The 144179-nt window shown below is 45.1% G+C and overlaps 1 protein-coding gene and 1 pseudogene across 1 annotated transcript; one reads left to right on the top strand and one right to left on the bottom strand.

Moving 5' to 3' along the window:
* Positions 1-34688: 34688 nt before the first annotated feature.
* Positions 34689-39942, top strand: LOC123121916 (uncharacterized). Its single transcript, XM_044542009.1, has 8 exons — positions 34689-35063; positions 36378-37462; positions 37563-37863; positions 37999-38205; positions 38288-38461; positions 38609-38809; positions 38953-39066; positions 39177-39942. The coding sequence occupies exons 2-8, from the start codon at positions 36402-36404 to the stop codon at positions 39519-39521; spliced, it is 2403 nt and encodes an 800-aa protein (XP_044397944.1). The 5' UTR covers positions 34689-35063; positions 36378-36401; the 3' UTR covers positions 39522-39942.
* Positions 39943-42129: 2187 nt separating this feature from the next.
* Positions 42130-88396, bottom strand: LOC123120665 (serine carboxypeptidase-like 7; annotated as a pseudogene).
* Between the last annotated feature and the right edge of the window lie 55783 nt (positions 88397-144179).

Genomic DNA, 144179 nt, shown 5'->3' with positions numbered 1-144179 from the left:
TCAGTTTCTTCGTTGTTGTTCCGACGCTTATTTTTGCCGCGTCGTGGCCTTCCATTGCCATCCCTGGCCTCAGAGGTGTCGGGGTCACTGGTACTATTGCTTCTATGAGCCAATCAGCTATCTTCGCCTGCACAAAAGCGGGTCATAAGTGCAGTAAGAGATGCCATAGTCTTCGGCTTTTCCCGACCGAGGTGTCGGGCGAGCCATTCGTCACGGACGCTATGTTTAAATGCCGCTAAGGCTTCAGCATCCGGACAATCGACGATTTGGTTCTTTTTAGTTAAGAATCGAGTCCAAAGTTTGCGGGCTGACTCTCCGGATTGCTGGACTATGTGACTCAGGTCATCAGCGTCCGGTGGCCCGACATAAGTGCCCTGAAAGTTGTCTCGAAAAGCATCCTCCAAGTCCTCCCAACTGCCAATGGAATTCTTTGGGAGGCTGTTCAACCAGTGTCGTGTTGGTCCTTTTAGCTTTAGGGGGAGGTATTTGACGGCGTGGAGATCATCTCCGCGAGACATGTGAATGTGGAGAAGAAATTCTTCAATCCATACGGCGGGATCTGTCGTGCCATCGTAAGGCTCGATGTTTACGGGTTTAAATCCTTCCGAAAAGTGGTGCTGCATTACCTCATCGGTAAAGCACATGGGGTGTGCGGCGCCTCTATATCGGACGACATCGCGACGGAGTTCGGATGACATCTGGGTGCGGGGCTGACCTCGGATTTGATTATGTTTGTCGTGACAGGCCTGCTGGCCATCATCTCGTGTTGGAGCGCGTCCTCTTGATCCATAGATTGATCGGGTCTGATTGGCTCTATTGTTCAGGTGCTGACGTAGGTCGTACCCCGTATGTGTAACCCAGGGCCGCTGTCTCCTTGCCTCTACGGCGAAGGGGCGCGGGCTGGTATTCGGCGTAATTAGCCGTTTTGTCCCGTCCACGTGGTGATCGGTCCGGTTGATCGGCATGGTTGTATTTTGACGGTATTGGCTCGAAGGCTTCGTCGTCGAATTGTGGTAGTAGCATGTGTTTCGGGTAGTTCTTTGTCGGGCGCTCGAGGCCGTATTCTTCGGCAGCCAGGACCTTGGTTCATCTGTCGTTGAGCGTATCCTGTTCGGCTTGAAGCTGTTGCTGTTTTTTTTTCAAGCTTCGCGCGGTGGTGATGAGCTATCACTTAAAGCGTTCTTGTTCAAGTGGCTCCTCAGGCACGATGAAATCTTCGTTACCGAGGCTAATATCCTCTTCGGAGGCCGGTAGATAGTTACTATCTTCCGAATCTTCATGATCGACAAGTTCGTCGGGGTTGACTTGTCCCTCTTCCCCTCATCCTGCTCGAATGCAGGCTCGACGGGGTGGTCGGAGTCTTTGGCATTGTCTAGAGTGTCATTGTCTCCGGTGCTGGTGTTGCTTTCCCTTGCCCGACGCGATCATGAGCGGCGCCGTTGACGTCGGCATTTTGGTGGTTCATCGACGGGATTATCCTCATCTGGGTCTTGAGTGCCATCGTCATCCTTCTTCTCGGGTGTGTCCACCATGTATACATCGTAGGTAGAAGTGGTCGTCCAACACCCGGTGATAGGTGGGTTTTGGCCTGGTTCGGCTCCGGCATCGTCGTCCATACCATCGATGTCTTCGGAGGCGTAGTCTAGCATGTCGGTTAGATCCTCGACAGTGGCTATTAAGTGGGTGGTGGGTGGGACGTAAAATTCCCTGCTCTCAGCCCCCAGTTTAGGCTGGGCGTAGTTTGGAGGTGATACTTCCGTGATGGCGAGAGACCGCATTAGGTCCAGCGTCTCTTTTAAGAGCGAAAGCCAGACGGGTGTATGAGGATCTGCGAAGCTAGGCTTCGTAATAACCACTTGACCAAGCCCGATGGACGCAGACCTCGAGAGTTCGGAGTTGACGTCCAGAGGCGAATCTGGCTTCCCGATGCCAGAGTCACGTTTGACTTCGGGTCTGCTGATGGCATGGTCGCCTCTGGGTCTCCGGCAGGAAGCTCCGTAATGGGAGAGAGTCCGGCGGGGTTTATCCTCCCGTCTTTGGACAGAGTGGCCCGCTTTGGATCTAAGGCCAGGGCAGGCACGAGAGTCGATCCTTCAGCAGAATCTGATGGTGGATCCGACGGGCTTCCTTCATGTGGATGAAGAGCGGCGGCCGAGGCCGAGAACCCTTCGAAGACCAAGTCTCCTCGGATATCAGCGATGTAGTTCAAGCTTCCAAACCTGATCTGGTGACCAGGGGCGTAGCTGTCGATCTGCTCGAGGTGACCAGTTGAATTGGCACGCAGAGCGAAGCCGCCAAACACAAAGAGTTGGCCAGGGAGAAAAGTCTCCCCGGGAACAGCATCGTCGCCGATGACAAGTTGAGCCATCGGTCCTTCTGTCGACGACACAATGGAACTCTCAATGAAAGCACCAATGTCGGTGTCAAAATCGGCAGATCTCGGGTAGGGGTCCCGAACTGTGCGTCTGAGAATCAATGGTAACAAGGGACAATGGGGACACAGTGTTTACCCAGGTTCGGGCCCTCTTAAAGGAGGTAAAACCCTACGTCCTGTTTGATTGTATGCAATGAGTATAGGGGTTACAAGAGTTGATCTACCTCAAGATCGTAATGGCTAAACCCTAGCTATCTAGCCTATGAGAGTTCTGATGATCTCTACGGACTAACCTCTCCAGTTTATATACACATCGGAGAGGCCTAGGGTTGTACAGAGTCGGTTTGTAAGGGAAGGAAATAACATGTCCGGATACCAAACTTGCCTTTCACACATATAGGAGTCCTACCCGGACACGGGGGAAAGTCTTATGCCTTTATCTTCACGGCCCATCAGTCCGGTCCATATCAAATAGTCCTGACACCCGAGGACCCCCTAATCCAGGACTCCCTCAGCCTCCCTATACCTAATCGCCGCCAAAAGTCGTCCATCACCCCCACCACGTACCATATCCGCGCGCCTGCCAAAACCAACCCGCACACCAACGACCCAGATCGCACCACCACCAAACCACTACAGTCTAACCATCCCATCACCGCCCAGAGGACCCCGAGCAATGCTGCCAGCCACCATGGACCGCAGCGCCGCCAGCTAGCCACCGCCCACGCAAGAGGCCAACCCCGCGCCGCAAGGTCCATTAGCAGAGTGTACGAAAGGCCTCCACCAACTCCCTGCGCCGCACGCCAACTCCCCGCCCTAAACCAACTTTGATGTCCATTTTGATGGACGGACGTTGAAGATGCAAACATCCTCATTTAACAACGGACCTTCCCTCTCCCATTAAGCTTAGTGACAACAGTACTCCAATGATTCCCTCTCCCCGGCCTTTTTTTCAAAATAAGAAGGTAGTACAATGTCTACCTTATATATATATATATTTCAAAACAGGCTAAAGCGTGAAGACCGTATGTCAAATACATGGAGCTTGTAAGATGCACCAAGGTGCAAGGCCACACGCAGCCTAGGACGGAAAGAAAAAGAACAGAGGAAGGGGGAACGAAGATTAGATTACAACAGACCCTTACTGTTGAGGATATAGCTACTGGTGTAACCCGCCCAAGATGGGCCGGGTTACGTTGCGACAGCTCTTCATTCAGAAGCCCAAGGACAGGTTAAGGATGGCAGTTTAGTAATAGGTCTAAGGCCCAGAGGCGACTTAAGGCCGTAGTGGTAAACCGCCGTTGTGGCATGACTTGTAATGTAAGGCAAGAATAGTTAAGAGTCCAAGCCGGACACGGTTTATGAGCTGGCCGGGACTCTGAGAGCCGCTGGGCGTTAACCTTTCTATATAAAGGGACGACCCGGCGGCGGTTCAGGACAAGTAACATCAGATCGATAGCCAGGCATAGCGGTTTAGCTCCCTGGTCATCGAAACCCCAAGTAATTCCACCTCAACTGGAGTAGGCTTTTACCTTCACCGTAAGGGGCCGAACCAGTATAACCTTCGTGTCCTTTGTCCCGTTTAACCCCTTTAAGCTTCCTAGCTGCGATGGCTCCACGACTAAGTCCTTGCATGAGGACATCTGCCGTGACAATTCCACGACAGTTGGCGCCCACCGTGGGGCCAGCGCACGGTGGATTTGAGTTCTTGAAGGGCAGCTTCGAAGGGCTCAAGGGATACGCTGTGGGCCGGATGACCAAGAGTCGTCGCGGCAAGCTCTACATCAACGACGCAGGCTGGGGCCCCGACGCCGGCTCAATCGAGTACGGGTACCGGGTCCCCTTCGGCGGAATCCACGTGTTCATTGGCAAGATCGGTGAGCCGGGCCCTGAGCCGGACATCGGCACCGACCTCATCGAGACGGCTCAGCGTGCGAGACCCGCCCGGACTCCGCCCGCCTTGAAACGTGCTTTCGTGGGATGCATCCACGGAGGACTCTCTGAAGGATCTAGATCTAGCGATGAGACGGCCATCTGCTCTGATGAATCATCCACGGGTGAGATGGACTCATTGTATCAACTTCAAGACGGCAGGCTCGGGGGGTGTTCCGAGGGCGACAGTATTCCGGACCCTTTTGAGCCGCCAAGCCGGGTTGGAATCTTCATGGCCGGCACGCAACCTGTGCAAAACTCCGCCGCTGGGGCAGGAGGCCCTGCGCACTCGCCGGCTCAGGTGCTGATGGATCTTACGGATAAGATGACTGCCCTGCTAACCGCCACGGTCGTCCCGGCGGATCAAGCTCAACATGATGCGGAGGTGGCACAGTTAAAGCTGGATATAGCACGAGCCAAGGAAGATCTAGCAGCGGAAGGGATCAGGATGGCTGCAGAACGGGCGGCTCTCGACGCCCAGACGCAGCTGATTCAGGCGCAGTCTTTCCGGCTCACGATGGATCAGAACGCATCCAATGAGATCATGAGAAGGAGGCATCAGAAGGCTCAATCCCGACTCCCTCCGGTTTACGATCCTCGAAACCTCTTCAACACGCCTGGTGCAGGGCCCAGTAACCCGCCAGAAATCACGGCACCCGGGGCTGGAACACCGGTTCAGCGGCAAGTGATGGGGCCTCCCCGTGTGAACACTACCCCGCCTCAATACGTGCCGATACCACCGGGTCATTATGCCAACCCGTTGGAAAACATGATCGCTGCAGCGGCGCGACTGGCGGCTCTCCCAGTCGAGGGCGACTCTCCGACGGCGGTCGAAACCCGCCGGGTCAGAGAACTTCTTCAGACGGCTCTGGCGCAACAGGAGGCATATTCATATAGCCGGGACAGGATTCATTCAACCCCTCGTCCAAGCCGGAGCCCAAGTTATAGCAGACACATGGTTTCAGTGACCGGCTCAAGCAACGTCCGGCGCCGTGACTTGCCAGCTGGCCACGGCCCGGCACATAATGGAGCCTTTAACGCGGTAGACCAAGACAGAGCACGACAAGAGGCGGAGCAGGCGGCTCAGCTGACAGCTTACCAGCCCCTCCCGGTTTATCCGACGGCTTCTATCGAGGCGGGCATACCTACGAGGACCGGAGGTGTCCCTTGTCTGGTGCCGGCTCTCCGTAATGAACGTCTGCCCAAGGATTTCAAAGGACCTAGGAAGGTACCTAATTACACGGCTGATTTACAACCCGGAGCATGGATCGAGAGCTACGAGATGGCTATGGAGTTGCTGGAGGTCAGCGAAGCGGCAATGGCCAAATACTTCACCATGATGTTGGATGGGACTGCCCGCACTTGGTTGAAAGGACTGCCGCCTAATTCTATCGGGTCATGGGCAGAGCTAAAAGCCCGGTTCATCCAAAACTTCAAAGATACATGTAGGCAGTCTATGTCAATTGTGGATTTGACTAACTGCAAGCAGCAAGAGGGCGAGTCTACAACCCATTGGGTACGCCGGGTCAAAGAGATAATACATTCGTCTGATAAGATGGATGCCGGCTCTGCAGTCTTAATGTTGGAGCAAAATTGTCGTTTTGCGCCCCTGAAGATGAAGCTCGGGCGGCTCAAGCGCGATTGCAATGATATGGGTACGCTGATGGCGGCTCTGGTCAAGTACGCCGACTCTGATAGTACCAAGGATCCCGCGTCCGATGATGAAAGGACAGGGAAGGGAAAGAAGAATGGCAACGGCAAGGGCCCTCAGCATAACCCGGCGAACCAGGGAGGTAACAAACGTAAGGCTGATGGCAGTATGGAGTTTGTGGCCAACACCAATGCGCAGGGTAACAACCACCGACGTAAGGGGAGACCACCTCCCCGATCCGGCGGGTCAGGCCCGACGCTTGAGCAATTGTTGAATGAGCCCTGTCCAAGGCATGGCTCTAGGGAGAAGCCGGCCACTCATCTATGGAAAGACTGCGCAATCATGAAAGCCTTCAAAAATTCCAACGCTTTTAATGGCAACAATGGGCAGGGCGGCGGCTCAGGCGGCGGCGGCTTTCATGGCCCGGGCGGCGGCTCAAATTCCAATTCTCAGAATTTTCAAGGTAATCAAGGAGGTTTTAATCAGCAATCTGGCCAGGGTAATCAGCAGCAGCAGCAGGGGGGATACCAGACCAATCCAAAGCAGCTCAATAGTGGACAGTATCATGTGTTTACTACCAGTCTGTGCAAGCGAGACCAGAAGCTTCATAAGAGGGCTGTGAATGCTGTTGAGCCGGCGGTTCCACGCTATTTAAGATGGTCTGAGCAGCCTATTGTATGGAGTAGGGAAGATCACCCTCCCCGGGTTGATAATCCGGGTCACCTGGCCTTGGTGGTGGCTCCTCAGGTCGGGGGGTATAAATTCACTAAAGTGCTCATGGACGGAGGCAGTAGCATCAACATCCTCTATTATGAGACCTTCCGTCGTATGGGGTTGACTGATAAAAACCTCAACCAGTCCAACACTGTTTTCCATGGTGTGGTGCCCGGTAAGTCGGCGTATCCAGTCGGTAAGATCGAGCTGGAAGTAGCCTTTGGAGATGAGTACAACTACAGGGCGGAAAAACTGACTTTTGAGGTGGTTAAAATAAGAAGCCCGTACCATGCTTTATTTGGGCGGCCGGCTTACGCCAAGTTCATGGCACGGCCGTGTTACGTGTATTTGCAGCTCAAGATGCCGGGTCACAATGGGACCATTACGGTTCATGGCAGCCGAAAGATAGCCTTGGAGTGTGAGGAAGGTGACGCTGCTTACGCTGAATCTGTTTGTGCGACAGAGGAGTTGAAGTTTTACAAGGATAATGTTGACCCGGCAGATATGACGTCTTTGAAAAAGCCAACCACGGAGCATGAGCCGGTAATGAAATTTAAGTCGGCCGATGAGACTAAACTTGTTGACTTTGTTCCAGGTGACTCATCTAAGCAGTTCAGCATCAGTGCCAATCTGGATCCTAAATAGGAAGGCGCGCTCATCGAGTTCATCCGTGAGAACCGGGACATCTTTGCATGGAAACCTTCTGACATGCCGGGTGTACCAAGAGAACTCGCTGAGCACACTCTCAATATTGATCCGAAATTTAAGCCAGTCAGGCAATTCCTCCGGCGGTTTAATGAGGAGAGGCGGAAAGCCATTGGTGAGGAAGTAGCCCGGCTCTTGGCGGCCGGGTTCATCGTTGAAGTCTTTCATCCAGAATGGTTAGCTAACCCGGTGCTCGTGCTCAAGAAGAACGGCACCTGGCGTATGTGTGTGGATTATACGGATTTAAACAAGGCTTGTCCGGCTGATCCTTTTGCTCTCCCCCGTATTGATCAAATTATTGATGCTACGGCGGGTTGTGAGCGTTTAAGTTTTTTGGATGCTTACTCTGGATACCATCAGATCAAAATGGCAGTTAAGGACCAAGAGAAGACGGCGTTCATCACTCCCTTTGGAGCCTTCTGTTATGTGTCCATGCCTTTTGGGCTCAAGAGTGCACAGGCGACTTACCAGCGGTGCGTGCAGAATTGTCTCCATAATCAGATTGGGCGCAACGTTCATGCTTATGTGGATGATATTGTGGTAAAATCCAGAGAGAAGGAAACCTTGATAGATGATCTGAAAGAGACCTTTGATAATCTCCGGGTCTACAAGATGATGCTTAATCCGGCCAAGTGTGTTTTTGGTGTTCCTGCAGGCAAGCTCTTGGGTTTTCTGGTTTCTCACAGAGGCATTGAAGCTAACCCGGAGAAGATCAAGGCAATCACCTCTCTGGCTAAGCCGGCGTGCATAAATGACGTCCAGCGTCTGGCGGGTCGCATCGCTGCTTTGAGTCGGTTTATAAGCCGGTTGGGCGAAAAGGCCATGCCACTATATCAGATGATGAAGAAAACAGATGACTTTGTCTGGAATGATGCTGCTAATGCTGCTTTTGAGGATTTGAAAAGACAGCTAGCTGAGCCGCCAGTCCTTGCTGCTCCTGTCGATAAGGAGCCCTTATTGTTGTATGTAGCCGCTAACACACGAGCCGTCAGTGTGGTTGTGGTGGTGGAGCGTAAGGAGGCGGGTAAGGAACATCCGGTTCAGCGGCCGGTTTACTACGTCAGCGAAGTACTCATTGAGTCCAAGCAACGGTATCCACATTGGCAGAAGCTTGTTTATGGGGTGTTCATGGCAAGCCGGAAGCTTAAGCATTATTTCCAGGGCCACCCTATCACTGTGGTTAGTTCTGCTCCCCTAGGAGATATCATTCAAAACAGAGAAGCCACAGGAAGAGTTGCTAAGTGGGCCATAGAACTTGGGCCTCATGGTCTAAAGTACGTGCCACGCACTGCTATCAAATCTCAAGCATTGGTGGATTTCATCAACGATTGGACGGAGCTGCAGGTGCCTGAAGAGAAACTGGATAATACATACTGGACTATTCACTTCGACGGGTCCAGGCAATTGGAGGGCTCGGGGGCTGGAGTTGTGTTAGCTTCCCCTCGAGGTGACAAGTTTTGTTATGTACTACGGTTGATGTTTCCCTGTACTAACAATGCAGCTGAGTACGAGGCCTTGCTCCATGGTCTTCGGATGGCTAAGGAGATGAGCTTAAGCCGGGTAAGGTGCTTTGGCGACTCAGATTTGGTGGCCCAACAAGTATCAGGCAAGTGGGATTCCAAGGACCCCCTCATGGCGGCTTATCGCCGCGAAGTTGATGCCATTGCTGGACATTTTCAGGGTTACCAAGTAGAGCACATTGATCGCAGAAAGAACGAGGCGGCTGATGCATTAAGCCGGCTAGGCTCTCAGCGAAAGCCGGTGCCGCCTAATACTTTCTTGGATACTCTGCATAACCCTTCTGTCAAGTTACCTACAGAGGAAGACTTGGCTGTTCCTGACCCAGAAGCACAGTTGGTGGCGGCTCTCCACGTTATCCCAGATTGGACAGTGCCATACTTGGCTTACATGACCCGGGGAGAATTGCCTGAGGATGAAACTTTGGCCAGACAAATAACCCGGCGGTCTAAGTCAATGATAATTGTCAATGGCGAGCTGCATCATCGCAGTGTCACTGGAGCTTTTCAGCGTTGTGTTTCCTCTGAGGAAGGTCAAGAAATTTTACGTGAGATTCACGAGGGGGATTGTGGCCATCATGCCGGCTCAAAATCCCTTGTGGCCAAGGCTTTTCGTCATGGTTTTTATTGGCTGACGGCTCATGCTGATGCAGAGGACTTGGTCAGTAAATGTGACGGTTGTCAGAAGTTCTCAAGACGGGCTCACGTGCCGGCTCAAGAGTTGAGGATGATTCCAATCACTTGGCCGTTTGCAGTCTGGGGGCTTGATATGGTTGGGCCTTTCAAAAGGTCCAAAGATAAGAAGACCCACCTCTTGGTGGCGGTTGACAAGTTCACAAAGTGGGTTGAGGCAGAGCCAGTTAGTAAGTGTGACGCAGCCACGGCGGTTCAGTTCATGAAAAAGGTGATATTTCGCTTTGGTTTTCCACACAGCATTATAACTGACAATGGTACCAATCTATCTAAAGGCGCCATGGCGGATTTTTGTCAACGAGAGCATATTCGGCTTGATGTTTCATCAGTGGCTCACCCTCAATCCAATGGTCAAGCTGAGAGAGCCAATCAGGAAATCTTGAAGGGCATCAAGCCCCGGCTTTTGGTCCCTTTGCAACGGACGCCGGGTTGTTGGGTGGAGGAGTTACCTTCTGTATTATGGAGCATCAATACTACTCCTAACAGGTCTACGGGTTACACGCCTTTCTTCATGGTTTACGGAGCTGAGGCGGTCCTCCCTAGCGACATCCGTCATGACTCGCCTCGAGTGGCGGCTTATGTCGAGGCGGATAATGAGCAGGCGCGTCAAGATGCTCTTGACTTGTTGGACGAACAACGTGACGTAGCAGCAGCTCGCTCGGCGATTTACCAACAAGACCTGCGCCGCTATCACAGCCGCCGGGTTAAGTCCAGGACCTTTCAGGAGGGTGACTTGGTGCTCCGGCTCATCCAAGATCAAACAGATGCACATAAGCTATCCCCACCTTGGGAAGGGCCCTTTGTGGTCAGCAAGAACTTGCACAACGGGTCATACTACCTCATCGATGTTCGAGAGCACAAAGATTCACGTAAGTCGGAGGAGGAGACCCGCCGGCCGTGGAATATAGCTCAGCTTCGGCCTTATTACACTTGAGCCACCAGCTCTCATAATGTACATATTTCTATAGCCATGTATATATTATGATAAATAATAAAGCAGGACCTCTGTCCTTTTTTCCCTCCAAAGGTAAATGTGTCATTGTTATTTTCATTGTAATATCACATGGTCACTTGGAGGTTGATCCGGCTTATGATCGTATTCGAATCTAGCCGTTAAAAATATGATCATTTGGGGGCTTCCTGTTCAAACATAGGTCGTATTCGAACCAAAGAGAACATAGCTGTCGATACCCACTTGATTGGCATATTGCCGAGCTCATTGGGGAGTTTCTTGATCATATTTGAATCATAGCTCAACCCCCTTCGGGAACCGACGTGGATCGTATTCGAATCAGCGTCGTTAAACAACTCTTAAGGTCATTTGGGGGCTTCCTGTTCAAACATAGGTCGTATTCGAACCAAAGAGAACATAGCTGTCGGTACCCTCTTGATCGGCAACGCCAAAGCCACTGGGGGCTATATGATCGCATTCGAATCTTAGCTTGACCCCTTTGGGACGGTTCTCTGGTCGTATTCGAATCAGAGGCCTCTAAATTTTTGAGATCTCTTTGTTGCAAACAAGTTCTTTTGATCATATCAAAGGTGTTCAAGGGTGGTTCTTATTCCACCGGCTTAACCTTGATTAATAACGTTGATAGCACATAATAAGCATTATATGTGCTGGTGAACCGGAGTTGAGTTCTTAACCTCATTATTCGGGTTACATAAACCGGAAGTATACTTGAAGGCTCGCAGGTATGCTGTTATGGTTATCTCAAAGATATAATTGAGAACCGGTTTATTATGACTTTGATTCATATTCCGGGTTATATGTACGATATATGACTCTCCATGCGGTGAGCCGCCTAGGGACTTGTGATTTGTTTTCTATGCAGGACAATTAAAGACAGCTCTTTAAAACTTAAGGAAAGCAGAGGATCAAACATAACCCGGAAGAATATAAAAGAGCGGCTTAAACAGTATTGAGCGCTACACACGTGCACGATGGCACGGCAAAATTAAGTGCTTATCCTACTCTATTACATGACTCCCCGAGTCCAAAAGGTGAGGCATTGTTTTTAAAGACATAACCATGAGCCGCCTAAGAGATCAAAGGTGCTGTTGGGCTGAAGCTTCCGGTTCATCCCTCTCCGCTCCTCCGGCTGTTTCCATGTCCTGGAAGGTTGATGATTTCCAGTCAATGCCACTCAAGGCTTCAAATTGAGCTTCATCATCAATTAACCCGGCCGGGTCAACTTCAGGGGCGAAGGTATGCTTACGAGTCGGAGGAATCAGGCTGACTGCTTCATAACGAGGTGTTGGGATCCTCTGATTCTCCGCGTCATAGCCCGGTTGATATTTGGTAAGGTCTGTGTCATTACCAATCAAAGTGGCCACAGGGCGTACGCTCTTCACGCAAGCGGCGAAGTCCTTCTGGTCAAAGGGAGTGCCATCTTCCTTCAAGCTAGGATACCCAAGGGCGATGTCGGCCGGGTCTAGCTCCGGTAGAAACGCCTTGGCCCGGCTTAGAGCGGCTATGGCTCCGGCTCTTGCAGAAGCACGTCTTAACTCTTGGAAGCGTTGAGGAAGCACGGCAAGCCGCCTGAGTACATCCGCCAGATGAGTGGGAACTTCGTTTGACAGAGCCACAACGGCTAAGGCACGTTGTGACCCGGTGTAAAGTTGCTCTACCAAGGTATAAACCGCCTTCAGTTTGGTCAGCACGTTCTGGTTGAGATTGGAACTCCTGGGACCTGCATTACAAAGTCAGGTGAGCTGATGGCAATTGAGATACTTATGGGAAATGAACGATGTAAACTAGCTAGAAACTTACAGAGTAACTTACCAAAGATTGCGGAGACCATCTGAGATACATGGCGTTTTAAGCCGGATAGCTCGGCGGTTCTTTCAGTAAGAGTGGCCTCCGCTTGTTCGGCCCGGCTGAGCAAAGCAGTTTTTTCATCCGCCCAGGCTTTTCTTTCGGCTTCAAACTTTTTCTTCAGTTTCTCTTGTGCAGATACACTGAATTCAAATTTGGAGTTGGCCTTTTGGGTTTCACTTTCCTGAGTCTTCAGGCGGTTCTTTAGATCAGAGATTTCCGATTCAAATTTCTTACAGACGGCCTGTACAAATTCCGGGTTACAGTTAGGGTGATTATAATGCAACATTAAGTCCCAAGCACTTTGCAAGCAAAGACACTTGGCACTTGGGGGCTAATGTATGCTGAAGAGCTCTATTTACAGTGCCGGTTCATGAAAATAAGTCCCAAGCACTTTGCAGGCAAAGGTACTTGGCACTTGGGGGCTAATGCGTAAAGCTGCTCAACTACTTGATTAAAACAAGGTAAGGACCGGTTCAACTATGCTGTTTAAACCGGCCCTCGAGTGTTACCAGATAAGCCGGTTTTCTTGCAGTGATTACTAAGCCGGTATTAAGTCTACAACATATTTCATCATAAGTAATAGACTTGGGGGCTGGCATGGTAAGGATAACTATGGAGTAAGCAAGAGAGTCATACCTCAGACTTTTGCTGTATTTGCTTCACCATATCAATTTCCAGGTCCCGGCTGTTGTGCACTTGATTAATATAGCCAGAGACAATATCTCCAATGCTCAGATTAGCATAATCAGTGATGTCCAGCCTGGCCCTGCGGCGTTCCAGAAGTTCTTCCTTGGCAGAGCATCTAGCCAACACGGTGGGTCTTCCCGGTTCGACAAACTCGGTCCGGGTGATTACAACGTCCGGATCATCTGGATGAGCCGGGCTGGGGATCTCCGGGTTATCAGAACCTTCCATAACTTGTTCATCAGATGGAGCAGTGGCGGTTTCAGGAGCTGGTGCAGACGGCGGCTCATGAGCAGAAGCATCAGGTTCAGTCAGGACCGGCTCTTCGGCCGGCTTATTTTTCTTCGCCCTCTTGCTGGGCTTTACTTGTACACTGAAAGTCAAAGGGTTAGTGCAAAAACATGAGTAAGATAAGCACAAAATAAGCTGATCATCATTACCCGGGTGCGGTTTTGAAAGCCGGCAAGCTAGACTGCATTGAGTCGCCGGAGGAAGGTGAAGTTCCCTGGTAGTTTGAATCAGAAGAATTGAGTGGTTGACGAGTGACGCCCGCCAAAGGATGAAAAGGATATAAGTCGGAGATAACCTCAGTCCGGCGCTTCCTTGATGCTTCGGGTAAGCCGGAGGAGAGGTCTGCATCCTTGCTGGTCCGGGTCTGCCTCCGACTCTCATAAATCTGTCGCTTCAAAAGAAATTGAGGATCTTGATAAGCTAAAGGATGTGAAAATCTTACTTTCCGGGTTACTCTTCGGACTTTCTGTCTTGGCAAAGGCTCGGAGTCGGAGGAAATTATAGTTACCTCTTCAATCGCTTCATGACTCGCTCCGGTGTCCTCCTGCTGATAATCCATGTCAATAAGATGGTTAAGAAAGGAGCTTAAAGAGTCAAGGGCTACCTCTGACTCGGAGGTGTCTTCCAGGTGAAGCAGGTCCGAGGCGCTAGGTTTACTCCCCTTCTTACGGGGAGCGGCTCTCCTGGCGGCTTTCTTAACCTTTCTGGCTTTCTTGGCAGCTTCATGGTCATACTTGACCTTCCAGAATTTATCATTAGCCTGTAAAATACAACAAAGGTTTTTGAAGTTAAGACGAAATCGTTAAAATGGAAGGTGAGGTGTTCAGGTCAATAGTTTACCGCTGGGGCCGGGTTAGCCTTGCAGAAAGGACTTAAGCCTGTTCTCCCGCAATCTGCCAGGCTCTCGTTCAGAAGAGACTTGGTCATGTCATCAATGACGTCCTCAGGTAAGTCGTTGGGACTGTGCCGAAGAGGATCATCCTTCCGGCCCGTATAATCGCACATTAAGCCGGGGCGGCGGCTTAAAGGAATCACCCGCCAGGCAATCCAGACCCGGACCAGATCAATGCCATTCAGGCCGTTCCCCAGAAGAGCTCTGATCTTGTTAATGGTGGGAGTAAGTGGCTGACGTTCAGCTTGAGATAGTTTATCTGGCAAGGGGTGATTTGATTCCAGACGCAGGGCGCGAAAGCCGGGCAGAGGATTCTCATCAGCCGGAGAAGTGTCTTGGCAGTAGAACCATGTCTGGTTCCAGTCTTTCGGGTGGCTTGGCGGCTCAGCATAAGGAAAGAGACAATCTCTCCGTCGTTGGATTGAGATTCCACCGAGCTCCAGGCTGGGCCCATTGGCACATTCATTTTGGCGGTTCAGATAGAATAACTCTCTAAAGAGTAGCAAGCTGGGCTCTTCTCCAAGGTACACCTCACAGAACACTTGGAAGTTACAAATGTTTGACACGGAATTGGGTCCAATGTCTTGAGGTCGCAGGTCGAAAAAGTGCAGAACATCTCTGAAGAATTTTGAGCCGGGAGGAGCAAAGCCCCGGCTCATGTGATCAGCAAATATGACAACCTCTCCGTCCTTGGGTTGAGGTCTCTCTTCAGACGGGTCAGGAGCACGATATGACATGACCTCTTTCTTGGGCAGGTAACCCGTTTTCACGAAGTCAGCTAAGGTGCTATCGGTGACGTTAGATCTAACCCAGTTGCATGTAATGGGCGCCTTGGGAGCCTTGGGCGGCATTGTGAAGGATGGAAGCCTATGACAAAATAAAATTTCCGGTTCAAATTTAAGCCGGAGGAAAGTTTCAGTTTAGTATTTAAGGTGGCGGCTTATGAAGGGGCCTAATGATATATGGCTAATTGTGTCAGATTATTTAAGCCGCTATGGATATCATGAGCAATTAAGTTATTTGAATCTATTATGAATGAGCCGGAATATTCATGAAGCATTGCCTTTTTTAAAGCCGGAGATATGAGCCGCCATAGCTAACAGATGCAATTTTTGCCTAAGTGTTGCACAAACAAGTTTCACAGATTGCAGTGATTATTTTGGATCAAACGGTCGTCCAGAAAAGAAAATTTCCTAGACCTAAAAACTGGTACAGAGAAGCTCATAAGCTCCAGTGAGGTCTTTTTGCAAGTAAAAGGGGTCTACTAGTGTTGAAAATGGGTGCGAAACAACTACCGCAGGAGGTCTGTACTGTTTTTCGAATCAAAAGAAATCGCGGTGGAAGAACTATGAAGGAACTGAGATGAACTACGAAGAACACGGAGAAAGCGCGGAACCCTAATGCGGATCTGACGTTCGAGAAGAAGAAGACTTACGGTTGCAGGTTCACTGCGGAGAGTCGCCGCCGTTCTCTGGACCAGCTCAGGTTGATGCAGCGGCCGAGGCTGAGGAAGACGAGAGGCGCGGCGGCGGCGGCGGAGCTCGGGTTCTGGGGCGTTGAGAGGAGGAAGACGATGGAAAGGGAAGAGTGAGAGAGGACCCGGTCGGGCCTATTTATAAGGGACGGCTGATGAGTGGGCGCGAGAAACGAGGAGGCTGAAGACATGATTATCCAGCTGCAGAGGCGCCTCGATTTTCGGGATAGTTATTAAGATAAGGATCCGTTGAGATACGTTGGACAGAACGTGCATTAATGGCGGACGACGTCATGGCGGGTTACCAAGAATCCAGAAGATGACGTCATGGCGGGTTATTACCTTTGCGCAAACAGAAGACGGAAGATTTTTTCTTAAGGTATTGAAGATTGACATGAACCGGTTCAAATCAATCTGGGGCCTAATGTTGAGGATATAGCTACTGGTGTAACCCGCCCAAGATGGGCCGGGTTACGTTGCGACAGCTCTTCATTTAGAAGCCCAAGGACGGGTTAAGGATGGCGGTTTAGTAATAGGTCTAAGGCCCAGAGGCGACTTAAGGCCCGTAGTGGTAAACCGCCGTTGTGGCATGACTTGTAATGTAAGGCAAGAATAGTTAAGAGTCCAAGCCGGACATAGTTTATGAGCCGGCCGGGACTCTGAGAGCCGCTGGGCGTTAACCTTTCTATATAAAGGGACGACCCGGCGGCGGTTCAGGACAAGTAACATCAGATCGATAGCCAGGCATAGCGGTTTAGCTCCCTGGTCATCGAAACCCCAAGTAATTCCACCTCAACTAGAGTAGGCTTTTACCTTCACCGTAAGGGGCCGAACCAGTATAACCTTCGTGTCCTTTGTCCCGTTTAACCCCTTTAAGCTTCCTAGCTGCGATGGCTCCACGACTAAGTCCTCTGCCGTGACAATTCCACGACACTTACAAAAAAATTAGCCATCAATCAGGTGGATCCAAGTCCGTAGGTCATCCTTATCCTGCTACTTTGTAGCCCTTCTGCTCCATAGCCGGATCATGTCCGCCGTATAAAAACTGATGTAAGACTCCGTCCAACATTTGCACCCCAATGGTGGAGATGTTTTTGCCTTGCCTTGCTTGTATTTTGTACGCAAGTGTTTTTTTTTTGGGGGGAGGGGGGCATTTTTCTACGCTTCCGGGCTGGGGCATACCAACGTGTGTACGTCACAGTGAGCTGAAGAAACAAGAAAGAGGTCACGCCTCCTGCGTTGCATTGCAACCTGGAGCCTAATCCGATTCTATGACGACGATAGTTTTCAAGGACAGCGCGCCGGTGGCACCGCCGCCATCGACAGCATGTGCCGGTGACCGTTGTACGGGATTCGGTGTCTGGTCACCACTTACTAGTAATAACTAAAAAAAATTCTGGTTTTTCAAATAAATAGCTCATGTGAGAGCTTGACAACATAAAGAGTAAATCGCCATAATCCACATTTACAAAACAGCAGCTATATTGCTTTCTCCATGCAGCTCGCAAAATATATTTTTTTTCTCATGAGATTGTTCATCTATAGAGTATATTATAACTTTGTTGGTATGTTCGCCCGCAGAAAAAAATTATTGGCATGTATTGAAACTTGTAGATATACTTGTATAATCTCTTTTTAAGACAACAACAACTATCGATGTGTTAATGTCTTTCATTCTTGGTGTCTCTCCACAGAATTATGTGATCCGACATACCAACAATCAAATGTTGCGGGAGGAGAAGATTTGATCATGTTCATGGACTCAATTATACGCTCAAGTCAGCCAACCTGTGTATTTTAAGACTAGTTGTGGTAGTTAAAGTGTAACATACTGAAATTATTTCATGAAAAAATGTGAAGAGACATACACAGATATAATGAAAAGTTGGTCGGCCATGGACAAAATAGGCAATGGCCAAATAGAATTTTCATAGACTCAATGTCAAGACAAAGCCTAAATTTACTACTCTCTCTGTCGTGTAATTGTCACGGCAGATGTCCTAGGGTGAGGACTTAGTCGTGAGACCAGCGCATCTATGTAGTAGCTTGAGAGGGGTTGAGCGGAATCGGGAGACGCAACACAAGACGAGGATTTAGACAGCTTCGGCCCCCGGGAAACATCATCCGGTAATAACCCTACATGCTGTTTGAGGCTAGATCTCATTACGCTCATGAGGGAGTCACCGTAAGCCGGCTCTCCTCTAATTGTGTCTAGCCCTAGAGATTATTGATTGTTGCCTGTCCCTCTTTGGGGAGCCCTGCCCCTCCTTATATATGTTGAAGGGGCGGGTTACATGTGGAGTCCTATTAGGATTAGGACTAGTCTATCTCTAATACAAACCGGATACAAGTCCAGGTCTTAACTCCTTGTAAGACAAATATTCCTCACGCCTTTCCTTGTAAACCGGCCCACCATAGTATGAATCGGCCTTCATGAACCACCCGTTGGGCCACCGGGCCTTGTCCCTCCTCTGACCCGCCTGCCGGATTACCAATGAATCATAAACCGCCAGGTACAAACGGGTCGCCAGTGGATCGTCAATTCTCAGCCGGGTCTCAAGTAAACCGCCAAGTCCGGCCGGTTTACACCGCGGGGTATATCCCCGACACCCTCCGTCCCATAATATAAGAACGTTTTTGACACTAGTGTAGTGTTAAAACGTTCTTATATTTTAGGACAGAGGGAGTAAATCCCAAACATAACAGATGGACATGCCAAGTTGGTTTGTTAGCACCCGTGATTTTGCCTATATTGGCCTTTGACACTTTGCTCAATTGTCTCGACGAATATGGTTATAATCATTTTCATCACAAACAGAAACAATTATAATTATTTCTTAGTCATCTACATCGCAAGGTCATACAATGCTTAATGACACGAGTAATAGTGTGAAGCAGAGTAATAAAACATTAGTGCAGTTACATAATGGGACATGTCCCTAAATATTCAAGAGCTAATTGCACCCGTGGTACATAAACGTGCAGCACGGTAACAAAAGCATACCTGATTTTGAACACCTCGTAAAAGTGGTATAACAACGCCGGGTTGGGTTCGCAAGGGAATACCATTTCCACTCAACCCCAAAAATCATGAACATGCAGAAGTGACTTGGTAACAACAAAAACCCTAATGGTATAAGAGCATCTCTAGTAGACCCCGCGTAAGTGGTCAAACCCGCAAAAACTTTGTGTTTTACAGTTTTGGGCGAAAAAAGTGTCCAGAACAGAAACCGTAAAAGTAGTCCAACCCGTAAAATTTTTAAGGGCCGCCGCAAATGCACACCCGAAACCCTTATCTTTGGAGGTTGGAAGGCCGAATATAGGGGGGCCAGTATACCGGTCAAACCTCGTCGGAGCAAACACGCCGCCGTGGAGTTTGCCGGAATCCGCCCTAAACTCGCCGGAATTCATCACTGCACATCGGAAAAGGCCGCTAGACGCCGCAATCGATCGCCGCCGGTTCGAATTGGACGAGCTCGACATCGTCGTGGCCTCCCATGACCTCAGCCTGGCCGCCGGAATCCTCCCGACGCGGCAGGCAAAGGGGCACGGCTCGCCTGGCAATAGAGCAAGGCGCGGATGACGGAGGCGACGGGGCATGGCCGGCAAGGCTGGGCGCGGACGACGGAGGCGACGGGAGTGGCCGGTGAGGCTGGGCGCGACCGGCGCGGTGATGGGGCGCGACCGGCAGGGACGGGGTGTTGTGGAACGTAGCAGAAATTTAAAATTTTCTACGTATCACCAAGATCAATCTATGGAGTCATCTAGCAACGAGAGAGAGGGGAGTGCATCTACATACCCTTGTAGATCGCGCGCGGAAGCGTTCAAGAGAACGGGGTTGATGGAGTCGTACTCGTCGTGATCCAAATCACCGATGATCCTAGCGCCGAACGGACAGCACCTCCGCGTTCAACACACGTACGGAGCGGGGACGTCTCCTCCTTCTTGATCCAGCAAGGGGGGAGGAGAAGTTGATGGAGATCCAGCAGCACGACGGCGTGGTGGTGGAAGTAGCGGGATCCCGACAGGGCTTCGCCAAGCGCAAGCGGGGAGGAAGAGGTGTCACGGGAGGGAGGGAGGCGCCAGGGCTTGGGGTGCTGCTCCCATGCGCCTCCCCACTATATATAGGGGTGGAGGGGGCTGGTTTCTTGCCCTCCAAGTCCATTGGGGCGTTGGCAAAGGTGGGGGAAAGAAATCCCATCATTTCCCTTCCCCACCGATTGTTATCCCCCTTTTTTAGGGATCTTGATCTTATCCCTTCGGGATATGATCTTATTCCTTCTAAGGTGGGATCTTGGTGCGCCTTGACCAGGGGTGTGGGGCCTTGCCCCCACTACCCACGTTCATGTGGGTCCCCCATGCAGGTGGGCCCCACTTCGGAACCTTCTAGAACCTTCCCGGTACAATACCGAAAAATCCCGAACATTTTCCGGTGGCCAAAATAGGACTTCCCATATATAAATCTTTACCTCTGGACCATTCCGGAACTCCTCGTGACGTCCGGGATCTCATCCGGGACTCCGAAAAACTTTCGGTTAACCGCATACTAATATCTCTACAACTCTAGCGTCACCGAACCTTAAGTGTGTAGACCCTACGGGTTCGGGAGACATGCAGACATGACCGAGACGACTCTCCGGTCAATAACCAACAGCGGGATCTGGATATCCATGTTGGCTCCCACATGTTCCACGATTATCTCATCAGATGAACCACGATGTCGAGGATTCAATCAATCCCGTATACAATTCCCTTTGTCAATCGGTACGTTACTTGCCCGAGATTCGATCATCGGTATCCCAATACCTTGTTCAATCTCGTTACCGGCAAGTCACTTTACTCGTACCGTAACGCATGATCCCGTGGCTAACTCCTTAGTCACATTGAGCTCATTATGATGATGCATTACCGAGTGGGCCCAGAGATACCTCTCCGTCATACGGAGTGACAAATCCCAGTCTCGATTCGTGCCAACCCAACAGACACTTTCGGAGATACCTGTAGTGCACCTTTATAGCCACCCAGTTACGTTGTGACGTTTGGTACACCCAAAGCATTCCTACGGTATCCGGGAGTTGTACAATCTCATGGTCTAAGGAAATGATACTTGACATTAGAAAAGCTCTAGCAAACGAACTACACGATCTTGTGCTATGCTTAGGATTGGGTCTTGTCCATCACATCATTCTCCTAATGATGTGATCCCGTTATCAATGACATCCAATGGCCATGGTCAGGAAACCATAACCATCTATTGATCAACGAGCTAGTCACCTAGAGGCTTACTAGGGACATGTTGTGGTCTATGTATTCCAACATGTATTACGTTTTCCAGTTAATACAATTATAGCATGAATAATAGACAATTATCATGAACAAGGAAATACAATAATAACCATTTTATTATTGCCTCTAGGGCATATTTCCAACAGTCTCCCACTTGCACTAGAGTCAATAATCTAGTTCACATCACCATGTGATTAACACTCGAAGTTCACATCGCCATGTGACTAATACCCAAGAGTTTACTAGAGTCAATAATCTAGTTCACATCACCATGTGATTAACACTCAATGAGTTCTAGGGTTTGATCATGTTATGCTTACGAGAGAGGTTTAGTCAACGGGTCTGCAACATTCAGATCCGTGTGTGCTTTACAAATCTCTATGTCATCTTGTAGATGCAGCTACCACGCGCTACTTGGAGCTATTCCAAATAACTGCTCTACTATACGAATCCGGTTCACTACTCAGAGTCATCCGGATTAGTGTCAAAGTTTGCATCGACGTAACCCTTTACGACGAACCCCCTTTCCACCTCCATAATCGAGAAAATTCCTTAGTCCACTAGATACTAAGGCTAAGAGACCGCTGTCATGTGATCCCTTCCTGGATCACTATTGTACCCCTTGACTAACTCATGGTAAGGCACACTTCAGGTGCGGTACACAACATAGCATATTGTAGAGCCTACGTCTAAAGCATAGGGGACGACCTTCGTCCTTTCTCTTTCTTCTGTCGTGGTCAGGTCTTGAGTCTTACTGTAACATCCCAAATTTCCAATTTGGAATGTTATACATAGATCATCATTGCATATCATGTTTTGTTGCATTTTGACAAATCCTCGATAAATCCTAAGCAACTCAAGGACCCTCGGAGAGAGTTGGGGATTTTCTCAAATTTTCAAATTTGATTTTCATCAAATAATAAGACGAGGATTTTGGTTTAAATTATTTTTCTCTCCGGAAAAATATTTCATTTTAAATAAACGAGAGGAGAAAATATGCCTTCTCCAAAACAATTGAAATACTGGAGGAAAAATGTTAAAATCATTATTTGGATGTTATTTGCAATTTTTAGTGCATTAAAAATACTGCAGGTTTTCAAAATATTTATTTTGATTTAAAAAAATGTTCACCCTATTCTAGATTTTCTAACTAGACGGGGAAAATTTATTTCATATTTTTCTGATTTTTATTTATTTTTCTACGTAATTTTTTTCGCGGAACTTTAAAAAAAAATCCGCCCGTGCGCCGACTGGGCCAAAGGCCCAGCCGACGGCCCAGCCCCGCCGCCCCGTCGTCTCTGCCCCGGAGACGGGATCGCCGCCGAGTCCCGGCCGGCTACGCCGCCCACCGCCCTTGCCCCCTCCCCAAGGCACCGGACCCCCCCTCCTTAAATACCCCCCTCTCTTTCTCTCACCACCGCCGCCGCCGGAGCCCTCACCGCCGAGCCCCGCCGCTGCCCGCAACACGCCTCGCCGCCGCCGCCGGGAGCCGCCGAGCCCGCCCCTCGCCGAGCCCCGCACCCCGCCGCCCGAGCTCGCCGCCCAGCCGGAGCCCCTCGCCGGAGCCCGACGAGGTACTGCCGCCGCCCGTTGACTTTGCCGGTTTTCGTTTTAAAAAAAAAAACCTTCGTTAAAAAAAATCCTAGATTGGTTTTTTCGGTTTTATTATTTTACGTGCGTTCACCGAACCGTTCGTTTCGACGAACGCGTTCGTCGGTTTTTCTCTGTTAAAGAACGTCCGTTCTTTAATCGTTCGTCCGTTTTTTCTTTTTCGTCGGAGTTTTCTCGTTATTTTCTCAGATTCGATTTCTGATCGAATCTTCGATTCTGTTTAACTTCTCGCTCGTTTATCGGAATCAGGCGATTCAAGCGCCTAGAGTTTCGTCTCGAAATTCTCTTTCCGTTTAACCTACTCAAACAAGTTTTTGCTACAGTAAAATTTGACCTAGATCCAGATTAGTAAACGAAGTTTCTTTTCTTCGTTGTTTGACTTTCGTTGCTTCTTTCGAGTTGATTCTTTTTGCAAACCGGAGTTCTTAAGTTGGACTTTCTGGTTGGATCTTTCATTCAAGTTTTATCTGTGCATTAGATGAGTACTGATTGTATGCTTGTTTGTTTGCGATAGAGTATCCGGAGTGTGCCGCTTGTTACTTCGAATCGCTAGGTTTTGCGGATCATCAGCAAGGCAAGTAACACTTTGATCATATCCCGTTCATACCCAGTTTTATTGCATTAGATCTGTTTTCCTCAAACACTTGCATGATTAGGATCTAATTAAATTGTGGGTATTGGGAAGTAGTTGAGGTAGAACCTATTACCTGTTTCCATTCAAACCCTTGGGAGTTACTTCTACGTTGCTTTTATCATTGCCATGCTATGCTCGTAGACGTGGATTGGGTTTGAGTGAAATTCATGACAGATGTGAGATTGTTAATTAATGGTTTACTTAAGGTGGCAACTTAAACTCACATCTGGGTGGATTGAGGTACGTGAGTATTCCAGGATTGCCTGTTTTTCTTTTGGACCGCCACCCAGGTTCAAAGGGATCATGAGATTATTCATGCTAGAAACTTCCGTGTGCAGCCGCAAGCTATTATGGGCTCTAGCATAGTTGACTAAGTTGTGTGAACTCTTACAGTGGTAGACTAGCAGATGTAGGGGAAAGTAGGTGTAACTGTCTACCCATACGTAAGGTGCAAACACTTCTGAAAGACTGTGTCTTGGTCATCCGTTACTCAAACACCATGTAGTGCGAGTAATCCAACGGAGGAGATCAAGTCTTGTGGGGAAAAGTGCACAAACCTCTGCAGAGTGTACAATCTAATCATGGTTAGCCGTGTCCCCGGTTATGGACGACTTGAGTATCTAGTACTTGGATTATCATGTGAATCTCATCACTATGTTACTTCTAATTAATTTTGTTGGGTTATTGATGACTTCTTAATTGGGATTGAGATGCTGTCAACCATCTCAATGTTTCACAACCACCATGATAGTTAAATAAAATTTATTCCTTTGAAGTAGGATAAAATTGGCTTTTTCGCAAAACTGTAACCATAGAGCTTTCCACCAGCCATATATGCATGTAGTATAGCATTGTTATCGTTCATTATTCTCTATGTGTTACATTGCCAGCATATTCTATGTGCTGACCCGTTTTCGGGCTGCAACGTTTCATGTTGCAGACTTTTCAGACGACGAGTAAGGTGCCTTAGGTCGTGGTCTTATACTCAGTGATGCCGCTGGAGTTGATGGACTCACTTATCTTCCAAGTCTTCCGTTGTTATCGTTTTAGATGGCCTTAAGCCATGTTTAACATACTTAATCTCTTCGGAGATATTCGATGTAATAAGTGTGTGATTGCTACTCTGTTATAAATCCTCCATTTGTACTGTGTGTGTCAGCATTACTGATCCAGGGATGACACTGGTGCACAGCAGCACAGACCATTTGAGGTCTGGTCGCTACAAAGTTGGTATCAGAGCACACGCTGACTGTAGGACACGACCACTAAGCTTAAGCCCTAGAAAGCTTCTCTCTTCTCATTTCTGACCCCTCTCCACTTTCTACTCTTTTAGGAATGGCGAATGCAAGGAGCAAGTTCATGCAACCAGATGAAGACACGCCGTTTGGTCGACATTTAAAGGAAGTCACCAAGTACTTGAACATAGGAGTACCAAGCATCACCGGAACCTACAACGCCACATTACCTGAAGAGGAGAGCTGGAAGATTCAAGTTATCATTCCAGGAAGGACTTTTGTGCCAATTACTGAACCCATGAGATTGGCTTTCGAAGCACCAACTTGGAGTTTAGGGAAGAGCATGGCCGCACACATCGCCATGGGACGCATTGGAGAAGTTTACCACCAGGAGCTTAAGGATACAATTTATCAGATTTGTGGACGTCGAGACGCGCAATGGGAGATGATTAAGACCAAGAAGGATGGATCAATTGCAGCTTTCATCCAGGAGCAGAACCAACATATTCGACGCCAGGAGAATCAGATGTGCACGGACAAGGAAGAACTGAAGAAGGCATTAACGAAGATCAAGGAACTCCAAGAAGAACTCAAGGCTACCCGCGAAGATTATTTGGAGGAAATCAACGCACTAGTAGGGAAGAATGACGACCTGGAGAAGAAGATTGGAGTATTCATGGGAAATCCAGTGCCAAAAGCAGAAGTCGACGAATGCACTTGTCCGGATAACTACATCATCATCGACGACACCGACTCGGAACCAAGTGAAGACGACTGGGTTGATGAAGCTGGAGCAGACATCATGGAGTCTTCAACGGATCAGAATTTTTAGTAGACCACCATATCAGTAGTAGTGTTCCCCCATTTAATAGTATAGTTCAAGCACTTTGTAACGCTAGTTAGATCGATTGTTTTGCCTTGTTTGAATTGATTGAGTGATATTGATTGAAATTGTCTCATGAGTATGGGTAGTGTTTTCTTAATTGAGTGATCAAGCATCGCTACGAGTGAGAAAGTCTCATCGCAGTCAACTCCTTGAACTTGCCGGAAAACATCTTAACGACAAGTCGAGCTTTCTTAATGGTGACACTTACCATCATTGTCTGTCTTCCCTTTAAAATCCATTTGTACCCAACAGCCTTACGACCATCAAGTAGTTCTTTCAAAGTCTATACTTTGTTTTCATATATGGATCCTCTCGGATTTTATGGCCTCGAGCCATTCGTCGGAATCCGGGCCCACCATCGCTTCTCCATAGCTCGTAGGTTCATTATTGTCTAGCAACATGACTTCCAAGACAGGATTACGTACCACTCTGAAGTAGTACGCATCCTTGTCATCCTATGAGGTTTGGTAGTGACTTGATCTAAAGTTTCATGATCACTATCATAAGCTTCCACTTCAATTGGTGTAGGTGCCACAGGAACAACTTCTTGTGCCCTGCTACACATTAGTTGAAGTGACGGTTCAATGACCTCATCAAGTCTCCACCATCCTCCCACTCAATTCTTTCGAGAGAAACTTTTCCTCGAGAAAGGACCCGTTTCTAGAAACAATCACTTTTGCTTCCAGATCTGAAATAGGAGGTATACCCAACTGTTTTGGGTATTCTATGAAGATGCATTTATCCGCTTTGGGTTCGAGCTTATCAACCTGAAACTTTTTCACATAAGCGTCGCAGCCCCAAACTTTTAAGAAACGGCAGCTTAGGTTTCTCTAAACCATAGTTCATACGGTGTCGTCTCAACGGAATTGCGTGGTGCCCTATTTAAAGTGAATGCGGTTGTCTCTAATGTCTAACCCATAAACGATAGTTGTAATTCGATAAGAGACATCATGGTATGCACCATATCCAATAGGGTGCAGTTATGATGTTCGGACACACCATCACAATGTGGTGTTCCAGGCGGTATTAGTCATGAAACAATTTCCACAATTTCTTAATTGTGTGCCAAACTCGTAACTAAAATATTCATCTCTATGATCATATCACAGACATTTTATCCTCTTGTCACGACGATCTTCAACTTCACTCTGAAATTACTTGAACCTTTCAATAATTCAGACTTGTGTTTCATCAAGTAAATATTCTCAGCATCTACTCAAATCATCTGTGAAGTAAGAACATGACGATATCCACTGCGTGTGTCAACACTCATTGGACTGCACACATCAAATGTATTACTTCCAACAAGTTGCTCTCTTGTTCCATCTTACTGAAAACGAGGCCTTTCAGTCATCTTGCCCATGTGGTATGATTTGCATGTCTCAAGTGATTCAAAATCAAGTGAGTCCAAATGATCCATCTGTATGGACTTTCTTCATGCATATATACTAATAGACATGGTTCGCATGTCTCAATCTTTTCAAAAACGAGTGAGCCCAAAGATCCATCAACATGGAGCTTCTTCATGCGTTTTATACCAATATGACTCAAGTGGCAGTGCCACAAGTATGTGGTACTATCATTACTATCTTATATCTTTTGGCATGAACATGTGTATCACTACGATCGAGATTCAATAAACCATTCATTTTAGGGGCAAGGCCATTGAAGGTATTATTCAAATAGACATAGTAACCATTATTCTCCTTTAATGAATAACCGTATTGCGATAAACATGATCCAATCATGTCTATGCTCAACGCAAACACCAAATAATAATTATTCAGGTTTAACCCCAATCTCGATGGTAGAGGGAGCATGCGATGCTTGATCACATCAACCTTGGAAACACTTCCAACACATATCGTCATCTCACCTTTAGCTAGTCTTCGTTTATTCCGCAGCTTTTATTTCGAGTTACTAACACTTAGCAACCGAACCGGTATCTAATACCCTGGTGCTACTAGGAGTACTAGTAAAGTACACATTAATATAATGTATATCCAATATACTTCTGTCGACCTTGCCAGCCTTCTCATCTACGAAGTATCTAGGGTAGTTCTGCTTTAGTGACTGTTCCCCTCATTTCAGAAGCACTTAGTCTCGGGTTTGGGTTCAACCTTGGGTTTCTTCACTAGAGCAGCAACTGATTTGCCGTTTCATGAAGTATCCCTTCTTGCCCTTGCCCTTCTAGAAACTAGTGGTTTTACTAACCATCAACAATTGATGCTCCTTCTTGATTTCTACTTTCGCGGTGTCAAACATCGCGAGTTGCTCAAGGATCATCATGTCTATCCCTGATATGTTATAGTTCATCATGTAGCTCTAATAGCTTGGTGGCAGTGACTATGGAGAACCATCACTATCTCATCTGGAAGATTAACTCCCACTCGATTCAAGTGATTGTAGTACTCAGACAATCTGAGCACATGCTCAACGATTGAGCTTTTCTCCCTTAGTTTGCAGGCTTAAGAAACTTGTCAGAGGTCTCATACCTCTTGACGTGGGCATTAGTCTAAAATCCCAATTTCAGTCTTTGGAACATCTCATATGTTCTGCGACGTTTCAAAACCGTCTTTGGTGCCACAATTTTAAACCGTTAGCATCACACACTGAACTATCACGTAGTCATCAAAACGTGTATGTCAGATGTTTCGTAACATCTACAGACGACGCTCGGGGTTCAGCACACCGAGCGGTGCATTAAGGACATAAGCCTTCTGTGCAGCAATGAGGACAATCCTCAGTTTACGGACCCAGTCCGCATAATTGCTACTATCAACTTTCAACTAAATTTTCTCTAGGAACATATCTTAGTAGAACTAAAGCGTAAGCTATGACATTATTTGCAAAGACCTTTTGACTATGTTCATGATAATTAAGTTCATCTGATTATTTAATGAACTCCCACTTAGATAGACATCCGTCTAGTCATCTAAGTGATACATGATCCGAATCGACTAGGCCGTGTCCGATCATCACGTGAGACGGACTAGTCATCATCGGTGAACATCTCCATGTTGATCGTATCTACTATACGACTCATGTTCGACCTTTCGGTCTCTTGTGTTCCGAGGCCATGTCTATACATGCTAGGCTCGTCAAGTCAACCTAAGTGTTTGCTTGTGTTCCGAGGCCATGTCTGTACATGCTAGGCTCGTCAACACCCGTTGTATGCGAACGTTAGAATCTATCACACCCGATCATCACGTGGTGCTTCGAAACAACGAACCTTCGCAACGGTGCACAGTTAGGGGGAACACATCTCTTGAAATTTTAGTGAGGGATCATCTTATTTATGCTACCGTCGTTCTAAGCAAATAAGATGTAAACATGACAAACATCACATGCAAATCATAAAGTGACATGATATGGCCAATATCATCTTGCGCCTTTTGATCTCCATCTTCGAGGCGCGACATGATCACCTTCATCACCGGCATGACACCATGATCTCCATCATCATGATCTCCATCATCGTGTCTTCATGAAGTTGTCTCGCCAACTATTACTTCTGCTACTATGGCTAACGGTTAGCAATAAAGTAAAGTAATTACATGGCGTTTTTCATTGACATGCAGGTCATACAATAAATTAAGACAACTCCTATGGCTCCTGCCGGTTGTCATACTCATCAACATGCAAGTCGTGATTCCTATTACAAGAACATGATCAATCTCATACATCACATCCTTTTGGCCATATCACATCACATAGCATACCATGCAAAAACAACTTAGACGTCCTCTAATTGTTGTTGCATGTTTTACGTGGCTGCTATGGGTTTCTAGCAAGAACGTTTCTTACCTACGCAAAAGCCACAACGGTGATATGCCAATTGCTATTTACCCTTCATAAGGACCCTTTTCATCGAATCCGATCCGATTAAAGTGGGAGAGACAGACACCCGCTAGGCACCTTATGCATCAAGTGCATGTCAGTCGGTGGAACCTGTCTCACGTAAGAGTACGTGTAAGGTCGGTCCGGGCCGCTTCATCCCGCAATGCCGCCGAATCAAGATAAGACTAGTAACGGTAAGCAAGCGGGGAGGAAGAGGTGTCACGGGAGGGAGGGAGGCGCCAGGGCTTGGGGTGCTGCTCCCATGCGCCTCCCCACTATATATAGGGGTGGAGGGGGCTGGTTTCTTGCCCTCCAAGTCCATTGGGGCGTTGGCAAAGGTGGGGGAAAGAAATCCCATCATTTCCCTTCCCCACCGATTGTTATCCCCCTTTTTTAGGGATCTTGATCTTATCCCTTCGGGATATGATCTTATTCCTTCTAAGGTGGGATCTTGGTGCGCCTTGACCAGGGGTGTGGGGCCTTGCCCCCACTACCCACGTTCATGTGGGTCCCCCCATGCAGGTGGGCCCCACTTCGGAACCTTCTAGAACCTTCCCGGTACAATACCGAAAAATCCCGAACATTTTCCGGTGGCCAAAATAGGACTTCCCATATATAAATCTTTACCTCCGGACCATTCCGGAACTCCTCGTGACGTCCGGGATCTCATCCGGGACTCCGAACAACTTTCGGTTAACCGCATACTAATATCTCGACAACTCTAGCGTCACCGAACCTTAAGTGTGTAGACCCTACGGGTTCGGGAGACATGCAGACATGACCGAGACGACTCCCCGGTCAATAACCAACAGCGGGATCTGGATATCCATGTTGGCTCCCACATGTTCCACGATTATCTCATCGGATGAACCACGATGTCGAGGATTCAATCAATCCCGTATACAATTCCCTTTGTCAATCGGTACGTTACTTGCCCGAGATTCGATCGTCGGTATCCCAATACCTTGTTCAATCTCGTTACCGGCAAGTCACTTTACTCGTACCGTAACGCATGATCTCGTGGCTAACTCCTTAGTCACATTGAGCTCATTATGATGATGCATTACCGAGTGGGCCCAGAGATACCTCTCCGTCATACGGAGTGACAAATCCCAGTCTCGATTCGTGCCAACCCAACAGACACTTTCGGAGATACCTGTAGTGCACCTTTATAGACACCCAGTTACGTTGTGATGTTTGGTACACCCAAAGCATTCCTACGGTATCTGGGAGTTGCACAATCTCATGGTCTAAGGAAATGATACTTGACATTAGAAAAGCTCTAGCAAACGAACTACACGATCTTGTGCTATGCTTAGGATTGGGTCTTGTCCATCACATCATTCTCCTAATGATGTGATCCCGTTATCAATGACATCCAATGTCCATGGTCAGGAAACCATAACCATCTATTGATCAACGAGCTAGTCAACCAGAGGCTTACTAGGGACATGTTGTGGTATTCACACATGTATTACGGTTTCCAGTTAATACAATTATAGCATGAACAACAGACAATTATCATGTACAAAGAAATACAATAATAACCATTTTATTATTGCCTCTAGGGCATATTTCCATCACGGGGCGCGACCGATGGGCGATGGTGCACGACCGATGGGCGACGGGGCATGGCCTGCGGGCGACGGGGCGCGGCTGGCTGGAGGAAGGGGCAGCAACGGCCGGACTGGAGGAAGGACCTCTTTATTCCAGTTTTACAGTTTGTTTTACAGTATTTGTTCGGCCGAGCTAGTTTTCGACCCGCAAACGCGATCTTCGTGAAACTGCAAACGCGTTTTGCGGGTCAAGTTTTTGCGGGGTCTGCTAGAGTTGCTCTAATGAGAAACCCTACTTTGTTTAGGTACAAAATCAACCTGGAGACAACACGTGGAGATATATTTCAATTAAATCACATTGTATACATTTTTTTCTCTCTCCATGAAGTCTCTGACCCTATTAGAGCAACTCTAGCAGACCCCGCATCCGGCGCGAACCCGCATAATTCCAGCGATTATACCGGCTTGGCTCATTTTTTTGGCTAGACCAGAGCCCGCGTTGGTGTCCGGCCCGTAAATATTTTTGCCGCAGCCCGCAAACGCTACCCCCGAGCCAGTATACTTGTGGGTTTGCGGGGCAGATGCGGGTCGAAACCCTATCCCCTCGCAGCCGCGTTTGCCCCCAATTTCCCACTGCGCTGCTCGATTTGTCGCCGCCGGCGAGCCTTCGACCGCCATGGACGACTCGGGGGATGAGGCGGAGCGCCGCCGCTGCGCCAGATTTGACGGCGCGAGCAAGCGGGGGGGGGGGGGGGGATGGGGGGCGTCGGTGGCTCAACCGCGGTACCCGGCCGTCGCCGGCCTTCAACCGCCGCGAGCTCGAGGACTTCGATCTCGAGCTCGCCCGTCGCCGCCACGCCTCCTCCGGCAACTGGTCCGCGGGGTGGTCATCCGCGGGCGCATCGAGCTTGCGGCTCGTTCCGGTGAAGAGGGAGCCGGAGGAGGCCGTGCCCGATGCGCCGCCGCGCCGAGGCGTCATCGGGCCCGAGGACTACCTCCCCCCTGGGCAGGAGGAGCTCCTCGAGCGCGTCGTCCTCGAGCGGTCGGCGAGGGAGCAGGAGGAGATGGAAGAGCGCATCAGGCGCGAGCTCGAGTACGAGCGGCTCTTCTTCGAGACGGGCGTCACGGCATCGCAAACGCACGCATCGAAGGATGCTGACCTGCACGTGATGAAGGCGGAGCAGGCGAAGCTCTACATCGACCTCAACTCCGACTCCTCCGACTCCGACTGATCGCCGCCGGTGGGTAGCTACCGCAGGAGCTCCGATGAGCTCAATTTTGTTGTAGTGATGCGGTAGCGTAGGCCCTGTCTAGCATCTCTGACCTTTAATATGTATGTATGTGAAGTGTACGAACTTATTATGTGAAGAAGAACCATCTATGCGAGTGAGCTCCTGCTTAAATTTCTCGCGTGTAACAACTTTTTAAAAATATTACGAGTTTGTTTGCGGTTTCTGTTTTGCCGCCGCATTTTTCAGCCTGCATAAGCGCCTCCGTGCGACCTGCAAACACAGTTTATAGTTCGGCAAAATGCAGGGTCTGTGCTCTGCCCCCCTCCCCCCACCCACCCCCAAATTCAGCACCTGGAACCACCGCTACGCTAATGATTTTTGGCCACTGCTTCTAGCAATGGACTTTGCTCATGGCTCGTTGCCGATGGATGTAGAAGAAGAAAGAGGTGCTGATTTCTTCAAGGGACGATTTTATTTAATATACTCCCTCCGTTCCGAAATATAGTGCGTCCGCATTTACCGAGATTGAACTTTGACCATAAATTTAACTAACGAGACCGACTGCGACGGGAGCAAAAAATTTATAATTGAAAACTTCTTTTGAATACGAATTCACTGGTATAACTTTTGTTTCCGCCGCAGTCGGTGTCGTTGGTTAAATTTATAGTCAAAATTAAAGCACAGGAACTGAGGACGCACTATATTTTGAAACTGAGGGAGTATGATCTTTGGCCTTTATGAGAAAAGGTCTAGCACGAAGATGCATGTAAGACCTAATTGACCAAGAAACATAGTAGCGCTACAAATATGCAAAATACTACATAATTTAGCGATCAACTTAACAACTTGTGACGTGATCATGAGCGTACAATGCGATTTTCCCCCACACTTACACTAACACACAGGGTGATATTTCTTTTGTCGTAGTCGTAGATACACATAAAGTTATCTTGTTGCTTGGCTATCATGTCAATTGTCAATTCAGCTCTTGGGAGCATATACTCCTGCCCATCAAAAATGTTTTCTCCAAATGTTTTTTTTAAAAGATGTGATCATTGTCACACCAAAACGCTACCTGCAACAAAAAGCTTAAGTATTTTGATCTGTGCAAAAAGAACAAATCGAACGACAAATGTTACCTCCAAGTGTTGCACTTATTTTTGTTTTTTTCACCAACGAAGCACCGTCATCCCATTTCGCATGAAAATTGGCAAACACACTTGTTACAATAACAAGAACATATACGAAAAAATTCAGAATTTTAAATTTTATTTACTATTTATTTTGAATTGACTGTTCATTAGGGAGCATATGCACCCAAGAGCCAAAACGGCCCTCCCATCATGTCAATTGTCAATTCGGCTCTTGGGAGTCTATGTTTTAGTGCATACGGCTTTTGAGCAGTTGCCATTCCCTATTAGGCCACCATGTGTGACATTCGAACGGAATATGTTCAATATGCATTGTAAACTTTTTTTGAGAGTATGCCGAGGTATAACATAGCTTTATAGAAGACATAATTGTAAGTAAAAAAAACCACCGCTCACTGAGAACAACGAGCTTAGCACGAACACCACCCAGGGCATGTCCAAGGACAGCCAGCAACGATACAAAACAAACACGTCTGTCCTAACATATTACAACACCGCGTGTCGACCGACGCCGGACACCTCCAAAGGCCAACCACTTCCACTGAACTTCGCTCATCGACGCACCATCCACCCTGAATGCCTAAGAGAAATTGGCAAGTGAAATGGCAGGACTTGATCAGATTCGAAGAAGACACTGTCTTGGATGCATTGGCGATGGCCGTACATAGCGCCGCCGAGGATCAAATAGGACGACGGTGAACACCAGAGGAAAGCAATGAGGAACCAAGCCGTGTCCCCAAACATGATGCTCCCAACAGAGGAGCGACATCCGAGACACCGCCATCATGCCGATCCGATCAAATCGAGGCTTTCGCCCAAAGACAACAACCTACAGGAAACTAAGATCAAAGATCCCCTACAGGAAAAACTAAAGCACAATATAGGGCCTGTTTGGAATCTCTCCACTCCATTAAATCTGCTCCAGTATTCCTGACTCCATAGAGTCCGTGGAGTTTAGTTTCAGCCAATCCGTGAAAAATGAAGCGAAGGCTGTTCCACTCCGCTATTTTGACTCCGCAGAGCCCGTGGAGTTCGGCGCTGCTCCCCGTCCGCTCCGGGAGCGCACTTGAGGAGCGGAGTGGATCCGAACAGGGTCATAGTCTTCCAAGAATGGACGACCAAACAGCCCTGTAAAAATATACTCCCTCCGTTCCACAATGTAGTGTCTATAAATTTTTTTAAAAGTCAAACATTACAAACTTTGACCATATTTATGAAAAAAAATGTACATCTAGAATACCAAATGCACATCATTAGATACATCATAAGTTATATTTTCAGAATGTACATGTTTAGTATTGTAGGTGCAGAGAGTTTTCTCTATGCACTTGGTCAAAGTTGACAAAATTTGACTTTCAGAAAAATCTATAGGCACTACATTGTGAAATGGAGGGAATATGAAAGAAAAAGACCGGCGGAGAGTGTTCGCTTAACCACACCGCGCGGTGAAGCGACCCGATCGGCAGGCCTGGAAGCGCGCGTCGATTGGTATGAGAGCAGCGTCAGGCGCCAGCCCAAACCCACCACCGCAACCCCCACGCGCTGCACGCCTGTGACACCCCCTCCCCTCGCCGCAGCATCATCAGCCCCTCAGCAGTGGCCGCTCGCTGCGTGCACCGTCCCCTCTCCTCCTCCTCCCGCGCCGGCCGCCGCCCCATTCCAACATTCCGCGCCGCGCACAGTAGAGGCTCCTGCGCCGCCCCTGCGACCCCGCGGGGAGGCGCCCGGTGCCGCTCGCTCGGCATTAAACCTCGCGCCGCCACTATTATTATTAGAAAAAGAAACAGAGGAGGGAGCAACCGCTCGGTTTGGTTTGGTCTCGCCGCTCCCGCTCCCGCTCGCGTCGCAGGGGCCGAGGCGGCCACTGCTTGAAGAAGAACCCCGGTGAGGACCGCCGATCTGTTCCCCTCCACAAAACCCATCCCCGAATCCCTTGCTGTTGCGCAGCGGGGAGTTTCCCGTGCTGAAGTGGTCGATTCTAGATTTCCTTTCGCTGCATTGCTTCTTCTTTTCTTCTCTCCTCTTCGTACTAGCTACTGTAGTTCTGTGGATGTGACTGTAGCAAGGGATCCGGCATTCCTTCAGTGCTAGATAACCATAGCAGGGGATCCGGCCGGCATTCTTCTTTCCTGTTCTTGCTCTTGTTCCTGTAATGGGTGTGTTATTTCCATGGCAGCTACCTCATCCGGTGAACTCCGTTAGACCAGGCATCTTGAATACGGATTTTGGTTCTGTTGGTGTCCGCATTTGTGAAATTCAGTTATTCAGCTATCTGATAGAGAAAAAAAAAATCTCTGGCCATTCGTAAAATTCAGTTAGTCAGCTGTCTGATATTTTTCTCTGGACATTCTTGAACTTCTTCGTGGTGGATTGCCGTGGCCGTTTGCTTGCAACCATGTGGATCGGAGTGAGTACTGCACTGCACTTGCATAGTTGCATAGTTTCTTGCTTTGCCCGGTGATGGGAAATTCCGGGCAACGACTAGGACGCGTCCATTGTTCTTAGAGTCAAGTACGTCGCTGGCGCCGAGTTTACATTTGGTACAGCTTGTCAGATCTCACAGTTTCAGCAGTACAGCTTTGTGTCCCTGGCGCTTGGGTCCAATTGGGAGTTGGGACCTCATTCTCCATCCAATGCAACCCAGTCCAACGGTCGTACACCCTCGCCGTGCCCCACCGCCATGTGCCTCCCAACCACCTCCATCCCCTCAAGTGAATTGCACTAGGAGACACATTACATGTACCCAATTCTCTTGTTGCTGTTGGGGCATTAATTTTGTTGGTTAGATGTGTCTTTTGGTGTGTGTTTTGCATAGCTGTCCAGATCTCGAGGCTTGATAGAGGAGTATTAGCTGTTTTATCCGGCGTCCTATCTCTTGTTTTACCACATAAACATTTGCTTCTTACTGTGATGGTCATTATGCTCTATAGTGGATGTCTTGCTGAAAGCTGCATTTTATATTGAGTGCTGTGGACGTTACTTGTCTGCTCTGAAATTCTAGTGCACAGTTCTACACAACTTTACTTTTTTTTTTAGTTGAAGCAAGTTACTATATGAATTGTTTTCCATGTGCCCTTTACCATGGCATAATCATCATGATGGACCTTCCTGGATATCACTTTTTCTATCATGCCTATTGGCTCACTCAAGCTGCTAGGCATTTGCTCATGTTACTAACTTTGTTAATGTTCTGTCTAGGTATCAAGTTTCTAGTACACTCAAATGGGTGCTAGGGAGAACGGGGAAGAGAGGAATGACCATTCAACTGATGTGGAAGTGGAACGAGATGCTAAACTAGGGAAGGAAGCTGAATCAGAGTATGAAGCAGCTAGAGACTCCTTTTCATCTCAAGGTGAGTCTAACAGCAATGAAGATACTAAAGCGAAAAGAGTCTCAAGGGTTCCGAAGAAGCTAGCAAAAAAGGAGACCAAGCCAAACAGCCCACGTCTGGCCAGAACTAATTCCACTCGTCTAGTCAACAAGAAGCTGCAATATATTTCACCAAACAATAGTCCGAACAAAGCACCGAAGCCAAGCAAAGCGGCTAATGGTGTTAAAACTGTTGAAGTTCAAAAGCCAGAAACTGTGGAAGTTACTTCTTGTCCTTCATCTGATGTGTCTGAGGAAACAAATGATAAAGCTATTGAGGGCAGAGCCACCGATGATAAGTCCACCGAGGGCAGGGCCAATGATAATAAGACCACCGAGGGCAGGGCCGATGATAATAAGGCCACCGAGGACACAGCTGCTGATGATAAGGCCATTGAGGGTGTAGCGACTGATGATAAGGCCATTGAGGGCGTAGCGACTGATGATAAGGCCATTGAGGTTATAGCGACTGATGATAAGGGCATTGAGGGTGTAGAGACCAGTGATACAGCCATTGAAGAAGCAAAGGAAATTGATGTCTTAGACGAAGCTCCGAAATGTGATCAGAGTACTGGCACTGATGATGAAATTGCTGATACTGAACAGAACATACTTGATGATGACAACTCAGTAGCATATGAAAAGAATGATGAGAAGATTGAGGAATTAGAATCAAAAATTGAAAAGCTGGAGCAAGAGCTTCGTGAAGTTGCTGCCCTTGAGGTTTCTCTCTACTCTATTATGCCAGAGCACGGATGTTCATCACATAAGCTGCATACGCCAGCTCGGCGTCTGTCTAGGTTATATATCCATGCATCAAAGTTTTGGTCCCCAGATAAGAAAGCTTCTGTTGCAAAAAACTCTGTTTCTGGGCTTGTGCTTGTAGCAAAGTCTTGTGGCAATGATGTTTCAAGGTAAATAAACGGGTCATAGTATGTCTTAACTCTTTATTCTGCACATGGCCATGAGTATTAACTCCTGCTAATTTGATTTAAGAATCTAATTTTTATGTAGGTTGACATTCTGGTTATCGAACACAATTGTCCTACGAGAGATCATTGCACAAACCTTTGGCATTTCAAGCCAATCACCTGCAGTTATGAATGCTTTCACTAGAAACAGAAACAGTAATGCAAAAAAGCTTTACAAGAATTCCCCGCCAATGCGATGGAAAATGAATTCCGGTGGCAAGCATGCTAGACCTACTATCATGCAGTTTCCGGATGATTGGCAGGAAACTGGCACTGTCTTGGCTGCATTAGAGAAGATTGAATCTTGGATCTTTTCTCGGATTGTTGAGTCTGTGTGGTGGCAGGTAAAGGTTCACCTCATTTTATCCTGGCAATTTTGTCAGAACCTTAAATTTGACCTGCTAGCTGTAAAACATGACTATGAAAATATTTCCAATTCAGTCATGTTGTCAATATTCTGATCGGTATTTCTTTCCTAGGCACTGACACCCCGTATGCAAACTCCTGTTGAGGATTCATCAACTCCAAGCATTGGGAAACCGTTAGGACATTCTTCAGCTGATCAGCATCAAAGCACTTTTTCGATTGATCTTTGGAAGACTGCATCTTGTGATGCGTTCAGCAGAATATGCCCTCTTCGTGCTGGTGGACATGAGTGTGGCTGCTTACCAGTATTGGCCAAACTGGTAAGCTTTAAGTTTCTTTTCATCATTTGAAAAGAATAATATTCTTTTGAGATATGTTTATGAGCTGCTCTGTTATCATCAGGTGATGGAGCAATGTGTAGCCCGTTTAGACGTGGCTTTATTTAACGCCATCCTCCGTGAATCAGAGAATGAGATACCATCTGATCCAATATCCGATCCGATTCTTGACTCCAGGGTTCTGCCAATTCTAGCTGGCAACTTAAGCTTTGGATCAGGCGCACAGCTGAAGAATGCGGTATGTACCTAAGTGCAGATTGAAACCACATTGTTTTGGTTTGATGCTTTCAATTCCATGAAGAACAAACTAGAATAGGGCATTTTGATGATCCTCCTTCCAAACAAATTCTACCATTAAATGTTGACACGGGAAATGACTCCCCAGGTTGGAAGCTGGTCCAGATTGTTGACGGATATGTTTGGCATGGACGGTGATGACTCTCACAAGGATGGCCAAGGTGCAGGGGGAGATGGCAATAGCAGAAGAGATGGAGCTGAATCCAATTCTTTTAAGCTGCTCAATGAGTTGAGTGATCTTCTGATGCTTCCGAAGGACATGCTTCTTGAGAAGTCCATCAGGAAAGAGGTGTGTGTCCGTGCATAACTCCTTGCTACACTCCTATCATAGGAGTCCTATGTCCTCAAAACACAAGATGTTAAATTGTTACGATTTCATCTTATATGGAACTGTCAGATGTGGTGTAGTTGAAATTTTGAATTTTGTGTTAGGTCTGCCCGTCGATTGGCCTTCCACTAGTAACAAGGATACTCTGCAACTTCACTCCAGACGAGTTTTGCCCTGATCCTGTTCCTGGCATAGTTCTAGAGGAGCTGAACTCTGAGGTATGTGCTCTCTTGCTGAAGTTGAATGAATCCATTGCGCTGTGCACACAGAATGTCATGAAGGTAATTATAACTACACTCTATTGACCTTTGTCATTAATATCGCACAGAGCTTGCTTGAGCGCTTCACGGAGAAAAATCTGATCAGTACATTCCCATGCACTGCTGCTCCTGTTGCGTACCGCGCCCCTTCATTGGAGGATGTAGCGGAGAAAGTGGCAGACACGAGTGGCAGCGCAGAGGTGGAGCAAAGGGCCTTGATGGTCCAGAGGAGAGGGTACACCAGCGACGACGATCTGGACGACCTAGGCTCCCCCTTGATGTCCCTCTACGACCGGAGCTCTCCGCCGTCGCCTTGTGACGGGGTCGCACATTTCAGTACTCGCCAAGAAGGCGCCGTGGCAAATGTAAGATACGAGCTCCTAAGAGAAGTATGGTCGGAGCACCGTGATTGAGCGAGCGACCTGCAGGACTTGTTTGGCTGTTGCTTTGCATAAAAGGGCGAACCAAGTGTTAGGGGCGTGAAGAATATGGTTTTGCATCCGGCACCGAACAATCAAAGAGGGATGATGGCTCCTCGCTGTTGTTGTTTCCTTTGCCCCCCTCAGATTTGTCCACTGCAGAATTTCTACCCTTCATTCGTTCGCCGGTGAGCTCGTTCCTTAGTTGCTTTTTCTTCTTCTCATGTACTAGCATACATAGTGGAAAATTGCAAGGAAAGGATGGTGAATTCGATACTGGGTGTAAAATATTAATGCGAGTATGGACTTGTGGTGTAAGTAAAGGCTGGAAGAAGGGGAGTATGATCCTGGCCTGGGTACCTCGCCTGTTCCTTGTGTGTTTGATCATGACTGTATGTATCTCTCTTCCCCGACAGTTTGCACCTCTGGTCACTGGTGTTGTGCGTGCCTGAGCTGTTTCCACTTTTCTAGTCTGGCTCCCACCATTGGCCGTGCTGTCCAGCAGAGTAGAACACAACAGCTGCTGCCCTTTTGCATTTCTGATGGGAATGAACACCAGCAGGAGTGAGTGCTGTGCAAGGGATGACGGTTTTAACGGCATACTCTGGTCGATTGAACGCTGGTACAAGCAAACTAGCAAAGCATGTACCGGGACATGACCTGTACCTGGACTGAACGGAGATGTTGTGTGCGCCAGTTCTTGTGATGGCAAAGTCAGTTGGCACGCTGGCAGCAACGGAGAAATCGGGAGCAGGACCGATGCAGCCACCAGCCGGATCTTTGCAATCGGAGCATTCCTTAGTTGCACAATTGTTAGCAAGTTCATGGTTCGGGGTTCCTTTGATGGACTCCCTCCGTAAAGAAATATAAGATCGTAGCAATCCTAGTATTTTATGTTTTGTCACCGGCCCGTACGTTTTCCTTCCCTTCCCCTCGTAACCGGCGGCTTCGGCAAACTCTTTCCCTCCAGGCTCCGCCAATTAGTCCATGGATTCGCCTCCCCTCCTTCTGTCACTCCGGTGGCTGGTGGCGGGGAGGGGAATCCCGGTACCTCGACTCCTGCTAGTCGTTTAGGTATGGGTTTTTTAGTTCTCACATGGACGATGTTCAGACGGTCGGCAGCGCTTCTTCTTCGGGTTGGTCTTCCGGACTTCGATCCTTCTAAAGTTTGTCTGTCTGAACGGAGTCGACAGAGCTCCAGTATATATTCCTGTCACTCATTAGGGTGGTGAGGACGTGATGTTAGGGTTTCTCATCGTGTCTGCGCGATGACGAGTTCTGGTGTCACTTCGGATGGACTCAAGGCTTCAACGATCATAATTGCGGCTCCATGGCCCTAGCCCTCAGAGGCATCGACAAGGTCAGACCCACTACATAGGTGAGCGACGCCGGCGGCCTAGCGATGATATTTGTCGTTTGGTGGTCCATCATACCTGGCCATAAGTTGGGCCGGAATGGGCCTAAAAAAATTCGCAACAGAAAAGCTAGGTTCGGGCCTGGCCGGGGCCAGCCTTCAGGCCTAGATTCCAAGCCCAAGCCCGACCCATCAATGGAAAAGCCCTTCAGGCCTCTTCCCTAAAACACACAAATGCAAAGCCCAAGCCCGGCCCAACCTGGCCTTTGGGCTCAAAACTTAAGCCTAGGCCCGGCCCGTGGGCAAGAACGGGTCGGGACGGGTCGGGCTATTTCAGGTCCGGTCGGGTTGGGCCGACCTGGCTAGGTTTCCCATGGCCAGGTATATGGTCCAGGGACCTCAATGTAATTTTTATCATGTGTGAGATGCTTTATATTTTTGGTGAACTTCTATAATATATTTGCTTCATTTTCACAGAAAAAAGATTACCTGTATTTTGCCTCAATTTTATTATGTGGGCGGTATTGACTACTAAATATGCAAGAGTAATCACTATGTTATTGCCTCTATGTCTTTTTGTGGCGGCAAACTTTGGCTTCAAAACTAAAGGTTTTTTGGGTTGAGGACCATCTTTCTACTTGCGTTTGAATGATTAGGGTGGAAGATTTTTTTTGAGGGTAGATTAGGGTGGACGATGTTGCCGCATGACACTATTAAGTAGAAATGGTCCATCTAAGCCCAAGCCCAAGCCGTGAAATCATGGTTTGTTGCCGCTCTCCCTGTCACGCACGGGACGGGAGACGCTAGCACACAGTGTCGCTAACATGAGGTAATCAGCCCACTGGTGTAAGTTCCCTCCATTTATATTTACTCCACATATTAGATTTGACTGAAGTCAAACTTTGTAAAGTTTGACCAAGTTTATAGAAAGCAATATAAACATTTATCATAACAAATCTATATGATATGAAAGTACATTCAATAATGAATCTAATGGTATTGATTTGTTATTGTATAAGTTAATATTTTTGTTTATAAACTTTGTCAAAGTTTACAAAGCTTGACTTTGACCATAACTAATATGAGTAAAAAAGGAGGGAGTAAAAGGAACACTTTCATGAAATATATTTTTTGGCCATGAGAGTGCCGTATAAAACTATTCCCTCATTTGAAAAATAGTTACTTGAGGTCAAGACTTTTGTTGTACATGGAAAACCCCAATGAACCCAACATGACAAATATGACACATCACAGAAGCTTATTATCCAGCCAGCGTTGATCCATGGCAAGACTTTCCTTAGGTCGATATTCTATGGCTGAGTGCCCACCACCCTATAAGCAATTAAACAATAATTACTGCAGCATCACATTGTTTCTTCTAACCAATCCTAGAAATAACTTTATATCATGGAATGGAAAATACAAGATAATGTACCTTTAATGTCGCAAATGCCATATGGTTGGCGTATGTGATTGTAAATCTACATCAAAGACAACATAAACAAAAAGAAAATTGAAACATCAAGCATGTACATCTTTTCACAAATTCATTTGCTCTATTGATGTGAACCTTTTCTTGTCTATGTTAAAACTACTCTACACTACATCCTAGTGTGTGGGGTACTAAAATAAATAGAAATATTAGATTGCTTTTCTTATGAATGATAATACTTATATACATAGACAATTTTACCCTCCCGCCTGACCACCGAGATGCCATGCTCTCCAAACATCAACTATCGAGAAGTTGAAGGATCTAATCCATGCATCTGTGCACAAAAATGGAATCCACATATCATGGTCCCGGCTGCATTTAGAGGTCATTATTTCAAGATGCTGATCAAGTTTCAATCAACACATGTAAATACCAAGCAGAGAAAAATCACCCGAACACAAGTGCGCGGTAGCCCTTGCTTGTGAGGTTGAAATGGTAGTCTATGCTGCTTGGGGCATCAAATGAATAGGACATACTTTTTATGCATCTCCTAAACTCTCCAATTGTTCCCTAGATGGATGCAAAGAGTCAACGAGTCAACAATGATTTGATGTTTGGAAATCCTACAATAGTTATCTATGCAAAGGTTAAGGTGGTGCTCAGATGTCTACTCTTAATAGCTAGAAGTTCCCAGATTGGCAAAGCATCATTTATTTTTATGGGTCCGAACTAGAATGATGTGAAATAAATATGTTACTTAATTCTAGGACAATTTAGTCAATGTTGCTACCTGAATTGCCCCAAAAGTGTTGAATTACTGCTCAAGCCAATTCATCCACAAGTACGAATTGATGGAGAGAGGAGGACAATATATTTCAATACACCCCTCACATCTAGACATTTTAGTCCTTGGACATAAGATCGATGTAGGCCACATAATATATATCTTAATACCACGCTGGTAGGGTCTTGAACTCGAGACCTGTTGGCTTTGATACATTATTTAATTCATGCTATATCCAATTTATCCAAAAGTCCAAACTAATATTGAGAGACGGACAATATATTCCAACAGGAAGGCCCGCTAAACCAGCATTCGACATGACCGTTGGACTACCATACACATGGCAAAAGCTAACATGAACTAAGATTGGCAAATACAATAAGAGATGTGCCAGAATACTAGTAGTTGCAATTAATTAATTCCTTCAAATGACATGATATGGATGCAAAGCAAATTAAATATGCCATATGCTAACTACTTAATCATGTATATATTGTTTTCCGTGCTAGTACAAAGGGAAAATATGTCATATTGTTGGTTACCTGCTTCACCCCAAGAGCATATCTGGTGTAGTCGATGTTCGCTCAAATATCAGATAGGTAGTAACGATATGCCTACATATGAGAATGCAATTGTAGACAAAGTTTACATCACATAAATATAGAAATATAATTCTAACTGAACTAAAGAACATTTCTATAAAGTTACTAGTTTAGGGTGAGTACTAGAGTAACCTACATTACAATTGATGGCAGGTTGTTGGGTAGATAGCTCACTTTGTTGGGTGTATTCTTCTGGCAGAAATGTACGTCTTAACAGATTGTGTTCACATTTGACCTCCAGGATGTGTTCTTTTTCAATTTCAGAAATGAGCTGCAATTAATACATGGACCAATATAAGATACACAAATCAAATGGTAGCTTGTATAAGTATTTTTCTAGCCTAGTAAGAATCTTACATCTTCAATAGTATTTAGGACCATGGCACACATTTTATTTCTTGGTCTTATATAGCGTCCTTTACAGTTCTTCATTAGTGCCTTTGAAAAAGGAGAAGGAAAAAATTTGTTACCACTGCAATAGGTGAATGTGAATTTGGAATTTCCTCGTATATTTGACTAGATATAATTCCGACACCTTGAGCATACGGTATTTGGAAATTGTTATCATAAAACATGGAGTCTGTAATTGGGTTGCCGACTAGATAGCCCTACAATTAGTTAACATAGTAAATAATAAGGATAATGGTAACACGCCTTGTATTCCTTACTATTATTTGGTGTACTTTATTGAATGAAACTATTAGTTACTTGAATCTTAGTGAATTTACTTGCCTTGATATTAATCCTGGGTTGCTTCCCTTGTTTGTTTTCTGAAGCCAAAATGAAGATCATGTTAGGACTAACTACTAGGATAAGAGGCCATGATTAATCACAAGTAACACTAGACATGAATTGGCATAGCTGTCTATTTACTACACATACAGACCGATGAACTGCAATACCTTTTATATATAATTTTCTACTTACATTACCAGATTATTGTATCAATATTTATTTTATAATATGTGTACAACAATTTCACAATCTTTGGGTGGGATTTCTTGACTCCCAGCTTATCCCTGGCAAGCCAGATAAGATTCGGTGGAAGCTCGCCACCTCAAGCGAGCACTCTTCCTCCTTTGCCAACAATGTGCAATTCCTTGGCATCACATCCACAAGAATGACTCGTGTCGTTTGGAAGCCATGCATGGACCATCCAAGAGCAAGTTATATTCTTGGCTCGTCATTCAGGTACGGATACTGTTGACTAATTGGTTGCAAAAGAGAGGTTAGCACAAATGTAGGGTTTGTAAGCTTTGCAACTCCAATCCTAAAACGATGATAAATCTTCTTTCCGAGAGCAAATTCTCTAGACATATTTTGGTGGGGGTCGCATCATGGTTAGGCCTCCACGACTTCCGTCCCAATTTGTGGTGCAGTGATACATCCGTCAGCTCGTTGTGGAGGAATGCCACCACGAGAATCACCAAGCCAAGAACCGACGATCGTGGATAGAATGACCAAACCCAACCTAGACTAGACAAAACGTACAACCCAAGGCATGGAATGAAGGACCATCTACTACAAGAACCTGAAACCCAATCTGCAACAACGTGACCAAACTCGGCAACCATCATGATGAAGATGGCATCGACTAAAGCTAAAGCATCATAGGGACAAATCCATCACTAGCCTTGAGCCAAACAACTTGCATGAGCATAGGCGCAAACATCTTTGAGAAATTAGGCCACTAGCCAAATGTTGTTGGACCTATGCCACCCATTCCGTAGAAGGGGGGCCATGGGATGGACACACAGACTAGAGGGAGCAGGAGGGCGCACACGAGTACTAGGGACGAATACAATCACGACCTAGAACCTACGAGGGCAGGGCAAAGACACACCCAACGAGTAGCACGAAACAAACAACCTTTAGTGTCCGAGTTGTTGTAAGGTAAAACCCCGAGAACCCACAAACAACCAATGACCAGCCATCACACAACCATGACCAAAACCGCCCACTCATTGGATAGGAGTCGAACGTAGGCGGATGTGCCAGATCTGGCTGAACCACCGCTAGATTAGGCTAATAACAACCAAGATCAACCTATTCCACGACCAAATAATGAACAAGATAGCTGCAGACATAGACATGTAGACTAGGCGTCATGCAAGCGACGATGATGATCCAGGGCGAGCCCGCCGCAGCTGACAACCACATCAACTGGTGGTAGCGAACATGGAGGGATTGGGGGGGGGGGGCTTGGGTTTGTGAGCAGCGTCAGGCCAATGGTTTTAAGTAGGTTGGAGTTGGGGTTCACAGCGATGAGTCTGGGGACGACAACGAGCTAGGGTGACCCCGTTGCCCTCATTGACCCTGTGTGCTTGCTGACGACGTCAGATGGTGGTGGCAAGGGAGTGGACGACATGTGGAACTAGAGTTTGGAGCGGTGTGGGGCAGACTGTTTTTGGTGAACTTTTGCGTTAGCCCCCGCTATTGAAGTTTTTGTAATCTTGATACTCTATTTCACTATCCTTAGTTAGGGAAACAGCCAATTTTTTGCCTCCTCTTGAGAAAAACATATGTACAAGCTTATTACCTTGTGAAATGTGTTGGGCGATAATTGGGGACACCTTTCCAGCATATGAACTTCCTCCAACAAAGAAAGGATTTGACTGGTAGCGTGAGTGATCGATAAAGCACTGTATCAACGTGCATAAGATGGTAAGAAAGCCATTCAACTACAACAATAGTGAATAGAAAGATAAGTTTCACCTTGTTCAGAAATGTTACGATGTGCAAAGTAGACGAGAAATCCCTAACATCACGATGACTTTCTAGATCACGAGCATATGAGAAACCAGTACCCACTGGAGAATCCAACAAGATGATGCTTGCCACCTGAATATAGTACATGCTTATTGGACAGGAGATGTGGATAGGAACCTCTGGAATGTTAAGATTAAATAATATCTCACCTTGGACCATGAATCGGGATTATAGGCCAACTCTGGAAAACTACCATTATAAGGTGCAAGAACGAATTTCATTGGACCTGTGAAGCAAATATTATGTATATCTCATGTAAAATATCAACAAAGATCGATCTGGTGGTGAAAATAATATGATGTGGTCAGTGAGAGAAACTATATTTTTTATAAGCCAGCCATTCAGTCGTTTTCAACAAATTTTGGTTGTGTGTTCAGTCATCTAGAGCGGAGGGTAAAAATGCCTTCCACTATTGCATGTGCACCTGCATCAGGAAATACATGCTTACTAGATAACTTCATTTATTGTCAGGCATGAGATAGCACATCTGTTGTTATGCTACACTCTCATGATATAATACCATATCCTCTCTTTATTCATTTAATTGTATGCCACAACAAAATGGCTAGTTGGCGTGTATGATACTTGCTATGATATCCCCATTACGAAAGGTCTTATCTTACCCAATAGTTTGCTAGGGATTCACACCCATGTTATATTACAAAGAGGTATTTTAAGAGGAGTCCTAGCGCTCCACGTGTATTATATCTAAAGCTTGTCATGTAGGCAAAACTTGAGGGGCACCCTATTAATGAGTAAAGAAATCTTTACCATATCCTAGTCTAGATATGGCTCTTAACATCAAAATCATGAAAACCAATGCCTCTTGTCTAACAGAACACCTTAAATGACAGCAATTTTAGATACACTCTAAGATAAAAGGCATATTTAACAAACTGTCATCTAACTCCTACACCATTTAGTTTTACATGAAGGTTCATGTTTTCATCCTTTCCCTTTTCTCGAGTATTTAACAGAAAACTACCACAATTCGTGGAACTGTGCCTATAAACTACCACTTTACAAATTTGTGCGGAAAACTACCATTTTTTCACTAATCTTTGACTAAAAACCTCCATGTAGGAAAATTGTCCGATTCGACTCGTTTAAACTCGATTATGATAGAGTTGGCCCACACGTCAGAGTAGAAAAAGCAATCAGCCCCCCCAGCTCGCCCATCTCGCCGGGGAGGCACACGAACGCCGGCTGCCCCCGCACGCTCCAGGGCGAGCAAGATGGCCGGCGGCGGAGACACTACCGCACTAGCTGCTTGTGTATGGTGTACCCAACAACGTCGGAGTTGCCAGGCTAGCTAGCCATGGCCATGCACTACTGCTGCTCGTTGCGGTCGGAGTTGCCACTTGCCAGGCCAAGCTGCGTAGCGGCCATGCTGGCCTCGCTACACGCTGCCGTGAACCGCATCGCACCTGCTCGCCTCGTCCGTTCCGCGCTGACGCGCCGCCGCTGGCTGCCATGCTCTGTCGTGAGCCGGTGGTCGCCGTATGTACCCCACAGGCTTCGCCGACTGCGTCGGGCGGACCTCTCCGCCTGCGACGACCTTGCCGACCTCGCCGGCGCCGCCAGCGTTTCCCATCTCAGGTGCAGGTTCGGACCACCTCCCCCTCTTTCTCGCACGCGCTCCCTGGTGGCTGCCGCCGATACGTCTCCAACGTATCTATAATTTTTTATTGTTCCATGCTATTATATTATCTGTTTTGGATGTTTAATGGGCTTTAATATGCTCTTTTATATAATTATTTTTGGGACTAACCTATTAACAAAAGGCCCAGTGTTAGTTTATGTTTTTGCATACAGTGTTTTGCAGAAAAGGAATACCAAACGGAATCCAAACAGAATGAAACCTTCGCGATGATCTTTCTTGGAACGAAAGCAATCCAGAAGACTTGGAGTTGAAGTCTGGAACTCCGCGAGGCAGCCACGAGGCAGGAGGGCGCGCCCAGGGGGGTAGGCGCGCCCCCCACCCTCATGGGCCCCACGGAGCTCCACCTACGTACTTCTTTCGCCTATATATACCCTTATACCCTAAAAACATCAGGGGGACCACAAAACCACCTTTCCACCGCCGCAACCTTCTGTACCCATGAGATCCCATCTTGGAGCATTTTCCGGCGCTCTGTCGGAGGGGGAATCGATCACGGAGGGCTTCTACATCAACACCATAGCCTCTCCGATGATGTGTGAGTAGTTTACCACAGACATTCGGGTCCATAGTTATTAGCTAGATGGCTTCTTCTCTCTCTTTGATTCTCAATACAAAGTTCTCATCGATGTTCTTGGAGATCTATTCGATGTAATACTCTTTTGCGGTGTGTTTGCCGAGATCCGATGAATTGTGGATTTATGAACAAGTTTATCTATGAATATTATTTGGTTCTTCTCTGAATTGTTATATGCATGATTTGATATCTTTGCATGTCGCTTCGAATTATCGGTTTAGTTTGGACTACTAGATTGATCTTTCTTGCAATGGGAGAAGTGCTTAGCTTTGGGTTCAATCGTGCGGTGTCCTTTCCCAGTGACAGTAGGGGCCGCAAGGCACGTATTGTATTGTTGCCATCGAGGATAAAATGATGGGGTTTATATCATATTGCTTGAGTTTATCCCTCTACATCATGTCATCTTGCCTACTGCGTTACTCTGTTCTTATGAACTTAATACTCTAGATGCATGCTGGATAGCGGTCGATGTGTGGAGTAATAGTAGTAGATGCAGAATCGTTTCGGTCTACTTGACACGGACGTGATGCCTATATTCATGATCATTGCCTAGATATTCTCGTAACTATGCACTTTTCTATCAATTGCTCGGCAGTTATTTGTTCACCCACCGTAATACATGCTATCTTGAGAGAAGCCACTAGTGAAACCTATGGCTCCCGGGTCTATTTTACATCATATAAGTTTCTGATCTACAATTATAGTTTCCTATTTATTTTATTTTGCAATCTTTACTTTCCTATCTATACAACAAAAATATCAAAAATATTTATCTTACTATCTTTATTAGTTCTCACTGTTGCGAGTGAGCGTGAAGGGATTGACAACCCCCTTTATCGCGTTGGTTGCAAGGTTCTTGATTGTTTGTGCAGGTACTAGGTGACTTGTGCGTTGTCTCCTACTGGATTGATACCTTGGTTCTCAAAAACCGATGGAAATACTTAGGCTACTTTGCTGCATCACCCTTTCCCCTTCAAGGGAAAACCAACGCATGCTCAAGAGGTAGCAAAAGGATTTCTGGCGCCATTGCCGGGGAGATCTACGCTCAAGTCAAGACATACCAAGTACCCATCCTAAACTCTTCTCCCTCGCATTACATTATTTTCCATTCGCCTCTCGTTTTCCTCTCCCCCACTTCTAAAACGATTTTCGAAAACCTTTGCCTTTTCTTCGCCCTCCTTCCGTTCGATCTTGTGTTACCATGTGCCTTCTTTTTGCTTGCATCTTCGCTTGCTAAAAGTTTATGTATCCTCATCCCCTTGCTAATCTATTTAGAGATCCAATTATGATGAACCAATTTCTAGTGATTTGAGTGCACTAGATTATCTTTATGAGGTTTTGCTTGAAATTGTGAATCTGAAAATTGTGATGAAGAAATTTATGAAGAGATTCACGATAGCTTCTTGAATAAAAAGCATGATTGCAATGATTTCACTATAAATTCTCTTGATGTCAATTGTTCTAATAATATACAAAAACCCTAAGCTTGGGGATGCTAGTTTTGCTATGTCTACTACTTATTGCAATGATCATGATTGGGGTGATTCTTCTTATGATGTTGAAAATTTATTTAAGCCCCATGATGAATATGAGATTGATAATAGTGTTTGCAATAATATTGAAAGTGGGTTTGGAAGAGTGTCAACTTTAGATCCCACATATTTGGAGAATGTTCAATCTTATGGTATTTTTGATAAAAGTGGGTTTGGAGAGGTCATGACTTTAGTTAATGATAATCCCACTATTTTGGAAGAGTGTTGTGACGCCCCCGATTCAATCGTACACTAATCATGCACGCAAATGTGTACGATCAAGATCAGGGACTCACGGGAAGATATCACAACACAACTCTACAACATAAATAAGTCATACAAGCATCATAATACAAGCCAGGGGCCTCGAGGGCTCGAATACAAGTGCTCGATCAGACGAGTCAACGGAAGCAACAATATCTGAGTACAGACATTAGTTAAACAAGTTTGCCTTAAGAAGACTAGCACAAACTGGGATACAGATCGAAAGAGGCGCAGGCCACCTGCCTGGGATCCTCCTAACTACTCCTGGTCGTCGTCAGCGGGCTGCACATAGTAGTAGGCACCTCCGGGGTAGTAGGGGTCATCGTCGACGGTGGCGTCTGGCTCCTGGGCTTCAGCATCTGGTTGCGACAACCAGGTAGAAGGAAAGGGGAGAAGAGGGAGAAAAGCAACCATGAGTACTCATCCAAAGTACTCGCAAGCAAGGAGCTATGCTACATATGCATGGGTATATGTGTAAAGGGCCATATCGGTGGACTGGACTGCAGAATGCCAGAATAAGAGGGGGATAGCTAATCCTGTCGAAGACTATGCTTCAGGCAGCCTCCATCTTGCAGCATGTAGAAGAGAGTAGATTGAAGTCCTCCAAGTAGCATCGCATAGCATAATCCTACCCGGCGATCCCCTCCTCGTCGCCCTGTTAGAGAGCGATCACCGGGTTGTATCTGGCACTTGGAAGGGTGTGTTTTATTAAGTATCCGGTTCTAGTTGTCATAAGGTCAAGGTACAACTCCGGGTCGTCCTTTTACCGAGGGACACGGCTATTCGAATAGATAAACTTCCCTACAGGGGTGCACCACATAACCCAACACGCTCGATCCCATTTGGTCGGACACACTTTTCTGGGTCATGCCCGGCCGCGGAAGATCAACACGTCGCAGCCCCACCTAGGCTCAACAGAGAGGTCAACACGCCGGTCTAAATCCTATGCGCGCAGGGGTCTGGGCCCATCGCCCATTGCACACCTGCATGTTGCGTACGCGGCCGGAAGCAGACCTAGCCTAGCAAGCATTCCAATCCAATCCGGCGTGCGCCGCTCCATCGCTGACGTCAAGAAGAGCTTCGGCTGAAACCACGACGTCGAGTGCCCATAACTGTTCTTGCGTAGTTGGTTAGTGCGTATAGACCAAATGGCCAGACTCAGATCAAATACCAAGATCTCGTTAAGCGTGTTAAGTATCCGCGAACGCCGACCAGGGCCAGGCCCACCTCTCTCCTAGGTGGTCTCAACCTGCCCTGTCGCTCCGCCATAAAGTAACAGTCGGGGGCCGTCAGGAACCCAAGCCCACCTCTACCGGGATGGAGCCACCTGTCCTTTCAGCCCCCTCATCAGAATCACTTGCGGGTACTCAACGAGCCGACCCGACTTTAGTCACCACATGTGTCATGTATATAAAGTATATAGTATAAACCCGTGATCACCTCCCGAAGTGATCACGGCCCAGTAGTATAGCATGGCAGACGGACAAGAGTGTAGGGCCACTGATGGAACACTAGCATCCTATACTAAGCAGTAGGATAGCAGGTAAGGGTAACAACTGTATCAACAATGACAGGCTATGCATCAGGATAGGATTAACGGAAAGCAGTAACATGCTACACTACTCTAATGCAAGCAGTATAGAGAAGAATAGGCGATATCTGGTGATCAAGGGGGGGGGCTTGCCTGGTTGCTCTGGCAAGAAGGACGTGTCGTCAACACCGTAGTCGAACTGGGGGTCGCCGGCAGTCTCGGGGTCTACCGGAAAGAAGTAACGGAGGGGGAACACAATAAATAATAGAGCAATCAAAGTATAACATGGCAATGTGTGGTGCTAGAGGTGACCTAACGCGGCAGTAAGTGATACTGGTGAAGGGGGAAAACATCCGGGAATGTATCTCCGGTGTTTCGCGTTTTCGGACAGATGAACCGGAGGGGGAAAGTTGCGTGTTTGCTATGCTAGGGATGTATGGCGGATGAACGGGCTGCATATCCGGATTCATCTCGTCGTTCTGAGCAACTTTCATGTACAAAGTTTTTTCATCTGAGTTACGGTTTATTTTCTAAGAATTATTAAAGTTTTAATTGATTTTCTAGAATTCCAATAATTCAAATTAAAAGCAGAATATACTTTTGCCACCTACTGCTATTCTAGCCCGTGTGTATGACAGTGGGACCAGTACGGTGCCGAGTCAGCAGGGTCAACAGTCAACATTGACTGGGTTGACTGGTCAAAACTGGGCTGTGGGGCCCAGGTGTCATTGGGTCATTTTCCTAACAGATTGCTTAAATCAGCCCAATTAGTGGTGGGGCCCTGCTATCATTGACACATTAAGTTAATTACAATTTAATTAGCTAATTAAGCAATATTTCTTAGGTTAATTAATCCGTTAATTAATTAATTAATTTATTTTTAAATAACCAGGGGGCCGGGCCCCACTAGTCAGTGGGCCAAAGGCCAGACTGGGCGGGGTGCTTAGCGGGCGAGGGCATGAGGTTGCCCGGTCAGAGGCCGAGCCCGGGCGCGGCCGTGGAGAGGCCGACTGGCCGGAGCTGCGCCCTGCAGCGGTGAGCCGAGGCAGAGGCCGGTCGCGGGAGGGCGGCGCGTGTGCGGAAGGGCGCAGCGAGCAGCGCGCGATGGGGGGGTTTGAGCGGGAGGCGCGACACGGGCCGGCGGGGCGGGCGCGACGAGCGCCGTGCGGGGCTGGCGCAGCAGTAGCGGGCAGCACATGCGCGTGCGTGCGGCAGGGGGTAAGGGAAGGACGAGGCCGACGGCCTCACCATCGTTGTAAATGAACGGGGGCGGCGTGGCTCGATGAAGCTGCGCGAGGAGGGGACGAGGACGCGGTCCGGCAGCGTCGTGGCTCCGGCGAGGGGGACTCCGAGGGGCGGTGGCCTCGGGGCCGAGTCCCAGTTCCAGATCGACGGCGGCGCGTGGACGGGCGTCGGGAGAGGCGACGCTCGACGCCGGTTGGCTGCAGCCCCAGTGGAGCGATGGCGGTCTTCGGGCGCGGGGGTGCCGGATGGAGGGGATCGAACAGGGGGCGCCCCTCCTCTGTGTGTCGTGGGTGACGGCGCAGGGAGGGAACGAGGAAGAGTGGGGATCGTGGGGGGATGGGGTGCGGTTAGGTTAGGGTTTGGGCTAGCGGGGAGGTTATGGGGGGAGTGGGTGGCCGGTTGGGCCTGGCCTGGTGGCCAGCTGGGCCACAGCCCAGCAGGGGGGCCCTTTTAGCCTCTGTTTATTTTCTATTTTTTGTTTTGTTTTTCTTTACAGTTTTGTATCTTTGTTGATCTAATAAATGAGTATAGTTAAATGTGCCACTTAGCACCTAAATACTAGGCAAGGTTTTGAAGCAGCACAGAAAGTTCCAAATTATTTTGAATAGTTTAACTATTTGTTTAAGTTGAAATGGTTCAAATAATTACTGGTGATTTAGTTTAAAATAGGTTAGGGCCACCTTTAAATATTCAAAAGAGGTTGGCTCCTACATGACAAACAGCTAGGGAATATTTTCAACCCATCAAACATTTTTCCTTATCAGTTTGAAGAAATAAAATTTGACTTGTTTTTAAAATTTGAATTTGAATCGGTTTCGAACTAACGCGAAACTAGCAACAGTAATCGAAGTGATGTGGCATCATTAGCAGAGGGTTACTGTAGCTTAACTACCCGGGCGTCACAAGTGTCAACTTCGCATGCATGTGGATCATGTTGAGAATATGTTATGTGATAGCTATTTTGTTGAATTTCCCTATTATCCTACATGTAATTATTATGAGAGAGGAAAATATGGTTGTAGAAATTTTTATCTTACTAAATTACCTCTCGTCATGTTGAGATTGCTATCGTCTCTTTCTTCTTCCTTGCATATGCTAATTTTTGCTTGCTATGATAATTTGTTTGCTTATAAAATGCCTATGCATAGGAAGTATATTAGACTTAGATGTGTTTATCACGTGTTCTATGATGCTTTCTTTGTGCTTTAATTCTTGTCTTTGGTGTGAGCATCATTAAAATCATCAATGCCTAGCTAGGGGCGTTAAACGATAGCGCTTGTTGGGAGGCAACCCAACTTTATTTTTGTTCTTTGCTTTTTGTTCCTGTTTAGTAATAAATAATTAATCTAGCCTCTGGTTAGATGTGGTTTTATGTTTTAATTAGTGTTTGTTCCAAGTAAAACCTATAGGATCTTCTTGGGTGATAATTATTTGATCTTGCTGAAAAAAGACAGAAACTTTGTGCTCACGAAAACAATTTTTAAAAATCACCACAGAGTGATAAAATACCAATTACAACTGAAGTAGATCAATAAAAAAATTACCTAGGTCTTCCTAATTTTTTCAGAATTTTTGGAGTTACATAAGTATTCGTATGAATCAGATTGCTACAGACTGTTCTGTTTTGACAGATTCTGTTTTCGTGTGTTGTTTGCTTATTTTAATGAATCTATGAGTAGTATCGGGGGGTATGAACCATAGAGAAGTTGTAATACAGTAGGTTTAACACCCATATAAATAAAGAATGAGTTCATTACAGTACCTTAAAGTGGTGGTTTGTTTTCTTATACTAACGGAGCTTATGAGATTTCTGTTAAGTTTTGTGTTGTGAAGTTTTCAAGTTTTTGGGTAAAGATTTGATGGATTTTGGAATAAGGAGTGGCAAGAGCCTAAGCTTGGGGATTCCCAAGGCACCCCAAGGTAAAATTCAAGGACAACCAAAATCCTAAGCTTGGGGATGCCCCGGAAGGCATCCCCTCTTTCATCTTCGTCTATCGGTAACTTTACTTGAGGCTATATTTTTATTCACCACATGATATGTGTTTTGCTTGGAGCGTCTTGTATGATTTGAGTCTTTGGTTTTTAGTTTACCACAATCATCCTTGCTGTACACACCTTTTGGATAGACACGCATGAATCAGAATTTATTAGAATACTCTATGTGCTTCACTTATATCTTTTGAGCTAGATAATTTTGCTCTAAGTGCTTCACTTATATCTTTTTAGAGCACGGTGGTGGTTTTATTTTATAGAAATTATTGATCTCTCATGCTTCACTTATATTATTTTGAGAGTCTTTTAGAATATCATGGTAATTTGCTTTGGCTATAAAATTAGTCCTATTATGATAGGCATCCAAGATGGGTATAATAAAAACTTTCATATAAAGTGCATTGAATACTATGAGAAGATGCTTGATGATTGTTTTGAGATATGAAGATGGTGATATTAGAGTCATGCTAGTTGAGTAATTGTGAATTTTAGAAATACTTGTGTTGAGGTTTGCAAGTCCCGTAGCATGCACGTATGGTAACCGTTGTGTAACAAATTTGAAGCATGAGGTGTTTCTTTGATTGTCTTCCTTATGAGTGGCGGTCGGGGACGAGCGATTGTATTTTCCTACCAATCTATCCCCTAGGAGCATGCGCGTAGTGCTTGGTTTTGATGACTTGTAGATTTTTGCAATAAGTATGTGATTTCTTTATGACTAATGTTGAGTCCATGGATTATACGCACTCTCACCCTTCCACCATTGCTAGCCTCTCTAGTACCGCGCAACTTTCGACGGTACCATAAACCCACCATATACCTTCCTCAAAACAGCCACCCTACCTACCTATCATGGCATTTCCATAGCCATTCCGAGATATATTGCAATGCAACTTTCGACCGTTCCGTTTATTATGACAAACTTCATCATTGTCATATTGCTTTGCATGATCATGTAGTTGACATCGTATTTGTGGCAAAGCCAACCGTTCATAATTCTTTCATACATGTCACTCTTGATTCATTGCACATCCCGGTACACCGCCGGAGGCATTCATAGAGAGTCATATTTTGTTCTGAGTATCGAGTTGTAATTCTTGAGTTGTACATAAATAAAAGTGTGATGACCATCATTATTAGAGCATTGTCCCGTGTGAGGAAAAAAAGAGGCCAAAGAAGCCCAACAAAAAAATTGAGAGAAAAATAGAGAAGGGACAATGTTACTATCCTTTTTCCACACTTGTGCTTCAAAGTAGCACCATGATCTTCATGATAGAGAGTCTCCTATTTTTTCACTTTCATACCAGTGGGAATTTTTCATTATAGAACTTGGCTTGTATATTCCAATGATGGGCTTCCTCAAATGCCCTAGGTCTTCATGAGCAAGCAAGTTGGATGCACACCCACTTAGTTTATTTTGTTGAGCTTTCATACATTTATAGCTCTAATGCATCCGTTGCATGGCAATCCCTACTCACTCACATTGATATCTATTAATGGGCATCTCCATAGCCCATTATAATGCCTAGTTGATGTGAGACCATCTTCCTCTTTTTGTCTTCTCCACAACCACCATTTTATTCCACCTATAGTGCTATGTCCATGGCTCACGCTCATGTATTGCGTGAAAGTTGAAAAAGTTCAAGAATACTAAAGTATGAAACAATTGCTTGGCTTGTCATCGGGGTTGTGCATTGTTTGAGAATTTTGTGTGACGAAGATGGAGCATAGCCAAACTATATGATTTTGTAGGGGTGAACTTTCTTTGGCCATGTTATTTTGAGAAGACATGATTACTTTGTTAGTATGCTTGAAGTATTATTATTATTTTTATGTCAATATTAAACTTTTATCTTGAATCTTTCGAATCTGAACATTCATGCCACAATAAAGAAAATTACATTGAAAATTATGTTAGGTAGCATTCCACATCAAAAATTCTGTTTTTATCATTTACCTACTCGAGGACGAGCACAAGTTAAGCTTGGGGATGCTTGATACGTCTCCAACGTATCTATAATTTTTTATCGTTCCATGCTATTATATTATCTGTTTTGGATGTTTATTGGGCTTTAATATGCCCTTTTATATTATTTTTGGGACTAACCTATTAACCAAAGGCCCAGTGCCAGTTTCTATTTTTAGCCTATTTCAGTGTTTTGCAGAAAAGGAATACCAAACGGAATCCAAACAGAATTAAACCATCACGATGATCTTTCTTGGAATGAAAGCAATCCAGAAGACTTGGAGTTGAAGTCTGGAACTCCGCGAGGCGGCCACGAGGCAGGAGGGCGCGCCCGGGGGGGGGGGGTAGGCGCGCCCCCACCCTCATGGGCCCCATGGAGCTCCACCGACGTACTTCTTTCGCCTATATATACCCTTATACCCTAAAAACATCAGGGGGAGCCACGAAACCACTTTTCCACCGCCGCAACCTTCTGTACCCGTGAGATCCCATCTTGGGGCCTTTTCCGGCGCTCTGCCGGAGGGGGAATCGATCACGGAGGGCTTCTACATCAACACCATAGCCTCTCCGATGATGCGTGAGTAGTTTACCACAAACATTCGGGTCCATAGTTATTAGCTAGATGGCTTCTTCTCTCTCTTTTATTCTCAATACAAAGTTCTCCTCGATGTTCTTGGAGATCTATTCGATGTAATACTCTTTTGCGGTGTGTTTGCTGAGATCCGATGAATTGTGGATTTATGCACAAGTTTATCTATGAATATTATTTGGTTCTTCTCTGAATTCTTATATGCATGATTTGATATCTTTGCAAGTCTCTTCGAATTATCGGTTTTGTTTGGCCTACTAGATTGATCTTTATTGCAATGGGAGAAGTGCTTAGCTTTGGGTTCAATCTTGCGGTGTCCTTTCCCAGTGACAGTAGGGGCAGCAAGGCACGTATTGTATTGTTGCCATCGAGGATAAAAAGATGGGGTTTATATCATATTGCTTGAGTTTATCCCTCTACATCATGTCATCTTGCCTAATGCGTTACTCTGTTCTTATGAACTTAATACTCTAGATGCATGCTAGATAGCGGTCGATGTGTGGAGTAATAGTAGTAGATGCAGAATCGTTTTGGTCTACTTGACACGGACGTGATGCCTATATTAATGATCATTGCCTAGATATTCTCATAACTATGCTCTTTTCTATCAATTGCTCGGCAGTAATTTGTTCACCCACCGTAATACCAACTATCTTGAGAGAAGCCACTAGTGAAACCTATGCTCCCGGGTCTATTTCACATCATATAAGTTTCCGATCTACAGTTCTAGTTTCCTATTTATTTTATTTTGCAATCTTTACTTTCCAATCTATACAACAAAAATAACAAAAATATTTATCTTACTATCTTTATTAGATCTCACTTTTGCGAGTGACCCTGAAGGGATTGACAACCCCTTTATCACGTTGGTTGCAAGGTTGTTGATTGTTTGTGCAGGTACTAGGTGACTTGTGCGTTGTCTCCTACTGGATTGATACCTTGGTTCTCAAAAACTGAGGGAAATACTTACGCTACTTTGCTGCATCACCCTTTCCTCTTCAAGGGAAAACCAACGCATGCTTAAGAGGTAGCAGCCACGCCCCGCAAGTCTCGCCGCTTGCGCGTGCCGAGCTCACCGCGTGTGCCCGCTGTTCGCCAGGTGGGGAAATCAGTCGATGAGAGAGAGGGAAGGGGAAAAAGCAGGAGGTATGCATGCCGCTGGCGACGACGTCAGATGGCACGAGGATGGAAGGTTTGGCGCCAGGCGCTCCGGCCATACCAGCTCCACCATGAACTGAAGAGGAGGCACGCGGGTCACCGGAGAAAGAGATCGAGGCAGCGGCGGCCTTCACCGGAGGCAGAGAAGATGAAGTACTCCGGCGGCGCTGTCATAATCGAGTTTAATTTCGTCCAAATCAGTTGCTAGTGTTTTTTGTAAAGAATTAGTGAAAAAGTGGTAGTTTTCAGCACAAATTTGTAAACTGGTAGTTTGTAGGCACGGTTCCATGAATTGTGGTAGTTTTTTGTTAAATACTCCCTTTTCTCTTTTATATTGATTGATTTATGTTTTCTATTTGTCTTTTTTCATGTGTCACACAACTACACTTGCAGCAGATGCACCTGCACACAACTCCAGTTGCACGTCCGCATACCTGCGCTATTGTAATTGCACGCAACCTAGTTGTACGCAATTGCATGTCCACTGGCCACATGCAACTATAGTGCAGGTATGTATACCAACGTGCAAGTGTAGTTGCACTTATCTGATTTTGCACAACTACATATTCATGGATCTCACGCAACCGCAGTTACACACACTTCGGTTGTGCACAACTGCATTTTCCATCAGAAGCGTGCAAATGCGCTTGCATACCTGTTTGTTGTGCGCAACATGCAACTGTAGTTGCATATTTGTGTACCTATGCGCAGCTGCACATCCACTCACCATCTGCAACCGCAGTTACAGACCCATGCACGTATGCACTGTTGCACACACATAGGCCGTTTGCAACTACATGTCCAAGTGACGCACACAACTATATTTACGTATTCTCTAAGAAAATACAATAAAGAAGTCATAAAATACAAAAATAAAATTAGAGAAATATAAAGAAGCAGCAAAAAAAATGATGATGTCAGCAAGACTTGATTAATTCTCTTCTAGATGAGAGCTGGCCACACCCATACGATAAATCTTATGATATGATGAATTGCATAAAATTTCAAAATACCATAGCGATCTAAATTTATCAAATTAGTGTCACACCTAGCCAAAATTTTGATTATCCAAATTCTGCGATTGATCAATAATCCCACTCAATGCTAATTCTCCAACCTTTATTAGAGGGTGCGAACCAACCTGTGGTTGGATGGTTAGAGGGACAGTGGTATCCCCAGCCCACCAGGGTTCAAGTCCTGGTGCTCACATTATTCCTGAATTTATTTCAGGATTTCCGGCGATGCGCTTTCAGTGGGAGGAGACGTTCCCGTCGACGACGAGGTGCCTACGGTGACTTTGTAAATTTCAAGATGACATGCCGGCTCTGTCTCTCGGAGGTGCTCATAGGGGTAGGGTGTGCGTGTGTGCGTTCATAGGGGTGACTGTATGCGCGTTGTATGAACGCTTGCGTCTGTACTGATGTTAAAAAACCTTTATTAGAGCTGACATGTGCTACTTTCAGTCGTGGAGCATAATTGCGGAGATATCCTTTTCAGTTTATCTGCACGGGTTGGTTGGGGGTTGGAGCAGCTCTAGTTCGGTGGGTAAGGGGAAGCCAACTAGTGGGTCGTGAAGAGTTTGATCAGGTTAGCATCTAAAGCCAACTCCATACATGATACTGGTACCAGCGTGCCATTTTAGATGTTTGCAAAATTTCCAAAATTAGGCACTCCCTCCAATCCATATTAATTGTCACTGATTAATATAGATCAGTTGTCGTAGTAGATTATTTTGTACATCCAGGTTGTGAAGAGATTGATCGGTCAACTGCTCAATTGATCCTGCATGCACGCCAGTAAAGAAATATGCCTCTGTATCCTGTATCTTGTGAATTGCACACCGGTCAACACAACCTGATAAACATTTCCAAGCTCGGAGGAGTGAACTTCACTCTTATATCAAATCTTATGTAGTAGTAGTACGTACTTGACAGCAACGGCAGCTCACGTTAGTCAATGTTGCTACCTGAATTGCCCCGAAAGTATTGAATTCCTGCTCAAGCCAATTCATCCACAAGTACGAATTGATGGAGAGAGGGGGATAATATATTTCAATACACCCCTGACATCTAGACATTTTAGTCCTTGGACATAAGATCGATGTAGGCCACATAATATATATTTTAATACCACGCTGGTAGGGTCTGGAACTCGAGACCTGTTGGCTCTGATACATTATTTAATTCATGCTATATCCAATTTATCCAAAAGTCCAAACTAATATTGAGAGACGGACAATATATTTCAACAGGAAGGCCCGCTAAACCAGCATTCGACATGACCGTTGGACTACCATACACATGGCAAAAGCTAACATGGACTAAGATTGGCAAATACAATAAGAGATGTGCCAGAATACTAGTAGTTGCAATTAATTAATTCATTCAAATGACATGATATGGACGCAAAGCAAATTAAATATGCCATATGCTAACTACTTAATCATGTATATATTGTTTTCCGTGCTAGTACAAAGGGAAAATATGTCATATTGTTGGTAACCTGCTTCACCCCAAGAGCATATCTGGTGGAGTTGATGCTCGCCCAAATATCAGATAGGTAGTAACGATATGCCTACATATGAGAATGCAATTGTAGACAAAGTTTACATCACATAAATATAGAAACATAATTCTAACTGAACTAAAGAACATTTCTATAAAGTTACTAGTTTAGGGTGAGTACTAGAGTAACCTACATTACAATTGATGGCAGGTTGTTGGGTAGATAGCTCACTTTGTTGGGTGTATTCTTCTGGTAGAAATCTACGTATTAACAGATCATGTTCACATTGACCTCCAGGATGTGTTCTTCTTCAATTTCAGAAATGAGCTGCAATTAATACATGGACCAATATAAGATACACAAATCAAATGGTAGCTTGTATAAGTATTTTTCTAGCCTAGTAAGAATCTTACATCTTCAATAGTATTTAGTACCATGGCACACATTTTATTTCTTGGTCTTATATAGCGTCCTTTACAGTTCTTCATTAGTGCCTTTGAAAAAGGAGAAGGAAAAAATTGTTACCACTGCAATAGGTGAATGTGTGTGAATTTGGAATTACCTCGTATATTTGACTAGATATAATTCCGACACCATGAGCATACGGTATTTGGAAATTGTTATCATAAAACATGGAGTCTGTAATTGGGTTGCCGACTAGATAGCCCTACAATTAGTTAACATAGTGAAGAATAAGGATAATGGTAACACGCCTTGTATTCCTTACTATTATTTGGTGTACTTTATTGAATGAAACTATTAGTTACTTGAATCTTAGTGAATTTACTTGCCTTGATATTAATCCTGGGTTGCTTCCCTTGTTTGTTTTCTGAAGCCAACATGAAGATCATGTTAGGACTAACTACTAGGATAGGAGGCCATGATTAATCACAAGTAACACTAGACATGAATTGGCATAGCTGTCTATTTACTACATATACAGACCGATGAACTGCAATACCTTTTATATATAATTTTCTACTTACATTACTAGATTATTGTATCAATATTTATTTTAGAATATGTGTACAACAATTTCACAATCTTTGGGTGGGATTTCTTGACTCCCAGCTTATCCCTGGCAAGCAGATAAGATTCGGTGGAAGCTCGCCACCTCAAGTGAGCACTCTTCCTCCTTTTCCAACAATGTGCAATTCCTCGGCATCACATCCACAAGAATGACTCGTGTCATTTGGAAGCCATGCATGGACCATCCAAGAGCAAGTTATATTCTTGGCTCGTCATTCAGGTACGGATTCTGTTGACCAATTGGTTGCAAAAGAGAAGTTAGCACAAATGTAGGGTTTGTAAGCTTTGCAACTCCAATCCTAAAACAATGATAAATCTTCTTTTCGAGAGCAAATTCTCTAGACATATTTTGGTGGGGTTCACATCATGGTTAGGCCTCCACGACTTCCATCCCAATTTGTGGAGCAGTGATACATCCGTCAACTCATTCTGGAGGAATCCCACCACGAGAATCACCAAGCCAAGAACCGACGATCGTGGATAGAATGACCAAACCCAACCTAGACTAGACAAAATGTACAACCCAAGGCATGGAATTAAGGACCATCTACTACAAGAACCTGAAACCCAGTCTGCAACAACGCGACCAAACTCGGCAACCTTCATGATGAAGATGGCATCGACAAATGCTAAAGCATCATAGGGACAAATCCATCACTAGCCTTGAGCCAAACAACTTGCATGAGCATAGGCGCAAAAATCTTTGCGAAAGTAGGCCACTAGCAAAATGTTGTTGGACCTACGCCACCCATTCCATAGAAGGGGGGCCATGGGATGGACACCTAGACTAGAGGGAGCAGGAGGGCGCACACGAGTACTAGGGACGAATACAATCACGACCTACAACCTACGAGGGCAGGGCAAAGACACACCCAATGAGTAGCACGAAACGAACTGCCTTTAGTGTCCGAGTTGTTGTGAGGTAAAACCCTGAGCACCCACAAACGGCCAATGACCAGCCATCACACAACCATTACCAAAACTGCCCACTCATTGGATAGGAGTCAAACGTAGGCGGATGTGCCAGATCCGGCTGAACCACCGCTAGATTAGGCTTATAAAAACCAAGATCAACCTATTCCATGACCAAATAATGAACAAGATAGGTGCAGACATAGACATGTAGACTAGGCGCCATGCAATCGACGATGATGATCCAGGGCGAGCCCGCCGTAGCTGACAACCACATCAACTGGTGGTAGCGAACATGGAGGGATGGGGGGGCTTGGGTTTGTGAGCAGCGTCAGGCCAATGGTTTTAAGTAGGTTGGTGTTGGGGCTCGCAGCGATGAGTCTAGGGAGGCCAACGAGCTAGGGAGACCCCATTGCCCGCATTGACCCTGTGTGCTTGCTGACGACGTCAGATGGTGGTGGCAAGGGAGTGGACGACATGTGGAACTAGAGTTTGGGAGCGGCGTGGGGCAGACTGTTTTTGGTGAACTTTTGAGATGGCCCCCTCTATTGAAGTTTTTGTAATCTTGATACTCTATTTCACTATCCTTAGTTAGGGAAACAACCAATTTTTTTGCCTCCTCTTAAGAAAAACATATGAACAAGCTTATTACCTTGTGAAATGTGTTGGGCGATAATTGGGACACCTTTCCAGCATATGAACTTCCTCCAACAAAGAAAGGATTTGACTGGTAGCGTGGGTGATCGATAAACCACTGCATCAATGTGCATAAGATGGTAAGAAAGCCATTCAACTACAACAATAGTGAATAGAAAGATAAGTTTGACCTTGTTGAGAAATGTTATGATGTGCAAAGTACACGAGAAATCCCCAACATCACGATGACTTTCTAGATCACGAGCATATGAGAAACCAGTACCCACTGGAGAATCCAACAAGATGATGCTTGCCACCTGAATATAGTACATGCTTATTGGACAGGAGATGTGGATAGGAAGGTCTGGAATGTTAAGATTAAATAGTATCTCACCTTGGACCATGAATCGGGATTATAGGCCAACTCTGGAAAACTACCATTATAAGGTGCAAGAACGAATTTCATTGGACCTGTGAAGCAAATATTATGTATATCTCATGTAAAATATCAACAAAGGTCGATCTGGTGGTGAAAATAATATGATGTGGTCAGTGAGAGAAACTATATTTTTTATAAGCCAGTCATTCAGTCGTTTTCAACAAATTTTGGTTGTGTGTTCAGTCACCTAGAGCGGAGGGTAAAAATGGCTTCCACTATTGCATGTGCACCTGCATCAGGAAGTACATGCTTACTAGATAACTTCATTTATTGTGAGGCATGACATAGCACATCTGTTGTTATGCTACACTCTCATGATATAATACCATATCCTCTCTTTATTCATTTAATTGTATGCCACAGCAAAATGGCTAGTTGGCGTGTATGATACTTGCTATGATATCCCCATTATGAAAGGTCTTATCTTACCCAATAGTTTGCTAGGGATTCACACCCATGTTATATTACAAAGAGGTATTTTAAGTGCAGTCCTAGCGCTCCACGTGTATTATATCTAAAGCTTGTCATGTAGGCAAAATTTGAGGGGCACCCTATTAATGAGTAAAGAAATATTTACCATATCCTAGTCTAGATATGGCTCTTAACATCAAAATCATGAAAACCAAAGACTCTTGTCTAACAGAACACCTTAAATGACAGCAATTTTAGATACACTCTAGGATAAAAGGCATATTTAACAAACTGTCATCTAATTCCTACACCATTTAGTTTTACATGAAGGTTCATGTTTTCATCATTTCCTTTTTCTCGAGTATTTAACAAAATACTACCATCGTGGAACTGTGCCTATAAACTACCACTTTACAAATTTGTGTGGAAAACTACCATTTTTCACTAATCTTTGACTAAAAACTTCCATGTAGGAAAATTGTCCGATTCGACTCGTTTAAACTCGATTATGATATAGTTGGACCACACATCAGAGTAGAAAAAGCAATCAACCCCCCAGCTCGCCCATCTCGCCGGGGAGGCACACGAACGCCGGCAGCCCCCGCACGCTCCAGGGCGAGCAAGATGGCCGGCAGCAGAGACACTACCGCACTAGCTGCTTGTGTACGGTGAACCCAACACCGTCGGAGTTGCTAGGCTAGCTAGCCATGGCCATGCACTACTGCTGCTCGTTGCGGTCAGAGTTGCCACTTGCCAGGCCAAGCTGCGTAGCGGTCCTGCTGGCCTCGCTACACGCTGCCACGAACCGCGTGGCACCTGCTCGCCTCGTCCGTGCCGTGCTGACGCGCCGCCGCTGGCCGCCATGCTCTGCTGTAAGCTGCTGGTCGCCGTATGTACCCCGCAGGCTTCGTCGACTGCATCGAGCGGACCTCTCCGCCTGCGACGACCTTGTCGACCTCGCCGGCGCCGCCAGCGTTTCCCGCCTCTGGTGCAGGTTCGGATCACCTCCCCCTCTTTCTCGCACGCGCTCCCTGGTGGCTGCCACACCCCGCAAGTCTCACCGCCTGCGCGTGCCGAGCTCACCGCGTGTGCCCGCTGGTCGCCAGGTGGGGAAATCAGTCGATGAGAGAGAGGGAAGGGGAAAAAGCTGGAGGTACGCACGCCGCAGGCGACGATATCAGATGGCATGAGGATGGAAGGTTTGGCGCCAGCCGCTCCGGCCACACCAGCTCCGCCATGAACTGCAGAGGAGGCACGCGGGTCACCGGAGAAAGAGATCGAGGCGGCGGCGACCTTCACCGGAGACGGAGAAGATGAAGTACTCCAGCAGCGTTGTCATAATCGAGTTAATTTTGTCCAAATCAGTCACTAGTGTTTTTGTAAAGAATTAGTGAAAAAGTGGTAGTTTTCAGCACAAATTTGTAAAGTGGTAGTTTGTAAGCACGGTTCCATGAATTGTGGTAGTTTTTTTGTTAAATACTCCTTTTTCTCTTTTATATTGATTGATTTATGTTTTCTATTTGTCTTTTTTCATGTCTCAAACAACTACACTTACAGCACATGCACCTGCGCACAACTGCAGTTGCACATCCGCATACCTGCGCTATTGTAATTGCACGCAATTGCATGTCCACTGGCCACACGCAACTACAGTGTAGTTCTGTATACCAACGTGCAAGTGTAGTTGCACTTATCTGATTTTGCAGAACTACATATTCATGGATCTCACGCAACCATAGTTACACACCCTTCGGTTGTGCACAACTGCATTTCCATTAGAAGCGTGCAAACGCACTTGCACACCTGTTTGTTGTGCGCAACATGCAACTGTAGTTGCACATTTGTGTACCTATGCGCAGCTGCACATCCACTCACCGTCTGCAACCACAGGTACTGACCCGCGCACCTATGCGCAGTTTTTTTTGCATGATGATACTTGTCTCATTCATATCATAAAGAACAAAGTACAAGTCACGTAAAGACCGACTTAATAAAACTGAAAAGAGAGCAGAACATCTCTGAGCTTGACACCAATGCTCGTTACCTGCCTCCGACACCATCACAGCAACCTCCGAAAAAAAGAATGACGGATCACCTCCTCACCCGAGCTCGATGCGGCTCCATCACTGATATGCAGCTTTGCAGACCTCCAAGGTGGCTCACCAAAGGTGAAGCCATTGCCGTTGAACGAATCAGACCCGGGCAACACCCCGGACACGCCATCAAACTCCAAATCTAGCACCACACCCCGACTAAGACGCCGAAGGAGGAAACCATACCTGCCATCCACGAACCACGAAGCCAACACATGTTCCGTCTTCTAGATATCGCCGATGCAGACCACAATCTGCATCCGCTCCTGGATTACCTCCCAAGCTCCGCGTCGATGCTGGAGCAACCGCCGTTGCAATGGCGGAGCCCGAGGACACAGGTCCACCATGAGGATGCCGCCGCCATGCCGTCCTTGCTTGAATAAACTGGTTTCCAAATCCATCCCAACCATAGGACCGATGGCTTCGTCAGGGAAGAATCCGAAGAATCTTTATTCAACGCCATAATCGTCGCTGCCGAAGCCAAGACGATGAACAAACTAAAAACCTAGACTACAAGGTAGTAAAAATGATCCATGCGCGTGGATCCGGCGACCCCCCCTCACCACCGACGACTGAAGTCGCCGGCGGAGGGGAGCCGCAGGAGGACGACGCTGAAAGATGGCCTCTCCTGGCGGCGGCTAGGGTACCTGCCGCCAGGGACCAGAGAAAAACGATCTCGCACCTACGTGCAGTTGCACGCCCATCTATCGTTTGCAACTACATGTCCAAGTGACGCACACAATTACGTTTACATATTTTCTAAGAAAAATACAATAAAGAAGTCACAAAATGCAAAAATAAAATTAGGGAAATATAAAGAAGCAACAAAAAAATGGTAATGTCAGCAAGACTTGATTAATTCTCATCTAGATGAGAGCTAGCCACACCCATACGATAAATCTTATGATATTTTGAATTGCATAAAATTTCAAGATACCATAGCAATCTAAATTTATCAAATCAGTGATACACCTAGCCAAAATTTTGATTATAAAAATTCTATGATTGTAATATTTGTGATTGACCAATAATCCCACTCAATGCTAATTCTTTTTTTGACTATAAACAGTAGGGTAAAACCCCACTGCCACTTTTATTAATTTAAAAAGAATAAAAGAGTGTTGTCTTATGGGCTTGAGGTAAGCCTAGAAAAGAGAAAAAAGAAAAAAGAAAAAAGAAGAAAGAAAAAGAAAAAGAAAAAAAAGAGAGAAATTACCAAAAAAACCTAAACTACCCCTATATTTACATGATGGATTCTAACCAAGCTGAAAATTGAGGTAGTAATTTATTCTTCATCCGGAATTTCAATAACTTGAGCTCTTCCAAATAGATGTGTTTCCAACCCTGAAAAGAGGGATTAATGTGTTCGAAGATTTTGTTGTTTCTAGATATCCAAATAGCCCAAGAACCCAGTATAATAATCTCCATGAAGAAAGGAAGATGCAGTTTGTCTTTAAGGTCTTGAAATGCTTCCAAAACTGACAAGTTGTTGGCTCTGGTTGGGCAAATGTAATCCCAACATTGGGCAGCAAAAGGGCAACTCCAAAAAAGATGATGTAAAGTCTCCTCCTGTTGCAATCCCTGACAGCACAGTTATAGTCATCCAGCTCAAAGTTCTTTCTTCTTAGCAAATTCCTAGTGTTAACTCTGTCATGCAGCAGTTGCCAGAAGAAAATTTTGTGTTTAGGTTGACATGAGCTCTTCCCTATCCAACTGAAATGGGGTGGAGTTGTCTTATATCCAATCAACACATTATAAGCTTTGGTTGAAGAGTAGAGTTCATTGCCCCATATGTAGCTCCATGTGTCCCTCAACTGCAAGTGATCTGAGTTTCTCAAAGAGATGCAAATATTTTCCATTTCAAGAAATTCCTCATATGCTTGAGTATTCAATGGCAGGTGAAATAAGTCTTGGAGGTACTCAGTATGGATCACTTGATTGACAGTGATAGAAGTATCTCTGGCAAAAGTAATGAGGTGGTAAAATTTGTGTTTCATGACAAAATCATGCCAACAATCATCCCAAAACAGAGCTTTGACCATCTCCCACATTACATCTAGCAATTGATTTGTAGTGATCAACGAGAGCTAAATTTCATTTCCACCAGAAGGATCCCTCCCTGCTTTCTCCTGGCAGATTCCCAGTACTGTTGTATGTCTCCCAAACAAGATTTACCCAAGGAATATCATGTCTGTTAAAAAACTTATGAAGATTTTTCATGAGCAATGTCTTGTTGTGTGTGAATATGTCCATGACACCTAAACCTCCTTGACTCTTGGGTCTACAAACAGTTTTCCATGCCACTAGTGCTGGTCTATGATCCTCCAAATCAGGGCTCCTCCATAGACAATGTCTCAAATATTTAATGATCTGCTGCTTGATAGTAACAGGAACATCCACGCAGCACATGAAGAAAATGGTTAATGATGCAAGTACTGATTTTACCAATAGTAATCTTCCCGCTTGAGTCATGAATGTAGAAAGTCCAGCAAGTCTTTTGGCAATTCTTTGAACTAGTGGCAAACATTGTTCCACAGTTGGTTTGTAAATTCCTAGAGGCAATCTGATGACCCACAAGTATAGGGGATCTATCGTAGTAGTTTCGATAAGTAAGAGTGTCGAACCCAACGAGGAGCAGAAGGAAATGATAAGCGGTTTTCAGCAAGGTATTCTCTGCAAGCACTGAAATAATAGGTAACAGATAGTTTTGTGATAAGATAATTTGTAACAAGCAACAAGTATGAAAAGTAAATAAAGTGCAGCAAGGTGGCCCAATCCTTTTTGTAGCAAAGGACAAGCCTAGAAAAACTCTTATATAGAGAAAAGCGCTCCCGAGGACACATGGGAATTACCGTCAAGCTAGTTTTCATCACGTTCATATGATTCGCGTTCGGTACTTTGATCATTTGATATGTGGGTGGACCGGTGCTTGGGTGCTGTCCTTACTTGGACAAGCATCCCACTTATGATTAACCCCTATTGCAAGCATCCGCAACTACAAAAGAAGTATTAAGGTAAACCTAACCATAGCATGAAACATATGGATCCAAATCAGCCCCTTACGAAGCCACACATAAACTAGGGTTTAAGCTTCTGTCACTCTAGCAACCCATTATCTACTTATTACTTCCCGATGCCTTCCTCTAGGCCCAAATAATGGTGAAGTGTCATGTAGTCGATGTTCAGATAACACCACTAGAGGAGAGACAACATACATCTCATCAAAATATCGAACGAATAGCAAATTCACATGACTACTAATAGCAAGACTTCTCCCATGTCCTCAGGAACAAACGTAACTACTCACAAAGCATATTCATGTTCATAATCAGAGGAGTATTAATATGCATAAAGGATCTGAACATATGATCTTCCACCAAATAAACCAACTAGCATTAACTACAAGGAGTAATCAACACTACTAGCAACCTACAGGTACCAATCCCAGACTTCGAGACAAGAATTGGATACAAGAGATGAACTAGGGTTTGAGAGGAGATGGTGCTGGTGAAGATGTTAATGGAGATTGGCCCCCTCCCGATGAGAGGAGCGTTGGTGATGACGATGGCAATGATTTCCCCCTCTCGGAGGCAAGTGTCCCCGGCAGAACAGTTCCGCCGGAGCCCTAGATTGGTTCCGCCTCGTGGCGGTGGAGTCTCGTCCCGAAAGCTTGCTTATGATTTTTCTTCGGACGAAAGACTTCATATAGCAGAAGATGGGCACCAGAGGGCCAACAGGGGGCCCATGAGGTAGGGGGCGCGCCCAGGGGGGTAGGGCGCGCCCCCACCCTTATGGCTAGGGTGTGGGCCCCTTCTGCTATTTCTTCCATGCAGTATTTTTTATTATTTCCAAAAATAACTTTCGTGGAGTTTCAGAACTTTTGGAGTTGTGCAGAATAGGTCTCTAATATTTGCCCCTTTTCCAGCCCAGAATTCCAGCTGCCGACATTCTCCCTCCTTATGTAAACCTTGTAAAATAAGAGAGAATAGGCATAAGTATTGTGACATAATGTGTAATAACAACCCATAATGCAATAAATATCGATATAAAAGCATGATGAAAAATGGACGTATCAACTCCCCGAAGCTTAGACCTCGCTTGTCCTCAAGCGGAAGCCGATAACGATAAATATTTCCACATGTTTAGACGTAGATGTGTTGATAAAATAAAATACGGACATGAGGGCATCATGATTATTCTTAAAACAGCAACATATATGGATAATGTCATATGATTTCTTATGCTCAAGTAATAATCTATTCACAATGCAAAATATGAATCAGAAACTTTATTGAGAACCAAAAAAGTATAATCTCAGTCACTGAAGCAATTGCAATTTATCATAACATCAGAAAGAGTCTATGTCAGAGCTTTTCAGCAAGTCCACATACTCAACTATCATTTAGTCTTTCACAATTGCTAACACTCACGCAATACTTGTGGTTACGGAATTTTAATCGGACCCAGAGAAAGATAGGGGCTTATAATTTCGCCTCCCAACCTTTTACCTCAAGGGTAATGTCAACAATAATAACTCATGCTAACTTACATCCAATTAGATATATATATGTCTGGATCTTTCATACACACTTTGCTTGCCAAAGGATAAAATATGAAAAGGAAAGGTGAAGATCACCATGACTCTTGCATATGGTAGAAGATAATAGTAAAAGATAGGCCCTTCACAGAGGCAAGCAGAGGTTGCCATGCGCTTTCAAAGTTGGATGCACAAAATCTTACTGCGAAAGAACGTCACTTTATATTGCCACTTGTGATATGGACCTTTATTATGCAGCCCGTCACTTTTATTTTTTCTTCCACATCACAAGATCGTATAAAGCTTATTTCCTCCACACCAATCAATCATACATATTTAGAGAGCAATTTTTATTGCTTGCACCGATGACAACTTACTTGAAGGATCTTACTCAATCCATAGGTAGGTATGGTGGACTCTCATGGCAAAACTGGGTTTAAGGGTATTTGGAAGCACAAGTAGTATCTCTACTTGGTGCGAGGAATTGGCTAGCATGAGGGAGAGAGGCAAGCTCAACATGTTGGATGATCCATGACTATATACTTTATTTCAGATATAAGAAAACATAACCCATTACGTTGTCTTCCTTGTCCAACATCAACTCTTTAGCATGTCATATTTTAATGAGTGCTCACAATCATAAAAGATGTCCAAGATAGTATATTTATATGTTAAACCCCTCTTTCTTTATTACTTCCTATTAATTGCAACGATGACCAAAGCTATGTTTGTCAACTCTCAACAACTTTTAATCATCATACTCTTTCTATGTGAAGTCATTACTCTTCATAAGATCAATATGATCTCTTTTTATTTCTTTTTATTCTTTTCTCTTTTCTTTTATTCACTCAAGATCATAGCAAGATAATCAAGCCCTTGACTCAACACTAATCTTTATTATATATAGCTCACGGACTCGATTACATAGAGGGATCATAAAGCAAAACTCAAAACTAGACCATACCAAAACTTTTATTCTACTAAATCAAGATAATACTAAAAAGGATCGAATTAAGAAAAACGGTAAAGATAGGAGATGTGGTGGTGATACGATACCGGGGCACCTCCCCCAAGCTTGGCAGTTGCCAAGGGGAGTGCCCATACCCATGTGATTATATCTCATTTGTTGAAGAGGAAGGTGGTGGTGATGATGGGTAATCGCACATCAAGCGTAAGAGATCCTCCAACTTGCGGATAATGCTCTTGAGTGCAACGATATGCTCCTTCAACAAAATATTTTCACGTGTGAGATACTTGTTTTGTATACGAGCTAACTCAATCATCTTGAAAGCTTCGATCTTAGTTGGGGTAAGAAGATTGTGATCAAGTTGAAGGATGTCTTCTGTTGCCAGAACTTGGTCCTCCGTGGCCTTCTTGATCCCTTCATCCTTGTTGATCTCCATGGGTTCTCCCTCTTCAGCTCTATCTTCATTAGCTAAGCATCGTTGTCACCATTGTTGGAGGAGGGGGACGACATGATGCCTGGCCTTGACAACCCTGACAGAAAACAACTCGAAACAAGAACAGAGGGTAATTGCGTGATACAGGAGTCAAAACCTCCGGGAGATTATATAATGAATTTTTACCGACCAAAATACGTATCGTGCAAGAAAACGGAGTCCGGAGAGCGCACGGGGTGCCCACGAGGCAGGGGGCGCGCCCAGGGGGGTAGGGAGCGCCCTCCACCCTCGTGGAGCGCTCGTGTCCTTCCCGGACTGCTTCATATTTTTATATTTTTCTAAATATTCCAAAACGGAGAAAAATTGCCATTAGAACTGTTTTGGAGTCGGTTTACTTACTGTACCACATACCTATTCCTTTTCAGAGTCTGAAACGTTTCGGAAAGTGTCCCTTATGTATTCCTCCGGGGTTACGGTTTCAATAACATTGGTTTCAACATTTATGGGATTACCTAAGATATAATGTTTGATTCTTTGACCGTTCACCACCTTTGGATTTGTGCCTTCGAAGTTGTTGATTTTTATGGCACCGGAACGATAGACCTCCTCGATAACGTAAGGACCTTCCCATTTAGAAAGAAGTTTCCCTGCAAAAAATCTTAAACGAGAGTTGTATAGCAATACATAATCACCTACATTAAACTCACGCTTTTGTATCCTTTTGTCATGCCATCTTTTAACTTTTTTTAAAACAATTTGGCATTCTCGTAGGCTTGGGTTCTCCATTCATCAAGTGAGCTTATGTCAAATAGCCTCTTCTCACCGGCAAGTTTGAAATCATAATTGAGCTCTTTAATAGCCCAATATGCCTTATGTTCTAGTTCGAGAGGTAAGTGACATGCTTTTCCATAAACCATTTTATACGGAGACATACCCATAGGATTTTTATATGCAGTTCTATAGGCCCATAATGCATCATACAGTTTCTTGGACCAATTCTTTCTAGATCTATTAACAGTCTTTTGCAAAATTAATTTGAGCTCTCTATTGCTCAATTCTACTTGACCACTAGATTGCGGGTGATAAGGAGATGCAATTCTATGATTAACATCATACTTAGCAAGCATTTTACGGAAAGCACCATGAATAAAATGTGAACCACCATCAGTCATTAAATATCTAGGGACTCCAAACCTCGGAAAAATAACTTCTTTCAGCATCTTAATAGAGGTGTTATGATCAACACTACTAGTTGGAACAACCTCTACCCACTTAGTAACGTAATCAACAGCAACTAAAATATGTGTATATCCATTAGAGGCAGGAAAAGGTCCCATATAATCAAAGCACCAAACATCAAATGGTTCAATAACAAGTGAATAATTCATAGGCATTTCTTGACGTCTACTAATATTACCAATTCTTTGACATTCATCACAAGATAAGACAAACTTGCGGGCATCCTTGAAGAGAGTAGGCCAATAAAAACCGGATTGCAATACCTTATGTGCAGTTCTATCCCCAGCGTGGTGTCCTCCATAAGCCTCGGAGTGACACTTGCATAGGATCTGTTCCTGTTCATGCTCAGGTACACAACGTCTAATAACACCATCTACTCCTTTATAGAGATGTGGGTCATCCCAAAAGTAATGTCTCAAATCATAGAAAAACCTTTTCTTTTGTTGGTATGTGAACCTAGGTGGTATAAATTTAGCAACAATGTAATTAGCATAATCAGCATACCATGGAGCAGTACGAGAAGCATTTATGACATTTAATTGTTCATCAGGAAAGCTATCATCATTAGGTAGTGGGTCATCAAGAACATTTTCTAACCTAGACAAGTTATCTGCAACGGGGTTCTCAGCTCCCTTTCTATAAATAATATGCAAATCAAATTCTTGTAGCAGGAGAACCCATCTAATAAGTCTAGGTTTAGCATCTTTCTTTTCCATAAGATATTTAATAGTAGCATGATCAGTGTGAATAGTTACTTTAGAATCAACAATATAAGGTCTGAACTTACTGCTAAGAATTCTTTTTCAGTAGTAGCATAATTTCTCTGGGCATTGTCTAGAGTTTTACTAGCATATTGAATAACATTTAATTTCTTATCAACTCTTTGCCCTAGAACAGCACCTACAGCGTAATCACTAGCATCACACATAATTTCAAAGGGTAAATTCCAATCAGGTGGCTGAACAATAGGTGCAGAAATTAATGCTTTCTTAAGTATTTCAAATGCTTCTACAAATCATCATCAAAGACAAATGGTATATCTTTTTGTAGTAGATTAGTCAGAGGCCGAGAAATTTTTGAGAAGTCTTTAATGAACCTCCTATAAAAACCGGCATGACCAAGGAAACTTCTTATACCTTTGATGTCCTTGGGACATGGCATCTTTTCAATAGCATCAACCTTGGCTTTATAAACTTCAATACCTCTTTCAGAAATTTTATGCCCCAAGACAATACCTTCATTAACCATAAAGTGGTACTTCTCCCAATTCAAGACAAGATTAGTTTCTTCACATCTCTGCAAAACTCGATCAAGGTTGCTTAAGCAATCATCAAAAGAGGATCTATAAATGGAGAAATTGTCCATGAAAACCTCACAAATCTTTTCACAAAAGTCAGAGAATATAGCCATCATGCATCTTTGAAAGGTAGCAGGTGCATTACATAAACCAAAAGGCATACGTCTATAAGCAAAAGTACCAAAAGGGCAAGTAAATGTGGTCTTAGCTTGATCATCAGCTGACACAGGTATTTGAGAGAAACCAGAATAACCATCTAGAAAGTAAAAATGTGTATGTTTGGATAATCTTTCTAGCATTTGATCAATAAAAGGTAAGGGGTAATGATCTTTTTTGGTAGCTTTATTTAATTTGCGGAAATCAATTACCATCCTATAACCTGTAGTAATTCTTTGAGGAATCAATTCATCTTTATCATTAGGAACGACAGTAATACCTCCCTTCTTAGGGACACAATGGACAGGACTTACCCACTGACTATCAGCAACGGGATAAATAATACCTGCCTCAAGAAGCTTTAGTATTTCCTTCTTACCACTTCTTTCATCTTAGGATTCAGCCGTCGTTGGTGATCACGAACTGGTTTGGCATCTTTCTCCAAATTTATTTTGTGTTGGCATAGAGTGGGGCTAATGCCCTTAAGATCATCAAGAGTATGTCCAATAGCAGCGCGGTGCTTCTTCAGAGTTGTCAATAATCTCTCTTCTTCATGCTCTGAAAGGTTAGCACTAATAATAACAGGATATATCTTTTTCTCATCAAGATAAGCATATTTAAGAGTATCATGTAACAGTTTAAGCTCAAACACGGGATCCCCCTTGGGTGGAGAAGGATCCCCTAGGATTTCAACATGCAAATTGTGTTTCAGGATGGGTTCCTGTTTAAAGAATACTTCATCTATTTCCCTTCTTTCATTCATCAACATATTATTTTCATGGTCTAGCAAATATTGTTCTAAAGGATCACTAGGAGGTACGGCAATAGAAGCAAGACCAATAATTTCATCTTTACTAGGCAATTCCTCTTCACGGTGTTGTCTATGAAATTTAGAGAAATTAAACTCATGAGACATACCACCTAGACCAATAGTAACAACATCCTTTTCGCAGTCTATCCTAGCATTAACAGTGTTCAAGAAGGGTCTACCAAATATAATGGGACAAAAGCTATCTTGTGGGGAACCAAGAACAAGAAAATCAGCAGGATATTTAGTTTCCCACACAAGACTTCAACATCTCTAACAATTCCCATTGGTGAAATAGTATCTCTATTGGCAAGTTTAATTGTGACATCAATATCTTCTAACTCAGTAGGTGCAATATCATGCATAATTTCTTTGTATAAGTCAATAGGTATTGCACTAGCACTAGCACCCATATCACATAAGACATGATAACAATGATCTCCTATTTTAACAGAAATAACAGGCATGCCTACCACAGGTCTATGTTTATCTTTAGCACAAGGTTTGGCAATTCTAGCAGTTTTATTACAGAAATGAATAACATGCCCATCAATATTATCAGACAAGAGATCTTTAACAATGGCAATATTAGGTTCAACTTTAACTTGCTCAGGAGGTATATAAGTTCTAACATTGCTTTTACGAACCACAGTTGAAGCTTTAGCATGATCCTTTATTCTAACAGGGAAAGGTGGTTTCTCAACATAAGCAGTAGGAACAATAGGATCATTATAAGTGATAGTCTTTTCTTCAACTTTAATAGGTGCAGCTACTTTTACTTCTATGGGAGAACGATATTTAAACCACTTCTCCTTAGGGAGATCAACATGAGCAGCAAAAGATTCACAAAAAGAAGCTACTATCTTAGAGTCAAGTCCATATTTAGTGCTAAATTTACAGAAAACATCGGTATCCATAAAAGATTTAACACAATCAAACTTAGGTGTCATACCTGACTCCTTACCTTCGTCGAGATCCCAATCTTCAGAGTTGTGTTTAATTCTTTCCAATAAATCCCATTTGAATTCAATAGTCTTCATCATAAAAGAGCCAGCACAAGAAGTATCGAGCATGGTGTGATTGTTATCAGAAAGCCGAGCATAAATTTTTTGAATAATTATCTCTCTTGGGAGCTCATGATTGGGGCATGAATATAACATTGATTTAAGCCTCCCCCAATCTTGAGTGATGCTTTCTCCTTCGCGAGGCCAGAAATTATATATATAATTGCGATCACGATGAACAAGATGCATAGGATAAAACTTCTGATGAAATTCCAATTTCAATCGTTTGTAGTTCCATGATCCCATATCATCACATAACCTATACCATGTCAATGCATCTCCCTTCAAAGATAAAGGGAAGACCTTCTTCTTAATAACATCATCGGGCATACCTGCAAGCTTAAATAATCCACAAACTTCATCCACATATATTAGGTGCTCATCAGGATGTAATGTTCCATCTCCTGCAAAAGGATTAGCTAGCAGTTTTTCTAACATACCCGAAGGAATTTCAAAGTAGACATTTTCATTTTGAGTAGGTTCAGTAGGTTGAGGAACAACTGTTTGATCTACTGGTCAGGGTGAACATACCCCGAACAAGCCCCTTAGAGGATTACTTTCCATAGTGACAAGTGACAGTAAATTTCAGCACACTATATAAATTTTTCCTTACCAAATTCCACCTACCAAAGGCGCTTCACTCCCCGGCAACGACGCCAGAAAAGAGTCTTGATGACACACAAGTATAGGGCATCTATCATAGTCCTTTTGATAAGTAAGAGTGTCAAACCCAACGAGGAGCAGAAGGAAATGATAAGCGGTTTTCAGCAAGGTATTCTCTGCAAGCACTGGAATAATAGGTAACAGATAGTTTTGTGATAAGATAATTTGTAACAAGCAACAAGTAACAAAAGTAAATGAAGTGCAGCAAGGCAGCCCAATCCTTTTTGTAGCAAAGGAAAGGCCTGGACAAACTCTTATATAGAGAAAAGCACTCCCGAGGACACATGGGAATTATCGTCAAGCTAGTTTTCGTCACGTTCATATGATTTGCGTTCGGTACTTTGATAATTTGATATGTGGGTGAACCGGTGCTTGGGTGCTGTCCTTACTTGGACAAGAATCCCACTTATGATTAACCCCTATTGCAAGCATCCGCAACTACAAAAGAAGTATTAAGGTAAACCTAACCATAGCATGAAACATATGGATCCAAATCAGCCCCTTACGAAGCGACGCATAAACTAGGGTTTAAGCTTCTGTCACTCTAGCAACCCATCATCTACTTATTACTTCCCAATGCCTTCCTCTAGGCCCAAATAATGGTGAAGTGTCATGTAGTCGACGTTCACATAACACCACTAGAGGAGAGACAACATACATCTCATCAAAATATCGAACGAATACCAAATTCACATGACTACTAATAGCAAGACTTCTCCCATGTCCTCAGGAACAAACGTAACTACTCACAAAGCATATTCATGTTCATAATCAGAGGAGTATTAATATGCATAAAGGATCTGAACATATGATCTTCCACCAAATAAAGCAACTAGCATCAACTACAAGGAGTAATGAACACTACTAGCAACCTACAGGTACCAATCCCAGACTTGGAGACAAGAATTGGATACAAGAGATGAACTAGGGTTTGAGAGGAGATGGTGCTGGTGAAGATGTTGATGGAGATTGGCCCCCTCCTGATGAGAGGAGCGTTGGTGATGACGATGGCGATGATTTCCCCCTCCCGGAGGGAAGTGTCCCCGGCAGAACAGCTCCGCCGGAGCCCTAGATTGGTTCCGCCAAGGTTCCGCCTCGTGGCGGCGGAGTCTCGTCCCGAAAGCTTGCTTATGATTTTTCTTCGGATGAAAGACTTCATATAGCAGAAGATGGGCACCGGAGGGCCAACAGGGGGCCCACGAGGCAGGGGGTGCGCCCAGGGGGGTAGGGCGCGCCCCCCACCCTCGTGGCCAGGGTGTGGGCCCCTTCTGGTATTTCTTCCGCTCAGTATTTTTTATTATTTCCAAAACTAACTTTCGTGGAGTTTGAGGACTTTTGGAGTTGTGCAGAATAGGTCTCTAATATTTGCCCCTTTTCCAGCCCAGAATTCCAGCTGCCGGCATTCTCCCTCCTTATGTAAACCTTCTAAAAAGAGAATAGGCATAAGTATTGTGACATAATGTGTAATAACAACCCATAATGCAATAAATATCGATATAAAAGCATGATGCAAAATGGACGTATCACAATCCCAAGTATGTGAAAGGGAAGTGACCTCTAGAGCATTGCAATGTATTTGTGAAGATATCCACTCTGTCCTCTGCAATGTTGATGGGCACCATGACTGACTTACCATAATTTACCTTTAAACCAGTGGCAGCAGCAAAAGTATTGAGAAGGGACTTAAGACAAATGAGCTCTGTGGCTTTAGCTTTCATAAGGACCAGGGTGTCATCAGCATATTGCACAATTGGAAAATTAGGGCAAGAGTTGACTTGAAGAGGAGGAGTTATAATCTCCAATCTCATAGCCTTATTAAGGATGGACTGAAGGAGGTCAGCATCCAGAACAAAAATCAAAGGTGAGTAAGGATCACCTTGTCTGACCCCTCTTTTGCAGTAAAATTTCTTCCCAGGAACTCCATTGAGCATAACAGTAGAAGATGCAGATGTGAATATAAGATTCATCCATGAGATCCATTTCTCCCCAAAACCTTTTGCTCTGAATATATCAATGATAGCCTGATGCTCAATAGTGTCAAAAGCTTTTTCAAAGTCTAGCTTGATCACCAACATCTTCTCTCTTGATTTGTGGCACTGGTGGATATATTCATAAGCCCAACCTAAACAGTCTTGAATCATCCTGTTCTTTAGAAAACCATAATGATTGATATGTACCATCTGTAAAATCACTCCCTGAAGTCTGTTGGCTAACAGTTTAGTAATGATTTTCATAACTCCATTCAGCAAAGAAATAGGTCTGAAATCATTTGGTGTGAGAGGTACTTCCTTTTTGGAATTAAGGTAATGAATGAAGTATTAATGCTCTCAAGATTCACAGTGCCAGCATGAAAAGCCATGATGAGTGCAGTAGTATCCTCCTTGATAATGTACCATCAAGCTTTAATAAATTCATTGTTGAAGCCATCTGGACCTGGAGATTTATCAATTGGTAGGTTTTTCACTACATCATCAATTTCCTCATGTGTGAAATGCCTTTCAAGGTCTTGAAATATTTGAGGATCAACTCTGTTCTCATATAAGTCATGCAAATCGAAATGCATATTGTGCCCACTTGACTGTCCAAGTCTTTTTTTAAAAGCCTCCCAGAGTATAGCAGCCTTGCCTTCATGGTCAGTGATTTCCACTTGATCATCATTTAGCAGCATTGCAATCTTGTTATGTCTATGATTTATTGATGCCTTAGTGTGGAAGAATTTAGTGTTCTCATCTCCAAACTTAACCCCTTTAATTTTCCCCCTTTGTTTCCTGTAGATCTTCTGATTATCAAGCACCACAAGCAGATACTCTTTTAACAAAATCCTGCAATTTGCCTCAAACAGGGTTAGATCTCTGTATTCCTCAATCATGTCCCAAAGAAAAATACAAGCATTTAGCTCATCAATCTTCTTTTTCATACAAGAGAGGCTCTTGGCCCATAGTTTCAGTGCTCTCCTCAAATTTTTAAATTTGGCATTAATTTTCTTAGCAGGATCAGAGAAACCCACTGGAATATTCCAAGCAGCCTGAACATTTTCCCTGAAAGAGCTGTGTTTCAGCCAGTAATTTTTGAAGCTGAATACCTTAGACTTGGGAATACTTGTTCCAATTTTGATCATACATGGAATGTGATCAGAAATTGGTTTGGCCAGAGGAAGTGCAGTAGAATCAGGGAATGAAGTCATCCAAGCTGCAGATGTAAATATCCAGTCCAACTTTTCCAGAAGTGGACTATCCTGCATGTTACTCCAACTATATTGCCTACCTTTTAAGGGCAGATCCACCAACCCTAGATTACTAATAGCCTCATTGAACAAAAGCATTTGATTGACATCCCCTCCTGGTTTATTCCTGTCATCTGGAGATCTAATAAAATTGAAATCTCCCATGATAATCCATTCAGCCTCATTATCCATTTGTATAGAGTTTAAGCAATCAATGAATTCTAGCTTATCTTCATGGTTGCAAGGACCATAAATATTAGTTAGTATCCAGGAGTGATGAGAGGTATTGCAAGTAAAATGCAGTGTGAGAGAGAACTTGTTTTGAAATATCATTTCACCAATGAAAAGGGAGCCATTCCATGCTGTCAAAATACCACCAGAGGCCCCAACTGAGGGAAGGAATTCAAACTTGTTAAATCTTTGGGGGCAGAAATTGTGTAAGTAGGCAAGATCAAAGAATTCTCTTTTAGTTTCCTGAATGCAAACAATACAGGCTACACTCTCCTCAATTTTTTGTCTGATAGCCAACCATTTATCTGAGGAATTAATACCCCTGACATTCGAGTTCAGTATATTCCATGATCTGTTGTTATTCATTAACACAAATAATCAGGTTATAGTTAAGCACCAAGTACCATCCCCTGGTGTTCATCCCTGTATTAGTCAACTGAACAGACCCAGTAGAAACTTCCTTTCTCAACACATCAAGAGCAAAACAATCATAAGCATGGACATAAGCACTTTCCAAGATTATCAAAATACATTTGTCCCACTGAACCCACATCTCACAGTAATGGGTACACACATAAAGTAGACAAGATCTCCAACTACTAACCAAAAGGAGGCATAGAGTACCAAATCCATTTATATTACATATAGTATCAGAATTAGCCACTGCCACTCTACAATACTGTTGCAGGAAATTGTGAGGGTAAAGAAGCTGTCTTGTGGGCTTGGAGTTGTGTTGTGCAATCATGGTTACACAGCATGAGGGTGATCAGCATCTCCAGTGGCCTTGGGAACCTTGGCCATCTCCTCCTATTCCTTTTTTTGAGTTTCTTGGACAGCTTCTCATGTGCTTCCTCCTCAGAGACCTTGCAGAAACTCTTTGTCAGATTTTTGACAACTTTATTATGAATTGTTGGAGGTATAGCATTACAAGGTAGACAAGTTTGAACAACACAAGATTTCCTCCTATAACCATTGTTATCTTTTCTAATCCTGTCACTTCTTCTTACCTCAGTTTCCACAAGAGGTTCTTTCTCCCTTCTCTTCCTTGACACTGCTTCTCCAAGTGGCAGAGTGATTACTTTATTTGGGGACACCTGTTGGAGTGGGCTCCCTATGCCACTAGAAGAATGAGCAGCTGAGCTAATTCCCTCATTCTCCTTGCCAATTCCCTGCAGAATGTCCTTACAACTTGGAGCCTGAGAAGTGGAGCAGTTATGAGGTATGTGAAATGTAATAGTCTCTTCAGAAGAGCAGTTGGCAGTCAACAAAGTCCATAATTCAGATTTGAGCAATTGCATAATCCAGCCAAATTTGCCAGGAGTTAAAAGAAGATGGATTATGAAGTTGAATCAACTTGCTGGAATATCAATCTTAAAAGTGTTGACTGCCCCCTGAGTGGCTGGAGCAAAATGCTGAATCCACAGGTCCAAACCTTCTTCAGAGATCAAATGAGAGCCATCAATAATATCCATAGCATGTGATTCAGCAATTTTTTGTACATCAAAAGAATTGGGAGAACAAGGTGCAGAATGAGGGCCAAAAATACCTTTCTTATTACCATCTGAAGGATCAATGGGGACATTCTCCTTTCCTTTAAGAGCTGACTTGTCCACCTCCTTCCTAGAAACAGCAGTCTCAGTGTTTGTTACTGCAATATTATCTTTCTCACTATCAGCAGCTCCTTCCAAAGCAAATTCTTGTGCTGCAGAACTTCCAGCATCTAGAGTGATATTATCAGTGATGTTCTGACTGGGATTCTCCTCAGAAGCAGGCATGTGGTTACTTTGGTGCTCAACCACCTGGGGTTGAACCACAGGTACAGCTTGTTCGGGCAACACAGGTGGAGGAGCTTGAATCTCCAGGGGCTGAAGGTCTGGTACCTGCATGTTTAAATTCTCCTCCTCAATGGCAGCAAGGCCTCGATCCGCTTCCTCTGCGTCTGCCTGTTAAGCTAAAGCAATGTTGTGCAGCCCCATGCCCAAAAGAGGTGCCTAAGCATCCTGATTCACCTCCTCACCAGCAGAGTGTGTGAGAGACAGAAGTCCATCAGACAAAGAGACAGTAGTTGTGATGCTACTATTAGGAGCACCATCTTCAGGTAACACAGGTATATCCAAGTGTTGTTGCACAGGAGCAGGAGGATTTGGTTGTGGAAAAGCCCAGTGATCATTTTCCTCCTACTCATCCCACTCATCCCATTTAGCACTGTTAACTTGATCATTGTTTAATGGCAAAGGTTGGAACCCAGGGAAATCATTAGCATGTTGTGGAACTGGATGTGGGTCCACCCCTGGAGGAGGAATTGGATCCTCATCAGCAGGGCCACCTCCAAGCATTTCTTCCCACAACACTTCCACAGAGCAGATCCAAGATTCTTCTTCAAAACTTTCTCCCTCAAACCATCTAATACTTTTGGGCACATCAATGAGCTCAGTGACTCTGGCCTTGACCAAAATTTTCCCTCTAAGAGCATCCTCTTTTCCCAGCTAATGATTCTACCCCATTTCGAAATAGCAGCAGCAACATCCTCTATATTGCAGTAGTCAAAAGGCACACCAACAAAAAGCAGCCAGCAGGTTCTGTTAAAGTGAATTCTGCGCCAGTTTCTACCTTGATTATGCGGAGTGAAAGAGATAAATACATCACCAAACGGGTGTGGGCTTTGCCTGACCAATCTGTCCCTATCCCGCACATGCCTGAACTGAATATACGCCTCCCCAAATGGACAAGGCTGAATCTCACTAAACTGTACCTCTTCCACCCCTTGCAGAAACTCTTCTAGAACATCGCGAACATTGGGGAAGAATACCTCATTTGGGTGCGGATGAATAGTCACAATCGCCCAGTCCTCATGACGATGCGGGCGGCGCGGCAAAATGACCCTGGAAACCCCATTTCGCCCCTCCACTGCCTGTATCTGAAAACCATGATGGGCGAAAGGAGCTGGATCAATAGGAATGTTGGCCATTGCTAGCGCTTCTGACGAGCAGAGCACCACTGCCCTCCCCGGAGATGAAGAATAAGTTGGCGAGCTTGACAAGGTTGAAGCAAAGTTGGTAGGCGAGGAGGAATGCGAGGAGGCGAGCAGGGGTCTCGGCTGAAAATTTGGGAAAAGATCCTTGACCGGCTCCTTAAATGTCGAGACTTGCCTAAACGGTAATGCTGGCCCAGCGCAGCGAAACCACATCTCCACCTCGCCCTCGGCCCAAGCCTACTCCAGTGGGCTCTAGAAGGAATCAAAGTGGATGAAAGACCAAAGCCCAGGAAGATTTGGCCTTGAACAATTGCGCGCGTAATGGCCCTGCTCCCCGCATGAATAAGATGTCACATACCTGTTGGTACGTTGGTGTTGTGTAATAACTTGGAGCTCATTCCACTGCCCATCATCAAGACGTGCATTGGTAGCAATCAAGGCACCCCTCTGATCACTCCTATCTTGAATGTGGCCCGATAAACGTTCAAAAACTGATCTGGTATTCCGGCAAGCCAGAGCACCAGTCTGGCGATCGCTGGAGTCAAGATTCATTGCTTTTCCATGCCTACCCACTAACGTCCATTCTTTATCTTGCTCAACATAGTAAGCTCTCTCTTCTCTAAGCCAATTTGGACCACCAAAATTCCAGGGGTTAAACACCATCTCAAACTCTTGATCAACTACTCTACCCGCATTATAGATCTCAAAACCCACAGAGTTGGACGCAACCGAAAACTTGAAGGATCTATCTTTGAGATGACGAACTCTAAAACCTTGGGCATAACCACCAAACATAGCATGAAGGGAGACACTAACCATGTGTGGATCAAGTTTGAATGATGCTCTACAAAAGGATACCACCATTGTGAACTCTCGTTGACGAAACCCCGGCGAGAAAACCACCGGGTGCCCAAACTTCAGCCTCATGTTTGCTTGGAACTTCTTACCATGATCAAAGTTGAGGGCAAATGGTGCCATTGTGTGGCTGTTGGGGCTGGAGTGGCACACAACAGGCAAGGTGGCTGCCAGGGCCGAAGTGGCCACCGACAGGAGGGGAAGGGGTGGCCGCTGGGGCCGGAGTGGCCACCGACGTAGGTCGGCTAGGAGTCGCCTAGGGAGGAGGAGTCGCTATCCATCCCTCTTGATGTATGTTTTGTGTCCCAACTCAATGCTTGGTTCCTTTGAGAGGAGTGGTTTGCAGATACACACGGTCTTGGATAAGGAAGTTCACTTCTTGACGATCCTCAATGCTAATTCTCCAACCTTTATTAGTCTGACATGTGCTACTTTCAGCCGTGGAGCATAATTGCGGAGATATCCTTTTCAATTTATCTGCACGGGTTGGTTGGGGGTTGGAGCAGATCTAGTTCGGTGGGCAAGGGGAAGCCAACTAGTGCTTTGCTATCCTCTTGCCTAAGATTGACCTCTGAATCGTAAAGAGTCTGATCAGGTTAGCATATTTAAGACTACTCATAATGGGAGTAATGTAGGTGATAACATCACACATATTTAAACAAAATAGATAATGTGGCAAGTTATTAATAAAGAAAGAGAGTGATGTGGTCAACCGCTAAATTGGTTGCGTGAGAGTGATTATTTTGCACATCCAGGTTGTGAAGAGATTGATCAGGTCAACTGCTAAATTGATCCTGCATGCACGTAAGTAAAGAAATATGCCTTTGTACCCTGTATCTTGTAAATTGCACACCGGTCAACACAACCTGATAAACATTTCCAAGCTGAGAGGAAGTGAACTTCACTCTTTATCTCAATCGAATTTAGTAATTGACAGCAACGGCAGTATGCTTGTAGCAAAGCTATACTAGCTAGTAAGCCCATAGAGACAAGGCAGTCAAACGGAGGACGAGGGCCTCACCAACTTCGTAGAAAATCAAGCTAGAGCAGTGGGGTCCACCCGTCAGCCACAGGAGCACGGGGTCTGTCGGGGCTCCTCTCTGACTCCACGAAGTAGTAGAAGAGCTCCGTTCCCATCTCCTCGTCCACATTGATGTACCTGCAGAAGCACAAGAGCCCTTAGAGAAAGAAAGAAGAAGCATGGAAGCTTACAGTAAGAGGCAGAAGCTTTGCTTACCCGGTCGCCATTTGAAACGGAAGGCGGCCATGGAAGCTGGGAGATGGGTCACCACTGTTGAGTACATTGATTATTAGGAAAGACGGGATAGACTAGGATTTGTTCCGGCTTGTCTTATACTCCAAGTATATCATTGTACTTCTACATATATGCCCACGAGGCTCAAGCAATACAACAACTATTCCACCAAATCTCTCTTTCTCCCTTCTAACATGGTATCAGTTTCCGGATTCTAAACCCTAGCCGCCACCGCTTCCGCACCCGCGCGCCGCCCCCGGGGTGGTTGGCCTCCATGACCGCCGCCGGGGGCCGCGCCGCCCGTACCTAGGTTTGTCCGTCGGTCCTGTTGACCTGCTGGCCTAGAGAGTCTTTTCCCCGAGCCCTTGCGGGTTTTTTCGCTCCCTCGCCGGTCGTTTTGATCCGCGCATCTGCCCACTCGTCGCCCCGACCGGCAGCCTCGCGCGATAGGCGGCCCCTCACGTCCGCTGTCCACGCGTCGGCCCGCTCGTCGATCTACGCCGGCCATCACCGCCCTGTCCCCGAGTTCAGCGCGCCCCTCCGCTGATCGAGCAACAGGCGACCGCTGCGTCGCCCCGTCGGGCCGCAGCGCCGCCGCCCCGTGGTTCTCCCCGTGGCTGCACCGATCTGCTCCGCCACTGTGTTGCCCCTTCGGGCCGTAGTGTTGCGACACGTGATCCCCGCAGCAGCCCTGAGGCCGTTCCCGTGGTTGCATCACCTCACGCAATGCCGCTATGTCGCCCCTTCGAGCCATAGTGCCGCGGCCCGCAATTAACCGCCGCACCAAGGCCATCCGCTCCAGGCCGTCCCCGAGGCCGCACCGACCCTCGCGCTGCCGCTGCGTCATCCCGTCGGGCCGTAGCGAGCGTGGCACGCGATCCCTGCAACCGCCCTAAGGTCTTCCCGCCGTTGCCCCGACCTGCCCGCCGTCGTTGCGTCGCCCCTTCGGGTCGTAACGCTGCGGCCCGCGGTACACTGCCGTCCACGCGCGTTGACTTCCACGTGATATGTGCCGCGCTGCCTCCCTTCGTGCGGGAACGTCACCGTGCGCGCCGGTCTTCGTCACGCTGTTGGGTTCATTATCGCCTACTCCGAGCACCACCGCCGCGCTCCTTCTCTAGCCGCCGCCTCCTTAGGCTGCAGCTGCCGCAACTCTTCTTCCGCGGCTCCACGGCAACTACCTCGACACTGGCGACCCCCGACTCGACACCGACCACGGCGTTCTTCGCACGGCTACCTCGACTACGGCTACACCACTTAGCTCTCGGCTACCTCGACAAACGGCACAAAGGGCTACCTCCTTGCTTGAGCAACCCCATCGGGTTTCACTCCAGCCACGACTTCCGCGATGCATCGACCGTTATGACTGTGGGGGATGTCCGTCGGCTTGCCTTCGGATTCTTCTCGAGTATCACCATCCGCGTCGCTACCGTTGTGACTGCGGGGGGATGTTGAGTATATTGATTATTAGGAAAGACAAGATAGACTAGGATTTGTTTTGGCTTGTCATGTACTCCAAGTAGATCATTGTACTCCTATATATATGCCCACGAGGCTCAAGCAATACAACAACTATAACACCAAATCTCTCTTTCTCCCTTCTAACAACCACTGTCTCTGAGCGTGAGAGCGGCAGAAGAAGCACAACGAGGGGAACGATGAGACTCAGGAACAACAAGAAAGCCATGACCTCAACTTCTCACGAGATGGTGTCCAACGGGCATCTCTTTTCCTTGCCTGTTGTCGACCTTATACAACTCATGTTTGAACGCGGGGTCCTTCTAGTTCTAGATCTGCTACCTGCCATTAATTCAATCCACGTGCTTGGTCTGCCTGCCAATTCATTACCAATGCAACCCTCTTCTATATCTGTTGCATGCAAGAGCTGTGCCCATGCTGGGCTGGATAGATAGCAGTAGTTTTGTTCGTCCTCCTTAGAGCATCTCCAACAGATGATGAAAAGTTTGATGTTTAAAAATGGTTTTAGCGTACGAGAGAGAAGACTCTTGGGCACCAGATTTTTTTTCCTGCCGTAATAGATGATGTAAAAGTCGTGCTCAAAAATTGAAAACCACATGAAACATGACAATCCGATGGTGGGGAGGACGGGAGGCGGGGATGGTGATGGTGACGACGACGTCGTGGAAGGCCGGTGATATCAATGAGGAGCTCTGGACGATGGTGGGAGCTCGGGGATGACGACAAAGCGGGGCAGCCATGGCAGACGGCACTGAGCGGCAGGGTGGGGCGGCCGCGTTACGAGCTCGGTCGGGTCGGGCGCCGCGAAGGAGGTCGCCGAGGGGTGGGGTGGGGCAGTAGGTTTCACGGTGGCTGGCGAAGTGGTGGCGGCGGCAGCCGGTGGCTGGCATCGGCCAGCACGGAGCCGGGATGGAGTGGCACGGCGGTGAAAGTTCACACTGGCGGTTGGGTTAATGTCACAGACGTTTTTGTTTTCCTCCAGCCGCTAGTGGTGCTGCAAATATACATCACTTAGAGCTAAAATTTTGAGGTAGCTCGAATTTTGTTCATCAACAAGTAGAAATACATCATCTGTTGGAGGTGGTTTTCTGACCCGAAATGCGCCAAACGGCTGTTTTTTGGCATCGCCGCTGTTTTTTTATCATATGTTGGATGGAGATGGTATGCCTTTAGTTTTGTTCAAGATTGATGTCGTTAGCTTAAGCCAACTGTGAGCGAGAGCAGTAGAAAAATCATAACGAAGGGAACGACGAGACTCGGGAGCAATAAGGAAAGCGATACCCTTGTAGTACCGCTGTACAGCTTCTCACAAAATGGTATCCAATCGAGCGCGAGAGCGGCTTCTTCTATACAGCCCAGATTTGGATGTGGATCTTGTAAAATAATACAATAGGTCGCACAGGAATCAGAAGTTGATTACAAAATTGGGAGGTTTTATGACCCGTCTTAATTAAGATGGGACATCCATCAAAAAGAAAAGGACGCGACTAACTTCCAGTCAACTGTAAGTTAGCGACAGGTGCGGACGAAGATCACGTATACTATATTTCGGTGCAATCTCGCATGCAGTGTTGCGCTGCAATCTCGCATGCACATGTTTGCATGGAGCGTACATATTGAACCCAACTAATAATGCATCCATGTAGATAAAAAAAGAGGTAATATCACCCTGGATCCATAAACTTGCACAAGATGTGATGATTTAGTCCAAAACTCACAAAATGTTACTGAGGACTCCCATAACTTGACCCCTTATGTGATGTTTTGGTCCACAGTGAATCACATATCGACAAGTGGCAGTCCAGAGGGTGGATCGACAAGCACTGGTATTTTTGCACAAAGACCCCTATTGTTTTGTCGATTCAACCCACACTACTTACCGTTGCTGTTCTTGTTCCCCCAGCCCACACGCACACACCTACCGTTGTTGTCCCCCTTTCTCCTTCCTGTTCCCCATTATCCATCCTCTCGCTCTTTCTCTCGCTCTCCCTCTGTCTCTTGCCGGCAGCAAGCTCCCTTCCCCCATCCCCTGCCTTGAACCCTTGAACACGCATTTGCACAGCTCGTGGCCATGGTTTCCTGGAGCGATTCTGGCAGCTCGTCCGACGCTGAGTCAGTCAGCAGCAAAGCGCAGGTTAGATCTCTTTCTCTGGTAGGTTTTCTTTGGGTGTGCATTGGTAGTTAGCAAATGAAGCTGATTTACTTTTGTTTTAGCTACCTGCCACCATCTTGTGCTTGGAATGGAGCGGCCTAGCCACAGATCTGAGTTCTAGATGTGAGCATGCATGTGTGTGTGTGAGAAGCTGGTGGCATTTGATTCAGTGGATAGTGGGAGGAGATTCCTAGCTTGTGCACAGAAGGTTAGTAGCTGATTTGGTCAGTTTGATTCAGTGTTCAATTAAGTTTGACAGTTCTGACAGTCAAATGCATATATTACTGTGGTGTTGACATTTAGATTCAGTGTTTATGTTGTTGTTTATGCTTCTGTCAGTTAACTGAATCTTGTTGTTTGTAGCTCTTTAAATTAAGTGAATACTGTGGAGATCTTTCAGTTAACAAAATTTATGCATTTAAATTTTTGTAAATCTGAATTTGTGGAAGTTGACAAATTTTGCTCAAGTAAATTGTCTCTTCTTCATGTAAACTGAACATTTGTAGTGTAGTTGAGCCAGTATTTAACTGTTTTTTTTCATTGTACTGAATATTTTTCTTTGTTGCAAATTTGTAGAAGATACCTAAATGCAGCTATCTGGAGTGGGTTGACCCTGAGTGGCCTGCCCCTTTGAAAATGAGCCTAGCTAGGATCTGGGGCATGTATGAAGATGAGAACAAGCTTAGGCTCCAAGACAATGTAGTTAATGCTGAAGAAAATCTTAGGGTTGTGAGAGAGAAGGAAAAGATGGAAAAAGACTTGAGGTTTTTTAAGGTTAATTTTGCTCAAATGGTGGCTGAGAAGGAGCAAGCTCTGGCCCAACTAGGCAACACACAACTTGCTCTGGCTGACATGAAGGAAGATCTTGATAAGAAGAAGATGTCTGACAAATCATTCACAAACATTCATCAAGTTGTGAGGGCCAAGGTAGAGAAAGAGAGGGACCTCATGAAGCAGGAGAGGGACAACATCATGGAAGAGAGGGACAGTCTAGTGCAAGAGAGGGACAACCTGGTGCTGGAGAGGAATGTGCTAAAGCAAGAGAAGAAGAAGTTAGAGTACATGATTGGTGATCTTTTCAAACATAAGGAAGACACCAAGGGCAAGATAAGGAACGTGAAAGAGATGCTCGAAGAATTAGAGTGATGCAATGGTGGTCTAATATAATCATTAGTAGCAGGTCCAGTATGACCTTACACTTGAAGTTCCAGACTTATTTGTATTCAGTAATTTGACTAATTTGTGTACTGAAGTATGTACTTCAATTTAAGTATTCTAATTGAATTGAAGTGTCTTATTAATGATTTAGTGAGTTCAATGATTTTTTGAAATTTAACTATACTTTGACAGTTAACTGAATTTTTCAGAGTTAACTAAATTTGTTCACAGTTAACTGTACTTTGGCAGTTAACAGATTTTTTCAAAGTTAACTGAATTTGTTCACAGTGCACTAAACTAGTGCACATAGTTAACTGAAATCTCGTTTCAAAGTCAGAAGATAACTGAATTTGTCCTCTCAGTGCACTAAATTTCAGATAACTGACAATACTTAACTAAATATGTGCACCATATGGACCATACTCATTGCTCCTATCTATTTTGACAGAGAGTTAACTGAATTTTAGAAAGTTAACTGAATTTGTTCACATTTAACTGTAATTGTGATAGTTAACTGAACTTTGACAGTTAACTGGATTTTTCAGAGTTAACTGAATTTGTTCACAGTTAACTGTACTTTGATAGTTAACTGAACTTCTGAATGTTTAACTGAATATGTGCAACACATTGGGAAAGAGTTGGTTGCATATGGACCCTACTACATACCCATAGGTCCCATCTATTTTGGGAAAGAGTTGGTTGCAACACATTGTTGCATATGGACCCTAGTCATGGCATCTCATGTTGCATCAGTAGACCACATGGAGACATTCAAATTCTTAACTGACCACAACATTCATAACTAACTAACTACATCATTGGATAGTTTAGCATAGGATAGTTCAACACCTTAGTTTAGCATAACTGACCATAGCATCATATTTCAACATCTTAGTTCACCATCATACTTAATAGCACCATAGCATCATAAAATAACTTATATGCTCTACATATATGAGCACACCTAAACAACATTGCCAAAATACTTAACTTATATGCTGCTCTACTATATCAGCATACCTAATGTCTTCTTCTTCAGCTGCCTCACCCTGCTTCAGCTTCAATTCTCCTTCAACATCTTCAGCCTCTCCGAGCGGCGCACCACCACATTTGCAGGCCTCTTGTTGCTTGCATTCTTGTTCCCCTTCCTGGCGTCCACTTCTTCCTGCACAGGCACCTTGTCCGCCTCGTCCGCCTCCTCTTGCTTGACGACGACGAAAGTCCGCGTCGGAGGTGAGGTGCTCGTGCTCGGAGTCGGACGACGAATCCGCGTTGGAGACATCGTCGGGAAGGAGGAGGTTAGGCTGGAACCTGTCCTAGTACGCTGTGTTGATTGGCGCAGGGATGACAAGGACGACCTCCCGCATGCGCTCCGCCTTGGAGGCGACATGGTTCGGATCCGGCTACTGCGGCGGTGCCTTGGCGGACCGGTACATCCACCAGCGCGCGCGCTGGTCCGGATCATCCGACCGCGTCTCCCCCATGGCGAACTGCAGGATCTTCGCCGGATGGACGCCAACGACGCCGTACGGGCCGCTGGGCATGGCGCGAAGCTTCTCGTCGTCTGTCATTACCTTGATGAGGCCGTGCGCGTGGGTCCTCATCATCTGGATGCTCGGGAACCAGCGCGCGATCTCCTGCAGCTCCGCCCGTGCCGCCTGGTCCTCGCCGGCCAGATCTTCGACGACCCTCTGCCATCTGAGGCTCCCGTCCATGGCGTCGGCGGCGGCTTCAACCTCGGCGAGGGTTTTCGTTGGTGGTGATGAGATGGAGGTGGGTAGCGCAAGCAACGAGGAGACGTGGGAAGTGGGGAGTGGGTAGTGGGCGACGAGAGCGGTGGGTTGCCGTCTTTAAGACAGGTGTGAAAACTGAATCGTCGGCCCCTCTGAGAAATCAGTATTAGTATAGCACTGGCAGCAAATACACCAAACCACTACTACTACTCTACTCGCATTGCTTATAACTTACCAAGCCACGGTCCTGGGTTCGAGACCCAGGCCGAACATTTTTTCTTTTTTCCTTACACAAAATTTAGTTATCTGTAGGCCAAATAATTGCAGCTAACTAGATTCAGTTTGCTGTAGGAAGTTAAATTTTTTTAAGTTTAACTTCATTAAACATTTCAGCAGAATTTTACTAAATTTTGGAAAGCGTGAACTGAATTAAACTGAACTTTGCTAACTGATAGTAGTTAACTGAATTTTGGAAAGCATTAACTGAATTAAACTGAACTTTGCTAACTAACAGTAGTTAACTGAATTTTGGACAACCTTAACTGAATTAAACTGAACTTTGCTAACTGACAGTAGTTAACTGAATTTTGCACAACATTAACTGAATTAAACTGAACTTTCTAAATGACATAAGTTAACTGAATTTTGGAAAGCATTAAAACCCAGCTAATGCCACATGTTTGCCATCATAGTATTTACTTACAAAGGGCAGTTAATGCCACTATTTGCCATCAAAAAATGAGGCACTGGATGCTCCTTTCTACCTCCAAAAAGGCCACTCAATGTTTTACATTGCTTCAGGCCTTAACAAAAAAATGGCAATCTGAACTGCCACCAAATTAAGCATCAGGGGGAGCATTTAGATCAGGAATTAGGCTGCTTCTCATATCTTCTCCAAACAGCAGCCACCATGCCCTCTCATCTGGCATTACTCCTCTTCCTGTCCCTGCATCTGGAATTCTTCCACCCCTGCCTCTGCCTGCAGCTTAAATATCTCCTCTGCCTTCAGCCTCTCCGAGCGGCGCACCACCACATTTGCAGGCCTCTTGTTGCTTGCATTCTTGTTCCCCTTCCTGGCGTCCACTTCTTCCTGCACAGGCACCGTGTCCGCCTCGTCCGCCTCCTCTTGCTTGACGACGACGAAAGTCCGCGTCGGAGGTGAGGTGCTCGTGCTCGGAGTCGGACGACGAATCCGCGTTGGAGACGTCGTCGGGAAGGAGGAGGTTAGGCTGGAACCTGTCCTAGTACGCTGTGTTGATTGGCGCAGGGATGACAAGGACGACCTCCCGCATGCGCTCCGCCCTGGAGGCGACACGGTTCGGATCCGGCTACGGCGGCGGTGCCTTGGCGGACCGGTACATCCACCAGCGCGCGCGCTGGTCCGGATCATTCGACCGCGTCTCCCCCATGGCGAACTGCAGGATCTTCGCCGGATGGACGCCAACGACGCCGTACGGGCCGTTGGGCATGGCGCGAAGCTTCTCGTCGTCTGTCATTACCTTGATGAGGCCGCGCGCGTGGGTCCTCATCATCTGGATGCTCGGGAACCAGCGCGCGATCTCCTGCAGCTCCGCCCGTGCCGCCTGGTCCTCGCCGGCCATATCTTCGACGACCCTTTGCCATCTGAGGCTCCCGTCCATGGCGTCGGCGGCGGCTTCGACCTCGGCGAGGGTTTTCGTTGGTGGTGATGAGATGGAGGTGGGTAGCGCAAGCAACGAGGAGACGTGGGAAGTGGGGAGTGGGTAGTGGGCGACGAGAGCAGTGGGTTGCCGTCTTTAAGACAGGTGTGAAAACTGAATCGTCGGCCCCTCTGAGAAATCAGTATTAGTATAGCACTGGCAGCAAATACACCAAACCACTACTACTACTCTACTCGCATTGCTTATAGCTTACCAAGCAACGGTCTTGGGTTCGAGACCCAGGCCGAACATTTTTTTCTTTTTTCCTTACACAAAATTCAGTTATCTGTAGGCCAAATAATTGCAGCTAACTAGATTCAGTTTGCTGTAGGAAGTTAAATTTTTTTAAGTTTAACTTCATTAAACATTTCAGCAGAATTTAACTAAATTTTGGAAAGCGTGAACTGAATTAAACTGGACTTTGCTAACTGATAGTAGTTAACTGAATTTTGGAAAGCATTAACTGAATTAAACTGAACTTTGCTAACTGACAGTAGTTAACTGAATTTTGGACAACCTTAACTGAATTAAACTGAACTTTGCTAACTCACAGTAGTTAACTGAATTTTGCACAACATTAACTGAATTAAACTGAACTTTGCTAAATGACAAAAGTTAACTGAATATTGGAAAGCATTAAAACCCAGCTAATGCCACATGTTTGCCATCATAGTATTTACTTACAAAGGGCAGTTAATGCCACTATTTGACATCAAAAAATGAGGCACTGGATGCTCCTTTCTACCTCCAAAAAGGCCACTCAATGTTTTACATTGCTTCAGGCCTTAACAAAAAAATGGCAGTCTGAACTGCCACCAAATCAAGCATCAGGGGGAGCATTTAGATTAGGAATTAGGCTGCTTCTCATATCTTCTCCAAACAGCAGCCACCATGCCCTCTCATCTGGCATTACTCCTCTTCCTGTCCCTGCATCTGGAATTCTTCCACCCCTGCCTCTGCCTGCAGCTTAAATATCTCCTCTGCTTCAGCCTCTCCGAGCGGCGCACCACCACATTTGCAGGCCTCTTGTTGCTTGCATTCTTCTTCCCCTTCCTGCCGTCCACTTCTTCATGCACAGGCACCTTGTCCGCATCGTCCACCTCCTCTTGCTTGACGACGACGAAAGTCCGCGTCGGAGGTGAGGTGCTCGTGCTCGAAGTCGGACGACGAATCCGCGTTGGAGACGTCGTCGGGAAGGAGGAGGTTAGGCTGGAACCTCTCCTAGTACGCTGTGTTGATTGGCGCAGGGATGACAAGGACGACCTCCCGCATGCGCTCCGCCCTGGAGGCGACACAGTTCGGATCAGGCTACTGCGGCGGTGCCTTGGCGGACCGGTACATCCACCAGCGCGCGCGCTGGTCCGGATCATCCGACCGCGTCTCCCCCATGGCGAACTGCAGGATCTTCGCCGGTTGGACGCCAACGACGCCGTACGGGCCGCTGGGCATGGCGCGAAGCTTCTCGTCGTCTGTCATTACCTTGATGAGGCCGCGCGCGTGGGTCCTCATCATCTGGATGCTCGGGAACCAGCGCGCGATCTCCTGCAGCTCCGCCCGTGCCGCCTGGTCCTCGCCGGCCAGATCTTCGACGACCCACTGCCATCTGAGGCTCCCGTCCATGGCGTCGGCGGCGGCTTCGACCTCGGCGAGGGTTTTCGTTGGTGGTGATGAGATGGAGGTGGGTAGCGCAAGCAACGAGGAGACGTGGGAAGTGGGGAGTGGGTAGTGGGTGACGACAGCGGTGGGTTGCCGTCTTTAAGACAGGTGTGAAAACGGAATCTTCGGCCCCTCTGAGAAATCAGTATTAGTATAGCACTGGCAGCAAATACACCAAACCACTACTACTACTCTACTCGCATTGCTTATAGCTTACCAAGCCACGGTCCTGGGTTCGAGACCCAGGCCGAACATTTTTTTCTTTTTTCCTTACACAAAATTCAGTTATCTGTAGGCCAAATAATTGCAGCTAACTAGATTCGGTTTGCTATAGGAAGTTAATTTTTTTTAAGTTTAACTTCATTAAACATTTCAGCCGAATTTAACTAAATTTTGGAAAGCATGAACTGAATTAAACTGAACTTTGCTAACTGATAGTAGTTAACTGAATTTTGGAAAGCATTAACTGAATTAAACTGAACTTTGCTAACTGACAGTAGTTAACTGAATTTTGGACAACCTTAACTGAATTAAACTGAACTTTGCTAACTGACAGTAGTTAACTGAATTTTGCACAACATTAACTGAATTAAACTGAACTTTGCTAAATGACAGAAGTTAACTGAATTTTGGGAAGCATTAAAACCCAGCTAATGCCACATGTTTGCCATCATAGTATTTACTTACAAAGGGCAGTTAATGCCACTATTTGCCATCAAAAAATGAGGCACTGGATGCTCCTTTCTACCTCCAAAAAGGCCACTCAATGTTTTACATTGCTTCAGGCCTTAACAAAAAAATGGCAGTCTGAACTGCCACCAAATCAAGCATCAGGGGGAGCATTTAGATCAGGAATTAGGCTGCTTCTCATATCTTCTCCAAAAAGCAGCCACCATGCCCTCTCATCTGGCATTACTCCTCTTCCTGTCCCTGCATCTGGAATTCTTCCACCCCTGCCTCTGCCTGCAGCTTAAATATCTCCTCTGCCTTCAGCCTCTCCGAGCGGCGCACCACCACATTTGCAGGCCTCTGTTTGCTTGCATTCTTCTTCCCCTTCCTGTCGTCCACTTCTTCCTGCACAGGCACCTTGTCCGCCTCGTCCGCCTCCTCTTGCTTGACGACGACGAAAGTCTGCGTCGGAGGTGAGGTGCTCGTGCTCGGAGTCGGACGATGAATCCGCGCTGGAGACGTCGTCGGGAAGGAGGAGGTTAGGCTGGAACCTGTCCTAGTACGCTGTGTTGATTGGCGTAGGGATGACAAGGACGACCTCCCGCATGCGCTCCGCCCTGGAGGCGACACGGTTCGGATCCGGCTACTGCGGCGGTGCCTTGGCGGACCGGTACATCCACCAGCGCGCGCGCTGGTCCGGATCATCCGACCGCGTCTCCCCCATGGCGAACTGCAGGATCTTCGCCGGATGGACGCCAACGACGCCGTACGGGCCGTTGGGCATGGCGCGAAGCTTCTCGTCGTCTGTCATTACCTTGATGAGGCCGCGCGCGTGGGTCCTCATCATCTGGATACTCGGGAACCAGCGCGCGATCTCCTGCAGCTCCGCCCGTGCCGCCTGGTCCTCGCCGGCCAGATCTTCGACGACCCTCTGCCATCTGAGGCTCCCGTCCATGGCGTCGGCGGCGGCTTCGACCTCGGCGAGGGTTTTCGTTGGTGGTGATGAGATGGAGGTGGGTAGCGCAAGCAACGAGGAGACGTGGGAAGTGGGGAGTGGGTAGTGGGCGACGAGAGCGGTGGGTTGCCGTCTTTAAGACAGGTGTGAAAACTGAATCGTCGGCCCCTCTGAGAAATCAGTATTAGTATAACACTGGCAGCAAATACACCAAACCACCACTACTACTCTACTCGCGTTGCTTATAGCTTACCAAGCAACGGTCCTGGGTTCGAGACCCAGGCCGAACATTTTTTTCTTTTTTCCTTACAAAAAATTCAGTTATCTGTAGGCCAAAAAAATGGCAGTCTGAACTGCCACCAAATCAAGCATCAGGGGGAGCATTTAGATCAGGAATTAGGCTGCTTCTCATATCTTCTCCAAACAGCAGCCACCATGCCCTCTCATCTGGCATTACTCCTCTTCCTGTCCCTGCATCTAGAATTCTTCCACCCCTGCCTCTGCCTGCAGCTTAAATATCTCCTCTGCCTTCAGCCTCTCCGAGCGGCGCACCACCACATTTGCAGGCCTCTTGTTGCTTGCATTCTTCTTCCCCTTCCTGTCATCCACTTCTTCCTGCACAGGCACCTTGTCCGCCTCGTCCGCCTCCTCTTTCTTGACGACGACGAAAGTCCGCGTCGGAGGTGAGGTGCTCGTGCTCGGAGTCGGACGACGAATCCGCGTTGGAGACGTCGTCGGGAAGGAGGAGGTTAGGCTGGAACCTGTCCTAGTACGCTGTGTTGATTGGCGCAGGGATGACAAGGACGACCTCCCGCATGCGCTCCGCCCTGGAGGCGACACGGTTCGAATCAGGCTACTGCGGCGGTGCCTTGGCGGACCGGTACATCCACCAGCGCGCGCGCTGGTCCGGATCATCCGACCGCGTCTCCCCCATGGCGAACTGCAGGATCTTCGCCGGATGGACGCCAACGACGCCGTACGGGCCGCTGGGCATGGCGCGAAGCTTCTCGTTGTCTGTCATTACCTTGATGAGGCCGCGCGCGTGGGTCCTCATCATCTGGATGCTCGGGAACCAGCGCGCGATCTCCTGCAGCTCTGCCCGTCCCGCCTGGTCCTCGCGGGCCAGATCTTTGACGACCCTCTGCCATCTGAGGCTCCCGTCCATGGCGTCAGCGGCGGCTTCGACCTCGGCGAGGGTTTTCGTTGGTGGTGATGACTGGAGGTGGGTAGCGCAAGCAACGAGGAGACGTGGGAAGTGGGGAGTGGGTAGTGGGCGACGAGAGCGGTGGGTTGCCGTCTTTAAGACAGGTGTGAAAACTGAATCGTCGGCCCCTCGGAGAAATCAGTATTAGTATAGCACTGGCACCAAATACACCAAACCACTACTACTACTCTACTCGCATTGCTTATAGCTTACCAAGCCACCGTCCTGGGTTCGAGACCCAGGCCAAACATTTTTTTCTTTTTTCCTTACACAAAATTCAGTTATCTGTAGGCCAAATAATTGCAGCTAACTAGATTCAGTTTGCTGTAGGAAGTTAAATTTTTTTAAGTTTAACTTCATTAAACATTTCAGCAGAATTTAACTAAATTTTCGAAAGCATGAACTGAATTAAACTGAACTTTGCTAACTGATTGTAGTTAACTGAATTTTGGAAAGCATTAACTGAATTAAACTGAACTTTGCTAACTGACAGTAGTTAACTGAATTTTGGACAACCTTAACTGAATTAAACTGAACTTTGCTAACTGACAGTAGTTAACTGAATTTTGCGCAACATTAACTGAATTAAACTGAACTTTGCTAAATGACAGAAGTTAACTGAATTTTGGAAAGCATTAAAACCCAGCTAATGCCACATGTTTGCCATCATAGTATTTACTTACAAAGGGCAGTTAATGCCACTATTTGCCATCAAAAAATGAGGCACTGGATGCTCCTTTCTACCTCCAAAAAGGCCACTCAATGTTTTACATTGCTTCAGGCCTTAACAAAAAAATGGCAGTCTGAACTGCCACCAAATCAAGCATCAGGGGGAGCATTTAGATCAGGAATTAGGCTGCTTCTCATATCTTCTCCAAACAGCAGCCACCATGCCCTCTCATCTGGCATTACTCCTCTTCCTGTCCCTGCATCTGGAATTCTTCCACCCCTGCCTCTGCCTGCAGCTTAAATATCTCCTCTGCCTTCAGCCTCTCCGAGCGGCGCACCACCACATTTGCAGGCCTCTTGTTGCTTGCATTCGTGTTCCCCTTCCTGTCGTCCACTTCTTCCTGCACAGGCACCTTGTCTGCCTCCTCTTGCTTGACGACGACGAAAGTCCGCGTCGGAGGTGAGGTGCTCGTGCTCGGAGTCGGACGACGAATCCGCGTTGGAGACGTCGTCGGGAAGGAGGAGGTTAGGCTGGAACCTGTCCTAGTACGCTGTGTTGATTGGCGCAGGGATGACAAGGACGACCTCCCGCATGCGCTCCGCCCTGGAGGCGACACGGTTCGGATCCGGCTACTGCGGCGGTGCCTTGGCGGACCGGTACATCCACCAGCACGCGCGCTGGTCCGGATAATCCGACCGCGTCTCCCCCATGGCGAACTGCAGGATCTTTGCCGGATGGACGCCAACGACGCCGTACGGGCCGTTGGGCATGGCGCGAAGCTTCTCGTCATCTGTCATTACCTTGATGAGGCCGCGCGCGTGGGTCCTCATCATCTGGATCCTCGGGAACCAGCGCGCGATCTCCTGAAGCTCCGCCCGTGCCGCCTGGTCCTCGCCGGCCAGATCTTCGACGACCCTCTGCCATCTGAGGCTCCCGTCCATGGCGTCGGCGGTGGCTTCGACCTCGGCGAGGGTTTTCGTTGGTGGTGATGAGATGGAGGTGGGTAGCGCAAGCAACGAGGAGACGTGGGAAGTGGGGAGTGGGTAGTGGGCGACGAGAGCGGTGGGTTGCCGTCTTTAAGACAGGTGTGAAAACTGAATCGTCGGCCCCTCTGAGAAATCAGTATTAGTATAGCACTGGCAGCAAATACACCAAACCACTACTACTACTCTACTCGCATTGCTTATAGCTTACCAAGCAACGGTCCTGGTTTCGAGACCCAGGCCGAACATTTTTTTCTTTTTTCCTTACACAAAATTCAGTTATCTGTAGGCCAAATAATTGCAGCTAACTAGATTCAGTTTGCTGTAGGAAGTTAATTTTTTTTTAAGTTTAACTTCATTAAACATTTCAGCAGAATTTAACTAAATTTTGGAAAGCATGAACTGAATTAAACTGGACTTTGCTAACTGATAGTAGTTAACTGAATTTTGGAAAGCATTAAGTGAATTAAACTGAACTTTGCTAACTGACAGTAGTTAACTGAATTTTGGACAACCTTAACTGAATTAAACTGAACTTTGCTAACTGACAGTAGTTAACTGAATTTTGCACAACATTAACTGAATTAAACTGAACTTTGCTAAATGACAGAAGTTAACTGAATTTTGGAAAGCATTAAAACCCAGCTAATGCCACATGTTTGCCATCATAGTATTTACTTACAAAGGGCAGTTAATGCCACTATTTGCCATCAAAAAATGAGGCACTGGATGCTCCTTTCTACCTCCAAAAAGGCCACTCAATGTTTTACATCGCTTCAGGCCTTAACAAAAAAATGGCAGTCTGAACTGCCACCAAATCAAGCATCAGGGGGAGCATTTAGATCAGGAATTAGGCCGCTTCTCATATCTTCTCCAAAAAGCAGCCACCATGCCCTCTCATCTGGCATTACTCCTCTTCCTGTCCCTGCATCTGGAATTCTTCCACCCCTGCCTCTGCCTGCAGCTTAAATATCTCCTCTGCCTTCAGCCTCTCCGAGCGGCGCACCACCACATTTGCAGGCCTCTTGTTGCTTGCATTCTTCTTCCCCTTCCTGCCGTCCACTTCCTGCACTGGCACCTTGTCCGCCTCGTCCGCCTCCTCTTGCTTGACGACGACGAAAGTCCGCATCGGAGGTGAGGTGCTCGTGCTCGGAGTCGGACGACGAATCCGCGTTGGAGACGTCGTCGGGAAGGAGGAGGTTAGGCTGGAACCTGTCCTAGTACGCTGTGTTGATTGGCGCAGGGATGACAAGGACGACCTCCCGCATGCGCTCCGCCCTGGAGGCGACACGGTTCGGATTAGGCTACTGCGGCGGTGCCTTGGCGGACCGGTACATCCACCAGCGCGCGCGCTGGTCCGGATCATCCGACCGCGTCTCCCCCATGGCGAACTGCAGGATCTTCGCCGGATGGACGCCAACGACGCCGTACGGGCCGCTGGGCATGGCGCGAAGCTTCTCGTCATCTGTCATTACCTTGATGAGGCCGCGCGCGTGGGTCCTCATCATCTGGATGCTCGGGAACCAGCGCGCGATCTCCTGCAGCTCCGCCTGTGCCGCCTGGTCCTCGCGGGCCAGATCTTTGACGACCCTCTGCCATCTGAGGCTCCCGTCCATGGCGTCGGCGGCGGCTTCGACCTCGGCGAGGGTTTTCGTTGGTGGTGATGAGATGGAGGTGGGTAGCGCAAGCAACGAGGAGACGTGGGAAGTGGGGAGTGGGTAGTGGGCGACGAGAGCGGTGGGTTGCCGTCTTTAAGACAGGTGTGAAAACTGAATCGTCGGCCCCTCGGAGAAATCAGTATTAGTATAGCACTGGCAGCAAATACACCAAACCACTACTACTACTCTACTCGCATTGCTTATAGCTTACCAAGCCACGGTCCTGGGTTCGAGACCCAGGCCGAACATTTTTTCTTTTTTCCTTACACAAAATTCAGTTATCTGTAGGCCAAATAATTGCAGCTAACTAGATTCAGTTTGCTGTAGGAAGTTAAATTTTTTGAAGTTTAACTTCATTAAACATTTCAGCAGAATTTAACTAAATTTTGGAAAGCATGAACTGAATTAAATTGAACTTTGCTAACTGATAGTAGTTAACTGAATTTTGGAAAGCATTAACTGAATTAAACTGAACTTTGCTAACTAATAGTAGTTAACTGAATTTTGGACAACCTTAACTGAATTAAACTGAACTTTGCTAACTGACAGTAGTTAACTGAATTTTGCACAACATTAACTGAATTAAACTGAACTTTGCTAAATGACAGAAGTTAACTGAATTTTGGAAAGCATTAAAACCCAGCTAATGCCACATGTTTGCCATCATAGTATTTACTTACAAAGGGCAGTTAATGCCACTATTTGCCATCAAAAAATGAGGCACTGGATGCTCCTTTCTACCTCCAAAAAGGCCACTCAATGTTTTACATTGCTTCAGGCCTTAACAAAAAAATGGCAGTCTGAACTGCCACCAAATCAAGCATCAGGGGGAGCATTTAGATCAGGAATTAGGCTGCTTCTCATATCTTCTCCAAACAGCAGCCACCATGCCCTCTCATCTGGCATTACTCCTCTTCCTGTCCGTGCATCTGGAATTCTTCCTCCCCTGCCTCTACCTGCAGCTTAAATATCTCCTCTGCCTTCAGCCTCTCCGAGCGGCGCACCACCACATTTGCTGGCCTCTTGTTGCTTGCATTCTTCTTCCCCTTCCTGCCGTCCACTTCTTCCTGCACTGGCACCTTGTCCGCATCGTCCGCCTCCTCTTGCTTGACGACGACGAAAGTCCGCGTCGGAGGTGAGGTGCTCGTGCTCGGAGTCGGACGACGAATCCGCGTTGGAGACGTCGTCGGGAAGGAGGAGGTTAGGCTGGAACCTGTCCTAGTACGCTGTGTTGATTGGCGCAGGGATGACAAGGACGACCTCCCGCATGCGCTCCGCCCTGGAGGCGACACGGTTCGGATCCGGCTACTGCGGTGGTGCCTTGGCGGACCGGTACATCCACCAGCGCGCGCACTGGTCCGGATCATCCGACCGCGTCTCCCCCATGGCGAACTGCAGGATCTTCGCCGGATGGACGCCAACGACGCCGTACGGGCCGCTGGGCATGGCACGAAGCTTCTCGTCGTCTGTCATTACCTTGATGAGGCCGCGCGCGTGGGTCCTCATCATCTGGATGCTCGGGAACCAGCGCGCGATCTCCTGCAGCTCCGCCCGTGCCCCCTGGTCCTCGCCGGCCAGATCTTCGACGACCCTCTGCCATCTGAGGCTCCCGTCCATGGCGTCGGCGGCGGCTTCGACCTCGGCGAGGGTTTTCGTTGGTGGTGGGTAGCGCAAGCAACGAGGAGACGTGGGAAGTGGGGAGTGGGTAGTGGGCGACGAGAGCGGTGGGTTGCCGTCTTTAAGACAGGTGTGAAAACTGAATCGTCGGCCCCTCGGAGAAATCAGTATTAGTATAGCACTGGCAGCAAATACACCAAACCACTACTACTACTCTACTCGCATTGCTTATAGCTTACCAAGCCACGGTCCTGGGTTCGAGACCCAGGCCGAACATTTTTTTTCTTTTTTCCTTACACAAAATTCAGTTATCTGTAGGCCAAATAATTGCAGCTAACTAGATTCAGTTTGCTGTAGGAGGTTAAATTTTTTTAAGTTTAACTTCATTAAACATTTCAGCAGAATTTAACTAAATTTTGGAAAGCATGAACTGAATTAAACTAAACTTTGCTAACTGATAGTAGTTAACTGAATTTTGGAAAGCATTAACTGAATTAAACTGAACTTTGCTAACTGACAGTAGTTAACTGAATTTTGGACAACCTTAACTGAATTAAACTGAACTTTGCTAACTAACAGTAGTTAACTGAATTTTGCACAACATTAACTGAATTAAACTGAACTTTGCTAAATGACAGAAGTTAACTGAATTTTGGAAAGCATTAAAACCCAGCTAATGCCACATGTTTGCCATCATAGTATTTACTTACAAAGGGCAGTTAATGCCACTATTTGCCATCAAAAAATGAGGCACTGGACGCTCCTTTCTACCTCCAAAAAGGCCACTCAATGTTTTACATTGCTTCAGGCCTTAACAAAAAAATGGCAGTCTGAACTGCCACCAAATCAAGCATCAGGGGGAGCATTTAGATCAGGAATTAGGCTGCTTCTCATATCTTCTCCAAACAGCAGCCACCATGCCCTCTCATCTGGCATTACTCCTCTTCCTGTCCCTGCATCTGGAATTCTTCCTCCCTTGCCTCTACCTGCAGCTGGAATTCCTCCCCTGCCTCTCCAAGCATGCACATTTCTGCCTCCTCTTCCTGGAACCGCATCAGCATTTGCTCCTCTTCCAAGCACACCATTTGCATTAGCTCCTCTTCCAAGCACAAAATTTGCTCCTCTTCCTCTCCTTGCTGCTAGATTTCCTTCTCCTCTTCTTCTCCTTTTCCTTCCTCTTCCTCTGCTAGTAGCTTCAGATCCTTCTCCTCTGTCAGCTGCTGTGCTTGCCCTGTCTGTCTACCAATGTTCATCTCTGTAGTGACCCTTGGCTGTGGTATTGCAGCACCAGCAACAGCAACAAATGAAGACTGAAGTGGCAATGGGCCATGAACTCTTTGTTGAGCTCATCTAGCTCTATCTCTGGTAGCCATGTTGAAGACCATGCTGGTGGGTGACTCACTAGGATCCAACCTAGGATCTGGCCTGGTTCAGCATATGTTTTGCAAAGAAGAAGCTCATATTATTCAGTTGAAAGTGAAACATTCTTCAGTTACAAGTGAAACTTTATTTAGTTACAAGTGAGACATACCTGCAGAAAATTGAATCATCATAATTTTCATCCACCAGCTCTACCCCTTCTTCAACAAGTGCTACCTGCCATCTGTAGTGCCCCTTTCTGTTGTGGTCAGCTCTGCCACATATGGATCAATGCATTATAACACCTTTCTTGTTCAAATATCTGACACCATGTTTGATTTTCTCTTCAGGTGTTTTTTCATGTTTTTCTTTGGCCTGCCCAGCTGTTTAGTGAACACTAGTGGAAATACCTTGTATCCTGGCCGCACCTCCTAGTATTTAGGGTCTCTAAGAGGGACCAGTGTGTAGCCATATGCTTTCATATAATTATCCACAATGTAGCAGTCATGAACCATTAACTCTGGATCAATTCTTTCTTCCCTACAACAAGCTATGCAATGGCCACAAGGCACACCAGATAACTGCCATCTCCTACAATCACAAGTATGCAAACACAAGTCCACCGTGTAGCTAGAATTTCCAGACTGAACTCTGAATTTTTGTTGGCCAGCTTCTGAAACATGACAATTTGCAGCAAATTCAGTGTTCTTGTCTAACTTCTTCTTGATCTTTGGGCATATTCTCTGCCCTGCCCACTTCTCTATTGCCTCCCTTTGTTTGCTCACAAGCCTTTGCATGATTTTGTAGAATATATATTCAAGCATTGACAACACTGCCATCTCTCTGCCTTCAAGGATATAGCTGTTAAACACTTCAGAATTATTGTTTAGTAGAATGTCACATTTGGGAAATTCACTGAAAATGCTTTACACCAAGTCTTTGGATCAAGTCTTTCAGTCCAATGAAATGCAGCAGAACTATCTGCATCCATTTTCTCGCAGTTCTGCCTCCACTTCACCTTGTTTGGTGATCTTGCAATGGCCCAGAGGTCTTGCTTCAACAACTCTCCTTTGTGCTTCTCATTGAAATTCTGATAGAAATGCCTCACACAAAATCTATGCTCTGCATCTGGCCACACTTTCTGCACAACATTTATCAATCCTTTTTGCTTGTCACTCATAATTGTGAAAGGAGCAGTGTTAGTGATGTTTAGATCATCTCTCAAAGTTGTCAGAAACCATTCCTAGGATCCTGTGCATTCTACTTCAACCCAACCCATTGCAATGGGGAAAATGTAGTCATTTGGATCAATTCCAACAACACTAAGCAACACTCCTTTGAACCTTGTTTTCATGTGACATCCATCAATGAAAATGATAGGCCTGCACCCCTTTAACCACCCTCTTTTACATGCATCATAAGACCAATACAGTGTCTTCAGAAACTTCCTGCCCATTGGAAATTTTGTGTCTTTCTTCAGCTCAGTTGATAACAGAAATGTAGACCTAGGGTTTGTAGTCCTTAATTCATGACCATAATCCCATAGCCTACTGAACTGATGTTCATCACCATGGATCTCTTTCAGGGCTGTAGTTCTAGCCCTAGCTAGCTTCCATTGGTTAGGGGTCACATTGAATGCCTTGGTGATTTTTCTTGCCAATGTACCAAGTGACATTTTCTGGTCATCCCTGAACTCATCTATGAAATACTGGCACAGAAACTTAGTTGTCATCTGCCTTACCTTCCATTCCTTCTGACAATAGTGCTCTCCATAGTAAGCCTTGATTACAAATCCCCCTGTCCTGTTGTCATTGTCAGCTTTTAGGCACCATGGGCAACCTCTTTCACAAACAACTTCTATTCTAGTTTTGTCATTCTTTAACTTCTTGATATGAACTGTGTTCTTAACAGAATATGCAGTAATAGCAAGTCTAGCTCCTTGACATCAGCAAAGACCATCCCAACCTTGAAGGCAGGGGAAACCATGTCCACCTTTGAATTGAAGGCAGTAAACTTGTACCTCAACTGCTCTGCTTCCTCAGTGGGCAGATTAAGATCTTCATCATCAAGCAAATAGTCATCTGCCTCCACATCATCCTCTTCTTCCTCAGCTTGTTCATCAACATCAAATTCAATGTTGTCATCATAAAGATCATCATCCCCCTCATCTATGTCATAATCACTATCACTGAAATCTGATTCAGAAACAATTATATCTTCAATTACTCCTGCTCCATCTTCAGTAAGCAGATTGTGCTCTACACCTTCTATAAGCAAACTTGGAGGTTCTGTTCCAGTTGCAGCAATCTCTAAAAATGGATCATCTTCATTGACAGAAATGAAACTGTGGTGGAAAGATACTTCACTTGCAATGTGCATTGCAACAGGGCACTGAATTGATGGCAATGTGCATATGGATTCCGCCCTGAAATTGCTGATGAAATTTGTATGGTCAACCATAATTGCCAACACTTTATGCTCAGCACTAGCTCTGATGATGTGTTGCACATCATCATCAGATTTAGTTCTGACCAAACCATCTGTAATTGATTTGTCAGGCAAGCACCATTAAATTATGTGCTCACCCACTGGATATCCTAACCAAGTCAGGTGCTCTTCAATGACAGCATATGAGAATGTGGTAGCATCAACATAATCAACAACTTCCACTGAAGGGTTCCAGTACAAATTACTAATTGGTCCACAGAAAATTCCACCATGCTCAAGTTCAAGTGTAAAGAAAGAAGTGTCCACCCTTTGTCCATTTGGTGAATCACACACTGCATCAAATATGTGTAAATTGTAAGCACTACAAATGATGTGTACACTTAACAATAAAATTCAGTTCACTACATTAAACTGATAAGTTCAGTTAACTGAGAAGTTCAGATAACTGATAAGTTCAGTTAACTGAGAAGTTCAATTAACTACAGTGCACTGAAAACATTATCAATAACTACAGTGCACTGACAAAATTCATATAACTACAGTTAACTGAAAAAATTCAGTCAAATGTCCAAAAATCAGGACTTGAGCTAACTGAAGTTAGTGCCATTGAACACAACCAACTGGTGGCATCACTAACACATGAACATGATCATGGCCATTGAACAACTAAGCATTACCATTGAACAACTAAATTTGGTGGCAATGAACACAATCCACTATAGTCATATTTGGTTTCGGTGCACACGAATGGAGGACCGAACCACTACTCGAGTCTAACAAGCTAACATATGAACGAAAAAGAAGAACTACTTGTCAGGCAAAACCCAAGACTTTGCCGCCCTAAACCCTAACCTAATCTACTCGGCCAAAACCCTAGCTTTACTGCCGTAATACAAACCCAAAAGCATTCAACACGCACACCACCGTGAGACACACTGACGTGGCGGGGTTGATGCGGACTGATACGCCTCCGTCGTATCTATAATTTTTGATTGTTCCATGCCAATATTCTACAACTTTTACATACTTTTGGCAACTTTTTATACTATTTTTGGGACTAACATATTGATCCAGTGCTCAGTGCCAGTTCTGTTGAGTTTTCGATTGAGTTTTGTGTGGATGAAGTGTTCGAAGATCGAGGAGGTCTCGATGTGAGGAGGAGGAGAGGCAATAGCTCAATCTTGGGGATGCCCAAGGCACCCCAAGTAAATATTCAAGGAGACTCAAGCGTCTAAGCTTGGGGATGCCCCGGAAGGCATCCCATCTTTCTTCAACAAATATCGGTATGTTTTCGGATTCGTTTCGTTCATGCGATATGTGCAAATCTTGGAGCATCTTTTGCATTTATTTTTCACTTTTGTTTGATGCACCATGCTGGTATGAGATAGTCCTTGGTTTATTTATAGAATGCTCATTGCACTTCACTTATATCTTTTGAGTATGGCTTTATAGAATGCTTCATGTGCTTCACTTATATCATTTGATGTTTGGATTGCCTGTTTCTCTTCACATAGAAAACCGCCATTTGTAGAATGCTCTTTTGCTTCATTTATATTTTTTAGAGCATGGGCACATCTTTTGTAGAAAGAATTAAACTCTCTTGCTTCACTTATATCTATATAGAGAGTTGACAGGAATGGGTCATTCACATGGTTAGTCATAAAATCCTACATAAAACTTGTAGATCACTGAATCTGATATGTTTGATTCCTTGCAATAGTTTTGCGATATAAAGGTGGCGATATTAGAGTTGTGCTAGTGAGTAGTTGTGGATTAGTAGAAATACTTGTGTTGAGGTTTGTGATTCCCGAAGCATGCACGTATGGTGAACCGTTATGTAATGAAGTCGGAGCATGATTTATTTTTGGTTGTCATCCTTTGTGTGGAGGTCGGGATCGCGTGATGGTTAACTCCTACCAACCCTTCCCCTAGGAGCATGCGTCTAATACTTTGTTTCGATAGCTTCTAAATTTTTGCAATAAGTATGTGAGTTCTTTATGACTAATGTTGAGTCCATGGATTATACGCACTCTCACCCTTCCATCATTGCTAGCCTCTTCGGTACCGTGCATTGCCCTTTCTCACCTCAAGAGTTGGTGCAAACTTCGCCGGTGCATCCAAACCCCGTGATACGATACGCTCTATCACACATAAGCCTCCTTATATCTTCCTCAAAACAGCCACCATACCTACCTATTATGGCATTTCCATAGCCATTCCGAGATATATTGCCATGCAACTTCCATCATCATCATATACATGACTTGAGCATTCATTGTCATATTGCTTTGCATGATCGTAACATAGCTAGCATGATGTTTACATGGCTTGTCCGTTTTTTGATATCTTTGCTATGCTAGATCATTGCACACATCCTGGTACACTGCCAGAGGCATTCATATAGAGTCATATCTTTGTTCTAGATATAAAGTTGTAATATTGAGTTGTAAGTAAATAAAGTGTGATGATCATCATTATTAGAGCATTGTCCCATGTGAGGAAAGGATGATGGAAGCAATGATTCCCTCACAAGTTGGGATGAGTCTCCAGACTTTACAAAAATAAAAGAGGCCAAAGAAGCCCAAATATAAAAAAGGCCAAAGAAGCCCACCAAAAAAACAAAACTTAAAAAAATAAAAAAATGAGAGAAAAAGAGAGAAGGGGCAATGCTACTATCCTTTTACCACACTTGTGCTTCAAAGTAGCACCATGTTCTTCATATAGAGAGTCTCTTGAGTTATCACTTTCATATACTAGTGGGAATTTTCATTATAGAACTTGGCTTGTATATTCCGATGATGGGCTTCCTCAAATGCCCGAGGTCTTCATGAGCAAGCAAGTTGGATGCACACCCACTTAGTTTCCAGTTGAGCTTTCATACACTTATAGCTCTTAGTGCATCCGTTGCATGGCAATCCCTACTCCTCACATTGACATCAATTGATGGGCATCTCCATAGCCCGTTGATTAGTCGCGTCGATGTGAGACTTTCTTCTCTTTGTCTTCTCCACACAACCTCCACCATCATATTCTATTCCACCTATACATGTATTGCGTGAAAGTTGAAAAAGTTTGAGAATACTAAAGTATGAAACAATTGCTTGGATAAAACCGGGGTTGTGCATGATTTAAATACTTTGTGTGGTGAAGATGGAGCATAGCCAAACCATATGATTTTATAGGGATAACTTTCTTTGGCCATGTTATTTTGAAAAGACATGATTGCTTTATTAGTATGCTTGAAGTATTATTGTCTTAATGTCAAATTATAGACTATTGCTTTGAATCACTCGTGTCTTAATATTCATGCCATGATTAGATTACATGATCAAGATTATGCTAGGTAGCATTCCACATCAAAAATTATCTTTTTTTATCATTTACCTACTCGAGGACGAGCAGGAATTAAGCTTGGGGATGTTGATACGTCTCCGTCGTATCTATAATTTTTGATTGTTCCATGCCAATATTCTACAACTTTTACATACTTTTGGCAACTTTTTATAGTATTCTTGGGACTAACATATTGACCCAGTGCCCAGTGCCAGTTCCTGTTTGTTGCATGTTTTTTGTTTCGTCGAAAATCCATATCAAACGGAGTCCAAACGGGATAAAAACTGACGGATATTTTTTTTGGAATATATGTGATTTTTGGGAAGAAGAATCAACGCGATACGATGCCCGAGGGGGCCACGAGGCGGGGGCGCGCCCCTGACCCTCGTGGACACCCCGTAAGGTGGTTGGAGCCCTTCTTTCGCTGCAAGAAAGCTAATATCCGGATAGAGATCGTGTCCAAAATTCAGCCCAATCGGAGTTACGGATCTCCAGGAATATAAGAAACGGTGAAAGGGCAGAATCTGGAACGCAGAAACAGAGAGAGACAGAGAGACAGATCCAATCTCAGAGACCAAGGACCAGAGGGAGAACCCTTCTCCCACCTAGGGAGAAGTCCAAGGAAGAAGAAGAAGAAGGGGGCTCTCTCCCCCTCTCTCCCGGTGGCGCCGGAACGCCGCCGGGGCCATCATCGTCACCGCAATCTACACCAACAACTTCACCGCCGTCATCACCAACTCTTCCCCCCTCTATGCAGCGGTGTAACCCCTCTTTTACCCGCTATAATCTCTACTTAAACATGGTGCTCAACGCTATATATTATTTCCCAATGATGTATGGCTATCCTATGATGTTTGAGTAGATCCGTTTTGTCCTATGGGTTAATTGATGATCGTGATTGGTTTGAGTTGCATGTTTTATCATTGGTGCTGTCCTATGGTGCTCTCCGTGTCGCGCAAGCGTGAGGGACCCCCGCTGTAGGGTTTGCAATATGTTCATGGTTTGCTTATTGTCTGCGTTGCGTGAGTGACTGAAACACAAACACGGATAAGTGGGTCATGGCGTATGGGAATAAAGAGGACTTGATACTTTAATGCTATGGTTGGGTTTTACCTTAATGATCTTTAGTAGTTGCGGATGCTTGCTAGAGTTCCAATCATAAGTGCATATGATCCAAGAAGAGAAAGTATGTTATCTTATGCCTCTCCCTCAAATAAAATTGCAATAGTGATTACCGGTCTAGTTATCGATTGCCTAGGGACAAATAACTTTCTCGTGACAAAAAGCTCTCTACTAAAACTAACTTAGTTGTGTCTTTATCTAAACTGCCCCTAGCTTTTATTTACGTGCTCTTTATTACCTTGCAAACCTATCCAACAACACTTCTAGTTTCATACTTGTTCTAGGTAAAGCGAACGTTAAGCGTGCGTAGAGTTGTATCGGTGGTCGATAGAACTTGAGGTAATACTTGTTCTACCTTTAGCTCCTCATTGGGTTCGACACTCTTACTTATAGAAAGAGGCTACAATTGATCCCTATACTTGTGGGTTATCACGGACGGCAACGACACACCGGTGATGCGGAAACAGAGGACGGGCGGAACAAGGAAGAGGCGGAACAGGGGCAAGGAGCTCCCCATAGTCCGGTGGGATGACGCGGCCGGATGAGATGAGCGGAAGGAGGTGGCTCTATCCCACCAGCGAACTTTGCCGACGAGGGCACGATGACAAGCGTCATCACCAAATCGCCACCGCGCTGTCTCCCCCGACAGGACAATGGGAGGTGGAACGGATCTGTGCAACCGGAGTGGCATTTAATTCAAGTGGGGTGTAGTGCGGGTTGAATCGAGGAAACGGCAGGGGCCTTTGTGCAAAATTTCTAGTGCTGACTGGTGATGACCCACAAGTATAGGGGATCTATCATAGTCCTTTCGATAAGTAAGAGTGTCGAACCCAACGAGGAGCAGAAGGAAATGACAAGCGATTTTTAGTAAGGTATTCTCTGCAAGCACTGAAAATATCGGTAACAGATAGTTTTGTGATAAGGTAATTCTTAACGGGTAACAAGCAACAAAAGTAAATAAGGTGCAGCAAGGAGGCCCAATCCTTTTTGTAGGAAAGGACAAGCCTGGACAAACTCTTATATAAAGGAAAACGCTCCAGAGGACACATGGGAATTATCGTCAAGCTAGTTTTCATCATGCTCATATGATTCGCGTTCGTTACTTTGATAATTTGATATGTGGGTGGACCGGTGCTCGGGTACTGCCCTTCCTTGGACAAGCATCCCACTTATGATTAACCCCTCTCGCAAGCATCCGCAACTACGAAAGAAGAATTAAGGTAAACCTAACCATAGCATGAAACATATGGATCCAAATCAGCCCCTTACGAAGCAACGCATAAACTAGGGTTTAAGCTTCTGCCACTCTAGCAACCCATCATCTACTTATTACTTCCCAATGCCTTCCCCTAGGCCCAAATAATGGTGAAGTGTCATGTAGTCGACGTTCACATAACACCACTAGAGGAAAGACAACATACATCTCATCAAAATATCGAACGAATACCAAATTCACATGATTACTTATAACAAGACTTCTCCCATGTCCTCAGGAACAAACATAACTACTCACAAATCATATTCATGTTCATAATCAGAGGGGTATTAATATGCATAAAGGATCTGACCATATGATCTTCCACCGAATAAAGCAACTAGCATCAACTACAAGGAGTAATCAACACTACTAGCAACCCACATGTACCAATCTGAGGTTTTGAGACAAAGATCGGATACAAGAGATGAACTAGGGTTTGAGAGGAGATGGTGCTGGTGAAGATGTTGATGGAGATTGACCCCCTCCCGCTGAGAGGATCGATGGTGATGACGGTGGTGATGATTTCCCCCTCCCGGAGAGATGTTTCGCCGGCAGAACAGCTCCGCCGGAGCCCTAGATTGGTTTCACTAGCTTCTGCCTCGAGACAGCGGTGCTTCGTCCCGAAAGCTTCCTTTTGATTTTTTCCAGGGCGAAAGACTTCATACAGCAAAAGATGGGCACCGGAGGCCTGCCAGGGGGCCCACGAGGCAGGGGCGCGCCCCCCACCCTCCTGGACAGGGTGTGGCCCCCTCTGGTGCTTTCTTCGCCCAATATTTTTAATATATTCCAAAAACTGACTTCCGTGGAGTTTCAGGACTTTTGGAGTTGTGCAGAATAGGTTTCTAATATTTGCTCCTTTTCCAGCCCAGAATTCCAGCTGCCGGCATTCTCCCTCATAGTGTAAACCTTGTAAAATAAGAGAGAATAGGCATAAGTATTGTGACATAATGTGTAATAACAGCCCATAATGCAATAAATATTGATATAAAAGCATGATGCAAAATGGACGTATCAACCGGTCCACCCTCTGAACTACCACTTGTCTAATGACCCACAAGTATAGGGGATCTATCATAGTCCTTTCAATAAGTAAGAGTGTCGAACCCAATGAGGAGCAGAAGGAAATGACAAGCAATTTTTAGTAAGGTATTCTCTGCAAGCACTGAAATTATCGGTAATTAGTTTTGTGATAAGGTAATTTGTAATGGGTATCAAGTAACAAAGGTAAATAAGGTGCAGCAAGATGGCCCAATCCTTTTTGTAGCAAAGGACAAGCCTGGACAAACTCTTATATAAAGGAAAACGCTTCCGAGGACACATGGGAATTATCGTCAAGCTAGTTTTCATCACGCTCATATGATTCGCGTACGGTACTTTGCTAATTTGATATGTGGGTGGACCGGTGCTTGGGTATTGCCCTTCCTTGGACAAGCATACCACTTATGATTAACTCCTATTGCAAGCATCCGCAACTACAAAAGAAGTATTAAGGTAAACCTAACCATAGCATTAAACATATGGATCCAAATCAGCCCCTTACGAAGCAACGCATAAACTAGGGTTTAAGCTTCTGTCACTCTAGCAACCCATCATCTACTTATTACTTCCCAATGCCTTCCTCTAGGCCCAAACAATGGTGAAGTGTCATGTAGTAGATGTTCACATAATACCACTAGAGGAGAGACAACATACATCTCATCAAAATACCGAACGAATACCAAATTCACATGACTACTTATAGCAAGACTTCTCCCATGTCCTCAGGAACAAACGTAACTACTCACAAATCATATTCATGTTCATAATTAGAGGGGTATTAATATGCATAAAGGATCTGAACATATGATCTTCCACCAAATAAACCAACTAGCATCAACTACAAGGAGTAATCAACACTACTAGCAACCCACGGGTACCAATCTGAGGTTTTGAGACAAAGATTGGATACAAGAGATGAACTAGGGTTTGAGAGGAGATGGTGCTGGTGAAGATGTTGATGGAGATTGACCCCCTCCCAATGAGAGGATCGATGATGATGACGATGGTGACGATTTCCCCCTCCTGGAGGGATGTTTCCCCGGCAGAACAGCTCCGCCGGAGCCCTAGATTGGTTCCGCCAAGGTTCCGCCTCGTGGTGGCGGTGCTTCGTCCCGAAAGCTTCCTCCTTATTTTTTCTTTGACGAAAGACTTCATATAGCAGAAGATGGGCACCGGAGGCCTGCCAGGGGCCCACAAGAAAGGGGCGCACGCCCAGGGGGTAGGGCGCGCCCCCCACCGTCATGGCCAGGGTGTGGGCCCCCTCTGGTTGATTCTTTCGCCGGTATTTTTTATTAATTCCAAAACGTGCCTCCGTGTAGTTTCAGGAATTTTGGAGTTGTGCAGAATATGTCTCTAATATTTGCTCCTTTTCCAATCCAGAATTCCAGCTGTCGGCATTCTCCCTCTTCGTGTAAACCCTGTAAAATAAGAGAGAATAGGCATAAGTATTGTGACATAATATGTAAAAACAGCCCATGATGGAATAAATATCGATATGAAAGCATGATGCAAAATGGACGTATCAACTCCCCCAAGCTTAGACCTCGCTTGTCCTCAAGCGGAAGCCGATAACGAAAAATATGTCCGCAAGTTTACAGATAGAGGTGTCGATAAAAATAAAATACGGACATGAGGGCATCATGACCATTCTTATAACATCAACATATATATATTGTCATATGATTTCTTATGCTCAAGTAACAATCTATTCACAATGTCAAGTATGAATCAGAAACTTCATTGAAAACTAACAAACTATAATCTCAGTCATTGAAGCAATTGCAATTTATCATAACATCGGAAAGATTCAATATAAGAGCTTTTCAGCAAGTCCACATACTCAACTATCATTTTGTCTTTCACAATTGCTAACACTCACGCAATACTTATGGGTATGAAGTTTTAATCGGACACAGAGAAAGATAGGGGCTTATAGTATTGCCTCCCAACCTTTTACCTCAAGGGTAATGTCAACAATAATAGCCTATGGTAACTTACATCCAATTGGATATATATATATATATATATCAGGATCTTTCCAACACTATGTGCTTGCCAAAGGATAAAATGTAAAAAGGAAAGGTGAAGATCACCTTGACTCTTGCATAAGGCATACACAAAAATAAAAGACAGGCCCTTCGCAGAGGGAAGCAGAGGTTGTCATGTGCTTTTATGGTTGGATGCACAAAATCTTAATGCGAAAGAACGTCACTTTATATTGCCACTTGTGATATGGACCTTTATTATGCAGTCTGTCGCTTTTATTTCTTCCACATCACAAGATCGTATAAAGCTTATTTTCTCCACACTAATAAATCATACATATTTAGAAAGCAATTTTTATTGCATGCAACAATGAAAACTTACTTGAAGGATCTTACTCAATCCATAGGTAGATATGGTGGACTCTCATGGAAAAACTGGGTTTAAGGATATTCGGAAGCACAAGTAGTATCTCTACTTGGTGCAAAGAATTTGGCTAGCATGAGGGAGAAAGGCAAGCTCAACATGTTGGATGATCCATGACAATATACTTTATTTCAGATATAAGAAAACATAACCCATTACGTTGTCTTCCTTGTCCAACATCAACTCTTTAGCATGTCATATTTCAATGAGTGCTCACAATCATAAAAGATGTCCAAGATAGTATATTTATATGTGAGGACCTCTCTTTCTTTATTACTTCCTATTAATTGCAACGATGACCAAAACTATGTTTGTCAACTCTCAACATCTTTTATTCATCATACTCTTTATATGTGAAGTCATTACTCTCCATAAGATCAATATGATCTCTTTATTTCTTTTTATTCTTTATTTTTCTTTAATTCCCTCATGATCATAGCAAGATAATCAAGCCCTTGACTCAAAACTAATCTTTATTATATATAGCTCACGGACTCGATTACATAGAGGGATCATAAAGCAAAACTCAAAACTAGATCATACTAAAACTTTTATTCTACTAGATCAAGATATTACTAAAAGGATCGAACTAAGAAAAACGGTAAAGATAAGAGTGTGATGGTGATACGATACTGGGGCACCTCCCCCAAGCTTGGCAGTTGCCAAGGGGAGTGCCCATACCCATGTGTTTATATCTCTTTCTTCGGAGGTGGTGACGTGATATTCTTGGCGATGATGCCCCTCAGGATACGATTCTCTTCCTCGAGCTTATTGACTTGCTGTTTGAGGTCCATTATTTCCTTACGGAGCTTGCCCGTGACGGCTAAAGCTCCTTTCACCCAAGGATGTTGCATAGCTGCGGGAGAACAAGTAACACTCTTTTTCATATTTTCATAAGAAAGAGATCTAACATCGAAAGGGATGACCGAGTTTGGAATAGCTCAGCTCTGTAGTTCCCCCATCGTGAATCCGGCTCGGAACAAGAAGTAACTTCTTGATCCTCCTCCATGGCATCTATCCTTTTCAAGTCGGCCTCCATCTCTTCCTCCGTTGATGCCCCAAAGTGGTCAGCATCGCTGTTTGCTCCTGGTCCCGGTGTCGGATGAGACACCCGACTCTCCCCGACTGACTCTTGAGAAGACATCTTGCTCTAATCTGTGGCAGAAACAACTCGAAACAAAAACAGAGGATATTTGTGTGGTACGGTGGTCAAAACCTTCGGGAGCTTATATAATGAATTTTTAGCGACCAAAAGAAGTATCATGCAAGAAAATGGAGTCCGGAGAGCAAACGAGGTGCCCGCAGGGGGCGCACCCAGGGGGTAGGGCGCGCCCTCCACCCTCGTGGACGCCTCGTGTCCTTCCCGGACTGCTTCTTATTTTCCTATTTTCTTAAATATTCCAAAACGGAGAAAAATTACCATTAGAACTGTATTGGAGTCGGTTTACTTACCGTACCTCATACCTATTCCTTTTCGGAGTCTGAAACGTTCTGGAAAGTGTCCCTTATGTATTCCTCCAGGGTTACGGTTTCAATAACATTAGTTTCAACATTTATGGGATTACCTGAGATATAATGTTTGATTCTTTGACCGTTCACCACCTTCGGATTTATGCCTTCGAAGTTGTTGATTTTTATGGCACCGGAACGACAGGCCTCCTCGATAACGTAAGGCCCTTCCCATTTAGAGAGAAGTTTTCCTGCAAAAAATCTTAAACGAGAGTTGTGTAGCAAAACATAATCACCTACATTAAACTCACGCTTTTGTATCCTTTTGTCATGCCATCTTTTAACTTTTTCTTTAATCAGCTTGGCATTCTCATAAGCCTGGGTTCTCCACTCATCAAGTGAGCTAATGTCAAATAGTATCTTTTCACCGGCAAGTTTGACATCATAATTGAGCTCCTTAATGGCCTGCTACCTCTTGAACACTGCATTGGTTTTCCCTTGAAGAGGAAAGGGTGATGCAGTAAAGTAGCGTAAGTATTTCCCTCAGTTTTTGAGAACCAAGGTATCAATCCAGTAGGAGGCCACGCACGAGTCCCTCGCACCTACACAAACAAATAAATCCTCGCAACCAACGCAATAAAGGGGTTGTCAATCCCTTCACAGTCACTTACGAGAGTGAGATCTGATAGATATGATAGGATAATATTTTTGGTATTTTTATGATAAAGATGCAAAGTAAAATAAAAGGCAATAAAAATAACTAAGTGTTGGAAGATTAATATGATAGAAAATAGACCCGGGGGCCATAGGTTTCACTAGAGGCTTCTCTCGAGAGCATAAATATTACGGTGGATGAACAAATTACTGTTGAGCAATTGACAGAATTGAGCATAGTTATGAGAATATCTAGGTATGATCATGTATATAGGCATCACGTCCGAGACAAGTAGACCGACTCCTGCCTGCATCTACTACTATTACTCCACACATCGACCGCTATCCAGCATGCATCTAGAGTATTAAGTTCATAAGAACAGAGTAACGCTTTAAGCAAGATGACATGATGTAGAGGGATAAACTCATGCAATATGATATAAACCCCATCTTGTTATCCTCGATGGCAACAATACAATACGTGCCTTGCTGCCCCTACTGTCACTGGGAAAGGACACCGCAAGATTGAACCCAAAGCTAAGCACTTCTCCCATTGCAAGAAAGATCAATCTAGTAGGCCAAACCAAACTGATAATTCGAAGAGACTTGCAATGATAACCAATCATACATAAAAGAATTCAGAGAAGATTCAAATATTGTTCATAGATAAACTTGATCATAAACCCACAATTCATCGGTCTCAACAAACACACCGCAAAAGAAGATTACATCGAATAGATGTCCACAAGAGAGGGGGAGAACATTGTATTGAGATCCAAAAAGAGAGAAGAAGCCTTCTCGCTAATAACTATGGACCCGAAGGTCTGAGGTAAACTACTCACACATCATCGGAGAGGCTACGGTGTTGATGTAGAAGCCCTCCGTGATCGATGCCCCCTCCGACGGAGTTCCGGAAAAGGCCCCAAGATGGGATCTCACGGGTACAGAAGGTTGCGGCGGTGGATTTAGGTTTTTGGCTCCATATCTGGTAGTTTGGGGATACGTAGGTATATATAGGAGGAAGAAGTACGTCGTTGGAGCAACATGGGGCCCACGAGGGTGGAGGGCGCGCCCAGGGGGGTAGGCGCGCCCCCCTACCTCGTGCCCTCCTGGTTGATGTCTTGACGTAGGGTCCAAGTCCTCTGGATCACGTTCGTTCCGAAAATCATGTTCCCGAAGGTTTCATTCCGTTTGGACTCCGTTTGATATTCTTTTTCTGCGAAACTCTGAAATAGGCAAAAAACAACAATTCTGGGCTGGGCCTCCGGTTAATAGGTTAGTCCCAAAAATAATATGAAAGTGTATAATAAAGCCCAATAATGTCCAAAACAGAATATAATATAGCATGGAACAATCAAAAATTATAGATACGTTGGAGACGTAGCAAGCATCCCCAAGCTTAATTCCTGCTCGTCCTCGAGTAGGTAAATGATAAAAACAGAATTTTTGATGTGGAATGCTACTTGGCATAATTTCAATGTAATTCTCCTAATTGTGGTATGAATATTGAGATCCGAAAGATTCAAGATAAAGGTTTAATATTGACATAAAAGTAATAATACTTCAAGCATACTAAGTAAGCAATTATGTCCTCTCAAAATAACATGGCCAAAGAAAGTTCATCCCTACAAAATCATATAGTTTAGTCATGCTCCATTTCCATCACACAAGAATTCTCTCATCATGCACAACCCCGATGACAAGCCAAGCAATTGTTTCATACTTTAGTAATCTCAAACTTTTTTCAACCTTCACGCAATACATGAGCGTGAGTCATGGATATAGCACTATGGGTGGAATAGAATATAATGATGGGGGTTATGTGGAGAAGACAAAAAAATGAGAAAGTCTCACATCAATGAGGCTAATCAATGAGCTATGGAGATGCCCATCGATTGATGTTAATGCAAGGAGTAGGGATTGCCATGCAACGGATGCACTAGAGCTATAAATGCATGAAAGCTCAACAAAAGAAACTAAGTGGGTGTGCATCCAACTTGCTTGCTCATGAAGACCTAGGGCATTTGAGGAAGCCCATTGTTGGAATATACAAGCCAAGTTCTATAATGAAAAATTCCCACTAGTATATGAAAGTGACAAAACAAGAGACTTTCTATCAAGAAGATCATGGTGCTACTTTGAAGCACAAGTGTGAAAAAAGGATAGTAGAATTTTCCCTTTTTATTTTCCTTTTTTTGGGCCTTCCTTTTTTATTTGGCCTTTCTCTTTTTTTTTGGGACAATGCTCTATGAATGATGATCATCACACTTCTATTTATTTACAACTCAATGATTACAACTCGATACTAGAACAAAGTATGACTCTATATGAATGCCTCCGGCGGTATACCGGGATAACAATGAATCAAGAGTGACATGTATGAACAATTATGAACGGTGGCTTTGCCACAAATACGATGTCAACTACATGATCATGCAAACCAATATGACAATGATGAGCGTGTCATAATAAACGCAACGGTGGAAAGTTGCATGGCAATATATCTCGGAATGTCTATGGAAATGCCATAATAGGTAGGTATGGTGGCTGTTTTGAGGAAGATATAAGGAGGTTTATGTGTGAAAGAGCGTATCATATCACAGGGTTTGGATGCACCGGCGAAGTTTGCACCAACTCTCAATGTGAGAAAGGGCAATGCACGGTACCGAAGAGGCTAGCAATGATGGAAGGGTAAGAGTGCGTATAATCCATGGACTCAACATTAGTCATAAAGAACTCACATACTTATTGGAAAAATCTACAAGTCATCAAAAACCAAGCACTACGCGCATGCTCCTAGGGGATAGATTGGTAGGAAAAGACCATCGCTCGTCCCCGACCGCCACTCATAAGGAGGACAATCAAAGAACACCTCATGTTTCAAATTTGTTACATAACGTTTACCATACGTGCATGCTACGGGACTTGCAAACTTCAACACAAGTATTTCTCAAATTCACAACTACTCAACTAGCACAACTTTAATATCACTACCTCCATATCTCAAAACAATCATCAAGCATCAAACTTCTCTTAGTATTCAGCACACTCATAAGAAAGTTTTTTTACTAGTCTTGAATACCTAGCATATTAGGATTATTTAAGCAAATTACCATGCTGTTTAAGACTCTCAAAATAATATAAGTGAAGTATGAGAGAATAATAGTTTCTATAAAACAAAACCACCACCGTGCTCTAAAAGATATAAGTGAAGCACTAGAGCAAAAACTATATAGCTCAAAAGATATAAGTGAAGCACATAGAGTATTCTAATAATTTCCGAATCATGTGTGTCTCTCTCAAAAGGTGTGTCCAGCAAAGATGATTGTGGTAAACTAAAAAGCAAAGACTCAAATAATACAAGACGCTCCAAGCAAAACACATATCATGTGGTGAATAAAAATATAGCTCCAAGTAAAGTTACCGATGGAAGTAGACGAAAGAGGGGATGCCTTCCGGGGCATCCCCAAGCTTTGGCTTTTTGGTGTCCTTAGATTATCTTGGGGTGCCATGGGAATCCCCAAGCTTAGGCTCTTGCCACTCCTTGTTCCATAATCCATCAAATCTTTTACCCAAAACTTGAAAACTTCACAACACAAAACTTAACAGAAAATCTCGTGAGCTCCGTTAGCGAAAGAAAACAAAACACCACTTCATGGTACTGTAATGAACTAATTCTTTATTTATATTGGTGTTAAACCTACTGTATTCCAACTTCTCTATGGTTTATAAACTATTTTATTAGCCATAGATTCATCAAAATAAGCAAACAACACACGAAAAACAGAATCTGTCAAAAACAGAACAGTCTGTAGTAATCTGTAACTAACGCAAACTTCTGGAACTCCAAACATTCAGACAAAATAGGACGACCTATACAATTTGTGTATTGATCAGCAGAAATTGGAATAAATATTTTATCACGTTTTGGTGATTTTTAACAATTAATTTCGTGAACAGAAAGTTTCTGCAATTTTCAGTAAGATCAAATAACTATCATCCAAGAAGATCCTATAGGTTTAACTTGGCACAAACACTAATTAAAACATAAAAACACATCTAACCAGAGGCTAGATCAAATATTTATTCCTAAACATAAGCAAAAAGCAAAAAAAACTAAAAGTAAAATTGGGTTGCCTCCCAACAAGCGCTATCGTTTAACGCCCCTAGCTAGGCATAGATGATTTTAATGATGCTCGCATGAGAGACAAGAATTGAAGCACAAAGAGAGCATCAAATAGCATGTGACAAACACATCTAAGTCTAACATACTTCCTATGCATAGGCATTTTATAGGCAAACAAATTATCAAGGCAAGCAAAAACTAGCATATGGAAGGAAGAAGAAAGAGACGATAGCAATCTCAACATGACGAGAGGTAATTTAGCAACATGAAATTTTTTACAACCATATTTTCCTCTCTCATAATAATTACATGTAGGATCATAAGCAAATTCAACAATATAGCTATCATATAAAATATTTTCAACACGATCCACATGCATGCAAAGTTGACACTCTTTCAAAATAGTGGGATTAACATTGACTAAAGTCATGACCTCTCCAAACCCACTTTTATCAAAAATTTCATAAGATTGAATATTCTCAAAATATGTGGGATCTAAAGTTGACACTCTTCCAAACCCACTTTCAATATTATTGCAAACAATATTATCAATCTCATATTCATCATGGGGATTAAATAAATTTTCAAGATCATAAGAAAAATCACCCCAATCATGATCATTGGAACAAATAGTGGACATAGCAAAACTAGCATCCCCAAGCTTAGGGTTTTGCATATTATTAGCACAATTCACATCAAGAGAATTTATATTAAAATCATTGCAATCATGCTTTTCATCGAAGGAACTATCAAGCATGGGTGCAATAGCAACGATCTCATTTTAACATAAGGAACTATAGCAAATTCGTCTTCATAAATATTGGCATCATGGCCACAAGAATAGCAAGCATCATGTTCATCAAGGGATATTTCAACCAAATCATCGGAATCATCATTATCTATAGATTCATGCATATCATTATTTTCTTCCAAAGCAACGGTCATTCTTTCAATAAATTCTTGGACATAGACATTATGAGCAAAGTTTTCATTGCAATATTTAAGTATGACGGAATTTTCAGATTTGTTGAGAGTAAAATCATACTTTTCAATCAAAGAAGCAACTTCATGAGCACCCTTAAAAACGACAAATTCTTCAATTTGTTCGATATCATAGTAACTATAAACACCCTTTGCATAAGAAGATAAGATTTCATTATCATTGAACTCACATAGGTAGGGAAGGTGTTTTTTAGGGTTCTCGGAGCAACAAGTAAAATCACAAATTTCACAAAGATTCCAAGCATAGCATAGCAAACTATCTATATGATACCATAAGAGCTTCCCTTTTTCAGACAAACGATGACGCACAAAATGAGCATGCTCATCTAAAGATTTCCCATCAACTAGGCTAGTTGGGGTTTCAGCACGAGCGCATAAGGATCGAAGATGATCCAAGTAGAACACTTTAAGTGGATCCATATCAATAGATTTTTAGCAAGCGAAGATGCAAGCATATAGAAGGCACATGGCAACATGAGCAAACAAAAGGACGAACGGAAAAGAGAGGGCGAATAAAATGGCAAGGGTGAAGTGGGGGAGAGGAAAACGAGAGGCAAATGAAAAATAATGTAATGCGGGAGATAAGGGTTTGTGATGGGTACTTGGTATGTTGACTTTTGAGTAGACTCCCCGGCAACGGCGCCAGAAAGGGCTCGTTTTTGGGAGTCAAATCTTGACATGACTTGGTGTAGGCCTCCCCGGCAACGGCGCCAGAAATCCTTCTTGCTACCTCTAGAGCACTGCGTTGGTTTTCCCTTGAAGAGGAAAGGGTGATGCAGTAAAGTAGCGTAAGTATTTCCCTCAGTTTTTGAGAACCAAGGTATCAATCCAGTAGGAGGCCACGCACGAGTCCCTTGCACCTACACAAACAAATAAATCCTCGCAACCAACGCAATAAAGGGGTTGTCAATCCCTTCACGGTCACTTACGAGAGTGAGATCTGATAGATATGATACGATAATATTTTTGGTATTTTTATGATAAAGATGCAAAGTAAAATAAAAGGCAATAAAAATAACTAAGTGTTGGAAGATTAATATGATAGAAAATAGACCCGGGGGCCATAGGTTTCACTAGAGGCTTCTCTCGAGAGCATAAGTATTACGGTGGGTGAACAAATTACTGTTGAGCAATTGACAGAATTGAGCATAGTTATGAGAATATCTAGGTATGATCATGTATATAGGCATCACGTCCGAGACAAGTAGACCGACTCCTGCCTGCATCTACTACTATTACTCCACACATCGACCGCTATCCAGCATGCATCTAGAGTATTAAGTTCATAAGAACAGAGTAACGCTTTAAGCAAGATGACATGATGTAGAGGGATAAACTCATGCAATATGATATAAACCCCATCTTGTTATCCTCGATGGCAACAATACAATACGTGCCTTGCTGCCCCTACTGTCACTGGGAAAGGACACCGCAAGATTGAACCCAAAGCTAAGCACTTCTCCCATTGCAAGAAAGATCAATCTAGTAGGCCAAACCAAACTGATAATTCGAAGAGACTTGCAAAGATAACCAATCATACATAAAAGAATTCAGAGAAGATTCAAATATTGTTCATAGATAAACTTGATCATAAACCCACAATTCATCGGTCTCAACAAACACACCGCAAAAGAAGATTACATCGAATAGATCTCCACAAGAGAGGGGGAGAACATTGTATTGAGATCCAAAAAGAGAGAAGAAGCCATTTAGCTAATAACTATGGACCCGAAGGTCTGAGGTAAACTACTCACACATCATCGGAGAGGCTACGGTGTTGATGTAGAACCCTCCGTGATCGATGCCCCCTCCGGCGGAGCTCCGGAAAAGGCCCCAAGATGGGATCTCACGGGTACAGAAGGTTGCGGCGGTGGAATTAGGTTTTTGGCTCCGTATTTGGTAGTTTGGGGATACGTAGGTATATATAGGAGGAGGAAGTACGTCGGTGGAGCAACGTGGGGACCACGAGGGTGGAGGGCGCGCCCAGGGGGTAGGCGTGCCCCCCTACCTCGTGCCCTCCTGGCTGATGTCTTGACGTAGGGTCCAAGTCCTCTGGATCACGTTCGTTCTAAAAATCACGTTCCCGAAGGTTTCATTCCGTTTGGACTCCGTTTGATATTCTTTTTCTGCGAAACTCTGAAATAGGCAAAAAACAACAATTCTGGGTTGGGCCTCCGGTTAATAGGTTAGTCTCAAAAATAATATAAAAGTGTATAACAAAGCCCAATAATGTCCAAAACAGAATATAATATAGCATGGAACAATCAAAAATTATAGATACGTTGGAGACATATCATGGCCCAATATGCCTTATGCTCTAGTTCGAGAGGTAAGTGACACGCTTTTCCATAAACCATTTTATACGGAGACATACCCATAGGATTTTTATATGCAGTTCTATAGGCCCATATTGCATCATCAAGTTTCTTGGACCAATTCTTTTTAGATCTATTAACAGTCTTTTACAAAATTAATTTAATCTCTCTATTACTCAATTCTACTTGACCACTAGACTGTGGGTGATATGGAGATGCAATTCTATGATTAACATCATACTTACAAGCATTTTACGAAAACCACCGTGAATAAAATGTGAACCACCATCAGTCATTAAGTATCTAGGGACTCCAAACCTCGGAAAAATAACTTCTTTAAGCATCTTAATAGAAGTGTTATGATCAGCACTTCTAGTTGGAATAGCTTCTACCCACTTAGTAACGTAATCAGCAGCAACTAAAATATGTGTATACCCATTAGAGGAAGGAAACGGTCCCATATAATCAAAGCCCCAAACATCAAATGGTTCGATAACAAGTGAATAATTCATAGGCATTTCTCGTCGTCTGCTAATATTACCAATTCTTTGACATTCATCACAAGATAAGACAAACTTACGGGCATCTTTGAAGAGAGTAGGCCGAGAAAAACCGGATTGCAATACCTTATGTGCGGTTCTATCTCCAGCGTGGTGCCCTCCATAAGCCTCGGAGTGACACTTGCGTAGGATATGTTCCTGTTCATGCTCAGGTACAAAATGTCTAATAACACCATCTACTCCTTCTTTATAAAGATGTGGGTCATCCCAGAAGTAATGTCTTAAATCATAGAAAACCTTTTCCCTTTGCTGGTATGTGAAACTAGGTGGTATAAATTTAGCAACAATGTAATTAGCATAATCAGCATACCATGGAGCAGTACGAGAAGCATTTATGACAGCTAATTGTTCATCAGGAAAGCTATCATCAATAGGTAGTGGGCCATCAAGAACATTCTCTAACCTAGAAAAGTTGTCTGCAACGGGGTTCTCAGCTCCCTTTCTATCAATAATATGCAAATCAAATTCTTGTAGTAGGAGAACCCATCTAATAAGTCTAGGTTTAGCATCTTTCTTTTCCAGAAGATATTTAATAGCAGCATGATCAGTGTGAACAGTCACTTTGGAATCAACAATATAAGGTCTGAACTTATCACAAGAAAATACAACTGCTAAAAATTCTTTTTCAGTAGTAGCATAATTTCTCTCGGCACTGTCTAGAGTTTTACTAGCATATTGGATAACATTTAATTTCTTATAAACTCTTTGTCCTAGAACAGCACCTACAGCATAATCACTAGCATCACACATAATTTCAAAGGGTAAATTCCAATCAGGTGGCTGAACAATAGGTGCAGAAATCAAGGCTTTCTTAAGTATTTCAAATGCTTCTACACAATCATCATCAAAGACAAAAGGAACATCTTTTTGTGAGAGATTAGTCAGAGGCCTAGAAATTTTAGAGAAGTCCTTAATGAATCTCCTGTAAAAATCGGCATGACCAAGGAAACTTCTTATACCTTTAATGTCCTTAGGACACGACATCTTTTCAATAGCATCAACTTTAGCTTTATCAACTTCAATACCTCTTTCAGAAATTTTATGCCCCAAGACAATGCCTTCATTAACCATAAAGTGGCACTTCTCCCAATATAAACAAGATTAGTTTCTTCACATCTCTGCAAAACTCGATCAAGGTTGCTCAAGCAATCATCAAAAGAAGTTCCATAAACGGAAAAATCATCCATGAAAACCTCAACAATCTTTTCACAAAAATCAGGGAATATAGCCATCATGCATCTTTCAAAGGTAGTAGGTGCATTACATAAACCAAAAGGCATACGTCTATAAGCAAAGGTACCGAAAGGGCAAGTAAAAGTGGTCTTTTCTTGATCCTCTTTTGACACAGGTATTTGAGAGAAACCAGAGTAACCATCTAGAAAGCAAAAATGTGTATGTTTGGATAATCTTTCTAGCATTTGATCAATAAAAGGCAAAGGGTAATGATCCTTTTTAGTAGCTTTATTTAATTTGCGAAAATCAATTACCGTCCTATAACCTGTAACAATTCTTTGTGGGATCAATTCATCTTTATCATTAGGAACGACAATAATACCTCCTTTCTTAGGGACACAATGGACAGGACTTACCCACTGACTATCCGCAACAGGATAAATTATACCTGCCTCCAAAAGCTTTAGTATTTTTTTTCTTACCACTTCTTTCATCTTAGGATTTAATCGTCGTTGGTGATCAACAACCGGTTTAGCGTCTTTCTCCAATTTAATTTTGTGCTGGCATAGAGTAGGACTAATGCCCTTAAGATCATCAAGAGAATATCCAATAGCAGCACGGTGCTTCTTCAGAGTTTTCAATAATTTCTCTTCTTCTTGCTCTGAAAGGTTAGCACTAATAATAACAGGATATATCTTCTTTTCATCAAGATATGCATATTTAATAGTATCAGGTAATGGTTTAAGATCAAGCACGGGATCACCCTTGGTTGGAGGAGGATCCCCTAGAATTTCAACAGGCAGGTTGTGTTTCAAAATAGGTCCCTGTTTAAAGAATACTTCATCTATTTCCCTGTTAAGTAACTGGAGAAGCCTCCCCCAAGCTTGTGCGGGACTCTCTTCTTCAATTTGCACGAAATTATATATTTCCCTTAAGGCAGCTTGTTTCTTATGAGCAAGGAATTATTTAGCAGAGAAGTAATAAATCATATCCTGGGGACTACGCACACAACCAGGATCAAGAGAATTAAACCATGTTTTAGCATCACCCTTTAATGAGAACTGAAATAATTTAAGGATATATTAGTAGTGAGTTTTCTCATCATTAGTGAATAGGGTGGCTATATCATTTAATTTAGTAAGATGTGCCACAACGGTTTCAGATTCATGGCCATAGAAAGGATCAGATTCAACCAAAGTAATTATCTCAGGATCGACAGGGAAATCATAATCCTTATCAGTAATACAGATAGGTGAAGTAGTAAAAGCAGGGTCATATTTCATTCTAGCATTCAAAGATTTTTCTTTCAGCTTAGCTAATAATTTCTTAAGATCATGTCTATCATTGCAAGCAAGAAAATCTCTAGCAGTTTCTTCATCCATAACATAACCCTCAGGCACAACAGTCGATTCATATCTAGGGGGAGAATCTTCATCATCACTTTCATCAATATTATCAGTTTCAATAATTTCATTCTGTCTAGCCTAGCAAGTTGTTCATCAAGAAATTCACCTAATGGCACATTATTATCAAGCATAGAAGTAGTTTCATCATAAGTATCATGCATAGCAGAAGTGGCATCATCAATAACATGCGACATTTCAGAATTAATAGCAGAAGTAGGTTTAGGTGTCGCAAGTTTACTCAAAACAGAAGGAGAATCAAGTGCAGAGCTAGATGGCAGTTCCTTACCTCCCCTCGTAGTTAGGGATAAATCTTGGTTTTCTCGTCTTTCAAGTTCCTCATAGTGACCAGCAGATATAAATCCCAAGTGACTAAAAGAATAGAGCTATGCTCCCCGGCAACGGTGCCAGAAAATAGTCTTGATAACCCACAAGTATAGGGGATCGCAACAGTTTTCGAGGGTAGAGTATTCAACCCAAATTTATTGATTCGACAAAAGGGGAGCCAAAGAATATTCTCAAGTATTAGCAGTTGAGTTGTCAATTCAACCACACCTGGATAACTTAATATCTGCAGCAAAGTATTTAGTAGCAAAGTAGTATGGAAGTAACGGTAACGGTGGAAAGGTAACAGTAGTAGTTTTGTAGTAATTGTAACAGTGGCAACGGAAAAGTAACTAAGCAAAGATCAATATGTGAAATGCTCGTAGGCAATGGATCAGTGATGGATAATTATGTCGGATGCGATTCTTCATGCAACAGTTATAACATAGGGTGACACAGAACTAGCTCCAATTCATCAATGTAATGTAGGCATGTATTCCGAATATAGTCATATGTGTTTATGGAAAAGAACTTGCATGACATCTTTTGTCCTACCCTCCCGTGGCAGCGAGGTCCTATTGGAAACTAAGGGATATTAAGGCCTCCTTTTAATAGAGTACCGGACCAAAGCATTAACACTTAGTGAATACATGAACTCCTCAAACTACGGTCATCACCGGGAGTGGTCCCGATTATTGTCACTTCGGGGTTACCGGATCATAACACATAGTAGGTGACTATTGACTTGCAAGATAGGATCAAGAACTCACATATATTCATGAAAACATAATAGGTTCAGATCTGAAATCATGGCACTCGGGCCCTAGTGACAAGCATTAAGCATAGCAAAGTCATAGCAACATCAATCTCAGAACATAATGGATACTAGGGATCAAACCCTAACAAAACTAACTCGATTACATGATAAATCTCATCCAACCCATCACCGTCCAGCATGCCTACGATGGAATTACTTACGCACAGCGGTGAGCATCATGAAATTGGTGATGGGGGAAGGTTGATGATGATGACGGCGACGGATTCCCCTCTCCAGAGCCCCGAATGGACTCTAGATCAGCCCTCCCGAGAGAGTTTAGGGCTTGGCCGCGGCTCCATATCGTAAAACGCGATGAATCCTTCTCTCTGATTTTTTTCCTCCCCGAACGTGAATATATAGAGTTGGAGTTGAGGTCGGTGGAGCACCGGGGGGCCCACGAGGCAGGGGGCGCGCCCCCACCCTCGTGGACAGGGTGTGGGCCCCCTAGTCTTGATTCTTTCGCCAGTATTTTTTATAAATTCCAAAAATATTCTCCGTGAAGTTTTAGGTCATTCCGAGAACTTCTATTTCTGCACAAAAATAACACCATGGCAATTCTGCTGAAAACAGCGTCAGTCCAGGTTAGTTCCATTCAAATCATGCAAGTTAGAGTCCAAAACAAGGGCAAAAGTGTTTGGAAAAGTAGATATGATGGAGATGTATCAATGGGGTTGTCTACGAAATTTAGCAAAATTAAAATCATGAGACATATCCCCTAATCCAATAGTAACAACATCCTTTTCGCAGTCTATCCTAGCATTAAATGTATTCAAGAAGGGTATACCAAAAATAATGGGACAAAAGTTATCTTGTGGGGAAGCAAGAACAAGAAAATCAGTAGGATATTTAATTTTCCCACACAAGACTTCAACATCTCTAACAATCCCAACCGGTGAGATAGTATCTCTATTGGCAAGCTAAATAGTAACATCTCTAAATAGTATCTTCTATCTCAGCAGGTGCAATATCATGCATAATTTCTTTGTATAAAGAATAAGGTATTGCACTGACGCTAGCGCCCATATCACATAAACTATGATAGCAATGATCTCCTATTTTAACAGAAACAACAGGCATGCCAACAACAGGTCTATGTTTACCCTTAGTATCGGGTCTAGCAATTCTAGCAGATTCATCACAGAAGTAAATAACATGCCCATCAATATTATCGGCCAAGAGATCTTTAACCATAGCAATTCTAGGTTCAACTTTAATTTGCTTAGAGGGTTTGGGTGTTCTAATATTACTCTTACGAACCATACTTGAAGCTTTAGCATTATCCTTTATTCTAACAGGGAAAGGTGGTTTCTCAATATAAGTGGTAGGAACAATAGGATCAACATTATAAGTGATAGTCTTTTCTTCAACTTTAATAGGTTCAACCACTTTTACTTCAATGGGAGGATTATATTTAAACCACTTATCCTTAGGGAGATCAACATGAGTAGCAAAGGATTCACAGAAAGAAGCTACTATCCAGAGTCAAGTCCATATTTAGTGCTAAATTCACGGAAAACATCGGTATCCATAAAAGATTTAACACAATCAAACTTAGGTGTTATACCTGACTCCTAACCTTCGTTGAGATCCCAATCTTCAGAGTTGCATTAAATTCTTTCCAATAAATCCCATTTGAATTCAATAGTCTTCATCATAAAAGAGCCAGTACAAGAAGTATCAAGCATGGAGCGATTATTGAGAGAAAGTCGAGCATAAAAATTTTGAATAATAATTTCTCTTGAGAGCTCATGATTGGGGCATGAATATAACATTGACTTAAGCCTCCCCCAAGCTTGAGCGATGCTTTCTCCTTTGTGAGGCCAAAAATTATATATATAATTACGATCACGATGAACAAGATGCATAGGATAAAACTTCTGATGAAATTCCAATGTCAACCGGTTGTAGTTCCATGATCCCATATCATCACATAGCCTAAACCATGTCAATGTCTTTCCCTTCAAAGATAAAGGGAAGACCTTCTTCTTTATAACATCCTCAGGCATACCTGCAATCTTAAATAATCCACAAACTTCATCCACATAGATTAGGTGCAAATCGGGATGTAATGTTCCATCTCGTGTAAAAGGATTAGCTAGCAGTTTATCTATCATACCCGAAAGAATTTCACAGTAAACATTTTCAGTAGGTTGATGAGCAACTCTTTGCTCTACTGGTCAGGGTGAAGATACCTCGAACAAGCCCCTCAAAGGATTACTTTCCATAGTAACAAATGACAGTAAATTTCAGCACACTATATAAAATTTTCCTTACCAAAGGCGCTTCACTCCCCGGCAACGGCACCAGAAAAGAGTCTTGATGACCCACAAGTATAGGGGATCTATTGTAGTCCTTTCGATAAGTAAGAGTATCGAACCCAACGAGGAGCAGAAGGAAATGACAAGTGGTTTTTAGTAAGGTATTCTCTGCAAGCACTGAAATTATCGGTAACAGGTAGTTTTGTGATAAGGTTATTTGTAACGGGTAACAAGTAACAAAGGTAAATAAGGTGCCGCAAGATGGTCCAATCCTTTTTGTAGCAAAGGACAAGCCTGGACAAACTCTTATATAAAGGAAAACACTCCCGAGGACACATGGGAATTATCGTCAAGCTAGTCTTCATCACGCTCATATGATTCGCGTTCGGTACTTTGATATTTTGATATGTGGGTGGACCGGTGCTTGGGTACTGCCCTTCCTTGGACAAGCATCCCACTTATGATTAACTCCTATTGCAAGCATCCGCAACTACAAAAGAAGTATTAAGGTAAACCTAACCATAGCATGAAACATATGGATCCAAATCAGCCCCTTACGAAGCAACGCATAAACTAGGGTTTAAGCTTCTGTCACTCTACCAACCCATCATCTACTTATTACTTCCCAATGCCTTCCTCTAGGCCCAAACAATGGTGAAGTGTCATGTAGTCGACGTTCACATAAAACCACTAGAGGAGAGACAACATACATCTCATCAAAATATCGAACGAATACCAAATTCACATGACTACTTATAGCAAGACTTCTCCCATGTCCTCAGGAACAAACGTAACTACTCACAAATCATATTCATGTTCATAATCAGAGGGGTATTAATATGCATAAAGGATCTGAATATATGATCTTCCACCAAATAAACCTACTAGCATCAACTACAAGGAGTAATCAACACTACTAGCAACCCACAAGTACCAATCTGAGGTTTTGAGACAAAGATTGGATACAAGAGCTGAACTAGGGTTTGAGAGGAGATGGTGCTGGTGAAGATGTTGATGGAGATTGACCCCCTCCCGATGAGAGGATGGATGATGATGACGATGGTGATGATTTCCCCCTCTCGGAGGGATGTTTCCCCGGCAGAACAGCTCCGCCGGAGCCCTAGATTGGTTCCGCCAAGGTTCCGCCTCGTGGCGGCGGTGTTTCATCCCGAAAGCTTCCTCCTTATTTTTTCTTGGACGAAAGACTTCATATAGCAGAAGATGGGCACCGGAGGCCTGCCAGGGGGCCCACGAGATAGCGGCGCGCCCAGGGGGTAGGGCGCGCTCCCCACCCTCGTGGCCAGGGTGTGGGCCTGAGGGAGTCCTGGACTAAGGGGTCCTCGAGCGTACGGCCTGTTAGCCATGGGCCGGACTAATGGGCCGTGAAGATACAAAGACCGAAGACTCTACCCTTGTCCGTATGGGACTCTCCTTGGCGTGGAAGTCAAGCTTGGCGACCAAATATGAAGATTCCTTTCTCTGTAACCGACTTTGTGTAACCCTAGTCCCCTCCGGTGTCTATATAAACCGGAGGGCTTAGTCCGTAGAAGATAGATACAATCATAGTCAGACAGGCTAGACTTCTAGGGTTTCGGCCATTACGGTGTCGTGGTAGATCAACTCTTGTAATACTCATATTCATCAAGATCAATCAAGTAGGAAGTAGGGTATTACCTCCATAGAGAGGGCCCGAACCTGGGTAAACATTGTGTCCCCCGCCTCCTGTTACCATCGACCTTAGACGCACAGTTCGGGACCCCCTACCCAAGATCCGTCGGTTTTGACACCGACATTGGTGCTTTCATTGAGAGTTCCACCGTGTCGTCGTCAAAACTTTGATGGCTCCTTCAATCATCTACAACAATGTTGTCCAAGGAGATGTTTTCCTTCCTGGACAGATCTTTGTGTTCGGCGACTTCGCATTGTGGGCCAACTCACTTGGCCATTTGGAGCAGATCGAGAGCTACGCCCTTGGCCGTCAGGTCAGATTTGGGAGCTTGAACTACGTCGCAGATATCCGCAGAGACTTGATCTTCGACGGATTTGAGACCACGGCAGCCGCTCCCCGTCACCGCGATGAACATGACCTAAATCTGTCATCGGACCATACCCAGGAAATTGCACCTGTAACCGCTTTGGCCTTAGATCCGGAGCAGATCGCGCCATCCGAGGACGGGAATCTCAACCCCGCCACGGAAGACCGCGGAGTTGGAGCTGCACACAGACCTAACCTCGGGTGGTATCTGTGTCATCGGAACCTCAGACTCGTTTCCGGCTACCAGTTCCGAACCATGTGCGTCCGCGTACGTCGAGCTTGACCAGTCATCAATCTTAGAATTCAGCGCCGCGGACATCTTCCGGCACTCGCCTTTAGGCGACGTGCTGAACTCATTAAAAAATTTGTCCTTAGCGGGGGACTCACAGCCGAATTATGTCTGGTTCGAACTAGGGGCTGATGATGGAGAATTTCATTTCCTACCCGCCACACACTTCATAGCCACTATCGAGGACTTAACCAACATGCTCGATTACGGCTCCGAAGACATCGACGGTATGGACGACGATGCCGATTAGGAGCAAGGCCAAAACCCGCCGTTTACCGGACGCTGGACGGCCACTTCTTCGCACGACGTGTACATGGTGGATACACCTAAAGAACCTAACGACGATGACAAAGAAAATCCAGTCGAGGATAAACCTCCTGAGACATAGCCTAAGCACCGGCGTCAGCGGCGCCGCTCTAAGTCACGTCGTGCTAAAGACAGCAATACCGGCACGAGAGAAAACAACACTCCGGACGATGCCGAAGACAATGAAGACCCTGTTGAGGCAACTTCCGAACAGGAGGAACAGGAAAATGGGCAAGTTAGCCCTGACGAACAGGCCATACATGACGACTCGGAGGACAGTAATTATTTTCCGCTCTCCGAGGATGAGGTGAGCCTCGACAACGAAGATTTCATCGTGCCTGAGGAACCTCTCGAGCAGGAGCGCTTTAAGCGCCGGCTAATAGCCACCGCAAGGAGCCTAAAGAAGAAACAGCAGCAGCTTCAAGTTGACCAAGATCTGCTCAACGACAGATGGACTGATGTCCTGGCAGCCGAAGAATACGGCCTCAAGCGCCCAGCCAAGAGTTACCCGAAGCGCAAATTGCTACCTCAGTTCGATGAGGAGGCGCCGGAGCCCGTACCTCCCTCGCGCAAAGCGGCCGACCGACCACCACGCGGTCGGGATAAAGCGGCAATTCAAGCCGAACAGCAGCCCGCCCACCTCAACATAAAAATAGAGATAAAACAGCTCGGGGTTATACATACGACCTTCGGCAGGACCTGAATAGTAGAGCAGGACAATCCAGATTGATCTACGGATCGCGAGGACGTGCCTCGACACACGACGACGGCTACCTATTCGGACGTGACAAGCCTAGTCACGCCCGGGCCGAAAACTGCAGACGGACTCCATCTGATCTATGTCGCGATGTGGCACGATATAGAGGCGTCGCACACCCTCTTTGCTTCACTGAAGAAGTAATGGATCATGAATTCCCAGAAGGGTTTAAACCCGTAAACATTAAATCATACGATGGAGCAATTGATCCCGTGGTATGGATCGAGGATTTTATTCTCCACATCCATATGGCCCGCGGAGATGACCTTCACGCCATCAAATACCTCCCACTAAAACTCAAAGGGCCAGCTCGGCACTGGTTAAACAGTCTGCCTGAAAATTCTATTGGCAGCTGGGAAGACTTGGAAGACGCCTTCCGCGACAACTTCCAAGGTACATATGTCCGGCCACCGGATGCCGATGACTTAAGTCACATAGTTCAACAGCCCGGAGAGTCAGCCAGGAAATTCTGGACTAGGTTCCTAACCAAAAAGAACGAGATCGTCGACTGTCCGGATGCCGAAGCCCTAGCAGCCTTTAAACATAGCATCCGCGACGAATGGCTCGCCCGCCACCTCGGCCAAGAAAAGCCGGAAGTCCATGGCAGCCCTCACGGCACTCATGAACTGCTTTTGCGCGGGTGAGGATAGTTGGTTGGCCCATAGCAAAAACACGGCAAGCGAAGTGGGCACCTCCGAGGTCAAAAACAGCAACGGCAAGCTCCGACGCAACAGACACAAACGCCGAAGCAATGGTGACAATACCGATGACACGACAGTCAACGCCGTATTCAGTGGCTCCAAGTCCGGTCAGCGTAAGAAGCCGTATAAAAGAAACAATCAGGGACCATCCAGCTTGGACCGCATACTCGATAGTCTGTGCCAGATCCATGGCACCCCAGACAAGCAAGCGAATCATACCAACAAAGATTGTTGGGTTTTTAAACAGGCCGGCAAGTTAAATGCCGAGAAGGGACCGCAAAGCGAGGACGATGACGACGAGCCCCGGCCACCGAACACAGGGGGACAGAAGAAGTTCCCCCCTCAGGTCAAAATGGTGAACATGATATACGCTTCCCACATCCCCAAGAGGGAGCGCAAGCGCGCGCTCAGGGACGTCTATGCGATAGAGCCAGTCGCCCCAAAATTTAATCCATGGTCATCATGCCCGATCACTTTCGATCGTCGGGATCATCTGACCAGTATCCGTCACGGCGGTTCGGCCGCCCTGGTCCTTGACCCAATAATTGATGGATTCCACCTGACACGAGCCCTCATGGACGGTGGTAGCAGCCTCAACCTGCTCTATCAGGATACAGTGCACAAAATGGGCATTAATCCATCACGGATCAAGCCTGTCGTGGAATTGACACGTCAGATGTCCTAGGTGTAAGGACTTAGTCGTGAGGCCAACGCATCTATGTAGTAGCTTGAGAGGGGTTGATTGGGATGAGAGACGCAGGGCAGATCAACGCACAAGACAAGGGTTTAGACAGCTTCGGGCCCCGGGAAACATCATCCGGTAACAACCCTACGTGCTGTTTGAGGCTAGGTCTCATTATGCTCATGAGAGAGTCACCGGGAACCGGCTCTCGGTGTCTAGCCCTAGAGATTGTTTCTTGTTCCTTGTCCCTCTTTGGGGTGCCCTGCCCCTCCTTATATAAGTTAGAGGGGCGGGTTACATGTGGAGTCCTAGTAGGACTAGGACTAATCTATCTTCTCTTACAAGTTAATTACAAGTCCGGGTCTTGCTTCCTTGCAAAGGAAATATTCGTCATCCCTTTCTTCTTAAGCCGGCCCATCATAAATGTGAGCCGGCCTTCTGGGCCTTGGGCCTTGTTGTCCATCCGACCCGCCCGCCGGGTTACTAATGAGTCGCCAAGATCGGGCAGGTTATCTGTGAATCGCCAAGCTCCGGGCGGGTCACCAGTGAGTCGCCAATTCCGGCCGGGTCATACCGCGGGGTATATCCCCGACATTAGCCCCCAGTTTGATTTGGATTCATCCATGTTAAACTGATCCTGTAAAATAAACACAAGAACAAACTTAATAGGTTGTGCTCCGGGTTAAATTTTTGTAAGCCGGCACCTGATCATCTTTAAACCCTTGCTATTTCCTTCTTGATACATGCTCATGAACTCATCGCAAATCTCCTTTAGTAGATATGTTCAAATTTTGTGAATGCAAAAAATCCAGATACTTTTTTTTTAAGAAATCCGGGTCAATAGGCCAGCTTCAGAGTCAATTTGCTGGCATTGGTCTCTTGTAGAGAAATATTGTAAGAAATAATCCACTTGAATCGGCTTCCAAAGCGCCGGCTTTAAATATATTGGTTTTGAAATACTCATCTGACTTTCAGCCGGCTTGAAGAGGTAAAACTTGCCGGTTTATCATAACCAAAATTGCCGGCTTGTAAATATTGATAGCACCGGGTCATAACTGTTGCCGACGCCGGGTCATAATTATTGATGACACCGGATCATGATTGTTGCAAACACCGGTTCATGTTGATAATGCCGGGTTGTAGACACAGGGTCATAATGATTGGTGACGCCGGGTCAATCTGGTTTGCTCAAAACAAAGAATTTGAAAATATTTCTTCGATAATAATATAATACCTGTAACCCCCAAGTCTTGAGGAGAACAAAGTGATGGCTTAAGACTTGCTTCAATATAAATGCTGCCACTTTGAAGAAATCCATATTGTTCATCTCAGTCACTAGTAAAAACTGAATACTCCATATTATGTAGCCCCCAAGTGCCGGGTTGTCATGCTTGCAGCAACCTGGGACTTGTAATTGCCTTATGCATATAAACTTCAACCAGCGTAGCCCCCAAGGGCCGGGTCATTATGCAATAATGAGCAGGGACTTTGTAAATATGATCATTGATAATAACAGTATATAATGTAACCTCCACCATGGGGCTCGAACCCACGTCCACAAGGTTAAGAGCTTTGTATTCTACCAACTGAGTAGTGGACCGTTCAATATAATGGATTAATGCTTGTGTACCCTGAATTTTTGACAGGAGCAATTGGTAGCCCCAAGGGTCGGCTCATTAGAATGTAATGAGTCGGGTCTTCAATAAGTTGAACAAAAAGTGACTTTACATTAGCCCCCAAGTGCCATGGTGCATGCTGGCAGTGACATGGGACTTGCATATTTGATGTAATCTCAATTTAAATAATGTAGCCCCCAAGTGCCGGGTCGTAAGCCTGCAGCGACTCGGGACTATTCCTTCCATTGTAGAATAAATCATATCCATTGATAAAATAATAGCCATTGCGCCAAAGCGACTTTGAATACCTCATCTGCTGATAAGTAAATCCGGAGTTTAAATACCCGGCGGCTCTTGGCCGATGGCGATTTAATACGTCTCCATTGTAAGCCGGAATTTTTATAACCCGGTGGCTTATAGCCTTTGAGAAAATCAAGAATTCACAACCCTTTTGAGACACCAATTTCAATCTTTGATGATGGGTTTGAACTTAATCATTTATGTAAGTCATAGCCCTGTAAATCCTGCACATAGTTTAAACAACATATGCCCTGGCGACTTAACGTTAAAAGCCAGGGCGGGTAACCACCCAAATGTAGTCTTATCCTGCACACAAGTAGATCACAAGATCCCTTGGCGGTTTACCGCAGGGCGGGTCATAATATCTCACATATAACCATTGTGATATTGAATTTGTACTGCCGGTTTACATGACCTGTGCAGTAAGGGTGATAACCCAATCTTGATACGCGCATGATTCCAATGGCACAATTCAAAACATACCGCGGCTTAAAGTCCATAGCCAGGGCCGGTTTAAACATAATCATGTATAAACAATATCATACCTGTGATATTGAATTGTACTGCCGGCTTATGATACCTGTGCAGTAAGTGTGATAACCCAATCCTTAGAAGCCAATGCTTCCACATAGATGATGATTGTCATAAGCCGGCGACTTATCATCAAAAATCAAGCCGGGTTAAATAGCAACCACTCATATACACTTTAGATATGATCAAAAGAGCTTCAAATAAAATCCGAAAACTGTTTGCAAAAAGAGACATCAAAAATTTTGAGGCTTCTGATTCGAATACGATCAGAAAACCGTCCCAAAGGGGTTAAGCTAAGATTCGAATACGATCATATAGCCCCCAGTGGCTTTGGCGTTGCCGATCAAGAGGGTACCGACAGCTATGTTCTCTTTGGTTCGAATACGACCTATGTTTGAACAGGAAGCCCCCAAATGACCTTGAGAGTTGTTTAACGACGCTGATTCGAATACGATCCACGTCGGTTCCCAAAGGAGGTTGAGCTATGGTTCAAATATGACCAAGAAACTCCCCAATGAGCTCGGCAGTGTGCCGATCAAAAGGGTATCGACAGCTATGTTCTCTTTGGTTCGAATACGACCTATGTTTGAACAGGAAGCCCCATAGTGATCATGAGAATATTTAACGACTCTGATTCGCATACGATCAGGGTCACACCAAAAGGGTTAAGCTAAATTCAAATACGATCAGCTCCCAATGGTCATTAAAGCAGGGTACCTGTATTTGAGTTGTGCTTTGTAACAGACTCTCTTTGGTCCCTTTAATTTTTCCTGAGAACCCGAACTTTGCGAGAGATAACCTCTTTTTGAACCGGAAATTTGTAAACCGGATATTGAGAGCTTCAAAGCTTTATAAGATATAAATTTACCTTGAGCCGGATGTTTGAACCGGATTTGAAAGCTTCAAAACTTTGCGGGGGAGAGATATCTCTTGAACCGGATTTTAAACCGGAATCTTTATTTTGAACCGGCAATTTTCTGACGGCCTTTAAATTTTCATCAATATGGTAGCAGCCTCCGGAACCGAGCTATCATTCCCTCCAACCCGGGGTGCCCGAGTCATGTCACTGTAGCCCCCGAGTCTCAAGATGACTCGAGGAGTTGGCTTGAGATTCTCCATATTTAACCGTGATATAAACCGACATAACTTGTATATCATTGGTGTTGATAACACGATGTGTATCCACAGAAGGTTGAGGTGACTGCGGCGAGTTATAAATGATCCCGTATGAGCCGTGTCAGCAACTCGGCCAATGGTTCCTTCCAACTGGCTGTTTGAAGTTTAACCAAACTGTAGTGATGGCGACTTGTGCGCATGTCCATTGAGCCATCCAGGTGCAGACGGCGGCTGATAACATATGATAATTTGCCTCCAATTTGTTGGAAGAAAACCGGGCTTCCCAAGTAGTGACCTGCTCATACTCAATACACAGCTCATGCAAATAGGTGCGGCTCGGTGTGTTGATGTAGACCAGGCCGCGAGAGGCAGACGAAAAAGACGACCTCAGCATCAGAGGCGGCTCAGACAGATGAACCGGCCGCGGTGTTGTAAACCGGCGCGGTCGGGCGAGTTAACCACGTCGTTTTGATGTAGTGAACAATTGTCCTGCATCAACAATATTGCAGACCAAGACAAGGATGAATTGCTCTTTGACAAAATAATATGTACCAATAAAATATATTTTAGATGGATATCACCTGATGTGCCAGGCCGGAAATAATCCGCCATGAAATTGATGATCGCTAGGTGAAGTTGAAGTCGCTCAGGAGTGAACCGGCCACATCGTGGTAAACCGATGTGGACGGGTGAGTCGGCCGCGACGTTTGTAAGCTGGCGCGGACAGCGAGTCGACCACGGCGTTTGTAAGCTAGCGCGGACACGTGAACCGGCCGCGAGGGCGGACGGGCGAGTCGTCCGTGGCGTCGTAAGACGGCGCGGACGGACGAGTCAATCACAGGGACGGTTCCGATGAGTTGAAGTAGTCCGGGCCGCAAGGGTGGCGGCTTGCGCGTCCATTTACCGGGAAACAAGGCACGGACGAACACCGGGCGCAATGTTGCAAGTACGTGCTCCCTACCCATGGTATAAACCACAATTGTCCTGCGTACAAAACATACAACAGGGCGGAGTAGTTTTTTGTCGAAGGAAATCAACATGTACCTAACAATATATGTAAGATAAATATCACCTGATTTTAGGTGACAGATGATCACCATATGGCATCCGTAGATAACCAAGAATTTTTGTTGATCCTCTCAAAGGCCTTGCGAGAGTTCGCCGCAGTTTGTATAATCTTCACTGCGTGCAAATTGTAGTATACTCTTTCGCCGGTTCAGAGGTGTGAAGGCCGTAGATGAAGTCGCTTTGGCCGGGGTGGCTCAATGGCAACTCGGTCGGGGCGGCTCGCAACACTTGGAGGCCGGCGGTTTGGGAGGCTTGGGGGCCGGCGGCTCAAAGCAGCAGCGGCAGCACCCTAGGGTCGATGATGGTGGTAGAAGATGACCCAGTGCAGTGGCGGTTCAGAAGTGTAGCAGCAGCGACGGCAGGACCCAGTCCGGAGGCGCGACGATATCTTGATGCGGCGCGTGGAGGCGAGGCCGACTCCGTGTGACCGAGATCTCCTCCGGGTCATGCTTGGTTTGACCCATCAGTTTGACTAGTGCCTTCGTACGTCATAATGGATGATGGAGTAGTAGTTGATGACTAGATTTTGGTCTTTATGCACAAAGCAGCGGCGGCAGATCGTAGTGGAGGTGCAGCTGTAGCGCTCGTAGAAGGAGCAGCAACGGCAAGGCGTGCAGGCGAACAGCAGCTTGGCCGTCTCGAGGCAGCAGCACAGCCATGGAGCAGCGTCGAGGTGTGGGCCGAGGCAGAGGAGGCACATCGGAGGCAGCTCCGGCTAATGGTGAAGGCGGTGATTTGGCGCGGGCGAGTCAGATGTCCGCTCGGCCGGCTCACAGGCAGAAGCTTGAGCATCGTAGGACAGGGCTGAATCTGCGGCCACGACCCTGTCTTTCTCCGGGTCATACTTTGACTCGGCAACCCCACGCCCTTTTCTTTCTTTCTCGAGTGCAGCGCTATTGATTGGACAGCTCTGCTCATATTTCCTTGTACAGCCTGCCTCCATGTATGTATAGCTATCCTAGATAGCAATTCTGAGAATTAAACTAGCACTCAACCCACGTGAGCAGCCTAAATCCTGTTTTGTCCTTTGTACGATAACATGCAGCAGTAGTTGGCACGATTGATGGACGTTTGATGACTTGGAAGTCGCCTGTAGCGACAAAACACCTCGGGTCTGGGTGCGTCAGAAAAACGTGTTGTAACAGGAAACACGGCCTGGCGACTTGCGATTCAACTACTCCCCAATCATACTGCAAAAAATTTCTCTTGCACTCCTGCTGGCCCCTGTGACGTGATCCTTGCATTGCTTGATCTCGAACACATCTCTAACTTGCGGCGGCGATAGTACATCCGACGCACTGTTAATCTTCTGGAACGTAAACCTTCATCTGTCTACTCGCGAGCTCTTCGATCCCTGAAGAGATCCCTCCAAGAACTCAACACCACCGTGCGCCTAGCCCCACGGTGG

Source organism: Triticum aestivum, chromosome 5D (assembly GCF_018294505.1).
Source record: "Triticum aestivum cultivar Chinese Spring chromosome 5D, IWGSC CS RefSeq v2.1, whole genome shotgun sequence".
Lineage (NCBI taxonomy): Eukaryota > Viridiplantae > Streptophyta > Magnoliopsida > Poales > Poaceae > Triticum > Triticum aestivum.
This window is presented reverse-complemented; position numbering and strand designations above follow the sequence as displayed.

Bases quoted from the DNA above. Each gene is read 5' to 3' on its own strand.
- LOC123121916 (XM_044542009.1), top strand. From the start codon at position 36,402: ATGGGTGCTAGGGAGAACGGGGAAGAGAGGAATGACCATTCAACTGAT. The intron at 37,864-37,998 runs GTAAAGGTTCAC...TTTCTTTCCTAG, and splicing joins TTGAGTCTGTGTGGTGGCAG to GCACTGACACCCCGTATGCA. The intron at 39,067-39,176 runs GTATGTGCTCTC...AATATCGCACAG, and splicing joins TAGAGGAGCTGAACTCTGAG to AGCTTGCTTGAGCGCTTCAC.